The sequence below is a fragment of the Acanthochromis polyacanthus genome, chromosome 13 (assembly GCF_021347895.1).
Source record: "Acanthochromis polyacanthus isolate Apoly-LR-REF ecotype Palm Island chromosome 13, KAUST_Apoly_ChrSc, whole genome shotgun sequence".
Taxonomy (NCBI): domain Eukaryota; kingdom Metazoa; phylum Chordata; class Actinopteri; family Pomacentridae; genus Acanthochromis; species Acanthochromis polyacanthus.
The window spans coordinates 23,949,968-24,094,146 of NC_067125.1; the positions used below are offsets into that span (position 1 = coordinate 23,949,968).

The 144,179-nt window shown below is 40.5% G+C and overlaps 2 protein-coding genes and 1 long non-coding RNA gene across 3 annotated transcripts; 1 reads left to right on the forward strand and 2 right to left on the reverse strand.

The window, feature by feature from the left end:
- Positions 1-4,843: 4,843 nt before the first annotated feature.
- Positions 4,844-55,646, reverse strand: LOC110966686 (alpha-2-macroglobulin-like). The gene is made up of 36 exons (XM_051958131.1): positions 55,543-55,646; positions 55,206-55,386; positions 54,827-54,980; positions 52,524-52,576; positions 50,741-50,761; positions 49,516-49,675; positions 49,347-49,431; positions 49,127-49,256; positions 48,197-48,314; positions 47,948-48,057; positions 47,685-47,846; positions 46,512-46,736; positions 36,858-36,921; positions 36,592-36,737; positions 34,989-35,138; positions 33,118-33,240; positions 31,383-31,473; positions 31,103-31,229; positions 30,528-30,750; positions 28,515-28,641; positions 28,217-28,338; positions 27,046-27,097; positions 26,559-26,642; positions 23,956-24,132; positions 23,634-23,709; positions 16,162-16,318; positions 15,048-15,122; positions 14,370-14,532; positions 14,094-14,281; positions 13,207-13,419; positions 11,116-11,234; positions 10,890-10,980; positions 10,722-10,790; positions 10,529-10,634; positions 10,413-10,450; positions 4,844-5,101 (listed from the first exon to the last, which is right to left on the reverse strand). The coding sequence occupies exons 1-35, from the start codon at positions 55,620-55,622 to the stop codon at positions 10,416-10,418; spliced, it is 4,257 nt and encodes a 1,418-aa protein (XP_051814091.1). The 5' UTR covers positions 55,623-55,646; the 3' UTR covers positions 4,844-5,101; positions 10,413-10,415.
- Positions 37,308-42,472, forward strand: LOC127536817 (uncharacterized). Its single transcript, XR_007946017.1, has 2 exons — positions 37,308-37,582; positions 41,244-42,472. It is a non-coding gene; the product is annotated as an uncharacterized LOC127536817 (long non-coding RNA).
- Positions 55,647-63,694: 8,048 nt separating the features above from the next.
- LOC110966685 (alpha-2-macroglobulin-like) lies at positions 63,695-118,423 on the reverse strand. Its single transcript, XM_022216124.2, has 36 exons — positions 118,256-118,423; positions 115,291-115,471; positions 114,950-115,106; positions 113,401-113,453; positions 106,844-106,864; positions 106,363-106,528; positions 106,196-106,280; positions 105,983-106,091; positions 96,391-96,526; positions 96,170-96,279; positions 95,944-96,096; positions 94,824-95,042; positions 90,435-90,498; positions 89,585-89,730; positions 89,106-89,255; positions 82,315-82,377; positions 82,062-82,143; positions 81,830-81,968; positions 80,990-81,215; positions 79,298-79,424; positions 78,563-78,684; positions 78,248-78,299; positions 77,909-77,992; positions 77,504-77,680; positions 76,373-76,448; positions 71,600-71,756; positions 70,731-70,805; positions 69,509-69,671; positions 69,233-69,420; positions 67,599-67,811; positions 65,247-65,371; positions 65,078-65,168; positions 64,903-64,971; positions 64,714-64,819; positions 64,253-64,294; positions 63,695-63,995 (listed from the first exon to the last, which is right to left on the reverse strand). The coding sequence occupies exons 1-36, from the start codon at positions 118,327-118,329 to the stop codon at positions 63,991-63,993; spliced, it is 4,206 nt and encodes a 1,401-aa protein (XP_022071816.2). The 5' UTR covers positions 118,330-118,423; the 3' UTR covers positions 63,695-63,990.
- Between the last annotated feature and the right edge of the window lie 25,756 nt (positions 118,424-144,179).

The window sequence follows — 144,179 nt, forward strand, 5'->3', positions numbered from 1 at the left end:
TATTTGTCAATGAGCGTTCTGCAGCTGTCAACAGGTATTTTGGCCCACTCCTCATGAGCAAACAGCTCCAGTTGTCTCAGGTTTGATGGGTGTCTTCTCCAAATGGCATGTTTCAGCTCCTTCCACATATGTTCAATGGGATTCAGATCTGGGCTCATAGAAGGCCACTTTAGAATAGTCCAACGCTTTTCTCTCAGCCATTCTTGGGTGTTTTTGGCTGTGTGTTTTGGATGGTTGTCCTGTTGGAAGACCCATGACCTGCGACTGAGACCAAGCTTTCTGACACTAGGCAGCACATTTCTCTCCAGAATGCCTTGATAGTCTTCAGATTTCATCGTACCTTGCACACTTTCAAGACACCCTGTGCCAGATGCAGCAAAGCAGCCCCAAAACATTACTGAGCCTCCTCCATGTTTCACCGTAGGGACAGTGTTCTTTTCTTCGTATGCTTGGTTTTTGAGTCTATGAACATAGAGTTGATGTGCCTTACCAAAAAGCTCCAGTTTGGTCTCATCTGTCCAAAGGACATTCTCCCAGAAGCTTTGTGGCTTGTCAACATGCATTTTTGCAAATTCCAGTCTGGCTTTTTTATGAGTTTTTTTCAGCAGTGGTGTCCTCCTTGGTCGTCTCCCATGAAGTCCACTTTGGCTCAAACAACGACGAATGGTGCGATCTGACACTGATGTACCTTGGCCTTGGAGTTCACCTTTAATTTCTTTGGAGGTTGCTCTGGGCTCTTTGGATACAATTCCAACGATCCGTCTCTTCAATTTGTCATCAATTTTCCTCTTGCGGCCACGTCCAGGGAGGTTGGCTACTGTCCCGTGGGTCTTGAACTTCTGAATAATATGAGCCACTGTTGTCACAGGAACTTCAAGCTGTTTAGAGATGGTCTTATAGCCTTTACCTTTAAGATGTTTGTCTATAATTTTTTTTCGGATGTCCTGGGACAATTCTCTCCTTCGCTTTCTGTTGTCCATGTTCAGTGTGGTACACACCTTTTCACCAAACAGCAGGGTGACTACTTGTCTCCCTTTAAATAGGCAGACTGACTGATTATGAGTTTGGAAACACCTGTGATGTCAATTAAATGACACACCTGAGTTAATCATGTCACTCTGGTCAAATAGTTTTCAATCTTTTATAGAGGTACCATCATTTTTGTCCAGGCCTGTTTCATTAGTTTGTTTTTTTAAATAATTATGTTAATCAACAATTCAAAAGTAATGGCTGTTTTTGATTATTTAATTTTCAATAAATTTTTATTTATTGTTACTTTTGTGAGTTTCAAGTGATTTCAGTGAGAATTGTGGGTTTTTCCTTCTTTAACTGAGGGGTACCAACAATTTTGTCCACGTGTGTAATTGTAAACCCAATTTTCAGTCTGACTAAAGCTCAGGTTTATTTTCCTTCTATCATATTAGCATCTGGACTCTCAGTACCAAAGTGCTTTACTTGCTTGTTTTGCTGTTATTTTTGCTGCATAATGTCAGGCAGATGAAGGACTTATGTCTTGTCTGTACTTGTGGGGGAGTGGCTCTCAACCAGGGAGCCAAAACAATGACTTCAGAAAGGCTAAAGGAGGCTCTTCAATTAGAGGATGGGTGTCAGGTCTCAATGCATCATAATGCTTATCTACACTTGTTACATGATACAGTGTAAAAGCTGCATTAATGATTATTTTAGTTTTAACAATAGATCAGATGATTGTATATGATGTAAAGGATGTTCCTTGTAATGACTAACTTCAAGAATTATCAACCAAAACTACAAGTTCCCTCAGTTCTGCAGAGCACTTTCCTGTATTTCAGCCCATTATTTTGGTTTTATGCCCCAAACCTTGACAGTTTTAGTTGACTCTCACTGCCAGCTTTGATTAAAGCTGCAATGAGCAACTTTTTTCAGCAAAAAGCTTGGAAAAATTGACGGCACACTAAAAAATAAGCCACAAACAACAGACACACAAAGCAAAAAAGCAGCTGGTGCATATATATATATATATATACATATAGTCAGGTCCATAAATATTTGGTCACTGACACAGTTTTCAGCATTTCGCCTCTGTAAACCACCATATTGGATTTGAAATGAAATGATCAAGATGAGCTTTAAGGCCAGATTTTCATTTTTAATTCAGTGGCATTAACATCTAAATCAGCTGAATGGTGTAGTAATTACAACACATTTTAGATGTGTCCTCCACCTTTTTAAGGGACCAAAAGTAATTGGACAATTGGCTGCTCAGCTGCTCCATGGCCAGGTGTGCATTATTCCCTCGATTTCATTGACAATGACAAGATGAAAGGTCTAGAGTTCATTTCATGTGTGGTATTTGCATTTGGAATCTGGTGAATCAGTGAAATGAGCCGTTATTGGCTGAAAAATCAAAAGAAACTCATCAGAGAGATTGCAACAACATACACACGTGGACAAAATTGTTGGTACCCCTCAGTTAAAGAAGGAAAAACCCACAATTCTCACTGAAATCACTTGAAACTCACAAAAGTAACAATAAATAAAAATTTATTGAAAATTAAATAATCAAAATCAGCAATCACTTTTGAATTGTTGATTAACATAATTATTTAAAAAAACAAACTAATGAAATAGGGCTGGACAAAAATGATGGTACCCATAACTTAATATTTTGTTGCACAACCTTTTGAGGCAATCACTGCAATTAAACGATTTCTGTATTTGTCAATGAGCGTTCTGCAGCTGTCAACAGGTATTTTGGCCCACTCCTCATGAGCAAACAGCTCCAGTTGTCTCAGGTTTGATGGGTGTCTTCTCCAAATGGCATGTTTCAGCTCCTTCCACATATGTTCAATGGGATTCAGATCTGGGCTCATAGAAGGCCACTTTAGAATAGTCCAACGCTTTTCTCTCAGCCATTCTTGGGTGTTTTTGGCTGTGTGTTTTGGATGGTTGTCCTGTTGGAAGACCCATGACCTGCGACTGAGACCAAGCTTTCTGACACTAGGCAGCACATTTCTCTCCAGAATGCCTTGATAGTCTTCAGATTTCATCGTACCTTGCACACTTTCAAGACACCCTGTGCCAGATGCAGCAAAGCAGCCCCAAAACATTACTGAGCCTCCTCCATGTTTCACCGTAGGGACAGTGTTCTTTTCTTCGTATGCTTGGTTTTTGAGTCTATGAACATAGAGTTGATGTGCCTTACCAAAAAGCTCCAGTTTGGTCTCATCTGTCCAAAGGACATTCTCCCAGAAGCTTTGTGGCTTGTCAACATGCATTTTTGCAAATTCCAGTCTGGCTTTTTTATGAGTTTTTTTCAGTAGTGGTGTCCTCCTTGGTCGTCTCCCATGAAGTCCACTTTGGCTCAAACAACGACGAATGGTGCGATCTGACACTGATGTACCTTGGCCTTGGAGTTCACCTTTAATTTCTTTGGAGGTTGCTCTGGCCTCTTTGGATACAATTCCAACGATCCGTCTCTTCAATTTGTCATCAATTTTCCTCTTGCGGCCACGTCCAGGGAGGTTGGCTACTGTCCCGTGGGTCTTGAACTTCTGAATAATATGAGCCACTGTTGTCACAGGAACTTCAAGCTGTTTAGAGATGGTCTTATAGCCTTTACCTTTAAGATGTTTGTCTATCATTTTTTTTTCGGATGTCCTGGGACAATTCTCTCCTTCGCTTTCTGTTGTCCATGTTCAGTGTGGTACACACCTTTTCACCAAACAGCAGGGTGACTACTTGTCTCCCTTTAAATAGGCAGACTGACTGATTATGAGTTTGGAAACACCTGTGATGTCAATTAAATGACACACCTGAGTTAATCATGTCACTCTGGTCAAATAGTTTTCAATCTTTTATAGAGGTACCATCATTTTTGTCCAGGCCTGTTTCATTAGTTTGTTTTTTAAAATAATTATGTTAATCAACAATTCAAAAGTGATGGCTGTTTTTGATTATTTAATTTTCAATAAATTTTTATTTATTGTTACTTTTGTGAGTTTCAAGTGATTTCAGTGAGAATTGTGGGTTTTTCCTTCTTTAACTGAGGGGTACCAACAATTTTGTCCACGTGTGTAAGGTGTTGCCGAAGCAACTGTTTGCCACATTTTTAAAAAGAAGAAACACACTGGTCACCAAAAGACCCAGAAGAAAATGGAAAACCATTGTGATGGATGAATGAAGAAACTTTTTCCTGGTCAAGAAAAACCCCTTCACAACAGTTGGTCAGATCAAGAACACCTCAAGGAGGTTGGCATATCTGTGTCAGAGTCAGCAATGAAGAGAACCAGGGACCAAACCCAGCGTCTGGTGATGTCTATGGGTTCAAGACTTCAGACTGTTTTTGACTGCAAAGGATTTGCTACCAAATATTAAAAGAGACATTTTGATTTATGATTATTTTAGTTTGTCCAAATACTTTTGGTCACATAAAAAGGTGGAGGGCACAGAAAATGTGTTGCAATTCCTGCACAGTTCACCTGATTTGGATGTAAATACCCCCAAATTAAAGCTAAGTGTCTGCACTTAAATTCTGATTGTTTCATTTCAAATCCATTGTGGTGGTGTACAGAACCAAACATTGTGTCAATGTTTAAATATTTATGGATCTGACTGTGGAAGATTTATCAGTTAAAGAGCATGCTACTATTGACTGTGACTGTTTGCTAATATGTTATGCTGTAAACTGACTAATCTAAAAACGTAACACATTTTTCTTTTCTAAACATTCTGAAACTGTACAGCGCAAGTTTAGTTGCATAACTTTGTTTCTGGCTGGTGGATAAAATACATAAGTAAACTCTACTGTAAAATTTTAAAGCTGTACTGGCAGATGAAATGGTGGAAAAACAGAGACCCGTGATCACATCATTTTGTTTATTTATTTATTTATTTATTTTTTGTCTTTTCTTGATGCTTGAAATTCATGTTGAACACCAACAGCAGTTACACAGCTGTGTGGGGTTTGTGACAGAATACTAACAGCCAATTATGTTACACTGTTTGTATATGTTAATGAGACATGCAATGTAGGGAAATGGGATCTTTAATGAAATGCTGGTTTTAACATCGTACTGGATTCAGTGATGACCTCAGGACTGATCCCGCATCTCTCCTCAAGCTGCAAAAAAAAAGAAAAGAACCGAAAGCAACAATAAATAACTCACTCAAGAATGACATTAGTCCTTGGCTTAAACTCAATTTTAAAAAAATTAATTGATTTTTAAAATGCAATGCATGCATATAAAGGCTTCTACACATTGATTTCAACAACCCTTTAAGTTCACAGCTTGCTACACTGTACGACATGAATCTAATAATTTTTGGGTATGACGTGAAGTTTGCTCTGTGCAGATTGCACGATGAAAACGCAGCTGAATCACAGCCTACCATGTATGTGAGTCGACATGAATGTGCAAGAATAAAACGTCACAAGCATGCACCGTCCATCCATGAAAAATAAACGACTGAAGCATAAATGGAGCATGAACAGAGCCCTCGAACTCGTGACAATTATGTGTTTGTGTGTGTTTGCTAACAGCTAATGTCAGGTTATTAACCTGGGAGCTGCAATTCTGCCGCTATATTCTTCTATGCTTCGTCCTTTTTATGTCCAGCTGCGGTACCAGCTGGAGGACACGTCAAAAAGGCTTCTGCTGCCACAACTCTGCTAGGCTGTCTTCTTTGTTTAAATCCCACATACAGTGAATCCCTTGTCTATCACGGGAGTTGCGTTCCAGACCCTCCTGCGATAGACAAAAATCCGCGAAGTAGCTACATATTAAGGTCATGCGATTCGGTATCCATACATAATACTATGCGCAGCGATCAGACATCAGTGTGAAACACATAAGGCCAGATACTGAATACCCCTATACACAGGGGAGACAGAGGAGACTGATGCTAATCAGAGCCCAGCACTGTACGCTACGTATTTTACTTTACAATATGTGAAGTTTTTCAATTCAAATGAAATTGTGGTTGACAGTTGAATCAATGAATAGACATATGCGTGTTTAGAATGTAAAAAAAAGAAAAGAAAATGGGACATATAGAAAAAAGTGATTTTGATGATTTAAACCCTGGATTTTGTTGTTGTTTTTTTTCCATTGTATGGCACATAACAACAGCATTAGTAGTTCAAGGAGTTTCAGAAAGTTGCTTCATTCTGTTTTCATTATTTTTGGGTCTGATAAATGGTGTAATTTTGATGGTTCTTTTTATAGGAATATACATACATACATATATATATATATATATATATATATATATATATATATATATATATATATATATATATATAATAAATTAAATTTATCATTAAGTTATTCGAAGACAGATATTTTTGCTTAAGTTATTCCTGCTCCAAGGAGGTGGAGCCTCGACGGAGTAAAAATTTAAACCACAAAAATGTTTGTTTCATTTCTATTTATCTGCACTTTCCAACTATCTGCTACATTCACAGATGACTGAAAAGTCAAAATGCATTTATAGCAATTATATTCAACATTTTTAAGGCTTTTTCTGAACTCAAGCACTGTGTTGGAAAGTGGTCTATTATGGGATAGCTACACCGATAGCTGTTAGCAGGACTGTCGTAGCTAACGTTAGCTGTGGTGCTAACTAGGGATGAGCAGGACTAGTCGTTTAATCATTTAACCGCCTACTAATTTATTAAACGTTTAGTATTTTACTAGTCGGTTAAATGCTGCATTAAGCATCATGCACCTTGTCCCCGACCAGGCGTCGCCATGCAGCTCTACGTTCGGGCGTGCGCCGCACGCTCGTCCTGTCTGGGCTACCTGGTTGATCCTGCCAGTAGCATATGCTTGTCTCTTTTTTCAACCCCCGCTATCCCCCTCATCATTAGCGGTGTTTTGACCACTCCAGCTACAACCACCACGACCCTTCCTGCCACACCGAAGCAAAGCATGGGCTCCAGTATGTGCTGCTCGTGGACTGTCATGGCACACCGACCCACTGCCGTTACGCACAGACGCAGCGGCACTTTCTGTCTCAGTGGACGACTGAACATCTTCATCAGAGGGTGAATATTCCTCTTCAGAATATGAGTAAGCCATTACTTGACAAAGTACTTAGTCAGCGTTGACCAGACCTCTCGGTACGGTGTAGCTTAGCCGCGCAAGACAACCCACGGCAACGAATTTAATTCTCTGCCAGGGTGGGTGTAGTTACCCTCCATAAGGCTCGAGGCTGGATTCTCCTAAAACTGGCCGGACGAATCACCATGAAGTGTAGAGTCAGAAGGCGGGCGTAACTAAGTGATGACAGATTCTGACAGAAACAACCGGCGCACAATAAACAGTAATCTTTTGACTCGGCTTTGGCCACAGCCCTTAAAGATTTGAAGCTAAAATTCAACTTGAAAGATAAACAAAGGACGGCACTGAAGTGTTTCATTGAGAAGAAAGACGTATTTGGACTTATGCTGATGGGATATGGCAAATCCTTAATATACCAGTTGGCTCCGCTGGTTGGGAAGCTAATGGGACTTAGCCACAATTCGCCGGTGCTCTAGGAACTACGTCAGCCTATTCGTTGCGCTGATTGGTTGTATACCTACCCAATTGCTGCAGAGTGATTTGAAAGACAACCTTTTAGCCCGCCTCCCTCCCTAGCGAGCGTTCCTAGACCCTTGTGCCTTCAGAACATGGGTCTAGCGCGGCTAGGCTAGGTACGGTGAGTTTTCTCACTCTAAAATGTGCCGTCTTGCGCTCTGATACGCTCCGACGGCGAGTCTCGTCTCCTCGGTTTTCAAACTCTGTAAACTCCAAAACTTTGAAAGAAAACACGCCCACAACTGATGCTCAGATTGAAGTTCCAGATGTCTGCCATCTCCCGGTGTACAGTACATGAGGCACACGAGGCAGTATATTTGAAGCTATGGCTTGTTATGTTCAGCAATGTTGCTTGTTGCAATATTGCGACTTTGGCGCTTAAAGGGTTAAATTGCAAGTTTTCCGAACCGACTAGTCGCCAATAAAATTAGCGACTAGTCGGTTTGGAAATTAGTCGAAATTCCCATCCCTAGTGCTAACAGCAACATGTTTTACCATCTGCTTGAAGTAATGCGGTGATCAGAAAACTCTTTGTTGTACAATTTGCACACAACCACGCTTTTATCAAAGCTGCCATCGGGAAGATTTTTACAGGAAAACTTTCTGCCCAACAAACTCAATCTCGTCTTCCTTCACGGTTCACCAGTGCCTGTGCTTCCTGTGCTTCTTCTTCACGGCTCCAAACAGACTTTAGGTTCATTACCGCCACCTACTGGGCTGGAGTGTTCATCGGTGTTACTGGTGTGCCAGAAATGACGAAACTGACGAGGGTGCAATTAAGTGCGTTGTTATTTTTAATGAGTTATTTTTTCTGTAAGTAATTAATCGAAATTAACACGTTAAAGTCGCAGCCCTAATATATATATATACACACACACACATATATATATATATATATATATATATACACTGCTCAAAAAATTAAAGGAACACTTTGAAAATACATCATATTTCACTACGGGGAAAAAAACGAACTGGATATTAGCATTGATATGGACTGGATAATGTGTTAGGAATGAAAAGTGCCACACTGTTTGATGGGAATGAAAATTATCAACTCCCCAGGATGGCTAAATTCAAGACACCCCAAAATCAAAGTGAAAAACTGATGTGGCAGGCTGGTCCATCTTGCTGAAATTCCTTGGCAGCAACTCAAAATGGTATTCAGTAATTTGTATGGCCTCCATGTGCTTGTATGCATGACTGACGATGCCAGGACAAGCTCTGAATGAGACGACAGATGGTGTCCTGGGGTATCTCCTCCCAGAACTAGACCAGGGCATCGCTGAGCTCCTGGACAGTCTGAGGAGCAACCTGATGGTGTTGGATGGAACAAAACATAATGTTCCAAAGGTGTTCTATTGGATTCAAGTCATGTGAGCATGGGGGCCAGCTAACGTCATCAGTTCCTTCGTCCTCCAGGAACTGCATGAGTTCTCTTACCACATAAGACTGGGCATTGTCATGCACCAGAAGGAATCCAGGACCACTGCACCAATGTAGGGTCTGACAATGGGTCAAAGGATTTCATCCTGATACCTAATGGCAGTCAGAGTGCCATTGTCCAGCCTGTAGAGGTCTGTGCGTCCCTCCATGGATATGCCTCCCCACACCATCACTGACCCACCACCAAACCGGTCACACTGAACAATGTTACAGGCAGCATAACGTTCTCCACGGCTTCTCCAGACCCTTTCATGCCTGTCACATGCCCTCAGGGTGAACCTGCTCTCATCTGTGAAAAGCACAGGGCACCAGTGGTGGACTTGCAAATTCCTGTGTTCTATGGCAAATGCCAGCCCAGCTCCACAGTGCCAGTCAGCGAGCACAGCGGGTACTAGAGGACACTGGGCCCTCAGACCACTCTCATTACATCTCTTTCTGATTGTTTGATCAGAGACATTCACACCAGTGGTCTGCTGGAGGTCATTTTGTAGAGCTATTGCAGTGCTCATCCTGTTCCTCCTTGCACAAAGGAGCAGATACCTGTCCTGCTGATCGGTTGAGGACCTTCGACAGCCCTGTCAAGCTCCATGCGCCTTAGAATGTGCTGGGAGACACAGCAAACCTTCTGGCAATGGAATGCATTGATGTGCCGTCCTGGAGGAGTTGGACTGTCTGTGGAACCTCTGTAGGGTCCAGGTATCACCTCATGCTACCAGACGTGACACTTACTCTAGCCAAATGCAAAACTAGTGAAAAACAGTCAGAAAAAATTAGGAAGGAAAAAAATGTCAGTGGCCTTCACCTGTAAACTCATTCCTGTTTTGGGGGTTGTCTCATTGTTACCCCTCTAGTGCATCTGTTGTTAATTTTATGAACACCAAAGCAGGTGAAACTGACTAAAAAGCCCCTCAGTTACTTACTTGACCAGATCAGTGTCCCACATGTTTCACTGATTTGATGCAATACTTAGATTAAAAAGTGTTCCTTTAATTTTTTTGAGCAGTGTATATATATATATATATATATATATATATATATACATATATATATATTTATATATACCTAGTGGTTAGTTAGTCGGTGCAGGTCGCAGCAGCGGTCACACTGTGAGACGATCACCACAAAGAATTTTATCACAGCTAGTCTTTGGTCACAAGACCATGACAGTGGCTTTGAACCTGTTTCGGTGCAATGTAGGACCACCAATTTAGAGCCAAGACCAAAGATATAGCCATGATTCTCTCATGAATGTTATCTTTCATTTGGGATGGCTGAAAATTGCACAGTGTGTAGAGGTATTTAGACAGATCTCTCAGTGTGAACTGAAGACATGATTTAACATTAAAAAAAGAGAGCATTTTTTACAATTTTTCAAAGAAATGTTGTGATGTGATTTCAGTTTGTTACCTTTTAATGATAGGTATATTCTATCTCAGCATGGTCACCTGAGGAAAAGAAAAGCATTAGTAAAAAAAATTACTATCCAAAACGTTTAAAATGTGGTTTAGGAATGTTGGTTTTACTTGGCTCGTAGTAGTCATAGATCTTGACCACAGCAGGCTTCAGGTTCTGCCCCGGAATGTCCTCTATGAGCTCCAAGGTGTAGAAGATGGTTGTGTTCTGTGGTAACTGAAGAGAATAGAAAAAACAGACAACACAATCAGCACCAAATTCAAAGACCATCATGTAGATTTCTACACTGTGGATTTCTCCCACCTCTCTAATGTACACCTGAACGCCACCATCCTTTTGTTCAACATGGTCCACCAGTACGGCACCTTTGAGCTGTGAGGAGATGATATTCTTATTCTCATCATCACTGTCAACATGACTGTCACATTCTCACACACGTTTATTTAGGTGAAAGTCATTGTAAGAACTCACCTTCCTCAAAGACTCTGATTCTGGGACAAATCCAGAGAGTACTTGGATATCCAGGATCACCATGTTTGTACTGCTTTCCTTTCCATTGTATCTGTAATGGAACCACAAGAATGTGATGTTACCTGATGAACTGTATGAAAAGAGGCTTTTTAATCGACCTACTGGTGCTCACTGGTGGATACTAAATTCCTCCATCTCATCTGCATCCTGCTTCTTGACTACTTACTGGACCTTGAGCTTCAGAATCAACTTGGGTCTGACCCCAGTGGAGTTGACCTCTGTGGTAGCCTCCACACTGAAATCACTGGACTGAGGAGGAGGTGGGACATTGTAGAGAAAAGAAATCTGGGAGGTAGGAAACCAAGAAAGGTTTGAGATTCATGAGCAATCAACAAAAGCATCAAGCAGAGAAGCACAGGGATTGCTGGTATAAATGGGCTAATAGGGCTAAGCCCTCCTTGGCCAACACAAAAAAGATGAGAAAATTATTTTTTAAATAACCTACAACAGATTGTTTTAAGTTTAGGTGAAAACAAAGGTAGCTACAGCACCAATCAGTCAAAAGAAAAACATAGAATATCTCTAAATGGGCTTATTTTTTTACAGCCCCAGCAGATACAGTTTGCTTTCATTCATTTCATTCTTGTAAGTGATTGACAGGTGTCATGTCCCGCCCCCATGATTTACTGATCATTTGGGCTAACTTCAGTCAGCCCACAGGCCTTGACTTTGACCAATAGCAGCGAGCTGACGCAGCGGTGCTGCTATTTGTGCCAGAGTTGGGAAGGAGGGAGAAAAGGTTAAGCTATGGCGGGCGTTAGCACGAACGAGGTGGATTATTTGCTTTCATGTCCATTTTCCTCAATGTCTTTGGAGGAAAAGCTGGAAGTTAAGAGAGTGGGATCACATCGGCCGTCGATGTGAGCTTCTTTTCAAATAAGGTAGGCCCATGTTGACCTGTTAAAGGACTGTGACACTTTGTTTTTGCTGAGGTCATCTGTTGTACTGAAGACATGTTTTGCACTACATGTCGCCAAACAGTTGTAATAAGAGAGTTGCAGCAGGCTATCTGTGGGCAGTCGTTGCAATTGGAACATGTTTTATAGTGGTGTGTGTGTGTGTGTGTGTGTGTGTGTGTGTGTGTGTGTGTGAGTGAGAGAGTGAGAGAGAGTGTTGATGTAGAACACTAAAAAAGTATAATGTACCTGTAATTGATCTAACTGTGTGTATCATAGGTGATGTTGCTTTTGCAGCTGTGTTAACCATTTAATCGGTATTATGCATTTGTTAGCCCACCCAACAAATTTCACCACCAGCCGCTACTGGAGAAGCATAAGTGTAGATTTCAGTGGGGATTCTTCAGCTTCAATATTTAGTCAGTGTATCTTTGTCTGGTGCTAGCAGAAACAAAAATAGCAGTCAGGGCTTTTATTTTGAAAAAAAAACAGGAAAAGTCACTTGTACGCTGAAAAAATATTCTGGGTAAAAAGAAACAACCTAAATGTAAAAATAACTAATGTGAAATTACTAGGGCTGGACCCGAATATCCGAATATTCGGTCTTGACGGTGGTATACTGATATTAATTTTGAGATCTGAATATTTGTCCCCACCCCCGATGATGTCGCATGAACGGTATTTGCCCAATGTGTCCCCACGTCAGATGTTACTAATATTCGCCTCCCTGCTGCCGCCCCCCTCCACCTGTTGGACGTTACAGAGCGGACCGAATATTCGGATATTCGTCATTAATAGGGCCCGAATATCCGGAGCCCAAAAACTGCTATTCGGGCCAGCCCTTGAAATTGCACACAACATTAAACTGGTGGAATGACCAACATCTGTAGGTCAACAGAATCCACCAAATAATGTTAGCAATTTAAAAGCTTGATCTAATTTAATACATTAGAATATTGATCTTGGATCCAGACATTTAATTAAGGAGTGAAAATAGTTGCTTGAGTCACATTTTAGAGTGTCGATACAACATGTGGATATGTTTAGAATGTGCAGAAAGATCTAAAAGCCATTCATTAATGAATTAAAATGCTGTAAGGTTGGCCTGCTGAGTTCTTTCAGTGAATTTACCATTTTAATGACACCACTTCCTGTATGCAAATGTTCCACCATAACAACAGCATTTTGCAGGGGACCCTTTGCTGCATCCTGGACTTGGCACCACCTGACATGAATGTGATTGGCTTACAGAAACACAAACTAGCCAGAGCAGAACAATTGAGGTTCAGTCAGACCATTCTCCAGCACTGACCCAGTGCTGCGGCGATTGGTTTGGCTACGTGAGTCGACTGTTCACTGACCTGCACTGAAACACATGCAGTGCCCTGCACCTCCAGGTTGAAATTTCCTGTCATGTCCTGTAGGACACTCTCCTGGTGGAGCAGTCTGTTGTCCTGAGTCACATTAAACATCAGCTGTTCACTGGGAGACTGGACTTTCACTGCGCTTGAACCATGAGGACTGAACACCAGAGTGGCGTAGAGAGCCAGAGCCTGAAGAGCCACCACCGTGTCCTACAACACACAGACACAAAACAGCAGCTGTTATTAATACTGTAAGTTCATATAAATGTAAACATTGCATATGTGTCAGGATCCCTGCTCCAGCCTCTTGTCTGCTGGTTTAACACATTTAAAACAGCCGCTGTACTAAAGTGTTTTCCAGGGTAGGGTCAACTGAAACCCAGAGGAACAAATATTTTCCCTGCACCAGTAAAAAACACAAATAAATATGTGACTGACATTACAAATGAACCTAAGTAGTACAAATATTAGGAGGGTTAAGGTCCTCTGATTTGTACTTGTAGATGGTCTGTAACACTTCTGTTGTCCTGGATACATCAAGTAGAAAAGATATGAGTAACTCTGTTGTTCTGTCAAACCAATACATTTTCTGATTAATGGAAGGATGGGAGAATTAGTTTCTAGGCTGAAACAAATCAAACCATTTCATGATGTAAAATGTGTAAAAGTTCACTAAATCAGTTGAAAGCTACATTAAACAAGGAAGTTTCTCAAGAAAAGTTGGCATTTTGGAGATAATTGGTTTTCACAAGCCGGACCAGCAAAGCTTCCATTCAGGGTCTCAGCTGGTCTCTGACAGGTAAATAAACATGGTTTTCATAATGTTTGTCTCAGACTCTGTCCACATCAAAGTCCTGCTTTTGGCCATTCAAGCTGTGCAGTACCTGTGTGGAGGAGAAGCCTCCATAATAGTTCTGCTGCGTCGTCAACCACCTCACGATGCCCGAGGCGTAGCCCAGATCTTCATTAGTCGGGGAGGCGCTGAGTGTGGCCATCAGCACATAGGAGCTGATCTCCACAGACAGAGAGGCTGATGTTTCTGCTGCTCTCTGAGACCAATGCAAGAAACCCCCTAAAAGCAAACATCCACAAACACACACAGAGTAAGTGACAGTCACAGTAACAAAGCCTGAAAGATTTCCTGCATGAGGATAATTTACCTTGTTTGATTGCAACTTTGTCAAGGTGAGCCAGAAGGAGACCACGGGTCTCCATGTCTCCTGCCAGGGTGAAGACATACGCCATCAGAGCTGTGGTGTAGGTGTTGCTCAAATTACTGATGGACTCCTTGAGGCACGACAGGCTCTTCTCCACCACAGGATTCTTCAACAGATTAAAAGGAAACATATCAACCTTTTAGGGCAGATAAGTGGTAAATTAAAGTGTTTACTTTGTGTTTGATTACTATGGTAACTAAATCTGATATTCCAGGAAACTTTAGGCAAAGAGCTCCAATGGATGATGGTGACAGCACTACACTAACCAGGGACTGGGCAGCTTGTAGAAGAAATAAGTTATGAAATGGACCAGTACAAAATAAAACACTTCACTGGATTGTTGCGAGGACATTTGAAACTAGTCAGAAAACTCTCAAGCATCTTGGAACTGAAGGGATTTTGTCTGAGAGGTGTCAAAAATGTCAATGAGCCTGCAGCGGACAGTTGTACAACGTTATGTTAAAGGGGGCAATACCAGCTGTTGAGGGTAAAGGTATACTAACTCCTCCCAATGAAATACAAATACTACATTGACTGATGTTTTTGTTAAATAAATGATTGAAAAATGTATGTATTCTGTGTTGTTTTCCAACAGATGACCTTTACCTCTAGACTACTGACCTTTGCAGACACATTCGTTTCCAAGAAGGCAGCAGTGATGTACGCACTGAGAGTCACCTCATCAGACACACTGCCCTGTACAGAGAACATGGTACAGACTTTGTCATCAATGTATTTGCCAATTTCAAGGACATTATCCCAAAAGTCATTTTGAACACTGTTTATTGCATATTGCAGACCGGTAGTTGTGTCACAGATGATGGAGACTTGCAATAACTTTGTGAGTCCTACAGAGCTGTTGCATGTTCAGACAGAAGTCATGTTGACAGAGGTGAAACGTGCAAAATCTAACTTGACTGCTTCAGTAGAAGGCAACTGGATGTTTATTGGGTCTCAGGTCATTACAAGCTTGAATTTTCTGCATTTTCCTAAATGTCCACTTGGGGAGGTTTACTCCAAAAGTGAGTCAATCCCCATACACCCCAAAATTAAAATGTTCAATTTCACACCAGTATAAACATTTTACAGTTGGGTTCAAAAAGTCTTCTGGTCTTGTTCGCTTAATTTTTCCCATTTTTCACATCAGTACAAAGGCTTCACTGTCCAGAACTCAGCCATTTACTTTGTAATAATTCTCAAAAATATGTACAATAAAGGGGTGCAGTCATTGGACAGTCCATAGTCCACAGACATTTCTATGGAACACCTCAGGTCCACTCACACTCCACATAGTTGCTGATGTTTGAATTAGCCAGGAGTTATGAAGAGTCACCTGTTATCACCACACTGAGCTAAAAACAGCTCAGAAATCCTATGGGTGACATCACAGATGGTCTGTCCATCTGTAAATACATTGGTTAGAACCGAGGAACCATCTTGGATGGGAGGTAAAATGTCTTCAAGAACCTAAATAAAGTACAGTTACCTTCGACTTAAGCACTTAGGATCACCATGATGACCTGGAGGACTGAACATCTATCTACACACCTTGAGAGGGAATCAGCTCATACTGAAAATCACTGCCTGCTTGTTGCAAATGTGATCCAGACAGGTGTTATTTGCTATAGATCCATGAATAAAGGGGAGCTTATTCAGGTTCTTCTACAGCAAGATGTTCCTCTGTGAAAATCACCCTTTCTGTTCTGTACAAACTCGACAGGGACCATCATCTTACCTTCATTCTGTTGTTGAAAAGTTTTCCTGACATTTCAAAACAACCATTTTCTTGTTGCTTCGATTCCAGCCACTTCCTGGTCTGTTCAATGGTTGTGGGATCGATGTAGATGAATGATTTTGCTTTGGCAAAAGATCTCAACACAAAAGCAGTCAGCCTAAGAAAACACATAAAGTTACAAAGATGTGTGCAGACTTACACGATGCTGACAAAAGTGTAGTTCAAATAATTGAATTCAGGTGTTCCAATAACTTCCATGGTCACAAGCATATAAAATCTAGCACCTAGGCATGCAGACTGCTTCTACAAACATTTGAGAAAGAATGAGTCACTCTCAGGAGCTCAGTGAATTCAAGTGTGGTACTGTGATAGGTTGCCACTTGTGCAATAAGTCCATTTATGAAATTTTCTCAGTACTAAATATTCAACTGTCAACTGTAAGTGGTATTATAACCAGGGCTGTCAAAATTAATGTGTTAACACGGATCAATCCATCATCATGATTAATCCGATTAAATATTTTTAACGCAATTAATGCATCTGCAGTGCAGAATGACTCAAAATCCCTGAAACATCTCCGGCAATGCATTTCAGGCAGTTTGTGCAAGTAGACTTGCCATTGCAAATCCGGTTGCGCATGCACAAATGAGCAGTTGATCCGGTAGTGGCAGAACCAAGCAACTTCCACTACTGCCTTCAATGCTTTACATGTCACTTTGTGATGTATGGCTTGGATGCAGCTACTCGGCCATGGAAACCCATTCCATAAAGCTCTCTATGCACTGTTCTCGAGCTAATCTGAAGTCCACATAAAATCTGGAGGTCTGTAGCTATTGACTCTGCAGAAAGTTGGCAATTTCTGTGCACTGTGTGTCTCAGCATCCGCTGACCCTGCTCTGCGATTTTATGTGACCTGCCACTTCGTGGCTGAGTTGCTGTTGTTCCAAATTTCTTTGACTGTTTTATAATTACTGCTGTCAAACAATGATGAATTTTAATCAGATTAATCACAGGGTTGTTGTGGATTAATTTTGATTAATCACAATTACATATCATTCATTTTAAACCTAGACTAATCACGTTTCATTTTGCATACACAAACAGACTCAAGAAAGAAGCAAACAGATGCTCTAAAGGTGTTTATGAAACTAACACATGCTTCGTGTTAATGTGGTATTTTAAGCTGTAAGTGCTTTGGTGAAAAGAAAACTCCTTCCTACAGAGTGTGCATATTACTGGATGTCGGTCGACTGCTCCGTCTTGGGATTTTTTTGTATTCAAATTTCCTACCGAGAGGGCCAACATGCTGTTTATTAGGGCCTGACCACTGGCACGGTAAGCAGTAGGGTCCCACTGATTTATCGGCCGGCCGATTAAATTGGCCGATTACAGCCCTTTTTAAAATAATCATCATCAGCCAGAGTTTTGCCAATTAAACACCGATATAGTCTTAATTTCTCATAAAACAGTAAATGCTGTTAAGTGTTGGAATTGCACAGAATGATGTCCTTGCGCCATTTAAGCTACAGCCAGGCAACATTACAGGAGTGGGCTGAGCCGCCAGGTTTGTAAGTTAAGCTATTTGGTGTATTGCACAAAAACATTCACTCAAGTGATGCACTGTAGAGCTGTCACGACTGGAATAAACATACATTTACTGCAGCAAATGTTGGCTGTAAACAGAAAAACCCCCAACAAGAAACAAGATGGTGGTGCGCACAGACGCAGTGGCTCAAAACTTTTCTTTGTTATTGCCCAATTTTATATTTATTCATACGAATCCTACCTACAACCAAAATGATCTTTTGATCAAAGGTCTACAGTGTAATCAGGCTGTTACAAGTCAATTTTTGCACTTGCACAATATACCAGAAGACATTGCCAGGTCACCAGGCTCTCCATGGATTGCTATCGGCCGCAGCAGGTGGTGAAGACACAAAGCAGAAGCGAGAATGCCAGTCCGGTCTACTTGCAAGGCTAAGGAAACAACCATACAAAGTCCCACTACCGAGCATCTTTCTGACAAATGGTGATCGATGCCCAACAAAATGGGCAAATTAAAACTACAAATATCCACTAACAAACTCACACAGGACTGTTGCATTCCTCTTGTAATGGAGACTTGGCTTCATTCATTCATCTCTGATAGTGCCATGGAACTATCAGGAAGCACAGTACTTCAGTGAGACAGAGATAAAGACTCCAGTAAAAGCAAAATAGAGGGACTATGTATTTATTTTCACAACAGCTGGTGCACTAATGCTAAAATCATAGACAGCCACTGTTTCCCCATGTTTTGGGAGGATTTCACAGTTTACCTTTCACAAGAATTTGCTGTTGGTATAGTCACAGCTGCTTACATGTCACTGGTTTGCTAATGCAAGCATACTTGCACAGTGCCATAACCTCTCAACAGAGCACATATCCAGAGGCAGTTCATATCATAGCTGGGGATTTAAACCATGAATACTGAAGGGGCTTTTCCCAAATTTTAGCAACAAATCAGATGTTCCACTGGAGGGGAAAAACACTGCATAAAGCCTGTTCTACCATCAAGAAAGGGTTTAAATCAACACAACTTCCACACATAGATGAGTCAGATCATTTATCCATACTCTTAACCACAGCATGCGCTTCCCTCAGAAGACAAGCTCACCCATAAGTGCAAGCAGGGCACCAAGGACAAATCCAATGAGGGGATGCCGGGAAGTCAGTCTGTTGACCCCTTTTATAAAGCGCGCGGTAATAGGATGAATGTCTGGTGTCACACCATCAAACCCAACACGGCAGGCCGATATCGCTGTGAAATAAATTTTAATAGTAGAGAAGGAGAGACTTTTATCTAGCAGCTCTTGAGGAAATCTCAAAGTGTCCACAATAGTGCATTGAAATGGGAGAACATTTCGTTTCTGGCACCACTGCACAAATATCCACCATTTCTACGTGTACAGGACTCTCGTCAAACTTGCTTGTGTACTCTGAATCATTGCCACCACTTTGGGGGGAAACCTTTAGCAAATACATTTTTATCCTTCAATGGGTAGGCAAGCAGACACCACAGTTCTGGGTGCAGTTCTGCAGACAAGGAGTTGCCAGGGTGTCATGATCCTTCCTCCATCCTGTCCTTCTCCTTCCGTCTCTCTTTTTCTCCCTCATTCTCTCTGTCTCTGCATCTGTCTCTTTACCTGTCTATCCTTCTGTCTCTCTTTTTCCCTTCTTTCTCTCTGTTCCCCTGCATCTTCCAAGCTGCCTGCAGTCTGCTGATTGCAGTGATGATAGTCAGCTACAGTAATCAGTTCACTCAGTTCACCTGTCAGTAATCACCTCCTGCAACATAAGCTCGGCTCTTTCATTCACTCTCCATCAGACCATGGACTGCCATAGCCCCAGATGGACTCTGTTTTCCCCTGCATTCCTGCCCGTCCCATCTCTGTCTCCGGCCTGCTGTTAACCTGTTTTGTCTCCCGCCAGCTCCCGGATTCCCCGAGCCTACTTGCTCCCCATTAGTTTAGTTTCCGTTGTCATGATCAATCTTGTTGTCTTGAGTAGTTATTACTGCTTTAGTTTTTGTAGAATAAACCTTGGAGCTTTGTTGAGTGTTTTTTTAAGGGTTTTTGGATCCATTTATCTTTTGTATTAGATTTGGTTCATTGTCTCGAAGCTTGGTTTTACATTCTGTGAGTTTCCCAATTTGTTTAGTTTAGTTCTGTAGTTTGCTCTTTTGAATGGATTTTGGTTTTGGAATAAAATAAATCTTTTTGACTCCTCCATCTGTCTGCCTGCTGTCGGTGTCTCTGCCTGGATTCTTTGACCCCTGTGACACAGGGCATCATCATCAGCAGATTATCTCTGTGTACCATGACTGTACTGGCCACTGAGGGGCCACTAGTATCATGGTAAGGTCCTGCTTACACACCCACTCCAGTATCATTTCCACGATGGTGAAATGCATACAGGAGCATGTTGGGTAATGAGTGAGCTGGTGTAATACAGAGGGCAGTGTGTGTTTGTTCTGGATGGAAAAAGATTCACTTCTGCCCTGTCGAACTGTTCCCATATCTGAGCCGCCACCTCAATCCATTCCCTCACTAGAGGTACCCCTCTGGAGAGAAGGACTACACCCTGGATCAGGTGACCAGGTACATGGGTGGCTCTGATGGACAGGAAATGAACACTGCAACAGAGAGTGAAACAGTATTAGCAGGGGATGTGAACATGTTCCTCCCTGCCTTTTCATGTAAAATACCACCATTGTATTGTCTGTTCTGATCAGAACATGCTTGCCTGTCAGAACTCAGCAAAAACTGCTAGCAGTTCCAGGTGGTTGACTGTCATACCATCCCAACCCTTCAGGAAGGTATCTGTGGGTTGTCCCGACCGAAGGTGAGCGAAGCAGTGGTAAAATACCGACACTCTGTGCTTAACCAGATGTACTTAACCTACTACAGACAATATTTCCAATCATCCATCCATCCATTCTCTATACACCGCTTTATCATCACTAGGGTCGCGGGGGGTGCTGGAGCCTATCCCAGCTGGCTCGGGTGAAGGCAGGGGACACCCTGGACAGGTCGCCAGTCTGTCGCAGGGCTACATATACAGACAAAAAATCACACTCACATTCACACCTACGGGCAATTTAGAGTAACCAATTAACCTCAGCATGTATTTGGACTGTGGGAGGAAGCCGGAGTACCCGGAGAAAACCCACGCATGCACAGGGAGAACATGCAAACTATATTTCCAATAAAAAAACAAAACAAAATGCTGATTAGGGGTTAGTGGGCTTTTCTGGAAATTAACTGAAAAACCCAATGCTTAAATGTGTGACATAGCTAATAACCGCTGTGTCTCTGTCTGCTGTCTGGAGCTGGCTATTCGGGCCCAGTTGTTCAGATGAGCTAAAATGCAAATGCTTTTCTCCTGCAGAGGAAAAAACACTACCTTGAAACATCTGGTGAAGGTGTAGGGGGAGAGTGACAGACTGAACATCAGTACTAGGTATCTGTAAGCCATACCTTGACATGCAAACCTTGGAAACAGTTTTTGTTTGGGTTGTACCGCTACATGAAAGATTTTAGATCTTTGGTTGTAAACCAATCCCCAGGATTGACCACGGTCTGAAGTTGTCTGAATGTTAACATTTTGAACTTGTAAATTCATAGATATCTAGTCAACACTCTCAAGTCCAAAATACGATGGAGTCTACCCCCTTTTCTGAGGACCAACTAAATAACAGTCACACCAACCTTTGTTCACCTCCGAGGCAGGGCCCCTCCCATTGCTGTCTTGTAGAGGAGACCGTATTTCCTCCTTCAATACCGCAGTGGCCTTGTTCATTAGTACTGTGTCTACCACCAAGAGGAAATGAGGAGGTAAACACCATAGTCCAGGACATCAGACAGAGTCCACCACAGGTGTTCTCTGCCCCAATTGTGGAAGCCATTCCTCTGCTGAGGGAGAGTGTGGCTACACTGAGAGAGAAATCTGTTGTGACTCTGATGTCATCAAGGAGGGTGCCAGTGGACTGTTGGGTATGTTTGCAGCATGGTGATGGAACTCATCGAACGGCTGTGTCTGCCTTAGAGTTGTACAGTCGACCACACTATGGTTGTGCAACCAAACCAGACAAGAATCCAGGCCAGCTTTTTCAGCACCATTTAAATGCAAATACTGTCCATAGGCAGGCACTGTGACGCGGGTGGACAATGGTTTTCACGATGTCAAGGTTAATTCCGAGACAAAATCTGGGTACACGGGCAGTGTCACAGTTCCGTGCCTCTACCCTGTCTGTCTGTCTGTCTGTCTAGTTGTCTCCCATCTGCTTCTCTACCCTGTCTGCCTGTCTGGTTGTCTCCCATCTGCTTCTCTGCCCTGTCTCTCCTCCCACAGCTCGGTGCCTGAGTGGAGTCTAGCTTCTCAGCTGACTCCACTCAGGCAATCAACTACCTCCACGGCTCCCGGACAGCTGACGATCATCTCACTAACGACTCACCTCTTCAATAAGTACCGGCTCAGCCTTCCACTCCCTGCCAGAGTGTTGAACCTAAACCACGCAGTTAGTTCGCTCTCTAGCCTTTTGCATTTTCTGTTTTGAGTTCCTGCCTTGTTTTTGACGTTGTTTTTTCCTGCCTCCACACAGCCAGCTGTCCGGGATCCCCGCTGTCATCCTTCCCCTCCGGCTCTCCCCCAGCCAGTTGTCACCGGTTCTTCCTTGCCTGGAACCCCCACTCCTGCCTGGAACCCCCTGCTCATGCACTCTGGTTTCTCCATCCTGGCCATAATCCACCCCATACAATAAAGCATTCTAAATCATTCTCTGGTCGAGGAAGCGTGGCTCTCTGCTCGGGTCCAACCAGCTCCGTTTCGTGACAGGCAGGCTGTTTTTCACCGTTGCTGGTTCAGAGGGAAGAAAGAATCCTGCTAATTGGGATGGTTTCTCAGTTGAACAGGACAACCACTCCATCTCTAGTGTCTTGGCTGCTTTGTACAGAAGGAAGAAGAAGGATTTATCATTGCGGTGAGTTGGTACAGTAGCGGCAGCTATTTGTCTCAATGAAAAGGCCTTGTTCTCCGATAAACAAATGTCCAGCATGTCATCATTATGGTGGGCTTCCAGACCAAACTGAGGCCAGGCAGCTCCCCCGGAGGGCTCAGGCTTGAGCTAACCCATCAATATATTCCTGATGGTCTACTCAGCTAGTAGCACGGACTTTGACTGGGAACCTCTCAGACTAAGCCGGGTCTCTCGACTCAGAGAGGAGACGGTCGTGTGGTGTGGCTGTGAGAAGCTGCACCCCTGAGGACAGAGTGAACTAAAGACTTCTTCCTGGCCTGGTGCTGATACTGAGACACAAAGCTCCTGATTTTTAAGAAGAAACTTGAAATCAGTGCTCTGTGGGCTCAGTGAAGAGCGGCTACTGAACTGAGGGATAACTGTGATGACGGGAATTTATATGTACAGGACTCACTTGTGTCATCACAGATCATTTGTCTTGTAGGAGTAAATACACTTGTCCTTAGTCAGACCATGTGTGATGTGATATCCCGTACCATATGTGCTGTCCAGTGCAGTATCAATATGATGCATCTCATACATTTCTGATAATTTTATGCTTAAACTGAGGTAAAAATTCGAACACAGGACTTTTTTTTTTTTTTTTTTTTTTTTTTTACTAGGGTAGTATTTTCAGTGCAATATTAGTACTTTCATTTAAGTAAAGGATCTAAATTTATCTTCATGGCTGGTAAATTGTAAATCACCTTTCTCGAATTTGGTAATTTTGCAATACAGTTATTTGCAGTGCAACAACATTGGCGACAACCTCAGCTCAGTCTCTAAGACTACTATAAAGTATAAAGACTCGTTTCTGAGGTACTATGTAAGCATGAAATGGAACATCGCGTGTCTCTGTGTGTGCGTGTCTGTGTGTGTATAATGTATGTGGATGACTGATCAGCAGTTTTCTCACCAAGTGTTTCTTGTTCCTGCACCAAATGTGCTGTATGCACCATCATGATGTTTGTAGTTTAGCTGTCTCTGGTAGCCTGTGTGACAAGAGAAACACTCTAATTAGGACATTACTGACACACATTGTCAGATTACAGAATTTTTGTATTTTTAGGTTCTGAGCTGATTTGTTTATGTTGTCTGTGGATGTAAAGAAAAACTGGTGGCAATTTGGTGCCATTGGCTGACAAAAGAAAAGCAAAAAGATATGATTGGAAAGCGAGGAGGAATGACATTCAACAAGTAGATTTGACTGTCCTGAATGCCTTAACTGTCCCACTGACCACTGATCATGAAGTTGGAAGCCTTCTCTCTGATGGCTGGAGTCAGCTGCTTTGTGTTTTCTAGGTACTGAAGGATGTAGATATTGGGGGCCAGGAGCACCATGTTCTGCTCTCCACATCCATAAGGCATCCTCAGAAGACCATCTAGGTGCTGCAGGGCCTGTCCGAGGATGTCACCTGTACAAAAATGCCAAATCACTCAGACACAGCAGATAACTAACCCAGCCTGTGATTTGAAATAGATTAGAGAAATACATGTTTCAGAGAAATTCTCCAGCATACAGGTGGTCTAACACAGGTCAACATATTTAGAAACAAACTATTGGTAGTGCACAAAAATGCACAGAATTACTTGTAATTTTCTCTATATGCCATAACAATTGTAAAAATTGTAGTTCACTTTAATTGTTAATTATTGAATATTAGATTTAAGTATGGCAGGAGAATATGAGGTTTACTGTTCATACTGTGGCCATTATAGTGTTGCCACTATAATCAACATTAATTCACCGTAACTGCTGCCTGTAAATTATGGTAATTTCCTGCTTTTAAAATCTATTAACTGTGAATTGCCAACATCCAGTGGTGGAAAAAAGTTTTTAGACATCCCATGCATTTGTAAAATATTGCATTAAGAATCACTCTAAGGTCTTCAAGTGTAATTTCTTTTAGTACAATCGCAGTCAAAATACTAAACAAATCCTAAAAAAGCCATTAAAAACTTAAAATTCATTGGTTCCTTAAAAATAAATAACAAATTTTGAATACTGGGTCATTTTAAAACCAGTGATCCACTAATTAAAGTTGTGCTTTTTATTAAAAGACACAATTTTTGTTGCTGTGCTTTGTGTCTACATAAAACCAGCACATTTGAAAGTTCGTCAGAGACAAAAATAGCTAAAACCTAATGCATGAAACACGCCAGAAGATACAAATTCCCAGCCAGCTGCCACCAGATAGCCAGGAACTAAAGGTTTCTTCAGCTAGAAATGACTGCATCCTGATCTGCATCTGCAGGAAAAACCACTGAATGACATCACAGGAGTTTCAGCAGCTGTGGTCAAACCAAACTGGTGTTCAGTGTTCCACCGGCACTGTACGTGGCTGACTTTTAGATAATGGCTTCAGGTCCTACAAGGCTGTCAAGAAACCCCTGGTAAATGGGACACAGAGGATAGCCCAGTGAACTGGACAGCCAGGAAGTGGAAGAAGATTCTGTGGTCAGATGAGTCCAGTTTCCATCTTTATTTCCTTCCAGCTTAATGTAAGGGTACGCAGACGGTCAAGCAAAGCATTATCTCCAGCATGTGCAGTACCTACTGTCAAGCATGGTGGAGGCAGTATCATGTTTTGGAGATGCATGAGTGCTGCTGGTGTTGGTCATCTCATTATCTGTGATGGCACATTGAACTCTGCCAAGTATTGTACCATTCTCCAAACCCACATGCTCCCTTCTGCACGTGCACTGTTCCGTCAAAGTCAAACTGGATGTTTCATCAAGATAATGCTCCTTGAACACATCCAGGACCAGTAGAACTTGGCTGCAGCAGCACAGTATCCAGGTCTTAGTGTGACCAGCTCAATCCCCGGACATTAGAGCCATTGAAGATCTGTGGTGGATTATCAAAAGGTCTGTTTCAAAGTGTAAACTAAAGAATTAGAAGATTTAAAAGCAGTAACTCAAGAACACTGGGACAAGATTACCCCTCAACTTGTGAAAGGCTGGTGGGGAACATCCAGCCATGATTAGAACTCTACTGCGTGCTAATGGCAGGACTACTAAATATGAATTTGATGTGATAATTTATTTATTTCAGTTTTGAACACATTCTCTGTTCTTTGTTGACTTAGATTTCGAAAATATTGAGAACTGACATGCTGAAGCTGTCAAGAATTTAGTTTTGTTAGTTTTTCTTGTAAACAAACAAAAAAATATATATAATTTGTATTTGTTTGCCTAAAGCAGCCAAACCTTTTGAAACACAAAGAAGATTTTTCCACATATATTACATGATAATATTTGAGAATAGATGAAGTTTTAAGTAAGTCCGAAAACTTTTTTTCCATCACTGTATACCATAAACACCAATGTGTCTTTCATCTTTATGATCCAGAACTGAAATTTAAAAACTCATTTTAAATGCATTTACCTCTAAAACATCAAAAACTATAAACAGAAAGAGTTAAGGCAAGTTACATTTTTATGAACTGGGAACATTTATTTAAAGGTAACGATGTAAAACAACATGACAAAGTGTATTCTAATAAAGATATTTTAGAAAATAAGAGAAAAAAATGCAGCTAATAGAAAAAAAATGAGAAAATAAACTATTTCAGGGCAGAACTTGGAATAATATTCTTAGTTATGCTTTGTGTCCTGTTGTGTGAACCACATAAGATTACATAGTAGCCTGCTGTTAATTCTGATTCATTTTTTAAGCTCTAAGAAAGCATCAGGTTTTATAGTATTTAACAGCATTTGGAAAAATGGTACATTTCTATTGGATTTTTACAGGAATTCATTGCAGTCATGGCTTCTTGGAGCCTGTTTAACTTGTCATAGATTGGTTGGGTTAAACAAGGTCAAATGAATTCAGTTTTACCTGAGACTGTTACTAAAGCGCGGGCAGATCCTTCAATTACATTTTCAGGGAGATGTGGATCTATTTCCTGCATGATAGTGCTTCCTGTGTAAAGACAGAGACAATTGTTTAACAGAGAGAAGCTCAAAGACAAGTCAATTATAAAACAATGTCCAATGGATCATGAATTGTAAACGGCCAAACTGATAATTAGATGCCAACAAAGAGAGAGGTCTCTGGGCATCATCACTTATTCTATCAGTGTGATCAAATGTTTAAATAAATTACTTGTAAAAGAAGGTGATAAACCTCTCAGTTAACATTTTTTAATCATACAATGTACTAGACCTCTTCACACTTCTAGCATTTGGGTCTCCTTTCTCTAAGTATTTGATGGGCCAGTGGGTGACCCATAGACAGGGGCTACAGTCCCCCGACTCAGTAGTCATGGGTTGGAGTCTGGCTGCAGGTCCTCCCCCTACTCATGTCTGCAGTAAATCATACTGACCGTTGGGGCAGTGCCAGGAGCTAACTGTCTTGGTCATCTCAACTCCCTCAGCCTGAGAAAAGGAAATAATGTTTATAAGGAGATTCAGAGTCAACTTTATGAGTAAAAAAAATGATCAAATGCTTCAATGCCCTGAACATGTACACACACACACACACACACACACACACACACACACACACACACACACACACACACACACACACACACACACACACACACACACCACTGTTTAAAAGTTTGGGGTCACTTAGAATCACTTAGAAGTGTCCTTATTTTGGAGAGAAAATCATTTTTTCAGTGAAGATAACATTAAATTAATGATAAATCCAGTCTAGACATTCTTTGTGGTAAATGACTATTGTAGCTGGAACAGGCGTAAACTAACCGTGACGTCACCCGTTGGTTTCAACGCCGAGAAAATGAAGCCCGGATTTTGCTACTTCCTGGTCGCCGTTTTGGATTTTTTGGAGCCAGTGACGTAAAAAGCGTCATCAAACAGGCTGGACCAGAGAGCAACTAGGGGCAGGATTGGCAGAAGACTCTCTTATCCCGCCCACATTTTACCGCAGAGGCTTCTGTTGCTGTCTATCAAATGTAGCCACGCCCCCTGGCCCCTGGCTCAGCCAATTTTAACGATTTATTTAAAATTCAGTATTGATTTATTTTAAGATCGGCCACCTGATCTCTCATTTTGACCATGAAAACTAACGGGAAAAAAATCCTGAGCTGTAGAAAATCAGTCTGTCAAATTTAATTTTTTCCAAAAATGAATTGGGGTCTATGGAGAAAAAGCTTTTTGGAGCCAACCCTAGCGGACGGCGTGATATTGCAAGTTTTTGACACTTCCGGGTGGGCTTCAAATTTGGAGCCAGATGCTACGTCCATCTTTATATACAGTCTATGAGCTGGAAACAGCTGATTTTTAATGGAATATCTCCACAGGGGTACAGATGAACATTTCCAGCAACCATCACTCCTGTGTTCTAATGCTACATTGTGTTAGCTAATGCTGTTGAAAGGCTCATTGATGATTAGAAAACCCTTGTGCAGTTATGCTAGCACATGGATAAAAGTGTGAGTTTTCATGGAAAGCATGAAATTGCCTGGGTGACCCCAAACTTTTGAACGGTAGTGTATATATATTTCATTTTATTTACATGGTACTAACCTTGAATATGACAGATCTAGTAACCGTGTCGATGTGACCTCTGTCTGGGACGCTCACAATCTCATTGTTACAAGAAACAACAGATCTCACGGCTCCAGCAGACACAGTCACATTCACAACCCCTAAACAAGATCAGCGCTGTAAATGACTCCAGTATCAACACATTTTGTTGCTGAGATGAATCTCACTGATTTCACAGAGATGAAAAAGAGATGTGCTGGGAAAAAAGAGGCAGCAGTTCCTCCACCCTGACTCCATTTAACCTTCACACCAGGGTGGATTAAAGGTTGCGACTCACCTATGGTTATGGGGGTCATGATATAGGGCAAGGTCTTGCGCTCATTGCCACACAAACAGACAGTGTAGTTAACACCAGGGACAAGGTTGAGGGTGTACTCTGTGGAGAGTTTTGGATGTACTTTGACCTGTTCAACAAACACAACAATATATGACTAAACACTTCTACAATACCATAAATCAAATTTAAGTCACAGCATAAATGTAGAACATCACCACAGTCCTTGAGTGTTGAAGTCATTTTGTAAAGACTCCTCCTATCCTATCTACAATGTTAACATGTCCGTATGGTGGAATTATATGCTGGAAGACATGATGAACCTTCACACTGCAGAAACATGCATTCAGACTTACAGACTTGTATCCTGTTAACTTGCAGGCTGGAACTTTCTGTATCACTATTCTTTTCAGAATAAGTTTCTGGTGTCAACATGTATGGCTGAATCACACCAATATTACATCTTGTCACTGTGTAGCGTCCAGCAGTTTAACACCCTCCTGAAGTTTGACTGATGACTGTGTCCTCAAACCTAATGCTGTCATTTATCACCAGTCATATCATGTTTCTTGAGGTTTACTGCTGAAGGATGTGTTCTGTAACTACTGCATTCTCTAACAAGTGTCATTGCCTGCAGGTCATAATATTGTGACTTTCAAAGCAGAACAATGGTGATTTTTCCATACACAGCTCTCCTGGAGGCTGTGATATGTCTCTTTGGTCACGTAATTCACCCAGCTAGCTCTGGTAAATGGCTGCTCTGTTGAGGTTTTTCAAACCTAAACCAACAGGCTGTTTTAACCTTAACTCATCACCACAAAGTGCCCAACTTTTAATATCTAACAGCTTAATTTACACCAAGACTGGTTCTAATCCTAGCACAGAAAAGAGAACCTGAAAGTCAGTGCATTGCCTCGGCTTCCTCTGTCTAACCCTGAACCCTACACCAGGAAGGGATGGATGGAGAGACAGGCAGGGACTTCATAGAGTCCTCTTAGACTCCTCTTAGAGTCACAAACAGTGTAGAGTAACACTGAAGTCATTTAAGGCAGAAAGGGACTGTTTTCATGGAAAAAAAACTTCTAAATAAGTAACTTTAACACAGAGATGAGATATTAGGGGTTTGATCAACAACTATGGAGGGACTTGAAAATTTACTATCAGGACTTGAAGGACTTTAAATAACTGCACTGTTGGTTTTAAAAATGATTGTCTTTCAGTATAGAAAAGAAGACTGAACTGTCTGAAGGCGTATTTTGCAAAAACAGTGTGTTCAAAGTCAGATATGAAATTATCAGGTAAAATAAAATTACACAGTTCTACAATTTCATTTAGCCTTGTTGAGATAATGTCGAAAATAATTCAAGAATGATGAGGAGAAAATATCACCATTTGCCAATAAAAATAGCTACAGGGCCATCACAGTAAGAGGAGACACAATACTGTGTTATTCCACTACAGGGGGAGACTTGATGTTCTCTGTAGTTAGATGGAAAAAATAGAAACATGTGTCAGGATTTGCAGGTGGCCAAAAAGAGTTACAAAATATCCGTTTGTTCCATTATCTCTGGCTCTGACATTTAAGGTATTCATCCATTTAATTAGGAGTGAAGTCATTCATGTTCATCACTGATCAAGCTCAAGCTAATGAATGAAGTCAGTTTTTTCTCATTCCTCTGGAAGGACAGAAGCTCTGACAGTATGTAAGTACTGGAGAATCAAATGATAAGATAATCTCAAATGGCATTAAATATTGGATGATTTTACATGAAATTTGGTACATAAATGTATTTTCACCACTGGTTCATCTGGAACTTTGGTGACCCTCTGGCTTTTCATGTTTGAGTCAGTTTGCCGCTCACTTAAGTTAATGACAAACACATACTTCCTAAGCTAACTGCTGTGCTTTGTGTTTGATGCTAATTAGCAAACGGTAGTATGCTAACACACCCTATCGTCATGTGTCTTCATGAGCATTTGCCAAAAACGTTTAGATCAAATAAAATGATTCGTTACCACAATGCAGCTTGACAGGTAGTTGAAGACGGTTGCCTTCAGTTCAAAGTGCTCCCCCTGGATGATGGAGTAGGGCAGCGTAAAGTCCAGGAAGAAGGGCTGGAAGACAGTGATTTGTTTACGAGGAGCCAAACCAAATTCAGGAGACAAACAGAAAGTCTCTGTCTCCCAGGTGGTGATGGTGTCTGGGGCAGTGAGAGACACGTTCTTCGTTCCAGATGATCTGGATCAGCAGATACACATAAACACATTTAGTCAGATGGTAAAGCGTACTTATAAAAAAACACTTTCGTTAAAATCTAACAGTGAGTTACTGTGACCTGAGAATATCCTGCTGCATTTTCAGAAAGAAGTACAATTCCATGTTGTTGAAGAAATTCAGGCAATAATTCTCATATGTGAAGAAATACTAGAATTCTGAACATGATGCACAAAGACCTTTTCCTATATGCAACCATTTATACTGACCAAATATACTTTCATTACATTTATCTCTTCAATGAGAAAGCTGGAAATGCATATGGGACCATGAATGTACTCAAAGGTGCTCTGATTTTGCCTCATTTCAAGCTCACCCAACTTCCACTAGGTCCCAAATCCAAGTCTCAGGAAAGAAGCTGCGACCTGGTGCAGCATCAGGAGAAGTAGGAGCTGCTAATAAGACAGGAAACATCTCTACATGCATTGTGTCCGTCCTGACCACTGGATTATTGTATCCATAACCAACATGTGAAAAGAAACAAGGAAATATTTTTTATTAGAAACAGACACCAGAAAGGCCAAAAATCAATATTTTAATTTCAGTAAATATGAAGCATGTGACACTGGACAGATCAAAACAAAAAAAAATGTCACCATGAGGGATACGATAATATTTTCTTCCACTGTACAGGAGGCATGAAGGTACTTCAATGAGCAGGTTTGTTGCCATCTCCAGTCCTACATTCTAGACAATCCAACAAAACAGAAACATCACCAGAAAGTTCACTGCAGGTCCAGCAACTTAAACTCACACACACGTATAAATGAATGGACAGCAAGAGAGAGATTTTATACAGTGCTTTAGACTCCCTGTCATAAAAACGGGAAAATATTTATTAATATTTTACAAATCTGTCAAAAAATGTTTTTGTATTGCTATTTATCAAGCAAATAACAAATTGGAACAACTAAATAGTCCTTATTCACATATATTAATCAAAAATCCTAATATGACCTCCTTTGGTCCTGATAACACCGGCATTCTTGCTGTCATTGTTTTTATGGCCTTTGAGAGTCTCTTTTGTTATTGAGCTCCAAATAGTTTCTAGCTGTTCCCAGAGACTTGCTTTGGATGAAACTTTAGTGCAATCTGTCTATAATTCACTAAATCCCAGATCTGTTCAATTGCATTCAAGTCTGGACTTTGACTTGGCCAGTCCATCAGTTCTACATTTTTTTTTTTGGTCCAGTCGTCTCTGCACAGCTTTGAAGTCTCCTTGGGGTCTATGAACCCACGACCAATCAAGTTCAGTCCAGAAGGTATTTCATGATGCAGCAACATGTTGGTGTGTGTATCTTGTTCATGATACCATCGATTTCAGCTAATTTGCTCATGCCGTTTCCACAGATAGAACCACATGCCATAATGGAATATCCACCATGTTTCACTATGGGTGCAATGCATCTAACATCAAAATGTTCTCCAGCTTTTCTGAGGACAAAAACATGACGATGCTGACCGAAGAGTTGAAACTTGGACTCAGCCATCCAGAGTACCTTCTTCCAGTCATCTACAGTCCAGTGTTTGTGCTCACTGGCAAATTTTAGGCATTTGTCAATCAATAATGGCTTCTGAGCAGCTATTCTTCCCTTTAAACCTTGTTCCTTCGTTTGTCTGCTTATGGTCATTCTGATCTGGAAGCATTAATCTCTGCCTGAAGATCAGCAGTGGTCTTCCTTCTGTCTCTAGTACTTCAAATCTTGAGGTGTCTGACATCTGTTTCAGTTCGCTTTTGTTTTCAGCCTTTCCTAAGTACATTTTGTAAGTAGCAGTCTCTATAATCCAGTCCACGCTATACTTGACCACACACTGGGAACACTTTAGGTTTTTCCCTATTTGTCTCAAAAACCATCCAGCATCATGAAGTGTTTTAATTCAGACTCTGTCTTTCTCAGTGAGCTCCCTACACTTCACCTTTTTGAACAGGAGTGAGAAATTTTAAACTAAATTCACTATTTTATATCTAAATTTGTGCCAGAACACTGAAATTCTATGACAAGTCAGAGATTATTCAAGAATGACATACAACCAATAAAACAATTTTTAAGTTCAGGAATGCAGACTATTAACTGTAATTTGGCATCTCTGTCAAAAAATAATAATGTGCTTTACTAATGTTTCTGCTTTTTTGTAAAACAGTAAATTTGAGAATTCATGGATAACAGCAATAATTATATTTTAGCATTTAGCAAACATAAAAAAATATTCTGGTAATCAGCAATACTGTTAATTTAGGGGTGGCAAACACCTTACACTAGGTGGTAGTCTAGTACAGTTGTTAAGCTTTGTATATCACATACACACAGAGACACATAAATTGTATATTACCTTGAAAACTGTGTACGCATCGTGCATGTACTGATCAGGATGAGACAAAATGGATCTTTTTTGTCTCACAGGCAGGCATTCTGTGACATTGGTTACATTCATGACAGGCAACAAGTCAAAGATCTGAAAAAGAAAAAAGTTTCAAAGCTATAAACTGACATTTGTTATACATACAAGATTGGACTGTCATGGTCCCTGCCCCAGTCCCTGTTCTTCATCTCCTTCTTCCTGTTGAGTTTCCGTTACAGTTTTTCGCAAAATAAAAGCGATATTTCTAAAATTTCGGCAAAGTATATTTGCGCTTTAAATTTTTTTCCATTGAAGGTTGTTCTGGGCAGAAGCATCGTAACTCTCGTAAAATATCATCCCACGAGATTTCACTGCAGGAAGATGGACGCCCAAAACCTGTTGCGTGTAGGTGTTGTTATGTTTATCTTTGCTGTCTCGTATGGCAGTGATGTTTTTCTCAAGAATAATGGCAAGAAAAGTGTCGGTCTCATCTTCTGTCCACACATACCGCGCCATGTTTACTCAGAGAGAACTGGTCATGTGACCAGGTACGTCACGTCCGGTGACGTATAATTGCGGAAAAAGTGGTTCCATTGCGCTTTTGCGATAATTTTCAATATCGAAACATCTGAAAAACCACCTCATGAGAGCGTAAAAACTTTTTAGGAATATTTTAGTCCTTTTTCAAAATTCGGGTGTTTCCATTACCAGTTTTTTATTGCACGATTTACATTTTGCGCATATCTAAGGGTAATGGAAACGCAGCTATTTGTCTCTCTTGCCTGTCCGTCACTCTTCCTGTGTTTCTCTTTCCTGTATGTCTCTCTCTATTTGTCCCTCTGGCTTCCTTGTCTCTCTCGCTCACTCTCCTGCTCTTGCTGTTGGCACTGCTGATTGCTGGGATGAATGTCAGCTGTGGCAATCAGCTCACTCAGTTCAACAGTTCCCGCTCATGCCTCCAGGTATATAAACTCAGTTCATTCACTCACTCCCTGCTGGACAAGACTGTCAGATCCCTGCCTTCCTCCAGACTCACATCCCCACATGAACTCAGCTTTCCCCTTGGATTTCCACCTGCCTCTGCTTTGTCTCTAGATCCTGTCACGGACGCAACTTTTTCCTTGTGTTTCTACCGGTTCCATCTCTGTATCCAGCCTCCTGTTTTCCGTCAAGTTTCCTGTCAGCTCCCAGATTCCCTGTGCCTGTCTGTCAGCCCCTTAGTTAGTTCCCTGGTTTTTGTGAGTACACTTCTGTTTGCTTAGTTTTTACTGTTCAGTTCTTCTCTTGGATTTTCTGTTTTTAGTTTAGTTTGGGTTGTGCTTGTTCTTTGTATCAAGTTTAGTTTTAGTTTTCCCCTTGATCTTAGTTCGCTATTCTGCGAGGTTCCCATCCACTATAGTATTATTAGTTCTGCATTTCTGCCTTTTGTTAATTTACTTTGGTTTTTGTTTAAATACAGCTTTCTGATACTCCACTGGTCTGCCTGTAATCGGTCTGTATTGGGTTCTCTGATTCCCTCCCCTCTTCTTGTGTAACATGGACAGAACATCAAGTGATTACATACATAAAAATATACTGATAACAACTGAACTGTAGCTGTTAAACTGACTTTTGTGTCAGCTTGCCTCCCTGAGGGGAAGAAAAGTACAGTGTGATTTATCGCTAGATTTTGATCCATCTTGTCTCCATGTCAAAGTTTATTTAGAATTACGAGTAACTAATAAATTGCCGCTGACACCTTGAAGGAAAAGTGAGCCAAGTGCTTATTCAGACACGAGGCCGACATGTTCAGATGATGTCATCAGGAAGGAGTGCATGTCTGAAAGGGGTTTATCTTATCTATGGCTAACACCAGCATTTACCACATCTGGAGTAAGAGTCTTCCCTGGCTCTTTGATGAGGACACTCTGATCAATGATGCTAACACCACACAGAGAGTTTGGGTTTGCCGTCAACTGCATGTTGATGTCCTCTCCTGGGACAGCTGAGGACGGTGAAGACTCCAGCGACACCTGACACACACAACACATCAAACCAGTCACACTTTATGAGTACAGACATAAACTAATGATGTTGCCATAAGTTCTAACTTTTATACATGCAACAACGCACTAATTGAGCTCTGTGTCTTCAGGGCAGATCATTGTTCAGTACATAGCTCAGCAGTTAAACTGTCACAGACAGTGTAGTCAAGTGTTCTGTTCACTTTTCGGGCACATGCAACAACAACGTTATCATCCATTCCGCATAAGTTAGCTGACTGATGTTACCCTGGATTTGTATGCCATGGTTTCAGAAAATGAACATGCTGTACCCTCAACATGAATTAACTTGTGGTGAGTAGAGTAACTAGAGAGACTGCACACAGATTGCACCACAACATCACAATGCCTCTAGAGCATCCATGTCAACTCACCTAACCATAATCTGTGTACTGTCAGCGTCACAAGTGTGAGGAATATTCGTTTATAGAAAATGATTTAATGATTCAGTAATAGAAGTTTACTATGGATTTGAACACCTACTATGAAAGAAAAAGTAGGAGTGTCACCTTTGAAAATGTAGACACTTTGTCAAAGTATAATTTATGACAGAGCTGTATTGGATTGCATTAGACTTCAGTTATATCCCAAAAAATGAAGCTACATTTAATGTTTCTGATATATTTTATTTCTTTATTGAAGATATAACGGAATTACAGAAAAGAATCAAGACTGTCAAAAATTCTACAAAGTTTTTTAATTGGGGGGCTGCTTGTTCAGATTGGGGAAAAATGATGGTGTCATAGAACATCTTTCACATATCTGTAATGAATGGTAACATGATCCAATAAAATTGCTTCCAGGAACAGAAAATAGTTTTTCTGGCAAAAATCAACAAATTACTTAAAAAGTGTAATTATCAGCTGTGAAGCTACATTTAACAAGATCCTCTGTTTCAATGTAGGACCAAACAACTTAATGATACACAAAATTAACATTTTCTTGCTAGAGACCGAAAATGAATAGAACTCGTTTCTGAAAATCTAAGATTTTTTTTATTTGGGAAGATGCATATTTATTGTTGTTAATCTGATTTCTATTAAACTGTAATGTAATATAAAGAAAGTATCCTCAGGGTTTTGGAGATGTTCATCACAAATTTCATCCCAGTCCAGTGAAAAACAAGCAACTGAATAAATATCAAAAACTATTAAATGTAGCTCCAAGACCCAAACTTCAAAATTTCTGAGTGAAAAAATTAATTTCTTGACAGATTTGCAATGCCCTGTGAACTGAAACTGTCTTTACAAACTTTCTTTTGTCATTTTTTAAAATTTATGACATGAACTGAAAGAGTTGAATTTAAAAGTATTTGTAATTGAAGAGACAATAAATAGCAACATATTAATCTTCTGTATCACCAGCTAAAATCAACTTTGTGTTTATACTCAAGTCTTATCAATGCTGTTGGTGCCACACTGACCTTGTTGCTGAAGCATTTCTCAGTGGAGAAGTTAGCACTGTTGGCGATCACTTTGTCACTGGGGAGGACAATAAAAGCCACAATCTGGACCTCTGGAGCCATCTCTGGAGACACCAGCAACTTAAAGGACACCTTACCCTCAGTCACTGGAACAGAAACCCAAATATTACACATCACTTTACTTTGAACAGTCATCTTCCACAATGACTTCCATAAATCAATTTAACAGGTCAAAGATTTGGTATTTCAAGCCAATCTTTACACACCTCGTGTAGGTTTCAATTGAACCTGTCTGTGTCCTTGATCGACAATGGCTCCTCTGGACAAGACCTGAGAGAAAATGACACATAGAATGAGGAATGGACTGGTAACATCTTCATTTCTGTCCATTGATCAGGTATTAATTTGGTCTGTCTGAGGTTTTTGGTTTCACAAAACGTATTATTTCTTTAATCAGCTCTATTATTAAATGATTAAATCTGAGAGAGTGTGCACATGAAACAGTCCAGTTTGTCAACAGCCAGTTTGTGTCATATGTTTCAGTCTATGAGTAAAACTGATATCTTCAGCCAGATATCTTTCATGCTGCTAAGACCAGGCACTAAAAAGGACTTCAGTGAACGAGAAAATGAATCATTTGTGACATCAGGTGTTGCACTTCAGTGGAGAGAACATGTAGCTGCAGTAATGCTAATGCTAAGTGTGGCACCCAGGACTTATAGACTATTAAAAAGACACCCCCCAATATTTTTTTATGTTTAATAATACATTGTTTATGCTGTTTAAATCGTTGATCACTCACCCACATTCACCTGTTTGTGTCAAAGTAATTTCTGGTGTAATAACGAGTTTCGCCAGTAGCTGGCAGTAGTGGATAAACAGACTGACCATGCGAGCACACGCGAAGAAGCTCAGTTCAGCCAAGCTGTCTGCCGTTGGTCAAGCAGAGAAACCACTACTGACACAAAACTGTTATTTTCTGTGATTACAGGTGAGTTGAGTGCACAAGCATTATATAGTGAACATCATAAGACGTTTTTGCATGTTCAGGTTAAAGTTTGATGTGTCTAAAGTAGATTTGATCATCTTTATGAGTGTTTAAAGTTGTCCCGAACTGGCGCTAGCTTAACGCTAACTCGTTAGCATCTCTGCTGCGTTATGGATAAACGTTAGGCAACTTTTCTGTTTGTAAATGATTTATTATCTGGTGTAAATGACATCTGTATTTGAGAAACATGTCCAGTACTGCAAATAGTTACAAAAAAGACTGAAGTTGTGAATTTATTGGTATTTGCCAAGTTCATTGTTTTCCATGTATTTCTGTTTGAAAGCAAAATGTAACAGAGACTGTGTAAATTACTGTGGAATTACTAAAGGATCGTCAGCTTAGTAATAAGTAAAGAAGAAGCTTAGTTCAGCCAAGCTGTCTGCCGTTGGTCAAGCAGAGAAACCACTACTGACACAAAACTGTTATTTTCTGTGATTACAGAATAAAGTCATCCTGTTACACAAAAGTCAGATGCATCTGTTATTACGAGTGTAACATAAGGCGAAGCTAACAGACAGAGTGACAGAACAGTTCAGACTTTTTAAATAACAAATGGATCTGCTGAGGAAAATCTGTCTGCTATATTGGTGCAGAGGAATCTGGACACTGAGCATTTTCCACTAAGCTCATGATAGATGAGAATAACACCTGTAACCATGGCAACTTTACGAAAAGATGGATTTGGCCTCAAAGTACCGATATGATATCAACATTAAATATACAAAATGAAACGAGGCTAAAATGTGGCACTATGACCAACAGTGCTAAACATCAGAGTAAGTAAACAATCATTTTTCAACTATAGAGACTGTTTCATAACAGAAATGCGACACTCTTGTGCTGTGAACATTTCTGTTACTTCCAGTAGTCTGCTAACGAATGCATCATGTTTGTACTGGTTTGTAAGGACGTCTGGTTCTGTTGTCACTTTACTGTGAAAGCACTAATCTGGCCGTACTGAGATCCTGTAGGACTAATTCTGTTCACACCACTGACATGAGGAGGAGTCACTTTCAGATATTATGAGCTGTAAACCTTATAGAAATGTGTTCCTGTAGCAGCATTAATATTTGCATCTCTCAATGCTGTATGGCCTCTCTTGATGCTGTGCGTCTGGAGACCAATCACTGAGGAGGGACTGAGTATTTAAGCTGCGGTCCCTCCTGCTTCTTTCTCTGCTCACAGCTGTGTTATTTCTGCGCGACAGGTATGTCTGCTGCTGTGTTTCTCTGGTAAGGTTTCTCTGCTGGTATGCTTGGGGCATTTGCTTTGTGCCATAGAGCAACTGGTGTCCCTGGTTGATGCGCCACGAGATTGTGTGTGTGCGCGTCACCTGCTCCTGGCTGCGTTGTGGTAGGTGTCCTCTCTCGTACCGCGTTATTGTGTATGCTATCACCTGGCTAACCCTCCTGTAGTCGCAGGAAATGGGCTGCATGGGCTGTCATCTTCCCTCTTCGTGAATGCGTGTGTGCTTGTCGCTATCGACAGGTATGTACATTTCTAAATATAGCGACTGTGCTGTCAGTTAGCAATGTAGCATAGTAATGCTAATGTCATTTTTAGCAGGCTTGGGTGCTCGTGCGTGCTGCTGACGTCAGGTTACTCGGACCACTGCTGCTTTGTCTCTGGCCTCTGTTTTGCCTCCGGCTGCCGTTTTGTCTCCTGTTGCTTTGCCACGTGGACCTCTGCTCTGCTGACTGCAGAGTTTTAATCATTGTTTGTGCATTGTGTATGTCCCACATGCACCAACGAGTTTCATTTTAAGTGTATTGCTGGAGAAATGTATGTTGTTTTGATTGAATTACTTTGTTTATTGATTAACCATTGTTTCTTATTGTTTTGTTTTTTGTTTGGGGCATTTAATGTCTTATATGCTTTTTTTATATAGTTTCACTTGACCCTGCCCCTTGTTTTATATTCTGGTTTTGCAGTATATTTAGTTGTTTTCATTGCTCTTCCCCCCCAGTAATTTACTTTAGATTATTTTTCAGTTGTTGAGGGCCTGCAGTGGTGGTGCTGGTGTTGGCGTCCTGTGCTTGCGCTAGCCATTCACCACTTCGCCATAGGCGAAGCCTTCCTCAGGATGGCGAAGCCATTTTTAGCATGTTTAGCCACGGTGGCACAGCTAATTTTGCCTAATAAATGTGAAAAAAGGGTTAACTTACAACTTTTTCGTAATTTGCCGAGCAATAATCAACGAAAATAACAAACCGCGTCTCCTTTACTGAAGAGCGCTACCGAGTATAACCAGAACGACGTGAATGCTTCCGATCATTAATAGATGCACACTGTCACGTGTCTCGTCTCACCCAATCAGAAAAAAGGATTCGGACTACAGCTCTCGCTCTCTGCACCTGGCTTACTCCATTTCCACTAACACCCCTCCCCCTTTGCCACACACACACACATTTGCACATACACATCCCCAATCCCCTGGTCCTTGTGCATCCCAACTTGTTAACCCATGCGTTTTTTTTCTTCCTGTATTATTGCTATTCAGGCCTTCAGCTGCTATTTGGCTGGCAATTAATTGGTCATTTCATTGTTTTTGAATCTGTCCATTACTTTTTCAATTGAGTGATTAATTATTTGTTCTATAAACTGTCAGAAAAGGGTGAAAAATATATTGTGTCAGTATTTCCCAAAGCCCAAGATGATGTCGTCAACTGTCTTGTCTTTTGTCCACAACTTCGCGCGCCGCAGTACAGATACTGAAAATGTGTGGCTAAACAAAACTCTCGCACTTTAGCCACAGTGACTAGAGACAAATTTTCCCTAATGCAAGCACAGGCGTCCCCCTCCTTTTGTGTGCTGTGGTTCCAGGAAACTGGTTCACCTCACGAGTGCATGTCACATGTGCTTGGGGTGTTTTTATATTATTTTGGGGTATTCCCTTCCCCTTCACGAGCCCCATCCACCTGGTGGCCAGCAACTGATTAGATTTATTTTTGTTTCTTTCCTTTGGCCCCGAGTGTGAATGGTTATCCGTTTTAATCTGTTCTTTTTGAAAATTATAATTTGTTTTAATTTGGACATGCATCTCAAGCCTCATGAAGTAAAACAAACTTGAGCGCCACCAATATTGAAGAATTATTCTCTGGGTAAAATTCCCAGGGTGGTGTTGTCGGGCACCTGATCTCAACTTTGAAATCATATAATGTGTATTGTCTGCATGTAGAGTCGTGCTGTGACATTCCTTTAAGTTTCAACTGTTAAATTACTTTGCAAACTGAGACTTTTTGCACTCAGAACAGATGGGGAACTTTTACAATATGATTAGAAATGATGATAACTACCTGACAGTTAATACAAATTCAAGCTAAAACCATGCATCAGTTTATCAACTGACATAAATTGACCAATTGGAGTCTGTATTTGTCACATTTTCAGATTTTTCTTCTATACGATCAAGTCATCAAAAATAAGCAGACAGAGATCGCGAGATGCTGAAAGTGATGAAATTCAACATGGCGGCCCCCAACTGCAAGATTAGAATTAAACAAATCGCCGCTTTTCTAGACTTATTCATATTAACACGGATATCCAGGTAAGTGTTCTCGAGTTGATTAACAAAAAGCTTAATGTCCTTTGTTTGCTTCACCAGAAGATTAAGGACCTGAAAGCAAGCCTGGAGTTCACCCACCAGCAGATAGAGGACCTGCAGAGAGACAACACTGAACTCTGGTCCACGCTGACAGCTGTCACTTCAGAGGTAAATACACTCAAAAAAGAAAACAAAATCCTGAGGGAGATGGTCCTGGACATTCAGTCGAGGAGCATGCGGGACAACCTGATCTTCTCTGGCATCCCTGAGTCCACACCGGCTAACCCAGAGACCCTTGTTAAGAACTTTATGATGTCGGCGCATAAAATCCCTGCGGAAACTGTTAAAAACATCACTGTCCACCGGCTCGGACCCCAAGAAGGAAAGTGTCACCATCCCATCATTGCAAAGTTCGAGCACTTCCAACAAAAAGTGCTTGTAAGGAGCAAAGGACGGGAGCTGAAAGGCATGTCATACGGGATGAACGACCAATTTCACAGGGAAATCAATGAGAGGCGCAAAGTATTATACCCCATCATGAAAGAACACAGGCAGAGAGGTAAACGGACTGCACTGATTGTGGACAAACTGTACATGGATAGGCAGCTATTTCAGGAACCCTCTATTACCTCCTGGCTCTTCTAAAAAAAAACAAAAAAAAAAAACGAAACAATAATGATAATAAGGCTTAAATGCTTAATACATCACTGAGTAATTTACGCTAGAAAACATAATCAAATAAATCACACAGGTGTAAATGTGTCATTCACCTAATCTACACACCCCACTGGAGAACCCCGCTCCTCCTACTTTCCTCTCTCTCCTTCTCTATACGTCTCCTTTTACACCTCTCATACACTCACCTCCCACACCCTCACTCACACCCAATGTACACCCTATGTTTATTGTGCTTGTATGTTTTATAATGTCTTTATCAGGCAATGATGTGGTATTATATAATGTACATATAGAATCTGACTTGATGTATACATCTCTCTCCAACACCCACAGCTCACAGACAGCAACAAACAGCTCACAAGGACTCACAGATGTTATTTTATATTGCTACATACTCAATGACTGAACTTCTCTCTCTGTGTTCAAGTTAAATATCGTAGCCTGGAATGTTCATGGCATACGCTCATAAACAACAAGAGTTAAAATCATGGATTATGTCTGTAAATGAAAAGCAAATATTTTCCTCCTCCAAGAAATGCATTTACTATCGGAAGAAAAATCTTTATCAGATCTGAATTAAACTTTCATCTTGTTATAACAGCAGACAAAGAGGGGTCTCCATTCTCGTCCATAAGAGAGTACCATTCACTTTAAATAGCACAGTAACAGACTCAGAGGGCAGATATATTTTTATCCAGGCAACCATCTTTCATAAATTATATTCAATTGCAAATCTGTACACCCCGAATAATGATGATCCAGCCTTCTTTCATGCTGTTTTCTCTCACTTAGCAGACTTATCTGCTAACTCAACAACTATTATCAGTGGCAACTTCAACATAGCTTTAAACTCTTCAGTAGATCGATCTAATACTCCAATACATGCAAAACAATCACAATCCACTAAAGTCATACATGATTATATGAAGATTTTGGACTAGACGATGTCTGAAGACTCAAAAACCCAACAAAGAGGGACTATACTTTTTTCTCTCCAGTGCACCAAACATTTTCAAGAATTGACTTTTTCCTCTCAAATAACTCTATCGCACACAAAGCTACTACAAAAATTCACCCAGTCATTATTAGCGACCATGCACCAATATCTCTCAGCCTGCAAACACATTCCATCCCTAAACCTCCTCAGACTTAGCACCTTAACATCTCTCTACTCGAAGACCCAGAATTTGATCAAATAATAAGAAGTGAGTGGGGAGACTTTCTAAAAAACAATGAATCTAGTGATGTATCTCCATCTTTACTTTGGGAAACTGGAAAAGCTGTAATCAGAGGTAAAATATCGTACTCCTCGTACAAGAAAAAAAGGATCAACAAACACAGAAAGAAATTTAAGAAAAAATTAAACAACTTACAGAGAATTATGCAATCAATCCACATGATCAATTATGGTCTGAACTACAAAATGTAAAACTACACCTCGATAATATCCTATCCAAGAAAAGAGTTTTTATTACAACATCTAAGATATGATTTTGAACACAACAATAAATCAGGAAAAATTCTTGCGAACCAACTCCAGCGTAAAAAAGAAAAATCCTTCATAACAGCAATTCAGGATCCCTCAGGAAAATATATTCAGTCATCTCAGAAAATTAATCAGACTTTCTATAATTATTACCAGAGTTTATACCCAGCAACATTTACCCCAAACAAAAAAGATATTTATAATTTTCTTGACAATCTAAACTTGCCTGAACTAACAGAGTACAGAGACACACTAGATGCTCCATTGACCATCAAAGAATTACAGTGTGCATTAGACAGTAGGCCAGCAGGCAAGGCACCTGGTCCTGATGGTTTCCCTGCTGAATTTCTTAAACATTTCTGGTCAATGTTGGCACCTCTTTTCTTCAGGACAGTGACAAAGATTAAAAATAATGGCTATGTAAGTCTGCACATGAATACAACTGCAATTAAATTAATATTGAAACCAGACAAAGATCCTACACTTCCCTCTAGCTATCGACCCCTGTCATTAATCAACACTGACATCAAAATTATCTCAGAAGCACTCGCCTCTAGGTTGGTGAAAATTATCCCATGAATAATTCACTATGACCAAACAGGATTCATCTAGGGCAAACACTCCACCAACAATATCAGAAGACTTCTAAACCTAATCTCTTTGATGCAGCGCCACAACAAAGAAGCTATTGTTATATCACTGGATGCTGAAAAAGCTTTTGACAAAGTTAATTGGTCCTTTCTCTTTGCTGTTCTACACAAATTTGGCTTTGGAGAATCATTTATCCAGTGGATATTAGCTCTGTACAACTCACCAAAGGCTACAGTCTCCACTAATTGGATCACTTCACAAAGTTAACAAAGGGGAACAAGACAGGGATGCCCACTCTCTCCCTTATTGTTTGCGATCTTTATCAAACATTAGCAACAGTGGTACGTCAGAACTCTGATATCAAAAGTATCAGCGCTCTGGAGTACGAACACAAAATTAACCTATACGCAGATGACATTTTATTTTAGCTAGGGGCGGCATGGCTCAGTGGGTAGAGTGGCCGTCTTGTAACTGGAAGGTTGTCGGTTCGATCCTTGGCCCGTTGAGGTGTCCCTGAGCAAGATATTGAATTGCTTCTGTTGGGTTGTGGTTAGTGCCTTGCATGGCAGCTTCTGCCATCAGTGTGTGAATGTGTTGTATCATGTAAAGAGCTTTGGATAAATGCGCTATATAAATACAACCATTTATCTACAAGAACCCAAAACTTCACTAATGGAAATATTTTAACCTCATCACAACCTTCTCTTGTCTTTCAGACTACTCCATCAACTGGTCAAAATCAATTATATTACTTCTAACAGAAAACTGTCCAGTTTCAAATCCGGCAGTCCAGAACTCGCATTTTTCTATTCCTACTGGCAACATCAGATATCTGGGCATAAATAGTTCCTCCAAACTCTCAGAGCTAGTTCACCTGAACTTCACGCCACTTTTGGACAAAGTCTGTGATGATCTGAGGCGTTGGAACAACCTCTCCATTTCCCTTTTGGGACGAATAGCTACAGTCAAGATGAAAATACTACCTAAAATCAACTATCTCTTCTCTATGATTCCATTTAAACCCACATCAAAGTGATTTCAATCATTAGACTCTGCCATTGATAAATTCTACGCAAAGAACAAAAAGGCTAAAATCAGTTTGACTACCCTCCAGAAGAATAAACCCAAAGGGGGACTGGAGGCTTCCAACTTCATGTATTATTGCTTAGCCAACAATACGGTGGGGTGCGGGGTTCTGGTGGGGGCTAGGGCGGGCGGGGTTGGGCTTGGTTGATGGATGGGTTCTCGTGCCCCGGGCTGCCTGGGTCGGATTTGGCATGCTGAAGGTGTCGGTAGCCACTACCTCTTGTTCTCGGGGTCCGTGTGGTACACGGTGGCTCTCTGGGAGTGCCGGCCTGTGGCTCCAGTGGCCCGGGGGGGAGGGGCACTCTTACCCTCTTATCCTCTTACCATAGTCTACATCCCCTCAAAATTTCATGTGAATCTACCCAGGCGTTTTTGAGTTATCTTGGTAACAGACAGATGGACACACAAACGCCGGGTGTTACATAACCTTCTTGGCGGAGGTAAAGATCCCAGGCCCAGGCCGGGATTTGAACCGGGGATCTTCTTGCTGCAAGGCAAAAGTGCTAACCACTACCCACTGTGCAGCCCCTTCAGTACTGTTTGTTTATTTATTTATTTTTCTTTGTTTTGTAGTTTGTTTGTTTTTTATTGATGGGTAATTTGTAGTCGGGAATAACACAGCACCTGACACTCTTCAGATGTAATAGCACCGCTTGCTAGTTCCTATCTCTGTCCGTCCTGTCCACCCTTTGTTTCCCCTGCACATCACTGAGGTGTAGCACTGCCCTCCCTGGCTCTTAATAAGGAATTCTAATAAAGAATATCAGCTTAGATCTCAGCGAGGGCTGGTGATGGTCACATACATGCACTAAATAATAAAATATTTGGCTGCAAGACTAAAATATGCATTAATCTTATAAAGTGTTGACACCCCTTCTGTGGAGTTAAACAATGAGACTAAAAGCAGACAAAAAAAAAGAAAATAATAGACGGATAACATTTTAAATAACCATTGGTTCTGTATAAAATGGTTCAAAATTAGTTCCAAATCAACCAGATACAACAGTGATCTCCTGCTTCTGTAATAATACATCTGCCAATATTAATCTAATTATGTAATAGTAGAAAAGTCACGTGGGACATTTGTCTGCACTGAGTACTTTGACGTTTAGTACTTTTAGTTTAACATTTTCCATGCAGGACTTGTTCATGTAACAGAGTACTTTCACAACGAAGTACTTGCATAAAGGATCTGAATACTTCCTCCACCACTGATAAGAACAAATGAACTCATGTTCAAAAAAAAGAATCTACCAGCTTGAAAAACACCATTTTATAATATTGCACAAGATCATGCTGGCAGGTCCTGATAAAGGTTAGAACTAAACCTATTCCACACTAAAATAGTACCACTGATCATATGAAAGGTCGGTTCAGTGGAAGTCTTCCGTAAAGTTACATGTCAATAAATGGAATTAAAGCATTTGTTAAAAATATCTTTAAACTGTTCATTGTGTCTGGAAGAGAAAAGTAGACAACCAACTCACCAGATGGATGACATCCACAGTGTCCTGGCTTTCTCCCACTATAACATACTGGATGGTGAAGTCCACCTCTGCATCACAGGCAAGTGTTTTATTGTTATTCTTCACCTTCAGGAAGCTGACGCTTACGTCAGGAGGTGAAGGTTGTAACACAAACAGTGTGTGAGATCCAGACTCATAGAAAGGAGTTTTCTGTCGGGGGGGCTCCAGTGTTGGTGAGCTGCTTATCTACATTGGAAGAAAGAAATATGGTTAGTGGTTGTTTGTGGAGGAATAAGGTAGATAAACAAAATACTAAAGAGTTATATACTAAATATGGTCACTAGTTACAATGGTAGCATCTTGAACAGTTGCAGTATACTAAGAGATAATTTTACAGCTTTTAGTCTGTGTTGTTACTTTCATGGCAGCTTTCAGACTAAAAAAACAAGCTGAAGAGACGTATACTGATCACTTAATTAAATGCATCATTGCAAGATAAAAATAGTATTTTACTGATTGGACAAATCTTTTAGGTTTCAAACATAAGTTGGGGTGATGTGAATTTTTTGGTAATTGCATCAGCTGCTATACTGTGTAGAATTTCAACTCAAATTTCTGCTTCTGTTGATTTAAACTTGAATTCAGATTGAGGTAGCTTTAATGAAACTGGCTCGATAACCTGATAACTCAACATTGTGTCTTTTGCAAATTAATTCAACTTTGTGAATATTTTACAGTGTGATATGAGAAAAAAATAGTAGAGAGGAAATAATCTTGCTGCTGAATTCATTCATTTCATAAAAGCAATAAGTTGAAAAATACATGGGAAATCAAAACACTACTGAAAAAAGTCTATTTGGAGCCACTCAGTTATTTAAATGCTAATCAACATGTGATCATTATTATGGTAATCAATACACTAAAAACACAAACAATTCTTTGAAATAACATGGAAACCTATTTGAAGCTACTTTGTTCATGTGTCAACTTAAAAACCTTTGATAACGCTGACATTCATTAAATTCAAATATTTTTGATTGCATCAGAAAAGTTAATCCCTTAACTCAATGCAGTCTGTTGGTTGAACAGAATTTCATTAAAATTTGTCTTAACTTAAATAAAATTCAAACTGTTTCATTTATTTATCTTTGCTGAAACTTTATTTTATGGAGTGCAGTACCACTTTTTACTCACAATGAGATGAATTAATCCCTGAAAGCCCTCAAATGAGAATCTGGCAACACCACTGCTGTCAGTGGTGAGATTCTGCAGTCGTCGTGATGACCACGTTTCACCCTCAAACAGATACACCGGCATGTCAGGAATGGGTGTATTATTGAAGTAAACTGCTTTAACCTGTTGAAAGCACAAAGTTGTATCACTGAGAATGCACATGGTTTAGGCTGCTTTGTGTAGTATATGATGCAGAAAAACGCAAAACAACATGATTCACTGACTTTTCCTTCCACATCTGCTCCTGGCTCAAAAATCTTGGGCGTGTCAAAGAAAGACAGCCTTCCAATAACATATGAAATGTTTGTTGTGGCCTTTTGAAGGCGTGAAATACCTGAAAATGAAAAGCCTCCATGTTACAACACTGTGAATGCCTGATTGTTGAAATACATAATATTGTCTTGAAACTAACTCTCCTTTCAGATTAGAAATGTGATCGATTAAATAATATAATCTATAATAATAATACTTGCCTGTCCCCTCCTCTTCCACTTCAGCAGTGACATCAAGCACATCTTGTAATGCCTTTGTGGGAAATTTGGTGAAATTTGACATCGCAAATGCAAAAGTGGCACAGCCGTTGTTGTCTGCCTACATAGTAGAAAAAAACACAGATACAAAATAATATACAGGATTTATGTCAGAGATCAGAGCTGCAAACTTTCAGCTATCAGATGGAGTGAGATGGAGGTCATGCAATATAATCCATCCATTCAACCATCATCTATACACCATTATAACCTCTGTAGGGCAGCAGGAGGCTGGAGTCTATCCCAGCTGACTTAGGGTGAAGGCAGAGTTCACCCTGGACAGGTCACCAGTCTATCACAGAGCTACACATAGAGACAATCACATTCACACCTACAGACAATTTAGAATCACTAATTAACCTCAGCATGTTTTTGGACTGTGGGAGGAAGTCAGAGTACTCGGTAAAAACCCACACAGTCACAGGGAGAACATGGAAACTCCACAGAGAAAGATCCCAGGCTGAGATTTGAACCCAGGACCTTCAAGTCCTCAGCATTTGCTAGACAGCTAAATGGGGGACTGTGGGTCATCATGCATGTCGCTATGAGGAACATCGAGCTCTGTGGGAGAATTCAACAGATTGCTTCATGTTCTTCTGGGTAAGTCTTTCCTATGAAAATGCATTGTTCACGAGGGTCTGTTCAGGTCTGTGTGATATCATTTTTGTCATCTAAAGTTAGAAGTCATTTATTTAAGTGGGATAAAGACATATTGGGCACTAATTGGTTGGTTGTAGAGTATACGTATTACAGGTTACGTTAAATGATGAGTGTAGTACAGTGACTTGTACAGAATGCAGTATTGGTATGGCCTCTGCTTTATGTGCTCGTTGCTTTAACAGAAAGAGGAGACTGTAATAATAGAAACTGTACCTGCTTTGTCTCATTGTAGCAGAGGGGAGTTAATTTTTCATCCCCAAAATGAAAACCAGCAAAATCAAGATTAAGAGGTCGGCACATCTCAACTGTAACATTTCCTGGTACCGGCTGTCGATACGTGTAACTAATGAAATAAAAAAGAAACAACCAGTTATTCACATCTCAAACTGTGCCCACTTTAGATTTTATTTGTCACAAAAAGCCTTTTACTTACTTTGCACATGCTGTAGCATGAATTTCTTGGTCCCCAATACTTACTTCCTCATTTACATTCAGTGTTACGTCAAATTTAGGCAAAACTAGAGACAAAACATTCATGTTAGCATTTGTACTTCATTATAAGTGGAAACAACTGGCACGCAAAACCAATCTCCCAAACTTACCATACTTCTCTACTTTGAAGGTGTGACGTATTTTATCTTCACCAATGGACACAATGACTTGGTAGGATCCCTCTGGGGCCTCAGAGATCAATGAGTAAGAAAGCTGCACTATTTGACCTGATTCATTCAGCCACTGTCCAATCCTGATGTTGTTAGGATTCTGTTCAGTGAAATCAGTGGGAAGCAACAGGCATTTAGACACAAACAGGAAAGTTGCGAATACAGATGAAAATAGAATGCTTTTGGTGTTGTTTTCTATTTCCATGAAGTGCAGATGAGACTGAGACGAGCGTCATTACTCAGAGTACTTCTCGGTGAAGGAAGTCTGAATCTTTCTTTGTTCATATACTTTGAAAGGACTCTCAATTGACATCCTAGGGAAGTCCATTTATTAGCAACTGCTTCAAAAATCTTACTGCTGTAAGGTGTTGGTGGAAGTTGTGCAAAACAAAATTTACACCCTGATCAAACTCCACCTGCTGTGAGCTCTGGGAAAAGCTAGTAAGCGGATACTGATGTAAGGCTGCTGAACTACATTAACTAAAACATTACCTTTAAGTCAGGATGCTTTTCCAAAGTCAAGAATGAATTGTAACACACAGGTTGAATTAAGTTTTCCTGCTCACTGTTGTTTTTACACAAATTTATTGTCAATCATGTTTGCTGTTGCTGGACTTAATGTCATGATTTGTATCCGTCTTAATAGAGAACCCACATGATGCTCATTTGTAGTTTCAAAATTGTATTTGAGGGTCTACTAGTGTATGTTTCCATGTTATAATGTTCAAACACACACACTAATTTACTCATACTGGACATGCTGCAGCTCGTCTTTTCAGACTCTGTCTGAAACGCTCCGTTTTACCTCCCGTCTCTGTAAAGCCTCCCTCCTGAAAAACCTCATCTGCTCTGATTGGTCAGCTGGCCAAACTGACATAAGGTAACCCTTGTTAGCAACTCCAGATTTCTGAATGTAGGCAGAGATGTAGCTCTAACAGAAGCAGTGATAATGAAGAAATGATGATGGACTGCATGGAAGCAGATCGTTCTTTGAGGGCCAGACTAGCCACTAGGAAGGCATTATGCTAGCGTGTTACATGATGATGTCAATAAATTAGAATCAACATCCACATCTCATAGCTGTTGAACTAAGCACTTATTTTAGCTGATCACACAGAATGCATGAGCTCAACATACAAAATGAGAGTACAAATAGTTTTCTTACCTTGATCTCAATGAAGTCATACTGCAAATACAAACAAAAAAAGACAGAGATTTGTCAAAATACAGAAGATTTTATCTTTTTCTCATCATTCAGTGTCTTAATGAGTCTGTGTGAGACAATTTTCTCTGCTTAAGTTTCAGTGCAGTCAACAAAGACTTCAGTTTTTCCAGTGATTTAACATCAGGAAATACACTCACTGGCCACTTTATTAGGTACGCATGTTCAGTTGCTTGTTAACACAAATGTCAGTCATTCACATGCAGCAACTCAATGCATTTAAACATGTAGACGTGGTCAAGACGACTTGCTGAAGTTCAAAGCAAGCATCTGACTGGAGTAAAAAGGTGATTTAAATGACTTTGAACGTGACATGGTTGTTGGTGACAGACGGGCTGGTCTGAGTATTTCAGAAACTGCTGATCTACTGGATTTTCAAACACAGCCTAGGGTTTACAGAGAACGGTCTTAAAAATAGAAAATATCCAGTGAGCTGCAGTTGTGTGGATAAATAGTACTTTACTGATGTGAGAGGTCAGAGGAGAATGAGCAGACTGGTTGGAGATGATAGAATGACAACAGTAACTCAAATAACCACTGGTTACAACCAAGAAATGCAGAATAGCATCTCTGAACCACAACACGTCCAGAAGATGAAGAAGATGGGCTACAGCAGCAGAAGACCACACCAGGTGTCACTTCTATCAACTAAGAACAGGAAACTGAAGCTACAATTCACACGGGCTCACCAAAATTAGACAACAGAAGTTTGGAAAAACATCACCTGATCTGATGAGTCTCCAGCTGCAACATTCAGATGTTCAGAACTTGGTGTAAACAACATGAAAGCATGGATCCATCCTGTCTTGTGTCAATGGTTCACACTGCTGCTGGTGTAATGGTGTGGGAGATATTTTCTTGTCACACTTTGGGTCCCTTAGTACCAACTGATCATGGTTTAAACTCCACAGCCTTCCTGAGCATTGCTGTTAACCATGTCCATCCCTTTATGACCGCAGCGTATCATCTTCTGATGCTACTCCCATCAGAATAATGCTCCATGTCACAAAGCTCAGATCATCTTAAACTGGTTTCTTGAACATGACAGTGAGCACACTGAACTCCAATGGCCTCTACAGTTACATCTTTGGGATGTGGTGGAACCGGAGATTGGCATCATGGATGTGCAGCCGACAAATCTGCAGCAACTGTGTGATGTTATCATGTCAAAATGGACCAAAATCTCTAAGGGATGGTTCCAACACCTTGTTGAAAGTTTGCCATGAAGAACTCAGGCAGTTCTGAAGGCAAAAGGATTTAGGTTTACCTAATAAAGTGACTAGCGAGTGTATGTAACACACGTGACATGAAACAAAAAATCAAGTATCTGTAATTCACATGAGAAGTTGAGGGAACAATGTTCTACTAAAGTTTGTTATACCTTATGGTTATCCCTACAAAAGTTGCTTTCTGCAAAAAAAAAAAAAAAAGCTGGAAAATGACCAGCTCAGAGGGTTGAGAGAATAATTACAAAGTCAGCAGAAAAGTTTGAACTCAGCACAGGCAGGCTGACATGAAGAAGCCCTGGCTGTACTATTGATCCTTTGACAGGAGCTGATTGATTGTGGACATAACATTGCTCAGGTTTAAGTGCACACCCATGTTGATATCCCATGTCAGTTACTTGATTGCACAAATTCTGTTCAACTCTGCTGGGCGGTGCACATTTCCCAACTCAGTGCCACACAAATAATACAAATACAAACGCTAGAGTTCAGTCACTCACCAGCTGATCAACACTTTGCAACGTGGTGTTCAGTGTGACCACTCTGAAATGCACTGAAAGAAATTCAAAAACATTACGTCACACTTTCATGTCCCATTACAAAGTAACAATTACTAAAATTTACTATTCCTTCTGTTATTCATGTTAAATTCTTCAAGCTAACTTTCCTGTGCCTCTTTAAAGTTGGTAGTTTTGTGGTTGTCAGAAGCTGTCCATCAGCATCACAGACATGAACATGCATCCAGTAATATTCTAGATATCTTTTATATATATATATATATATACAGTGGGGAAAATAAGTATTGAACGCGTCACCTTTTTTCTCAAGACTCCATTCCTCAACAAAAGACATGTTGAAGCTCGTTTAAAGTTTGCTAAACAGCATCTTGACAAGCCTGTAGAATACTGGGAGAATGTGTCTGGTCAGATGAGACCAAAATTGAACTTTTCGGCTGTCATACTACATACCATGTTTGGAGGAGAAATGGCACTGCACATCACCCAAAAAACACTGTACCAACAGTGAAATTTGGAGGTGGAAGCATCATGGCATGGGGTTGTTTCTCATCTCATGGTACTGGCAAACTTCATATAATTGACGGAGCAATGAATGGAGCCGTGTATCGGGAAATTCTTGATATGAATCTGCTGCCATCCACCAGGATGAGATGTGGCTGGACCTTCCAGCAGGACAACAATCCAAAGCACACGGCAAAGTTGACTCTCAAATGGTTTCAAAAAAGAAAATCAATCTGTTAGAATGGCCTAGTCAATCACTTGACTTAAATCCAATTGAACATTTGTGGAAAGAACTCAAGAAAAGGGTTCACCAGAGGGCACCAAAGAATATTCAAGATTTAAAGACAATCTGTGCAGAGGAATGGGCTAAAATCACACCTGAGCAGTGTGGGCGATTAGTTAAAACATACAAGAAGCGTCTGGAAGCTGTCATTGCAAACAAAGGCTTCTCCACCAAGTATTAGATGAGTCTCAGTTAGTGTGTTCGATGCTTTTTTCCTGTGTTATCTCACTTAATTCCACATAATCATTATTTATGGACCTGAATGTTGTGATTTCTTTTCATGTGTGGATTATTTGAGTTAATATCAATGTCTGGTAGAAATTTTGTTTGAATTGCATCTTTGGAAATAAATGTGATGAGAAAAAAGTCGACGCGTTCAATACTTATTTTCCCCACTGTATATATATATATATATATATATATATATATTTTTATATCATTCCAGTTTTCAGTACAGTGTGAAGTGAAGCTCTACAGTTTTAAATAAAATCTGGTTGCAGCTTCATAGCATGACTTTACAATGACCCACTGGTAGACAGCATGTTAGCAAAGTGCTCTGACAATAATCCATTAAACAGAATGTGCCCCATTTCTTTAGAACAACCATTCCAGCATGTGGAGGGCTGAAATCAGGAAGGTAAAGGTGACAGAACCCTAGGGGACAGAAATAACTAAGTTGTTTCAGAGAAGGCATCATTACCTTTTTCATATAACATATAAAGACATTTTTTTTCAGATATTTTCCAAACATTGCTTTTTTTCACTTAAACTTATTTCACTTTTTCCAATGAAATGTTTCATTAATACTTATGCCACTTTTTACATACATTGCAAGAATGCTTTTCTATCCATGCATTTTTTTTTTTACACATGTAACTAATTTATTGAGAATTTATATTGACTGACTTTTTGTGGAAAAAATATACTTTCAATACGAACTAACATCATATGCAATACTACATGATAATACAGTTAGGTGTCTTGGCAGTTGTCATGTAAACTATTTTTTGGTGCACATGGATACAATTTTCTCCTTTTTTGTGATACTGAGTACGTCTGTCACTCCACGTATTTCAGTTGGAGGTATTTTGTACCTTCATCATGTTTCTTTCATGTTTCAATTTTATCAGACAAATATACAAATAAGAAATGCAGTTTTTTTTTAACAAGCTGCAATAAAGTACTTGTTTTGTAAATGTGTTGTTTTGGGCTCAAACTACCAGTTTTACTAACTTTAGCAAAGCATGCCGGAAAACTTTTGTCCAAAAATACTTATAAGAAGAATGTGTGCTGCCTACAGATTTACTTCTGGACAGAAATTTTACTGTTTTTAAATAGACTTTTTAAAAATGTATTGATCATATACACAACACATCAAATATTGTGGGAATTAATTTTCTATCCTCCTGCTGCGTGACTGTTCCTTATTGTTTATAGAAGAGGAAATCTGTCTGTATATAGTGTACACCATCAGCATCACATATCATCAGCTCAGAGTTACCTGTTTGTCCTGGAAGGTAGATTGGTTTATCCGTTTGGACAAATGTCATTGGGTCATAGGTTTTGATCGTGACGTTCTTGACCACTCTTGAGTGAAATGTGCCTTGTACCTTTACCTCCACATGCTGCACTTCCTCCTTGAGCTCTGCTTGAGGCTGAGGCAGAAAGATATTTTAAACAACATTTAACAGAGCCAATAACGAAGTAAAATACCACGGCTGCTTTCTTTGTATTAAAGTAGTATCAATATACTGGTATTAAGTGTCATAAAATCCCCAAAATATTGTCCAATTTAATAAAATTTGTATTTGAATGAAGACATTTTCAAAGACTGTTTTTGAAAATGAGCACATAAATCAAAACCAGTGGTGGAAGCTGACCGTAAACAGAGAGCACTGATAAAAGGGAATACTGGATTTCCGCTGGAAAAGAGTTGTCTTCTCGCGTTCCGATATCAAAGTGACGGTCATGAGCAGAGTCTCGTTGGGGTAGGTGAGACTTGCACACAGTTTGGTCTGAACTCCAGCTTCAAGGACTGCAGGAAACGTCACCATGTACTGCCTACAGACAGACAGATTCACACATATACAGCTGTTACTGTCACTCTGATGAGGAAGAAACCTCAGCTCAGTATTCATGTGATTAAGTTAAAAAAAAATCACTCAATAAAAACTAACCAAATGATGTAATTTCCTCAGACAGTAAAGATAAACTTACGGCCCAGCCAGTGCTCGGCTCACACACATCCAGAAGGCACACAGTGCCCATGTCCACGTCTGAATCCCAGGACGACCCATGACCGACTGTGATGATCCTCAGAGTCAGCATCTGTTAAATAGCTGCTGATACAGAAACCCAGCCCAGCTTCTCTCACACAAACACACCCCTACTCATCATGCAACCACCTCCTTGGACTTCGAGGCATTTCACAAGTCATTCATTTACAGATCTTATACAGTTTAATATGATGTATAAAACTGGCTGCAGATAAAAGCATATTATAAACAATTTAGTCAGGCAAGGTCTGAAGCTGAAAAACAGTCATTTCAAGTCGGGATGTTCAACATTGGCTTTTTTGCTGATAACTGATATGCTGATATTGTCCGACTCTCAATTTCTGATTCTGTTATCAACTGATGCCGATGTATGTGCCAAACCATCGACATATTGTTAGTCAGGTACAGCAAGCTTGTTACTGCAGCCATAACTGCAGTGCTTAAAGTGAAAAATAATCCTGAGCCTGAACTTTTTTGCTTTTGAGTGGTTGTCAGGTACAATCTATCTAACTAATAAGAAACTCAGATATCTGCCTTCACCAACTCAGACTACAGATTATAGTAAAACCAAAAAAGGTCAGTAGGTGGTGGTAGGTACTCCATCTGACTACAACATTGTGCAAATATATTGTTTAGCAACCAGTCAGCCAAAAGACATGGAACAGGACATTGATTCACCTTTTAACAATATGTGCACCATTTGCACTATTCTGAAATACAATTATGTAAACAGTTATTGTGAAAATAAAAATATAATTTATAACAGCAAACTATAGCAGGGTTTCTGCAGATATCAGTCAGTTAAATGTAAAGCTTTTTAATGCCATTTTAATTCTGCACTGTAAGAATTTTAATGATGTAACCGTGAACTCAACAAATTACATGGGTTTGTTTTCTTATTTTTTGTAAAAGATGATTTTTATATGAAAATTGTCCCTTTTTTCCCATTTCTGAATCCCGAAACCACCCCTGACCACCCACAGGCTGCAGTCATTCTCTGAAATTCACGCTTTCTTGCCATTTTTGATGGAATTTGCGTTTCCTCATTTCCCAGCTATCCCCCACCTGGTCCAGGCTGCTGGCCACTTTAACCCTCCTGTTGTCTTCATTTACGGACACCAAAAATATTCTTTCCTTGTCTGAAAAACATCCAAAAATTAAGCAAAGAAAAATTTCCCCAAATTTCTGAAAATTTGCAAAACAATTAGGAAAACAATTCCAATAATTCCTGAAAAGTTTCCCTTAAAAGTTTCATTTTTAAAAAATCATATATATCAGTAAAACTTCTAAAATTTTCTTTAAGAACATTCACATAAAAATCTTTTTGTGAATGTTTTTAAGAAACATTTTTTTAACAATTCTTTTTCTCCACCAAAAAATGTTCAAAAATTTCCTAAAAATTTTTAAATTGTGGACATCAGAAATGTCAGTGTGAAAATATATTTTTTTACACGTTTTCTAACTTTAAAACATGTCAATTTTGACCCGCAGAACAATACAAGTGTTAAAAACATGCAGTTTTTAGCAATTTTACATGACTGGCTGGAACAAGCAGAAAGAATTTTTAATGCCACTGAGAATCAAATTTCATGATTTTTAATGCCATTTAAGATGTTAATTTTCACAAAACTTAATGACTATTAATACTTTTTGTGCCCTGCAGAAACCCTGTATAGTTCAGTTCAAGTAACAAAAAAATGTGCTTTAAGAACTGGTAACTTAAATCCCCACAAATAAATAAGAAAATGAACAAATACAGTTTGCTACAGACAACTACAGTTCAGTTCAATGAAGAAGAAAGAAACATTTACGGCGCTACAAGAACTGGTAAGTGGAATCTTTATTTTTCCTATCTATTTCTTCTTTCTTTCTGACATCTTTTACTTCTTCCATAGTGTTGAGGCATTGGTAATGTTCACTTTCCTGTTCACCAGATGTTGAGTTAGTCTGGCTGCTTCCTCACCAAATAATCAAACAAGCACATTAAGAATTGTGTCCATGCTCTGGCTACTGGCTTCATCATATACAATGGAATTGAGCTTTTTATAAAGATTTTTTCTGAAATGCTGGTGCTATATTGTGTATTTATGGAACCAGCATGCTGATTCGACACGGACAGCTTTGACAAAGAACTTTTATCTTCAGTCAGTTTTTTACACAGATTAACGAGTGGCTTAGATCTGGTGAACGACAAGTTATGTTCTGCAATGAACGTGCATACGCGTATTTTTAAATCACAAACAGGTCAGTCATTGATATCGCTACCTCAGCGGTCAATGTTGCTCCCGGTAAATGAGTTGTGAGTTTTACAGCGTGGACAGCAGAAATTTTAGGGGAGGTTCCAAATGACACAAGGACCACCTGATAAGAGTTTTTCAGTGATGTAGCTTATAGTCTGGATCCATGGATTTGTTAAAGATTTCTGTATCATTGCCAGATAGCACCACAACATCACTGTAACCATGACAACAAGTGAACACTACATCAGCTACCTGCTGCTGATCACATGATTGTGATCCTACTACAAATCCACCTCTGCGGACTTATCAGTGGGAAATTGTACGACTGAGCAGCCTTTGCGGAGTACTGTGCTCTCTGAGTGCCAGTATGGACTCAACTCAACTCCACCCATTCCATTGGTAGACGAACTCAATTGCTGATGTAGTCCTGTCTTTTTGCCAATGTCGCACGGCGGAAATCCGAGATGATGTCATAATACTTTGAAGATGCACTTGTTTACACGCTTCACAATGCAGTTTGATGATGTGATCATTTGAGTGCCAGTAAATGCCGGCAGAATTCAGGCATTGCTTCATCAGTTCTCATGAGAGGCAAAAATAAAAAATAAAAAAATGATAACGATATTGACCGATATTACATTTTTATACTAATATCAGGTCGATAATGTCGGTGGGCCGATATTATCGGACATCCCTAATTTCAAGACATATATGATGTGGATTTGTTCCCCCAACTTCATTCAGTTTATACAGTAACAAGGATGTATTTACTAAAAGTGGACGACACTCAGAGCTGTAACATCTCTCAAGTTTGGCACATTCCTTCCATGGTGACAAAGGCCCATTGAAGAGCTTTAGTCTTTAACTAGCATTATTTCTCGAAATCAGTGGGAGGAATTAGTGTTACACAAAGTGCAGTTTTGCAACGATGCCATTTACCCAGCGTGGGATGTTTGCTTCTGTCTGCAAACTCCTCTTAACCTTCTTACGGATGCCAAAGAAAACATGTTCCCCAGTAAGTAAACTTTTGTGTGGTGATAGCGTCCTCAAACATGACTCATGCATCACAGCAAAGTAAGAAATGTGCTTACTGTTTGAACTTTCATTCACAGCAGCATTTGTCACATATAGACATTGTATTCAAACACTTTTTAATGTTAGTGACACGCAAATTATTTTGCTTTTTTAAAACTGAAAAGGTGCATGCAGTAGCTGGAGTGACTTGATCTTCATTGTAAGGATAAATATGTTTGAAATGGCTACTCTTGTTGTTCTTCAGGTATAAACTCTACAGTAAACACAACAGATGATACTTTAGCCCACTGCAACACTGGCATCAGCTTCAGGAACAGAATCAGTGTTACTCCATGTGCTATGTTTAGTCTTGACCTTCTTTGATCTTGATAGTATGTTTTTACTGGAAGAAGAGTTGCATTTGATGCTTCTACATTTTGAAGAGGGGAAAGCTTAAACAAAGGAATGTGCAGTAAGTAATTACACAGCAAGACAACCTTAAGGCATACTGTCGGTCAAAAAACTGACACCACAACAGCACTTTGATGGGGAGCGTTTGAAATGTTTATTTTTCTGAGACTCTTTATTTCACCTGTAGACAAGTGGGGATTTTTGACCCTGAGTCATGTCAAAAGAGGCTTGTTGAGGAACATTCAACTTGTTCTGTGGACACCAGCAGTAAAGAATGGTTTTGGTCCCCCAGTAACATCTGCAGGTGTAATGGATGATCAGCTGACAGAGAACACGCTGTTGAATCAGTGATTCATTGATAATATTGGTGAAAAAGAGTAAACAAACCCTGTCACCATGAAACTTGTTCAATGATTATTCTTTCTGTGCACTCCAGAGTAAAGTGGTAATAATACTGAGTTTTTAAGTTAGCCCTGTAGCAAGACTGCAAAGGCCCTGGAATTCCTGAGCTGATCAAAACTCAGATAAGCTGTCCCTCTCTTCAGCACTGACCAACACCCATCTCTATAGGAGGATTGAGACATTTGTATTTCTGTAGGTTTTCATTCACAGAAGGATGGAACTCCTGTGAACATTTAAACCCCTGGAATAACTTCTTCTTTTTAAAAGACAATGACTTTCAATTATATGCTATGGACGTTTGTTTAATGAACTTTCATGCTAAAATCCCTTTTCAGCTTTAGGAGACCCTCAGCCAGAGATGTCTCTGCATTCCACAGATCAGATAACAAGTCGTAAAACTTTATGGCTGAAGGCTGGAGTCACCCTCTCTCTCTCTTTGACTGAAACAAAGAAACTGGAACTGAACTTAAAAACCTTGCCAAATTAATATTTCTGGAATATATTTTGTGTTTACAGAATTACCAATGTCAATGGAAATCATTCATCATTAACATATCCGAAAATCAAGATTCTATCTTTCACAGAAGTCTAGATACTAATTTGTGATGTTTAATCATTTCTTCCCCAGGATACTATGATTTTGGACTGAATTCCCTTATTAATCTCTGAATTTCCTCTCCATTTAGGTTGAATGATGACCATTGTATTTACCTGTTACCAAATCTCTGACTTGTTGTTATATTCTCACTGTGATACATATTTTTAATGTCATAAACATAAACATATAGTTATGAATGAAATGATTCACATCATATGAACATATGTATTAATCTACACATTTCACTTTCACACAACTGAATATGGTGGGATAGACAGATCGTGTTTTGCGCGTTTAATATCATATTTTAATCCATTCTGGACTCCTCTTTCTTCTCTACTCTGTGAGAACAAAGAGATTCCAAATTCCACCAGACTCGCGCCTAAAAGTTCTCTCTCTCCGCCCAGGTCCTCCCCTTAGCTGGACCCACAGATAAAGTCAGCCGTAGCCCACATTTTACACTCTCTTACGCCCTTACGACCCTCTCTTCTTACCCCTCTCTTCCTGAGAGGCCAACCAAAGTCTCTCTCATTATTTTCTTACCTAAAGCGCGTTTTTTCTATCTTTGAAATTCCCTCACCATCTAAGTTTGTTAACTATTTATCTTTTAATATTTTTGTAACTTAAGGAGGCATTTTGCTCAATTTTAAACCAACGTTATTCGTTTTAATCTGAAGAACAGATTCAGAACCAGCATTTATTTTTCTTAATTTTGACCGTTTTTCATCAACACCCGTTTTTCTTGGCTAAAGCCTGAGAACCATCATTTTTAAACACTCAGCTGAGAACTACGGAGACCTGTTGGACCAGGTCTTTGCATAGAACCGATCAACCCGCGGCAGGACATCTAGGCCACCACAACGACGACGCACCGCTCCGAACCCGCAGGTCCAGACCGTGTGCTGCGAATCTGAAGGCCTCGCAAGTCCCAGCCCCATGACGGTTCACTTCAATAACTCCAGCTGAGTTTGCTCTGATTCCATTCTATGGGTGATGTACTAACAGCTTGGTCAATTAATTAATTTAATCAATTTATTCTTTTACAAATCATTAGAATTCTTAATCCAAATTACCGGTTACCTCGTCAGGTTAGCTCTGGCTAATCCTCACCATATTTCCTTCTCTCTCACACCACACACACACTCCCACATTCCACGCACACATGTAGTCCTGCACGCACACACACACACACACACCATATCTACATTGTACATAGTTCACTTGTCATTATTTTCATAGAATAGTTAATAAATACCTCATTTTAGACCAAGTTACAGTCTTGTGTTTCTTTGTGTAGAATGTGGTCAATTTAAACGAGGATTCAAGACTTTTTGATATGAGATTGATCAAAATTTTTATGAATATTAATTTTTTTATTAATATTAAATTTTTCCCTAGAAATCTAGGGTGGTGCCCCAATTATTGATAACGAGAGCAATAAATCATAACGTAGTACTGCTACAGCCCTAACTAACACACTTGAAGGCCCAAAGATTTTGTTCACAGTAAACACCTCAGATTACAAAGAAAACTGCACCATGACTGACTGTGACTTGACTTTAAGATGTGCACACTTGTCTGGAGACATTTTTAGTGAGTATAGAGTAAATTTGCCTGTACAGTGGCAGTTCCTGATCATCACCGACATCACCGGCAGCTTTCTGCCTCAGTGCTCTGCTTTAACAAATAACAGTAACCTTATGAACACTAGTATGCCCATCACCAGAGGTGGGTAGTAACGAGTTACATTTTCTCCATTACATTTATTTGAGTAACTTTTTGAAAAAAATGTACATCTGAGAATAGTTTCACTCTGCCATACTTTTTGCTTTTACTTGAGTAGATTTATGATGAAGAAACGCTACTCTTACTCCGTTACACTGGGCTACACTCCACTCGTTACTTTTTATTTATCACTTTAGATCTGCTTTATTTTGTAAGCGAGGCGCCCCAGTGGATCTACCACAGGACTGTGTTTCAGCAATCGTACCATTTCACAAGACGTCGCCCTGCAGTCACATTAGCGGCATAGCGGCACAAACTCTACACAAGTAGCAGAGAGGGAATGAAAAAACGGAGGCATTTTCAAGAAATTTGATCTGGCTTTGGAGTCCAACAACATTAGCATAGCATTAGCATAGATACCTCCGCCTTTTGTCTCCTGTTTACGAACACGGGCAAAGTGAAGCGTGACGTCAGGCTTGATAGGTTCGTGTGAATGTGTGTGTGTGTGTGTGTGTGTGTGTGTGTGTGTGTGTGTGTGTGTGTGTGTGTGTGTGTGTGTGTGTGTGTGTGTGTGTGTGGGCGGGGGGGGGGGGTACAGCATTCACAATGAGTCTATGTCATAGACTGTATGAGCATGCAGTTTATCTTGTCACTGGAAGTAGTTTGCACTGTTCAAACATACAAACGTTACCTTACTACAGGTATTCGTTTCAAAAGCTTTATGTTGTGAAAAACTGGGATTTGGAAATTTGTGGTTTTTTTGTGCCTTAGCTTGTCATTTTGTAAAGTTGTTATTTATTTTTGCATTTTTAAAAATTTTATAATTTGGAAATACCAGAATTTGCACATTATTTTATATTTTTGTCTGTCTCTCATCATTTCTAAAAATTAAATCAGACATTACAATCAAAGTTACTCAGTACTTTCAGTACTTGAGTAGTCTTTTCACCAAGTACTTTTTTTACTCTTACTTGAGTAATTTTTTGGATGACTACTTTTTACTTCTACTTGAGTGATATTATTTTGAATTAACATTACTTTTACTTAACTACAATTTCTGGCTACTCTACCCACCTCTGCCCATCACACTACTCTACATCTGATGCTTTGGCTGCTGTCTCTCTTCATTTTATCCATTTGCTTGTTTCATAAATCACCTTTATGTATCATGTAACCTTGTTAGTAAGCTGCATGTATGCTTAATATGTTTCATCTTCTTCCTTTTTTCCATCTCTGTCCAGCTGGACTCATGTAGAGGGGTCATTCCTTATCAGGTGGCTTCTGTTGAAAGAGAGTTTCTCTGTGCCACTGTCACATTAGTGCTGACTTCAGGGGATTCAAGCTGAGGGTCTTGTGACAATTTTAAGTGTTACTTGAGCTCAAAGTGTGTAGAGAGTTTTGGAACTCGTTTAACAAAGCAATGTTTTAATATTATTACCTCATTCAGATGGACACAGTAACATGTCAAACCTGGAATGGATCAATGCTACAGTAAACCCTTCTCTTCACCGGAGTCAATATTAATGCTGATCATCAGGTTTAGTCAAAGTCATAGTTGTTAACCATTTGTCAACCAGCATGTTCACAATATAGAGATGGACCCATTTATTGTTACCTCTTTGACAAATGTCCCGATTGCAATTTCACATATTTGATATAGTTGCTTTTAAGTCAAGCTTAAAAAATAACAGTAAAGCATGAAATTGTAGAAGCAATAACAAAGCAGTTTAATTCCAGGTTAAGACATGCTGCATCACAGTAGCTTAAACAGTGTTAATTATAATGTCTAAAATGCTTTAATTGTTCAGCCCTTGTTACACATATGGTACATTTTATATATTATGCATAAACATGTATAAACATTATGCATAAACACTTACAAATCAATGATGTGTACACACATGTGAACCTTGTTATCTTTAGTCAAACAGAATGCAAGTCTCAACAAATCAGAATGACAGAATCATTCAGGATATGGGAGCTGACCACACCTCACTCTTCAAGCTGCAAATGGAAGAAAAAATAAGAAAAAAATACAGTTTAATATCATGTAGAGAAAATCTTGTCATTTTTACCAATAAAAAAACATGTTTTTAAGGTTTTTTTCTATTTACAGTCTATAAGTAGGCTTTTCGGAGCAAACAACACACAGAACATGTTGCAGATCAACATTTCTTCCTCGGTGTGTTCTGAAATCTCATATTGTTTAAAAGGATTATTACAAATTTCAAAGTTTTCCTGCATCTTTTACAGATTCTTACCTGCAACACAAGAGTAGATGTATTCTGTCTCAGCCTGGTCACCTGTGAAGAGGGAAAAAAGCATAATTGGAGAGACAAACACAGTGAAACCTCATTTAAACTCTGTGTAAATACTTAATTAATGCAAAACACAATACAAGCAGCTGTATACGGATAAAATAACTTTTGAAGTGTTAATTACAGTGCCAAATTTGTCGACACCTCTCTGTAGATATTTCATATTAATATAACTGTGCTCTACCATGCTATATTTATCCGTTTTTATGCCAATACTACAAACAAACAAACAAACAAACACTTGTACTTTCTAATAAGTAAAATAGACTGGGTTTTAAAATTTCAAATAAATATTGTAAGGCTGTCAGAAATTCTACATGTTGGGACTAAGAAATGCTTTAGCTTCTTAAGCTGGATTTCATTCAGTCAGGTGCTGAAGTGATGTAAAGTCTTTTGGGTTTTACTTGGCTGGTAGTAGTCATAGATCTTGACCACGGCTGGTTTCAGATTCTGCACTGGGAGTTCCTGTATGAACTCTAAGGTGTGGTTGATGTCTGTGCCGGTGCTCAGCTGTTGGGAGAAAAACATGGTTGTTCACAAATCTGAACAGCATCATCTACTGTCTCTGTCTGTCCACTGTGGATTCCTCTCACCTCTCGTAAATACGCCAGAACATGGTCTTCCTTCTGCTCAACACGATCCACCAACATGGCATTTTTTAGCTGTGAGGATGACATCCACTTGACTTAACATCATTGTCACCATGACAACAACTGACACACACACACAAAAAACTCCGGTGTGGTTAAATTTACTGTAAAAACCCACCTGTTTTAAAGACTCTGGGTCTGGCACAAATCCAGAGAGTGCTTTGATATCTAGGATCACCATGTTTGTACTGTTCTCCTCTCCACTGTATCTGTTAGTACAAACATGAGGTCATAGGTTATGTTGTAATGCTGTCTCTGTAAGAGTTATCTAGTTGTTGATCACTCACAGGGACTTCAGCTTCAGAGTGAGTTTGGGTCTGTGAGACTGGCTGGTGCAGTTGGTCTCTGGTTTGACCTTCACACTGAGACTGGTGACATCAGTAGGAGTTGGGATGTTGTAGTCAAGAGAAACCTGGAAAACAGCAACCAAGAAGGGTATTAACGTCCAACCATCCACAGCTGAATTTCCAGTTAGACAGACCACTATTCCATGCTGTCACATGTCCCATAATATTAGTAGGGATATTCTAATATTTGTCGTAGGAAAATGGACTTAATATTTACAACAAAATCTTTCATTTCAAAGTGAAAACTTATTTTTACAAGGAAATGCCAATTCATTAAAAATTGAAAATGTAAAATATGTAATTGCGTAAGTATTTATTACGTTTAAAGTGATTCACCTGATGTGACACAGGTGCAACCAAGAAGTCACACAGTGAAATGGAGATCATCTGAGTGCAGTCAATGTATCTCCAGTGACTGTAGTATAAAACAACACGGTCTCACGGGGATTCGTGAAACTGTTACGTAAATTTTTTGTTTCTTTTTCGTGCGCACCAACACGATTTCGTCATGTTTTTCGTGCCGCTCACCACGAAATGTTTTTCGTGTTGCTCACAACGAAACCCGCTGTGGTAATCACAGCTGAAAGTGGTTTATACCAGCGGATTCATGACGATCTAAGCTGTCCATCGGCGTATACTGCTTGTGTGATCGCGTTTGCGGCCGCCGGCCGCCGGACATTCTTGAAATTCCTATGCAAATTGGAAAAAAAAAAAAAAAAAAAAAAAAAGGTAAGTGTACCACCGGGTTATGGTTATGGTTAGGGTTATGGTTAGGGACGATGTCATGCAAAATATAGCGTTGGATTCGCCATGGTTTTACATTAAAAATATAATACACACATTCGTTTGAAATACGTTCTGGGTGGCACGAAAAGTCCGCCGTTTAAAATACATTGGTGCGCATTTCGTGGTGAGCGGCACGAAAAACATGACGAAATCGTGTTGGTGCGCACGAAACCGAAACTAAAACTTACGTGACAGTTTCACGAATCCTCGTGAGATCGGGCTGTATAAAAACACCTTCATCTGGAAGGTCTAGTCAGTGTTGAATCAGTGCTAATGACTATAATTGCACTATAAAGACAAAACATTTGAAACAACATTGTGAAAAGGGCTTTGAAAAGGAGATGGATACAAGAAAATCTCAAGTCACTGAAAAGCCTTTGGAGTCCAGTTATAGCAATCATGATTAAATGGAAGGAATATGGCACACAGGTAAATCTGATTAGTATTTGCCATCCTCAAAAACTGAGTGGCAGTGCAAGAAAGAGGCTTGTGTGGGAGGCCACCAAGACACCTATGAATCCTCTAAAGGAATTACAAGATTCAGTAGCTGAGTTGGGACAGACTGTGTATACAACAGCTTTTACCACAAGCCTAATGGGAGAATGCAAAAGATATTATATCTCAACTAGAGTTCACCCAAAGGCCTGTGAGAGACTCTGAAGATGACTGAAAGAAGTTTCCTTGGCACTTGTGAGACCAAAATTGAGCTTTTTGGCCATCAGACTAGATGCTATGTTTGGTGGACACCAAACACAGCTCATCATTACGAAGACATCATCCCCACCATGAAGCATGGTGGTGGCAGCATCATAATGTGAAGACAGAAAACATGGGGAACAAGAGTCAAAGAATTGCATGCAGCAAATGATAAAGTCAGCCAGGAATCAAATGCACCAGAATCACTTGACTATCAGATTGTCCCAAAGAGGGACTTTTTCAATGCAACAGCTGAACAGAGTCACAGCAGTGATACGTGTATGTACACAAGAAAGATGCGGTAAGTAGCTTTAAAACGCAGAGCTCAGGAAAGGCTCCAGAATTGGCCCTTATAGCCTTTCTGTGACAATGGCAGTGGAGGATCCAGCAAACGTCAACTTTGAATGCATAAAAACAACAAATGGACATAACTCTAGGTCTATGAGCATGTATAAAATAAAATAATGAAGGTTAGTTATGGTACCCTATATGTGAATTTTACATTGTTGATGGAGACGATAGAAAAAAGACGACTACTTGATCAGGACATCAAAAGGACCGAGAAACAGTGCTTGTTATCCTTTCAGAGTGTATTCATTCAGCATCAAGACCTGCATGGCAGTTTTTCTGAGCTACTCAGAAGTGCTTACTTTGAGGAAGGTACTTCTTTCCCCATTAAAGTAGCCATAAAAAAAACTACATTGATGGTTCTTGCAGCTGGAATGGACACAGAGGTGAGGGTTTACTTTAAACAGGTCACAAGTTCCTGCAGCAGAAAACAGCCTTTTGAAAGTCCTGCTTTTCACTGACCTGCACTGAAGCACATGCAGTGCCCTCCACCTCCAGGCTGAACTTTCCAGTCACGTCCTGCAGGATTCTCTCCTGGTAGAGCAGTCTGTTGTCCTGATTCACGTTAAACGTCAGCTGTCCGCTGGGAGACTGGACTTTCACTGTGCTTGAACCCTGAGGACTGAATGCCAGAGTGGCGTAGAGAGCCAGAGCCTGAAGAGCCACCACCGTGTCCTACAACACACAGACATAACATCACTGAGGGGGCATTACACAGTGTGTTTTTGATTGAATTTGCTCAGCTACATAATACATTTCCCTGACAATTTACTTTCACACTGACATTTGGACAAAAATCCATGTGTGGGGGTCAGACGTTCTTTGTGCAAGAGCTGTCAAAAATTGGATGGGTTGGTATTCATGATCTACTGGGAATAAAAACCATTGACTTTAGTCATCACTTGACTTTTCCTGCAAGACCATAATAGGGTTCATATCTAAGTTCCATCCATTCATCCATAATCTATACACCGCTCAATCCTCATTAGGGTCACAAGGGGCTGGAGTCTCTTTTCAATTCAATTTCAATTCAATTTTATTTATATAGCGTCAATTACAGTCAAATCGTCTCAAGACGCTTTACAGAACCCATATGCCTGACCCCCAGAGCAAGCCCAAAGGCGACAGTGGCAAGGAAAACACCCTTTTAACAGGGAAGAAACCTCGAGCAGAACCCGGCTCTATATAGGGGGGACCCATCTGCCTGCTGGCCGGGCGGGTTGAGAGGGACAGAGGAGGGCAAGGAGGAGGGATGGGAGAAGAGGGAGGTGGGGTCAATGCTGGAGACACCTGGACAGGTCACCAGTCTGTCGCAGGCTACATATACAGACAAACAATCACACTCACATTCACATGTACAGACAATTTAGAATAATCGATTAACCTCAGCATGTTTCTGGATTGTGGAGGGAAGCCCGAGAACCCGGAGAAAACCCACACATGTAAAAGGAGAACATGCAAAAAGATCCTGGGAAGGCTAGGACGTGAACCAGGGATCTTCTTGCTGCAAGGCAAAGGTGCTACCCAACAAGCCACTCTGCAGCCTCATAAGTTCTAAATGAATATTCTTGACAACTATGGAGTGGGCTATTATAACATTTGGTATGGAGGCTCATGTTTACTGAGTTGTTCTCTTATGCCTACTGAGAGCAAAAGGACCTATGGATATGTGTGAAAAGGCCAGGCACTGAAAGTCTGGTGCAACCACTGCATAGTGGCCTCCCAGCAAAGAGCAAATACAAATCATTTTCAAGCTATTCTATCCACCCACTGACTTTGAACTCTAAAATTCTAATACTGACACTGACACTTCTTTACAACTCTGAAATCACCTTACCTTCATTGTATATGAAATAGTTCCAGTTTACATTCACACTGAAGTTAAAATTACAAAGCGGCCTAACCACACAGGACCACAACTATTTTTAGCTTCTACAGGGCAGATCTTACTGAATGGACCTACCAATACTATTTCTACCAGCATTATTTTTATTTTATTATTTTAGTTCCATTAAATACACAGATGACATGCAATGCACAGTGAAAAGCATGGTCCCAAAGAAAGCCCAGCATACATCATTTTGACTGTGCAGTACCTGTGTGGAGGAGAAGCCTCCATAATAGTTCTGCTGCGTTGTCAACCACATTATGATGCCCGAGGCGTAGCCCAGATCTTCATTAGTCGGGGAGGCGCTGAGTTTGGCCATCAGCACATAGGAGCTGATCTCCACAGAGAGAGAGGCTGATGTTTCTGCTGCTCTCTGAGACCAGTGCAAGAAACCCCCTAAAAACAACCATCCACAAACACACACAGAGTAAGTTACAGTCACAGTAACAAAGCCTGAATGGTTTCCTGCATGAGGATACTTTACCTTGTTTGATTGCAACCTTGTCAAGGTGATCCAGAAGGAGACCACGGGTCTCCGTGTCTCCTGCCAGGGTGAAGACGTACGCCATCAGAGCTGTGGTGTAGGTGTTGCTCAAGTCACTGAGGGACTCCTTGAGGCACGACAGGCTCTTCTCCACCACAGGATGCTGCAGCATGAAATGTTAGAGTAAACAATCTCACAGCTAAAACACACACAGTTTATTTTGTTTTAAAACATTTTTTCCAGAGTCCAAGGACGAGTAGACTAAAACCAAAAACTCTTCATTTTGTGAAACAATAACTGGGTCAAACTTGTTACCATGTCAAAGACTTGACTGTAATGTCAGCATGTTTAATCTGCTGGAAGGACGTCTCAGTCTGATCTCATAGATCAGTATGGACTTCATGAAGAACAACTAGTCAGTCCTTTGCTTTGCGTCAGTTGTCACATGGGTGTCATAAAGAGAGAGCACAAGACTAAAACATCTGCAGCATAGAAACACAAATGAATACAATCCAAAATTCCACTTGAGCCAGTAGTGACAGAGCTGCATTTAATACCACCAGTTTGATAAAGCACCTAAAAATTTATCATTCAGCAAAACAAAGCTACTTTACTTAAATACTTGCAGAGGTGGCACTGAAACAACACACACCAGAGGAGATTTTTGAAAAGAGAGACAGATTTTCTACACAATTATACATATTATTAATACACAAATATGCAAGAGGGCCAAAAAGTTTACAGAAAGGGAAACTGAATTTAACATGCTAGATGGACAGCACATCATTGTGGTAGAGAATACAAGTTTTCAAAATCTTTTGGAGCCTCAATACACCTCACCCTCTCCAACCTACATTTCAGAGAGTGTCCTACTGGAGCTTGAGGAGAAGGTTTGTGACCACCTACAAGGTTTTTTTTTAATCAGGTGTGTGTGCTGTGTATCATAGGCATGTTAGACGTGATATTTTGTAAAATAAAAATAACATTAAATGCACTGATTTCCGTAATGCACTGAAGGGCTAATCAGCTATCAAGCTGACTAAAGCTTTATATTGTTTGACTAACTGTATGATTGGAGGCAAAAAATAAAATCAAACTGAATTGGCACATCTCTGGTATGTTGTGTTCTGATCTTGTTTTCAGTACATCTACACAACAATTTCTCTCTCAGTCCAACAGTGATGAAAACACAATGAGTGAAAAACATGAAGAGTTTACTCACAGACACCGACATATTCATCTCCAAAAACGCAGCAGTAATGTACGCGCTGAGAGTCACTTCATCAGACACACCGCCCTGTAGAGAAGGAGCACAGCACAGATCTAATCTAAATCTCCAACATTTTAACAGGAATGAGCTGTAGTCAGTCTCTTTCAATGCATCAGTGAGATCAGCACTGCAGAATCTGCTGATCACATCAAGCTTTGAAGCTTTCAGTGGACTTTCTGCTGTCACTTTCAGATCATCAGACCACACAACAAATATACTGTAAACTGTGAGTGAAGTGGGCCGACTGCAGAAAGTCACTAGAACTGCTTTAAAGCTTTTGTGTCAAAACTATTGCATGTGGCACACATCAAATGTGACCATGATTTATATCAGCTGTCATGGTGTCTTGATACAGATAAATCTGAAGTGATCCAGTCAGTATCTCCAAGAAACCTGCAGGTCACATGATGCGTTAACATCTCAAAAACATTCATCATGTCTTATTAATGCAGTAGTGAAACTGTCAAGGTAATCAACATCTCTCTATGCACCTCGTGTCTGAACAAAAGAACTCAAAACTACTGCATGATGTGTTAACTCCTCAATAACTAAAATGAAATCAATAAGCTAATGAAGTAGGACAGACACTGTGTTAGGCTAAATTTTAAGCTTTTTTTCTTATCTAAACAGCAGTCTGGTCCCACTGACATGTGCTGTTACATGGTTCTTACTTCATACACAAGTTAAATCCATCAAACAACGCCCCACTGGGATGACACTTTTGCTCTGTCACAGCTGGATATGTGAGCATGGAAAGTAGCACACAAACACAGGTTTAAATCTTCTCACATCTGCAGCCCCATCAGGCACTTTGCCCCTACCTTCATTCTGTTGTCCCAAAGTTTTCCTGACTGTTGAAAACAGCCATTTTGTTGTTGTTTTCCAATCAGCCAAGTCTTGGACTGTTCAATCGTTGTAGGGTCAATGTAGATGAAGGACTGAGCTCTGACAAAGGATCTCAGAACAAAAGCAGTCAACCTGAGGAAAGGCCAAACAGGACTAGTCATCTCTGATGCAATGTTTTTAAAAAGAGAGGAATACTCGAGCAGCACATGGAGGCTGTTCATACAACATTTGAAGCCTTCAACATGTACAGTTTGTACAGGCCTAAGTAAAGAGTGTCTCAGTGAACAATACAGTCGACATTTTTACTTAAAGTTTAACAATGACATTAACATGACAGAAAATTAAGTATTCATTTTGTAATGAAACTGGTTAGTTTTACTCTACTGATGATGTCTAGTTGAACAAAAAACAAAGCATATTAAGGTTAATTAGATGAATAGTAATATATGGCTAAGGAGTCAGTGGTGTAAAGTTGCTGTTTATGACAGCAGAACCGCTGATCTTTAGTTGGCCTCAGATACAGTAGATGGCTTTGATCAGTGACTACAGCTGGTTTTGACATCGCCAGGTTTGGATCCAAGATGTAACGATCAACACAGACTAAAGTCTGGCCAGCCCACACAATCAATCATGAACCCTGCCAGAGGGCTACACTTGTACTCAGAACTGGAGTTATATCCAGTAGCGACTATTTTTCTGGCAGAATTTCTTTGTGGAACTGTTTCTCCACAGCTGTTGTTGCTGTACAGATGCATTTTAACAACACAGTCAGCCCCCATTCAGTCACACACACAGCCAAGTACTTCTGACCAAAGAAAAAATGTTTACACTGTTTTTATAGAAATTTAAAGATTATTTATTATTGTCACTGAAAATGTAGGTTTAGCTGTGGATTTAGTTAAATCTGTTGTCCAAACTCTAGAGGACGATAGGGATGAAGACTGAGTTTGAAGAGCTGGGACAAGTGCTGAACAATGTAAGACTGACGCAGAACCAAAAGAAAGAAATTAAAGTCTGGATGAAGAGAGTGTGATATCTGAACTAAAAATGCATGTCTTGAGCAGAAGGACACTTATGAAGGGCTGTAAGTGTACCTGCTTTATTTAAATTGTAATTCTTGAATGGGCTCTATCAACAATAAAAAAATAATAAAAAAAGCATAACTCAGGGAACTGTCTGAGGTTTTAATTAGCTGATGGTTCTTATGCATCTCTACATATTAATCTTCCCTGCATAAACAAATAAGTGTTGGTGACCAACAATTTGGTCTACAACAATTTGTGGGGGGAAAATCAACAAGACATTGTGCTAATCCAGTCAGTGTGATAGTCTCATCCTTGTCACCAATAAAAAACTGTCTGGCTCCACTGCTGAAGCTGGCTAAGGTGCAGTCAGATGATGGTCTCAGACCGCATGTTTGAGGAAAACCTGGAAAATGACCTAATTTTGAAGGCGTTGGTAAAGACCTGTTCAAATTCAAAACTAAAATCTGTACAACAGACCAGCTCCCCAGATCAGCGTGACCTGCTGCATGATCTAGTGACCTGTCAGTAACTCTAACCCTATCAGTAAACTACAGTAATAAATAAAAATGGAAGCGTACTCTGTGGGGCAGTATTCTGTGTTCTACAACGAAACTGGTAAACTCAGATCTATACAACGTGGTTTGAGCAATGTATGTATTACTTTTCTCATTATTTTATTTAGTTTAATGTTTTTACTTCATTACAATATGTGCACTGGTAGCAAAACATAGCTAAAGTAGCTAATGTTAGCCTTTGTGTGAACTGGTTGGAGTTTTGAAAAAGCTTTGTCCAAAGCAGCGGGGAACGTATCCAGAGTGTGAAAAGTAACAAATCATAGAAGTCATTTGGAACGCCCTGGTCTAAGATCCATCCAACCATTATCTATACACTGCTTGATCCTCATGAGGGTCAGGGGGGCTGGAGTCTATCCCAGCTGACTGAGGGTGAAGGCAGGGTACAACCTGGACAGATAACAGTCTATCACAGGACTACATATAGAGACAAACAATCACACTCACATTCATACACACGTGGACAAAATTGTTGGTACCCCTCAGTTAAAGAAGGAAAAACCCACAATTCTCACTGAAATCACTTGAAACTCACAAAAGTAACAATAAATAAAAATTTATTGAAAATTAAATAATCAAAATCAGCCATCACTTTTGAATTGTTGATTAACATAATTATTTAAAAAAACAAACTAATGAAATAGGGCTGGACAAAAATGATGGTACCCATAACTTAATATTTTGTTGCACAACCTTTTGAGGCAATCACTGCAATTAAACGATTTCTGTATTTGTCAATGAGCGTTCTGCAGCTGTCAACAGGTATTTTGGCCCACTCCTCATGAGCAAACAGCTCCAGTTGTCTCAGGTTTGATGGGTGTCTTCTCCAAATGGCATGTTTCAGCTCCTTCCACATATGTTCAATGGGATTCAGATCTGGGCTCATAGAAGGCCACTTTAGAATAGTCCAACGCTTTTCTCTCAGCCATTCTTGGGTGTTTCTGGCTGTGTGTTTTGGATGGTTGTCCTGTTGGAAGACCCATGACCTGCGACTGAGACCAAGCTTTCTGACACTAGGCAGCACATTTCTCTCCAGAATGCCTTGATAGTCTTCAGATTTCATCGTACCTTGCACACTTTCAAGACACCCTGTGTCAGATGCAGCAAAGCAGCCCCAAAACATTACTGAGCCTCCTCCATGTTTCACCGTAGGGACAGTGTTCTTTTCTTCGTATGCTTGGTTTTTGAGTCTATGAACATAGAGTTGATGTGCCTTACCAAAAAGCTCCAGTTTGGTCTCATCTGTCCAAAGGACATTCTCCCAGAAGCTTTGTGGCTTGTCAACATGCATTTTTGCAAATTCCAGTCTGGCTTTTTTATGAGTTTTTTTCAGCAGTGGTGTCCTCCTTGGTCGTCTCCCATGAAGTCCACTTTGGCTCAAACAACGACGAATGGTGCGATCTGACACTGATGTACCTTGGCCTTGGAGTTCACCTTTAATTTCTTTGGAGGTTGCTCTGGGCTCTTTGGATACAATTCCAACGATCCGTCTCTTCAATTTGTCATCAATTTTCCTCTTGCGGCCACGTCCAGGGAGGTTGGCTACTGTCCCGTGGGTCTTGAACTTCTGAATAATATGAGCCACTGTTGTCACAGGAACTTCAAGCTGTTTAGAGATGGTCTTATAGCCTTTACCTTTAAGATGTTTGTCTATAATTTTTTTTTCGGATGTCCTGGGACAATTCTCTCCTTCGCTTTCTGTTGTCCATGTTCAGTGTGGTACACACCTTTTCACCAAACAGCAGGGTGACTACTTGTCTCCCTTTAAATAGGCAGACTGACTGATTATGAGTTTGGAAACACCTGTGATGTCAATTAAATGACACACCTGAGTTAATCATGTCACTCTGGTCAAATAGTTTTCAATCTTTTATAGAGGTACCATCATTTTTGTCCAGGCCTGTTTCATTAGTTTGTTTTTTAAAATAATTATGTTAATCAACAATTCAAAAGTAATGGCTGTTTTTGATTATTTAATTTTCAATAAATTTTTATTTATTGTTACTTTTGTGAGTTTCAAGTGATTTCAGTGAGAATTGTGAGTTTTTCCTTCTTTAACTGAGGGGTACCAACAATTTTGTCCACGTGTGTACCTACAGACAATTTAGAATCACCAATTAACCTCAACATGTTTTTGGACTGTGGGAGGAAGCCGAATTGCCCAGACAAAACCCACACAGTTACAGGGAGAACATGGAAACTCCATGCAGAAAGATCCTGGAAAGGCTGGTATGTAAACCAGGAATCTTCTAGCTTTAAGCCAACAATGCTAACCACCTAACCACTGTGCAGCCGCCTGGCTCCAAGATGATGCCAGAAAAGAAGCTGCAACTTTGATCAGATCAATGGGGATGTCATAGCTCACTACATCCATTTTTATATGCAGTCAATCCTGACAACCTTTTCACAGTAGACATTTTTATTTCTGAAAGAAAAAAACAATGGTCCAGTGTAGTGTCTCAGTGGTCATATGTGACCATACCAGCGTGCTGAGAACTTAAGTAATGCTGCGCTACAAGACTGGAAAATACTGGCACATGACTCACTACAGGATATTATTATTATTATTATTATTGTACAATGACGGAGCAGAGCACTACCTCACATGGACTGTGGTGACAGAACTTGCTGGAACACATATAATACTTTGGGGTAAGAAAAATACAAAAGCTGAATGGTAAATGAGTCTTGATGAAAACATTTTCGTCAACACAGTCTGTCTATTCTTCAGCAAGACTAGGAGGTAGGACGATGTTACCCTCAAGGGCCAGAATGCTGAGTGTTGTTCTTGGTGACAGTGAGATAACATAACCATCTCGATTTTAACTTGTAAACCTCAAACATGTTTGATATTATCTGGACATCCCCATGAATCTACAAACCCCTCACATTTCCAAATATTCATGGCACAACATCAGTTCAGACCAAGATACCAGATTCCTTCTCTGACTGTTGGAAGGGTTGAAATTAACCTGAAAATGAAATCGACCTAAAAGTCCTGTAATGTGAGGCTGGCATAAATGAAATGTTGTCATCATAACTGTCCGTTACCTTTACATGTGGGTTTCCTACTTTGACAAGTCAAAAGGTCTGTGCAAACAAACCCTTCTGCAGACCATGTTGAGTAGTTGAGGTTAAATGATAAACTCACCAAGTGATTCCTGGTCCCGATCCAAATGTGCTGTAAGCTCCATCATGATGCTTGTAATTCAGCTGTCTCTGGTAGCCTTTAGGACGAGAGAAACGTGCTTTATCTGAAACTTTTTAACGCGTTAACTGCTGTCCATGAGTCAATAAAGGACTGTTAGGTACTCACAGTGCCTCGGACCTCTCTTCTTTTTGCTATTATTTTTACTTTTCTCAATTTTGTGCATCAGAAAATGCACTAATAATAGAGTGAGTTTTTTTCTTATCCACAAATTAAACACCATCTACCACTCTGCCATCGGCTTTGCTACCGGAGCTCCTTACAACACCTACCACTGCAGCTTACAAACCGGTGAACTGGTCGTCTCTTCACTCCCACAGACAATTACACTGGTTTCTCTTCATCTAAAAACCCTCATTGGTAAAACACCACCTGATGTGTGCTCACTACTTACCATTCATAACTCCACCCATACTCTTCGTTCCAACAGTTTCATTCACCTCCTCATCCCCAAGGTTCGTACCACTCTCGGTCAATCCTCATTTCAGTTTTCTGCCGCTAATGACTGGAACTCTCTACAAAAGTCCCTAAAACTCTCCTCATACATCTCACTCTTGTCATCGAAAAAATCAGCTGAAAAACACTTCAGGACCACTGCACCTGTTCTTAGTCCTTTTTATCCTTAATATAATTAAAAGTCTTTGTGTATTTTGTTTTTGTGATCCTGTCTGATTTGCTGTACTGTATATGTAACCTGTTTTTGTTCATTTTGTTGTATGCTGCCTCTTGACCAGGTCATTATCAAAAATGAGAGCTAGTTCTCAACTAACTTACCTGGTAAAATAAAGGTTTAATAAAATAAATAAATAAATAAATAAATAAATAAAATCTTATATTTGTGTGCTTTTATTTCCTACCTCAACCCTCAGGATTCCTTTTAGTCATGCTGTCCTTTACATTTATACAAACTATGTTAAAAAATAATTTAACAGTAGAGATGTTTTTGGCTGTAAAGTATCTGCATATCTAAAAATGTTGCAGGTTTTGGTTATGGTCCTGAAAGTCGAAAAGCTATTTTTATCCCACCTTCAAAAGTCTAAATATCTTTTTTCGAAAAAGCACACAGGCACTCACCACTGGTCATGAAGTTGGAAGCCTTCTCTCTGATGGCTGGAGTCAGCTGCTGTGTGTTTTCTAGGTACTGCAGAATGTAGATGTTGGGGACCAGGAGCACCATGTTCTGCTCTCCACATCCAAAAGGCATCCTCAGAAGACCATCTATGTTCTTCAGGGCCCGGCCGAGGATGTCACCTGTGCAAAAACACGTTCAAAAAAAGTGACCCTGAATAGCCTTCTTGAGGAGGTTTACTTTGCCTTCAGGAGGTTTGGGCCCCCAAAACTCACCCACAGATTCAAAAACTCAAGAATCTTCACTCCATGTTTTCTTCCTCTACACCTCATCTCCACTCCTTCAAACAATAGGCAACGTGCTACAGAAACACTAAATGTAAATAGCAAGTCTAAGGTCAGTCAGTTTACCCAGCACTGATAGTGAAACTCGGACAGATCCATCAACCACCTTCTCAGGGAGTCGGAGCTCTACTTCCTCTGTCAAAGAGTCTCCTGCGAACAGAGAAAAGCAACACAAAATGGCAACTGGGTTTCTCTGTCAGATGTCAGTTGTCAGTGTGAATTTTTACAGGTAAATCTGAAATAATTCATCCTCACAGTAAGATTTTGTAGAAAATGAAGCCTCAGTATGTCAATATTTTTTGATTGAATATATGAAAAAACAAATCAAAACAAACAAAAGGCCTACTAATGCATGTGAGGTCCTTGACAAACGATTTAGAAATGTGTGGTTTAAATCATACAGACCTTTTGGGCAGAACAGCCAGTTGTGGGTCGTTGTCACTTCTGTTCCCTCAGCCTGAAAGGAGAATCAACTCATAGCTAATTCCATTTAATAACTACATAGGTACAGTCTACTGTCTACAGACCGTACATTTTTCTGTTTTTGTTACTGTCTTTGTGTCTGTGAGCAGATTTACAGAAATCCTACCAAATCAGTTTTCTTGAAACCTGACTGAGAGGTAGAGCAAGGACCAAAAGAGAACCCATTCAACCTGGTGCAAATCTGGTTTGGGCTACAAAGTCACATATCATAGTTCACGTTGTTATTAAGACACCGACCTTTACTATCAGAGATCGTGTGACCACGTCAATGCGACCTCTGTCTGGAATGCTCACAATCTCATTATCACATAAAACGTGGGATGTCACTGCTTCAGCACGCACCGACACATTCACAACCCCTAAAAGAAACAGACGTTAGTAAGAGGACAACTGATTGAGGTTGCACTTTTATAGTGAATGAAAAGAAAATATGCCAGAGTGGTGTACTGTGAAGCAAGATTATTAGTTCATGAGTCAGAGTTTTCAGTCTGTTTGATCATCATGGGAACTAATGCTGCTCAGCTAACTGCACTGGAGGACGTTCTAATCAGAGTTTTAGATGTAAATCAGCTGTAACAAACATCTCTCTCTCTCTCTCTTTAGCCTGTTTCCTGAAGATTGTCTATGACTGATGCAGATTCTCAGCTGAGGGAAAATGTTATATCTGCAAACCTGTGTTAATGGTCCTGCTGAACAAAGCTGTGTTGATACAGCAGTGCAAACTGTATGTGTACTGCTGCCATGGTAAGATACATGTTTTCGGTTGGTGATGCAGAAAATGCACAAGTAGGCTTTTATACTTGGTTCTGATTAGCTGCCAAGTCTGTTTTACACTGCTGACACCACAGCTTATTGATTGGAAAACCTGCTATGTCAAACTTGATTCATGCTACACACCTCTAATATGACAGACACATGCTATAAACACTGGAGTGTATTCACATACTGCTATTTCTAATGATGCTGCCTCACCTAAGGCTGTGGGGTTCATGGTCCAGCTGAAGGTCTTGCGCTCATTGCCACACAGACAGGAAGTGTACTGATTACCAGAGATGGGGGTGAGGGTGTAATCTAGGGAGGGCGAGGGAGTCACAGTCACCTGGTCAACAGACACAAGTGAAAAAAAATCAGAAACATTGCAATATTTTCCATCGTCTCTCCTCTATCCAAGTTACAAACAGAGCAGGAGGAGATTAAACTCTTCACTGGTCATGACAGTGGTTTATGCTGAACATCAGCAGCAGCTCTCTTTGGTGTTCAGTGTTTTACTTGAGTTCCTGGAGGAACCAGGCTCTAAATTAGGTTTGGTGGAGATAGTTTTAAACTACAAAAAGTCTCATCCTGAGGGTTGGTACCTTCTTTCAATTCAGGATGTGGCTTGTAGCAATAAATACTATTGATCAGGCATGTTTGCATTTTCTGCAGGATTTTTATTTTTTTTAAATTTTTTTTTGCATTTGGCCATTTAAAAACTCTGCAACAGGGCCACCTATGATTAGTTCACATAACTGAAAACGTGCACACCAAAAAGGAGTCACCATCACTGTTTAAAGTTGATTCTAGGTATTTAAATTTTTTTTCTTGAATGTTACACTTTAATAAACAAATGTTTTTCTTCTATATCACTCTGTAGGTGCTGCATCATCAAACTGGTCATTTTGGACTCCGGTCACTGGTCAGCTCTGGTCAGTGCTACAGCTTCATTGGTGAACTCTGTTCACTGTAAAAGTGCCAAAAGGCCAAAGTCGTCCAACATCTGGAAGTACATCAGGTTATTACAAATCAAAAAGATGGTTTGTTTACTGTGCAAAGTTTGGGTTACAAAAGAGCAGCACAATGATCGAACACCTGAGGAAGAAACACACACGTGCTTCTCGGTTTAGAACCACTTCATTTCTGTTTTCTTCTCTGCTGCTCCCTGTGATCACATATATTGGAGTATTGTACAGGAATTTCCAATAAAACTGCTTTCATTTTCACATTTATGCGTTTCTGCTGTATGATGAGGGAACGAGTATGAAATAATGTCTGAAATACAGCTTATTAAGACGACGTGTGAACCAACAAACACTGCCAACCTGCTGCCCTGCTCTGCTACAATTCTGATTTATTCATCTCAACGTCATCTGTGTCTTGAACTTGGCTATATTTTCTTAGAATCTGAAACTGCTATTCAAGTCAGAGAACAATTACACAATGAGGAGAAAAGGAGCTGCCCTGGCTGTGTTGTTCTTGTGAAACAGTCAGCGTGGCCATGGTGGATTTTGTTTAATGAGCTTTTTGGAGCTGACTGCTGGCTGAAGTAATGACTTCTCTTCTTGATTTATTTTCATCATGGTGGAGTTGCAAGTTTACCCAGAGTTTTATACATTAATATGAAAGCACTTGTTTCCATTTAGTACTGTTCTTCATTATACAATTACATACAGTTTGTTAAACCTAAATGCACTAAGATGAAATGGCCATTGAGATTTACCCGTTAAATTCTAAAACAGTCGACAGATAAGCTGATGAAGACTAATTGATAGATAATCTACAACTTCTAACAGGCGTCTTTGCTTGTCGGTTGTGGCTGCAAAGATTCAGGAGGAAACAGACTCTGAGAAGTGAAAACGTCTTCAAGAACCTAAAGGGTAATTTGTATTGATAGAATGAATTGATTACCATGATGCAGCTTGACAGGTAGTTGAAGACAGTTGCCTTCAGTTCAAACTGCTCCCCCCGGATGATGGAGTAGGGCAGCGTGAGCTCCAGGAAGAAGGGCTGGAAGACAGTGATTTGTTTACGAGGAGCCAAACCAAAACCCTGTGGAGACAAACAGAAAGTCTCCGTCTCCCAGGTGGTGATGGTGTCTGGGACAGTGAGGGACACGTCCTTTGTTCCAGATGATCTGGATGAGAGGATGTACACAAACACATTGTACGAGTTAAAAATCCTTCTTTTATGTGATTTCAATCAGCCATATATGAATGATTTTATTAGATGAAAGGCAAACTCTTCAATGTACAATTAAATGTAATAATATGCTGTGTGAAAGTAAAAGTCAAGCCAGAATGGTGCAAAACTCTCAATATTTCCTATACTCAGCATCCTTACCTTTAAACCAGAGCAAACACATGTGCCGTTAATGCTTCCATCTAAATTCTTATCTCTTCTTCTCAAATGAATTCTTCTCTAAGTATTTGTTACAGCAAGATGTCGTATATAACAATTTTCTCTTCTGTTAGGCAATAAGTATTTATGTTTTTCTAATTTCTAAGTCATACATTATTCCCTCATCATGGATCTGACATTGTCAGATTTTAGACAATCTCCCCTACACTGTTATGAAAAGCTATCTCTACTGCCAGCATTTTATTGTGTGAAACACTAATATTTCACAGCATAAAATATTCATTATTTTTGATAAAAAAGACTGATATACAGTAAAGTCTTATCATAACAAATGATAGAAGATCTGGATAGACAGGACTGTTCTGGAAAACCAAAAAGACAAAAGCTCACCCAATTTCCACCAAGTCCCATATCCAAGTTTCAGGGAAAAAGGTGCGGACTGTCACTACTGGCGCTGCAGTTGATACTCTTGAAGGTGGCATCCTTAGAGTATGAAGGAGCATAGGTCTTGTACTCCTTGGCAAATAAACTGAAAAAAATCAGATATACATGACGAAGTAAAGCTTTGCTCAAATTATCCTGAGAAACAATTCCCAAATTAAATAAATTCACATAACCTCACCAATGCCACTGTATTCCCTTCTGACAAGTTGTGGATGGCCACATGATGGCAACAAGTTTGTTGCCATTCTCAACCCCAAACTCTAGATAATTTAGCAAAATGTGAATTTTTCACTATATAACTGAGTGAACCAGAACAACAGTAATGCAGGTTATTCAGTTATACACAAAAGCACTTTAAAAACTGTTAGACAAGAAATGTTTCTCAAAATGTCCTGGGTTTGAAAGAGAAAACTGGACTTTTTTTGTCTCACACTGAAGCAAATTTCAGCATCTGGAACTCTGGACATTTTCTTGACAGGCAGCAAATCGAATATCTAAAATGACAGAGTTCCACAAACATTAATTTTAAAATTGTTAGAGTATTAAGACATTAACTTAACAGAACATGACCATCAGCATTTCCTTCAGACAGACCATTCATATGCATCATGAAAACATCATTTCAGGCCAACAAACGTGTCAGTGCTCCTGTCAAAATGTGTTGTTGGTTTTCTACAACTGAGATGCACTTTCTGTTGCATGTCTGTTGGCTTGTTGACTGATTCTACCACTAGCAGTCAGCAGAATAAGCAGTGAGACTGTAAAACACAACAGGCAAAGTTTGATTCATGTTGTTTTCTGTCTCTTTCCCGACATTTTCTGTCTACCCATAGACTGCACAAGATGTGACTCACTGTAAAGATGCATATTGTACATAAAAAGATAGGTTTACCCTCCTGGTTTGAAAAATAAAGCCAACAACTGAGTGCTTTAAACCATTCTTTCTAATGGCCAGCGGGAGGCGACTCCTCTGTTGACAAAAAGAGTTCAGATTGTTTCGAAGTCTTTGGGGAAATTACCCTACTTCTCACTGGCTTTATTTTGTTACCATGATGTCACCCATTGGTTTGTGGACCCTCATTTTGAAGGGGTTTGGAGTTTGGCCGTTGCCATCTTAGTCTGTTGAAATCAGATGTAGTAAGTAAGAGGTGGATCTGCCTGAGAAGACACCATCCACAGTAATACAGTAGCAACCTGTCCAGCACAAGGTAGCTACGCCCTAAAATATACCTTGTTTTGAAACTCACAGTTAAGAACATAAACTCATAACAAAAATGTTTAGTAGGACAACAAACCCAATGAGAAGTAGGGTCATTTTCCCACAGACTTGTAGACAGTTGTTTTTGCCAATAGAGGAGTTGCATCATGCTGGCCATTACAAAGAATGCAGTTTTAAAGCACTCAATTCTTGGCTTTACTTTTCAAACCAGGAGAGTACTCCCATCTTTTGTATACAGTCAGTAGTCCACTCTAATAAAGGTATAAAGGCTCTAAAACAGAAACATACTCAAACAATATTCTTTCAAGTAAAATTTGTATTCGTCAGGACTAGTTTCACAAAAGTAAATAAGACAAACTCACACATTTTAAAAAATGGTTCATATACTAAAAAATGTGTTTTGATCATTTGTAATTCTTTTGGATGTTTCAGCTTCATGTGTAGAATGACGTACTCCGTGTGTTACCATTGAAAGAAAAAATAATTGCATATACATAGAATCTGGATTGTTTCGACAAGCACCGAAGTAATGTCATTTTAATGGTGGTGAAACTACCTGGGGAAGATCTCAGGACTGAATTGTGAGTACCTGATGAGTGGTGTTGTAGATACTCCTTTGAGTACAGCAATGTCCACAGTATGGACAAGACATCGTTTGAGTGAAGAATTAAGAGGGCCATCTACACCGACCAGGCACAACATTATGACCACCTGCCTAATATTGTGTTGGTCTCCCTGATGTTATCAAAATGCTCTGAACCATTGGACCTGGACCAGAGGACCTCTCAGGATGTCCTATGGGGTCTGGACCAGGACACTGGCAGTGGATCCTTTGGGTGCTGTAGCAACTCATAATGTAATAACGGCTCATAATGTAATAACGGCTCATAATGTAATAACTTAAATGTAATAAAAGTTCATAATGTAATAATCGGCTCATAATGCAATAAAATCATGAGCGCATAATGTAATAATGTCTTTGCGCATAATGTAATAATGTAAGAATTTATTACATTATTAGCCTTACTGGTGCTGCTCATAATGTAATAACAGCTCATAATGTAACAATGCCTTATACTGTGAGAAAGGTCTTGCATTATCACCATTTTTATCTTTGCCATTCTTGCAGGGTGAAAGTACATGCTTTCACCTCTGTGATTCTATGTATGTAAGCAGAATCACATAATTTCTGCAAAACTACACTACACTAATAGGATGAATTAGAAAAGAGGGAGGGGGCTGTAGTATGTGTAGTTTAAGAGCATTTTCTTTGTTTATTATTGCTACAATAAACGCATGGAACAATAACTTCTACATTAAAAACACATTTAAGATAGTTATTTTCAAATAAGTAAGTTAACACTCTTTCCTTCTATACAGCCTGATGAAGTGTTAAAATGTTGCTGTTTTTTGTTTTATTTTTCTCTTTTTTCCTAATTTTTTTTAATGTTTTGAAAAATCCATTTAAAAAATGTTGCTGTTTTTCATTGTTGGTCTTTAATGCCAATTTAATAAAGGCTTTTAAACATTTTCCTACTACTTACATTAAATACATGATGCAAGCAGCACAACATGTTCATTCATTCTATTTTATTTTCAAAGTTGTGAAACTATAAACTGATAGAACAGACATACAAAACATGAACCAGATCAGAAGTTTTTCAGTTGTAAAAACTGAAAAATCCCAACTGAACTAAACAATACAGTATGCATAAATAGAACATAAATAGTACATAATCATAAGTTATAGTTAGCCAACAAGGCTCCATTTGTCAGGCACTGTGCCCATGATCACTCAGATCAGGGGCTTATTCTGAAACTTGTGAAACTATAAACTGATAGAACAGACATACAAAACATGAACCAGATCAGAAGTTCTTCAGTTGTAAAAACAGCCTGTCAGGACACCCAAGTAAAAAACAAAAGTCGTAATTTAACTAAATAATATACACAAATAGTACATAATCATAAATTATAGTTAGCCAACAAAAATCCAGTCCAGGGCTCCATTTGCCAGGCACTATGCCCATGATCACTCAGATCAGGGGCTTAACAGGTGAATGGGATTTAGAAGTAAAGAAAGAAAACATTATTTTTTCCAATATATGTCGGTTATATGGAACCACCCACAGGATATGTGTTGAATAACAATCCATGCGGTAAACCACCTGGTATTTTGGCTAAAGAGCTGCCTGATCTGGGACGCAAGGCCACTATTGCGTCCAGCTGCTTTATATAACCTGCTAATATTTATACAGCAGTCTTTATCCATCTCAATATTTAAACATTCAACCAAAGAATCACGTATATAAATTCTTGGTAGGAATGGCAGGGTTAGCTCTCTGAATAAGTTGTAAACTCTGTTGAAGGTGCCCAGCATTGTCATATCCATCAACAGACAATGCTGGATAATAGATGACACTATCAGCATAGGCAAGCTAGGGCTAACAACCAACAGAGTGTCAGCAGGAACAATATCAGGGTCAGTGTGATGTAATATGTTGAGGTCACCATGTGGGACATCAGATGGCGGCCCCAACACCATGTCATCGTTAGGATCAATATAGTGATAGTTAGATTCAGGGTCAGAGTGATGGTCAGAGTCCGGGTGGGAATGATGGTCAGAGTCCAGGTTGGAATAATGGTCAGAGTCCGGGTTGGTTGGTATTCCATTCATGGCATGTGGGTGAAGCATTAGGTCTGATACAATTTCTTGCCTGCAGCCAATTTCGGTCGACCGAGAAATTCCAAGTTTGGCAAGTTGGTCCACCATAGCTGCAAACTGGCAGTTGCCATCTGAATTAGGGTCCAAACGAGTACTGAAACCCAGTGATTCAAAGGACTCCAACCTCATTTCATGGGTGATGGGCTGTAACAACTGCCGATGTTTTTTTGCCTTGTGCTTGGAACGCTGCTTCTCCTGCTCCCTTGTGACACTTGTCACATCCCGCACTGAGAACCATTTGATATGTTGATGGCCCGGGCTGCCTGGCATCTGGAACTTGACTTTGTATTTTGACAGGTCTGCATTTCTTCGGAGAACTATTCCTGGTACCACAGCATATCGTTTTGAGAATCTTGGACCTTTGCTGATCCGAACCAGCACTTTGTCCTGTAAATTGTAAACTGATGATGGTGGATTTTCCCTCAATTTATTTATGCGTTTCATGCAACGTTCTGTAGCCTTTAGTGCCCTGCTTCGCATCTTCCTGCGGTTTTCCTCAAACTTAGTCATGTTCTGTTCCAAGTCTTCAGGAACTGAGTCGGGGTTAGCATTACCTGCATTGCTGGATAAGTGATGAGTCCTGATGTTATTCTTCCTTCCATAATACACTTCAAAGGGAGACATCCAGTTGAGAACTTCTTTTTTGTCAAGATTCAAAACTCTTGCATAAACTGGAATATGTGCTACCCAGTTAACACCTCCTCATTTGAAATTTACAAAGTCATACATGATTTTACGACGTAGCACCCGGTGTGTTCTTTCAACTTTACCTTGGCTCTGGGGGTGATATGGAGAGCTCTGAATGACTTTAACCTTATATGATTCCATCAGTTTCTGGACTGCACCTTTGAATTGTTTGCCCTGATCGTGCTGCAAAATCTTGGGAATGGCCTTATTTCGAAAGGTAGCTCTGTGAAGATGATAGCGCCTGGACCTGTCCAATACCTTCTGCACATTTCTTGTACTGATGCCGGAATACTGATCTTTTAAGTACACGTTAAGTTTTCTGGCACCACATCCCTTGGTCTCTTCAAACCCTGTCTTCACAATCCCTTTAAGGCTTGTCTTTTTTGCAACCAATTTCCCATTGTACATTAATGTTTTGCTGTCATCTGATAGCCCAAACAGATCCTTATTCCTCCAGAGACGAACAAGGGCAGAGCATTGGACCCTTGTTCTTTCTTTTATAGGAATGTGAAATTCTCCTCTAAGTGCTTTAACAATGACATCATATGTCTCATCATCCATCACTCGATTTCCATGGCCTTGAATGCTACTAACCAAAAGGCCCAGTGTGTACAGCACCAAGATTGTCATGCCCACTTTCATTGTTCCTTTTCTGTAAATGAAACAAAATTCACTGATTCAATAAACATTGAGGTGAGGTATGCAGACATTTTTTAAATATCAGTTTCACTAGATCAGTGTAAATACTGTTTTATTTTTAATAAAGGAGATATGTGCACCCCTACAAATAATTTAATAACAAAGAGTATTCTCACCCAAAGGTCCTTGATGAAGCTCTACGTGTTGCTGGTTGCTGGTTGATAGCAGCAGAGTAAACTTGCTTGATGATAAGCTGCTACACTATAAAGTAGGAAAAAAATATCAACAAAACTATTTTTTTGTGTGGTTTTCTAAACACTTTTAAGTAGACGGGCATCTTTTCTTTTTGGCCCTCCACAGGGCTTGTACATGAGATTTCACCTGCAGCAAAGTAGAAGTGCTCTGTATTGCTATGTACATAAAACAAAATAACATTGGAATTCAGTTAGCATATCAAATATTACAACCAAATCTCATGGTAGTTTGTGAAATACTCATAAAATTTAATCTATTAATTTACATATATAAATATGAAACTTCACTTTTTTGTGTCAGGTGTCCATTCTTGTTTTCTGTGAGAGGGCACAAATTTTCTGTGGGTAGGCATTAAAACTGCTGAGCTAAACATTAAAACCACTAATTAAAAAGTTAGAAGTACTGGTTTAATTTATGGGAAGGATTACTAAGAGAGCATGTCCTAAAACAGATTTTAAAAAATCCATAGCACATCACTCAGTTAACACAGGAGACAAAATCAACATCATCTTAATGCACAAGAAATATCTGCGAGCTAAAACACAAGAAATATCTGCTAGCTAAAACACAAGAAATATCTGCTAGCTAAAACACAAGAAATGTGTGAATTTTAATGTGCTAAAATGCCTTTTGCTTTATTTGCACCTTTATTTGAGAACTAAATGATGATAATGCAACATTTATCTCACAAAATGAGCTATTATTACATTATGAGCTGTTATTACAATATGAGCAGCACAAGTAAGGCTAATAATGTAATACATTTTTACATTATTACATTATGCGCAAAGACATTATTACGTTATGCGCTCATGATTTTATTACAGTATGAGCCGATTATTACATTTTGAGCTTTTATTACATTTAAATTATTACATTATGAGCCGTTATTACATTATGAGCCGTTATTACATTATGAGTTGCTACAGGTGCTCTGGGTTGTGCACTGGGGCATCTGGGAATCAAACTTGTTCCACTGCATCCTGCTGATGCTTGATCAGAATGGGGTCTTGGAAGATGGAGGTCAAATCAAAGTCTTTGTCATGTTCCTCGAGATGTTCCTGATTGTTTGATGTTTTTGCAGTGTGGTGGGTGTGTTTTCCTGTGGGGGTAGGTCGGTGACATTTGGTATTTACATTTGCATGAAGGAGTGTGCTTGTTCTGAAACAACGTTTATTTTGATGTCTAAGTCTCAACATAGATGCCAGGATCCAAGGTTTTCCAGGAGAACATCTCAAAGTACCAACATGATCAATGTTGTTCACTTTACCTGTCAGTGGTTTGAATGTTGTGGTTGATCGGTGTATGTGAAAATGGAACAACCATCTCCAAACAGGGGACAGGGTCTAAAACAAGACTTATCAAATACTTGTCACACAGTCCTTAGATCTCTTACTAAGTAGTTTCACAGCAATTCACACTTTGATTCATGCATTTTAAGGTCAATAATGTGCTGTGAGTCATGTGATTTAAGGAACTTAATTTCCTTTATCTGTATTAGTTTGTCATCATGTTATCATTTTTACCTCCGCCAGGAGGTTATGTAATCACCGGAGTTTGTTTGTCTGTCCGTCTGTGTGTGTGTCACACACACAGACACACACACAGACGGACAGACAAACGGCATGGCGGAGGTATGCGCTCTCCGAGTGCTTTTCTTGTTATTACTATTTGTCTTTACGGATTCCAGCAGTTACCTTTGTAGCATCGAGAGTCTTCCCTGGCTCCTGGATGAGGACACTTTGGTCCACAACACTCACACCACACAGAGAGTCTGGCTGGGCTGTCACCTGCATGTTGATGTCCTCTCCTGGAACAGCTGACGGTGGTGAAAACTCCAGCGACACCTGAAACACAAAGCGCACAAATGCACAGCTGTAAACCGATACATTCTAGTTGATCATCTGACCTCAGCCACAGTTGACAGGTTCAAAATAAAAGGTTATAGACAACTAAGAACCATATTTTTGGAGTGTTGTTTGTCAAATTATGTGTACTACAAACAGAAATGATATGACTGAAATAAACACAAGAACATTGGAGTATCCATCACAAAACAGTTTTCATAGATCTGATATTTTTGTGCAATAAGTAGTTTCCTAAACTTCATCATATCAAGACACTGTCACATAAAGAGCCAAATGTTAACCTGATGTATCGCATGTCATCTACTAACCTTGTGACTGAAGCATTTCTCAGTGGAGAAGTCAGCACTGTGTTGGAATACTTTCCCACCAGGAAGGACAGCATAAGCCACTACCTGAATATCTGGTGCCATCTCTGGAGAAACTGTCAAATGAAAGGACACTTGGCCCCGATTCACTGAAACAAAAACAAACAGTTATTCACCATCTAAAATGTATTTGTCCACACACAGAGAAGGCCAGGAATTAGACATTTCAGTTCCTTGCAACTTATTTCCAACAGCTCACCATGTCTGATCTTGTTCCATCATTCCCTGCAATATTTCAAACAAATCCACTGTCTAAAAATGCTCAAAATAAAGTTTTGTGGGTGCATTTTTTTAAAAGAAGAATTGCGGACACATTGCATTTCTTGTCACTACTTAATGATTACAATTAACTTGTGTTTTGCCCATTAAATGCTTTTAATGTGAAATTGCAGCAGTAGAAAGTGTTCAGTTTGCATTAGCAGCAACTTAATTCCACATCTTTTCTGGGAATGTTGCCACAGACATCCAGTTAGTAACACTGCAAATATAGAAATACTACAATGCTTTGCGATATTTGGAAAGAGGCTCCATCACCACTGGACCATCTATCAGTGATAGATAGCTGCTTAACTTATCTGTTTAAATAAAAATCTTGAAGATTGCCACTTAAAGATTAGAAATGCCTATTTCAGAACAGACTTTAAACAGATTTACTTTATACCTGTAGATGTCAGAATATTCTAGTCTCCGATTCAAAAGCAATTCACAAACAACAGAAAGTGCTTCTGCAGAATGAGCTGGGTCTGTATGGACACACATCGGCAGCCATAGTCATTATTAAAGTTGTCAATACCTCGTTGATTCTGCAAGTCAACCTTTTTGGATCCTTGCATGACGATGGCTCCTCTAGATAATACCTGGAAAAATAAAAACAGCAACGGTTCAAAGAATTGTTACCTCACTGTAAAACCTTTTTAAAAAAGCAGATTTCAGTGCCAGCTGATTTGATTTATCATCAGAATATTTAGAAATTAGACATATAGAATATCAAAGGTCCGATAGTGACTAAAATGCATTGCAGCAGCAACAGCAGCTATGACAAGTTGATTTATTGTTTAAATTTTCATCAAGCTGTTGGTTATCTCGACAAATTCAGTGAGACAAATAGACCCCAACCATGATAGTGGCTCTGTTCACAAGCAAATGCACCTTTTCAATCGTGTTTCAACAGGCTAACTTTTGTTAATTAGCACTGAAAGCCAACTACAGCCAAGAATTGATAGAAAATCCATGAGCGTGAGCGTATTTTAAAGATAGATGAGGGCACTGTGTCATCACCCATTGATTTGTGGGTTACTGTTTTGATGCCTCTTGGGGAATTAGACGGTCACCCTATTGGTCTTTTGAAACTTGATGTGACGAGCGACTGGTGGATCAGACTGAGAACACTGAAGACATTACAAACAGTGATACATGAGCAAACTGTCAGTCACAAGGTAGCCCCACACTAGAACATATCCTGCTTCATTGTCTTTTCTACTCTAAATGGGACCATATTTTGCAAAGAAAACATGCTACTACATTCAAAATCTTGAAAATAGTGACTGAGATCATAAATCCATTAGGAACATGTTTACTCAACAATGGGAGAAGCAGGATCATTTTTCATAGACTTTTGTACAGTTTGACTTCAGAGATGTCACCCCCATGTGGGCTGCTTTTTAAACAGGTCCATTCTTCATTAAAGTGATCAGATCTATCAATCAGGGAACATGAATGTTTGCACCAAACGTCATGGCAGTTCATCCAACAGCAGTTGAGACATTCAGCTTTAACCCTTTTGTTTGTGCAACATGGCTCAAAAGTGACCCAAATACATGGAAAATGGGTGTCTCCTGACCGACAGTGCACATCAGTACAGTAGATGTCTGTCTGACAACACTGTCAACAAGTTCAGGGAAAACATTTCATCGCTATTTACTTCTATATCTAATGCCAATCCAGTTGAGAGCAGTCATTGCAGCGTTGCTCCTACACAGGCTGATTATCTTGCTGATATTGTTGCAACCTCACTGCGTACGACACTTGACGCTGTTGCCCCACTAAAAAAGAGGGTGGTGGTTCAGAGAAGGAGAGCTCCCTGGTATAATACACAATTACGTTTATTAAAGCGGGCATCACGAAAACTTGAAAGGAAATGGTTTTCAACTAAATTAAAAGTGTTTCATCAAGCCTGGAAAGAGAGTTTATTAATATATAAAAAAGCTCTCCGTGATACTTGAACTGCGTATTTTTCATCATTAATAGAGGATAACAAGAAAAATGTCACGGCTCCCTCCTCACCCCCCGTCCTTCCCACCTGACATCCCAAATACCCCTTTTCCCATCTGCTCCTCTCCCACTCATGCTCTCCTCTCTCTCTCTGTTCCTCGGTTTCTGTGTCTCCCTTCAGTCTCCCGTCCGCTCCTCTGCCCCTGTCTCTTCCTCTGCAGCTCGGCGCCTGAGTGGAGTTCAGCTTCCCAGCTGACTCCACTCAGGCAATCAACCACCTCGACGGCTCCCGGACAGCTGATGGACATTCTACTGATTACACAACCTGCAATAAGAACCAGCTCATCCTTCCACTCCCTGCCAGATTGTTGAACAAAGACCCCACAGTCAGTTCGCTCTCTAGCCTCCTGTAAGATCTGTTGAGTTTGCCAATTCTCTTACGTTGTTTTCTCCTGCCCCTCGCCTAGATCCAGCTGTCCGGGATCCCCGCCGTCCTCCTTCCCCTACGGCTCTCCTCAACCCATTCGTCACCGGTTTCCCCCTCACTGGACCCCCCGTTCCTGCCTGGATCCCCCGTTCCTGCCTGGACCCCCCGACCTGCTTCCCTCCCAACCACCCGGAGACCCACAGCAGCAAGCCTGCTGCTCGTCACCTCCCGGAGCCTGCAGACCCACCTGGCCAAGCCCCCCACTACATCAGCCGCTCCCCGCTCCTGCACCCTGGTTTCCCCCCACCGAGCCACTATTCACTCCTTCACAATAAAGCACGTTCTCATTCCAACCAGCCTTGGTAGTGTGGCTCTCTGCTCGGGTCCGACCCGCTAAGTCGTGACAAAAAACCCTAGTTTCCTTTTCAGTACTGTTGCCAGGCTGACAAAGAGTCACAGCACTGTAAAGCCCTGTATCCCTCCGACACTCAGTAGTGATGATTTTATGAATTTCTTCACTAATAAAATTCTGACTATTAGGGACAAAATCAATTTGACACCTTATATAGCCTCAGCTGTATCATCAATAACAGTGGCCTCAGAGGAGGCTGTGGGATCTTTGGACTGTTTCTCTCCTATAAATCTCTCTGAACTGACTTCATTATTCGCCTCAGCTAAACCTTCGACATGTTTGTTAGATTCAATCCCGACGAGACTGTATAAGGATGTTTTTCCGATCATTGGCCCGTTCACGCTGGACCTGATGAACTTATCCTTAGCAACAGGTTACGTGCTGCAGGCTTTTAAGGTGGCTGTTATCAACCCCCCTCCTTAAAAAGCCTACTCTGGATCCTGGCGACTTAGCCAACTATAGACCAGTATCCAACCTCCCATTTCTATCTAAAATCCTTGAGTCAATTAGGTGAACATTTACATTCCTATGGCCGGTATGAGGAATTTCAGTCTGGATTTAAAATTCATCATAGTATAGAAACAGCCTTGATGAGAGTCACTAATGATCTTCACATGGCTTCAGACAAAGGACTTGTTTCTATGCTTGTCCTGTTAGATCTCAGCACTGCATTTGATAATATTGATCATCAGATCCTATTACAAAGACTGGAACATGCCTTTGGCATTAAAGGAACAGCCCTTGGCTGGTTTAGGTCATATTTATCAAACCGACAACAATTTGTCCATATTAACGATTCCTCTTCAATGTATACCACAGTTTATCATGGAGTTCCACAGTGCTCTGTGTTAGGACCCTTACTCTTTACTTTATACATGCTTCCTTTAGACAATGTCATTAGGAGGCACGACATTAATTTTCATTGCTATGCAGACGACACTCAGATCTATTTATCTATGAAGCCAGACAGAACCAATCACGTACTCAAACTCCAAGCATGTCTTAATGGCATTAATACTTGGATGACTTCTAATTATTTACTCCTCAATCCAAACAAAACTGAAATTATTATATTCGGTCCTAAACACCTTAGAAATAGATTATCTGACCACATAGTTACCTTAGACAGCGTTACTCTGGCCTCAAGTACCACTGTGAGGAATCTTGGAGTTATTTTTGATCAGGATTTATCCTTTAATTCACATATTAAACATGTCACCAAGATTGCCTTTTTTTCATCTACGGAATATTGCTAAAATTAGGAACATGTTGGCTCAGAGAGATGCTGAGAAGCTTGTCCATGCATTTATCACTTCTAGACTGGATTATTGTAACTCTATTTTCAGGATGTCCCAATAACTCCTTGAAAAGCCTCCAGCTAATCCAAAATGCTGCAGCACGTGTACTGACAAGAACTAGCAGAAGAGATCATGTTTCTCCCATATTGGCTTCTTTTCATTGGCTCCCTGTAAAATCCAGAGTTGATTCTTATGTATGTGAGAAGAAATTCTTCTCACATACAAAGCACTTAATGACCTAGCCACATCATATATTAAAGACATGATAACACCATACCATCCCCACAGAACACTTCGTTCCCAGCATTCTGGCTTATTGGAGATTCCTAGAATTTTAAAAAACAGAATTGGAGGCAGAGCCTCAAGCTACCAGGCTCCTTTCTTGTGGAACCAGCTCCCACCTTCAGTTCGAGAGGCTGATAACCTCTCTCTTTTTAAGACCAGGCTTAAAACCTTTTTATTTGTTAAGGCTTATAGTTAGGTCTTTGATTATTTTATTTTGTTTTATTTGTTCTTAAATACTTTTCTTTTTAAACTGTTTATTGCATTTTTGTTTGTTGTTTTTATTATTGTATTTCCTCCTTTTATATATATTCACTATGATAGTGATGTTTTAGTTCACTTTAATGTTTGTATTTTATGATTGTGAAGCACTATGAGGGGCATTCTTGTATAAACGGTGCTTTATAAATAAAGTTATTATTATTATTATTATTATTATTATCAAAGAGTTAAAGTAATGTCATGATGGCAGTTTAGATAAAGTCCAACAGACTGATGTTGCCTTCCTGGAGGCTCAGCTGCTAGCATGGTTAAAAATAGACACTCACTCACCAAATGCATCACATCCACAGAGTCCTCGCCCTGTCCAAGTATGGTGTATTTAATGAAGATGGTCTCTTTAATGTGACAGCGAAGTTTCTCATCTTTCTTCTTCACCTCTAAAGAGTTGACCGCTTCAACATGGGATGAAGAAGTAGACCTGATTACGGTGCGAGCTACGACATCATCATGTTGTCTGAACCATGAGCGTAATTTAGGTTTAAGCTGAGCCTGAAACGTACGGAAAAAGCACTTTAAACAAACTTCATCTTATTTATTCCTTGTGTGAGTGTTGCGTCGACACAAACATATTATGTTCCTTTACTAAAGTGCAATAGAAGGTAAAATTTATGATAAAGACAGAATTTGGTCATAGAGTGTTAGAAGTACTCTCTAAGTCTAAATTAATTTAGCATTACTTTATATCTAGATACCTTTTCTATATATCGAACAATCAGAAGAAAGACATTCTGCAATGAAACTACAGAACTATTTCTCCAGGATACGCTCCTTCCCTTGTCCAAAGTCAACTTGAATACACTCCAGTAGGGTAAAGCAGGTACAGCTACTGGATGATTCAATGACCTCAGTACAATCTGAAGGCACTGTGTACAGTATGAGTTGGTATAATTAAGGGATGTATTTTAGAACAAATCAGCTGCAGTTTTAAAAGCATCCATCCCAATTAGTGATCTATTGATATGGTTTGAATCAGGGTCAGTGTCAAAATTTGATGAAATACTTTTGATTATTTATGTTTTACATGTGTTTAAATGAAAGAAAACTTTTCAGCATGTATCCTCCAGTCTTAAAGAGGAAAATACAGGTGATGGTAAATCAGGTGAATCAGTAGCACTGTGGGTGGTACACAGTCTGCTGACTAAAGACAGAGAGAGGCGGCTGCATCAGAGAAATATAACACATTTTAAAATGAATACATTATCAGATTGAGTTTTTAAAAATAACCTACATTTGCTCAACTCCTGGTTTGAATCCACATTCATCAAAACTTCTAACAAAAAGTGACCAAAGCAGATGCAGTATAATGAAGCTGTGCCATCATCATCTTCAAACTGTACTGAGGTGACTGAAAGGTTTGGTTCACAGACATAACGTAGAATATCGGACATACTTTGAGTTTGATGGTCCCAGAGAGGTTGGTTGTGTTCAGTGAGAAAGCTGCAACACCATCACTGTCAGTTGTTATGGACTGTTGACTTTCACCGTAAAGCAGGTAGACCACTTTGTCAGGGATTGGTGTATCATTGTAGTGAGCCACTTTAACCTGTTGGAAATACAAAGCTGAATCATTGAGAAAGTGCATGGCTTTCATAAAATCACATCTATCTTGCACTTACTTTTACTTCCACAGTTGATCCTGGCTTGTACGTCTTGGGTGTATCAATAAAAGACAGCTTTGTAACAACAGGTGAAATTTTTGTTGCTTTCTCTTGTGAGCGTGAAATACCTGTTAAAAAAGCTTCCATATTTCACAATGTGATTGCAACACTGCTTAAACCTTTGGTATATTCATTTTGGAAATATAACTCCCGAGTTTCGAGGCTAACTTGAGACTTGCCTGTTCCCTCCTCTGTCACTTTGGCACGGAAAATTAATTTTTCTTCTCCCATATGTCTGCCATAACCAAAACTTTGAAGCAGATGTTTGAAAGAGGAAATCTTGAAGGTAAAAGTGGCACAGCCATTCTTGTTTGTCTGGAAAGTACAAAAAGTAATTACATTAACATTACATGAATGTGAGTCATCACTACTTTTCCGTATTGAACCTCAGACAAGTTACAAAAAATACTGTACTTGGCATCTTTTCTACAGTTTCACTTAGCAGACGCTTGTATTCAAAATACATCTGAGTCAGGAGAAAACAACTTGGATAAGAGCCACAAAACAAGTCCAAGAGAGATAATGGCAGCGCAGATATACACACGTGGACAAAATTGTTGGTACCCCTCAGTTAAAGAAGGAAAAACTCACAATTCTCACTGAAATCACTTGAAACTCACAAAAGCAACAATAAATAAAAATTTATTGAAAATTAAATAATCAAAAACAGCCATTACTTTTGAATTGTTGATTAACATAATTATTTTAAAAAACAAACTAATGAAACAGGCCTGGACAAAAATGATGGTACCTCTATAAAAGATTGAAAACTATTTGACCAGAGTGACATGATTAACTCAGGTGTGTCATTTAATTGACATCACAGGTGTTTCCAAACTCATAATCAGTCAGTCTGCCTATTTAAAGGGAGACAAGTAGTCACCCTGCTGTTTGGTGAAAAGGTGTGTACCACACTGAACATGGACAACAGAAAGCGAAGGAGAGAATTGTCCCAGGACATCCGAAAAAAAATTATAGACAAACATCTTAAAGGTAAAGGCTATAAGACCATCTCTAAACAGCTTGAAGTTCCTGTGACAACAGTGGCTCATATTATTCAGAAGTTCAAGACCCACGGGACAGTAGCCAACCTCCCTGGACGTGGCCGCAAGAGGAAAATTGATGACAAATTGAAGAGACGGATCGTTGGAATTGTATCCAAAGAGCCCAGAGCAACCTCCAAAGAAATTAAAGGTGAACTCCAAGGCCAAGGTACATCAGTGTCAGATCGCACCATTCGTCGTTGTTTGAGCCAAAGTGGACTTCATGGGAGACGACCAAGGAGGACACCACTGCTGAAAAAAACTCATAAAAAAGCCAGACTGGAATTTGCAAAAATGCATGTTGACAAGCCACAAAGCTTCTGGGAGAATGTCCTTTGGACAGATGAGACCAAACTGGAGCTTTTTGGTAAGGCACATCAACTCTATGTTCATAGACTCAAAAACCAAGCATACGAAGAAAAGAACACTGTCCCTACGGTGAAACATGGAGGAGGCTCAGTAATGTTTTGGGGCTGCTTTGCTGCATCTGGCACAGGGTGTCTTGAAAGTGTGCAAGGTACGATGAAATCTGAAGACTATCAAGGCATTCTGGAGAGAAATGTGCTGCCTCGTGTCAGAAAGCTTGGTCTCAGTCGCAGGTCATGGGTCTTCCAACAGGACAACCATCCAAAACACACAGCCAAAAACACCCAAGAATGGCTGAGAGAAAAGCGTTGGACTATTCTAAAGTGGCCTTCTATGAGCCCAGATCTGAATCCCATTGAACATATGTGGAAGGAGCTGAAACATGCCATTTGGAGAAGACACCCATCAAACCTGAGACAACTGGAGCTGTTTGCTCATGAGGAGTGGGCCAAAATACCTGTTGACAGCTGCAGAACGCTCATTGACAAATACAGAAATTGTTTAATTGCAGTGATTGCCTCAAAAGGTTGTGCAACAAAATATTAAGTTATGGGTACCATCATTTTTGTCCAGCCCTATTTCATTAGTTTGTTTTTTTAAATAATTATGTTAATCAACAATTCAAAAGTGATGGCTGATTTTGATTATTTAATTTTCAATAAATTTTTATTTATTGTTACTTTTGTGAGTTTCAAGTGATTTCAGTGAGAATTGTGGGTTTTTCCTTCTTTAACTGAGGGGTACCAACAATTTTGTCCACGTGTGTAACAAGTATTTTTGTACAGTCTGTCAAGTGCAAAGGTGTTCAATGAGGAGCTGGTTTTTAGTCTATTCTTAGAGACTGAGAGAGACTCTGCAGATGGAACAGAGTTTGGGAACTCGTTGCACTACCAGGAACCACAGAGGAATTATTTTTTTTAAAATTCTGAAGCAGTAGTTTTCTAATGCATTTCCAACTGGTGGCTTGTTTGTAATTCAAATCATTTTTGCGTACTTCTGCACTTTTTAAAGGGTAACTCCACCTGTTACAGTTCAGTGTGTTTCCAGGTGTTGAAGAGCACTGCTGCAGATGTAAAACAGTTGTCTGATTTCTTTTGTGGCTCCAGATGAGGCACTGTCTTTAGTCTGATAAACATCCTCAAGTAATACCACTTGAGTCAATGTCTGAATGGGTGGAAGATTACAAGCTAAAAGATGAAAATGATTTAGCAGAGTCAGAAAGGAATACGCTTATCAGAGCCCTTTAGATCTAAAAAAAACTCAGCATCTGTATGTGAAGTGTTTGGTTGCATATTGTATAATGCCACATCAGTATTTGACAAAGAGGTAGAATGTTAAGCCCTTTTCAGACATCTGATATGTGACACTGCTGGCTTTATCAGTCTGTTAATGTGATTTGATAGTAAGTAATTTTCAATCTTCCTCAGGACTCCATTCAGATATATCCACCACAGTGACAGAGAACATTGGTATGAGCAAGACTGGACAAAACACTGATATTTAAGGAGCCACTAATACTAAAGACTAAAAGTAAACTGATATCAGCTATATTAACACAATATGATTGGTCTGGGGCTGCACAGTGGAGTAGTGGTTTGCACTGCTGCTTTGCAACTAGAAGATCCTCGGCCTTCCCAGGATCTTTCTGCAGGGAGTTTGCATGTTCTCCCTGTGCATGTGTGGGTTTTCTATGGGTTCTCCAGCTTCCTCCCACTGTCCAAAAACATGCTGAGGTTAACTGATTATTCTAAATTATCTGTAGGTGTGAGTGTGATTGTTCGTCTGTACATGTAGTCCTGTAATAGACTGGTGACCTGTCCAGGTGTCTCCTGTCTTCACTCTAAGTCAGCTGGGATAGACTCCAGCCCCCCTGACCCTAATGAGGATTAAGTGGTGTATAGTCAGCTGGGATAGACTCCAGCCCCCCATGACCCTAATGAGGATTAAGTGGTGTATAGATAATAGATGGATGGATGACTGGTCAGGATCTAACGGCAAATTACTTTTTGTACTTTTGTTCACACAGTGAGCTGTCAAACAGTGCATCAGCTACAGTTAAATCATTAGTTACAATGTTAGTTTACTGTAAAGTCTGGACCTGCCCAAAAAATGTAAATATCTAAGCCACGCAGAATGTTCTGTTCTGCAGAATGGTCTGGCTGCAGCTCACGATCGTTCTACTACAGGGGCAAAAAGATGCTCTTGTTTGTATTTCTTTAAAGCAATCAGTCGTTTTGGCAGCCATTAAGTGAAGTATGTGGTGGAGGATGTCTAAAGGAACATTTTCATGCACAGTGCTCTCACACTGGTGTATGAATGTGTGTGAATGTTGGTGGGGGTCGGAGGGGCCGTAGGCACAGATTGGCAGCCACGCTTCCGTCAGTCTGCCCCAGGGCAGCTGTGGCTACAAATGTAGCTTACCACCACCAGAGTGAGAATGTGTGAGTGAATGAATAATGGGTCCATTGTGAAGCGCTTTGAGTGGCCAAAAAAAGCGCTATATAAATCTAATCCATTATTATTATTATTATTATTATTATTATTATCATTATTATTATTATTATTATATCATTATTATTATTATTATTATTAAAAGAATAATCCACTGAAACAAGTAGCAGGGCTGCCTTACTGTTCGATGAAAATCATGTGCTTGGTTTGGAGGTGGCTCCGTAGTGAAGGCTTTGGGCTACTGACCAGCTACCACTGCTGGGCCCCATTTGCTCTAGAGATGCCATAGTGTAGCTACCTCTTGCTTACTGACAATTTGGATTCCTCATAGGATCAGAAAGTATAAAAGTGTAATTTTCATTGTTTAGGCTCTCAGCTTTATATTGTTCCTGGTCTTTCCTGTAGTAAAGTAGATTTTTGAAAATGGTGTATAAAAATCCAGAAATACTGACAGCAGTACCAAGGTACAAGGGGGATAAATTGCCCCCCGATGAATAGCAACCTTATCGCGGTGGAGGGGTTTGAGTGTCCATATGATCCTGGGAGCTATGTTGTCTGGGGCAATAGCCCCTGGTCGGGTCTCCCAAGGCAAACTGGTCCTGGGGGAGGGACCAGACAAAGAACGATTCAGAAAATCCTGATGACAGCACTCAAGAAGGAAGCCCCTACCTCGCTCAGACTAGGGAAACCGTGGCCTCTGGGAGTGGGGGGCTCGTAAAAGAGCACCTGGTGGCCGAATCTTGGGGCCCCATGGGGCTTGGTCGGGCACAGCCCGAAAAAGTAACACGGGGTCGCTGCCGGTGGGCCCACCACCCACCAGGCAGGAAATCGGGGTCGAGTGCTATGCCATCCAGGCAGTAGGCAGGAGCGGGCGCCTAGCTGACATAGACTAGCTTTAGGGACGTGGAACTTCACCTCACTGGTGCGGAAGGAACCCGAGCTGGTGCGGGAGGTCTGAGCTAGATATAGTTGGGCTCACCTCCACGCACAGCAAGGGTTCTGGAACCAGAATCCTGGAGAGGGGTTGGACTCTCTCCTTTTCCGGAGTTGTCCAGGGTGAGAGGTGCCAGGCGGGTGTTGGGATTCTCACGAGTCCCCAACTGAGCGCCAGTTTGTTGGAGTTCTCCCCAGAGAACAAAAGGGTCACCTGTCTGCAAGTTTGTGTTGCAGAGGGGAAAACTCTGACTGTTGTCTGTTCTTATGCACCAAACAGCAGTTCGGAGTACTTGGCCTTCTTGGAGTCTCTGGGTGGTGTCCTGGAAGGGGTGCCGCCTGGGAACTCCATAGTTCTCAACGCTCACATGGGCAATGATGTAGAACCCTGGAGGAGGGGTGATTGCGAGGAACGGCTTGCCCGATCTAAACCCGAATGGTGTTTTGTTATTGGACTTCTGTGCTAGTCATGGATTGGCCATAATGAACACCATGTCTGAGCATAAGGTTGCTCATACGTGTACCTGGTCGATGATCGACTTCATAGTTGTATCATCAGACAGCAGGGCTTTGCTCAGGGTGTGTACAGTCGGAGTAGAGAACTGTTGACCTGTACTGGGGATATTGTCGGGCTGTGGAAAGAGCACTTTGAGGAACTCTTGAACCCGGTAAACACGTCCTCTGTGGAAGAGGCAGAGCCTGAAGACTTGGGGGAATCTTCGTCCAAAACCATAGCAGAGGCCGTCGAAGTAGTTAAGAAGCTCCTCGGTGGCAAGGCACCAAGTGTGGACAAGATCCGCCCTGAGATGCTGAAGGCTCTGGACATTGTTGGACTGTCTTGGTTGACATGTCTCTACAATGTTGCGTGGGCATCGGGTACGGTACCTGTAGAATGGCAGACTCGCCGGTCCCCATTTTCAAAAAGGGGGACCGGAGAGTGTGCTCCAACTACCGGCGTATCACACTTCTCATCCTCCCGGGGAAAATTTACTCTCGGGAAAGGAGGCTCCAACCGATTGTCGAATCTCGGATTCAGGAGGTGCAATACGGAACAGTGGACCAGCTCTTTACTCTTCCGGAGCTACTGAGGGGGTCATGGGAGTTTGACCAGCCAATCTACATGTGTTTTGTGGATCTGGAGAAGGCCTACCACCCTGTCTCCCGAGGGGCTCTGTGGAGGCACTGCAGGACTATGGGGTACCGGGCTCGCTGATATGAGACATTAGGTCCAGATGATGCAGATGATGTGGTTCTGTTGGTTTCCTCACATCATGACCTTCAACGTGCACTGGAACGGTTTGCAGTCGAGTGTGAAGAGGCGAGGATGTGGGTCAGCACCTCCAAGTCTGAGGCCATGATTCCCTGCTGGAAACCAGTGGATTGCTCCCTCTGGGTTAGGGGGAGTTGCTTCCCCAAGCAAAGGAGTTCAAGTATCTCAGGATATTGTTCATGAATGATGGGAAAATGGAGCATGAGATAGACAAGCGGATTGGTGCTGTGTCAGCAGTAATGAAGGTGTTGTATCGAACTGTCGTGGTGAAGAGGGAGCTGAGCGAAGCTCTCAGTTTACCACTCATCTACGTCCCAACCCTCACCTATGGTCATTTGTTCTGGGTAGTGACCGAAAGAACGAGATGGCGGATACAAGCGGCTGAAATGAGCTTCCACTGTAGGGTGGCTGGGCTCAGCCTTAGAGATAGGGTGAGAAGCTCAGACATCCGGAGGGAGCTCGGAGTAGAGCCGCTGCTCCTTCGTGTCGAAAGGAGCCAGCTGAGGTGGTTTGGCCATCTGATTCGGATGCCTTCGGGGAGACATCCTCAGGAGGTTTTCCGAACATGTTTGCCTGGGAGGAGATCCCTTGGCAGACCCAGAACACGCTGGAGGGATTTTATATCTCATCTGGTCTGGGAAGGCCTCAGGATCCCCCAGGAAGAGATGGAAAGCGTCACTGGGGGGAGGGATGTCTGGAATGACCTGTGTTGGCTGCTGCCTCCACGACCCGGATAAGTGGAACACAATGGATGGATGGAGTACCAAGGTATAAGAGAATCTCTATAATGCTAAGCTGTGATTACTAAGAATAATGGACACTGTGTTCAATTTACAGGCTGTTTACTGTAAGCTATTTGTATTATTTTGTTTATCTTTAATACTTGGTAGGTTGTACAGATAAGCTGCCAAGTTCATTTTAGTGCTCCAGGCTGGTCTTTGCCTCTGGTTGCAGGAGTGGAGTTCACCAGCTGATTTGCACTATTATCATCTAACGTTTGCGTGGCACTTATGGTTAACATTTGTTTTAATCTGTATGTCATTTGGTTTTCACGGCTAGTACACTCCCAGTGCATCATGCTGACTGATGTGCACTCCCTGCACCAAAACCCTTTCATATTTGTTGTTACAGTTTTTTTCAATTGGTAACAAGCAGTGGTCCAAACTGAAGTCGCATGTTCAAAACTCTTAACACAGCCTGCATTTCCATCATGTATCTCAGCTAAACAGTTAATCTTGTCCCCAAAACTGTTTCTCACCAACAAAACACTTCATACATGTCTCAAACTAAACTCATTCAACCACAACACTAGAAAATACTCTCACTTTGGAAACAAACACTGTCACTCTTAGGACCCTGAACTACAAAATACTAACAGAGAGCATTACATGAAATAAATTGAGATCTTTCAAGTTTGAATGATTTCTTTTTAGATAAATCAGTATTTTAGTATAAAATAAGATCTTTGCACTTTGAGTGTTCTAAATTATTGTACCGTATTTTCCGCACTATATGGCGCATTGGGGTATAAGGCGCACCTTCAATGAATGGCCTATTTGAAAACTGTTTTCATATATATGGTGCACCGCATTATAAGGCGCATAGAATAGAAGCTACAAGACAAGGCCGTTTCTGCCATCCACACAGCTGTTTCCAGAGATCCGTTCACATGCCGGACCATGTTTGCAGTGGAGGTTTTTTGCAGCAGCAGCAGCAGCAGCCCCTGTTGGGGATTGGGAGGTGTGCAGGGTTCTGTTTGAGTTTTTCCCCCATTTTTTTTTTTTACAGTAGCCCCATTTGGGGTCAAGGTTTTTGTTTTTTACAGTGAACCCCTGTTGGGGGTTGGGAAGTGTGCAGGGCTTTATTTGAGTTCCCCCTGTGGGGGTTAGAGGAACCCCAACTCAAGATTGGCTTTCTCTGTTGGTCTCCTCTTCCAGCCGTGTAGTCTCCTGAGTCATGGTGTCGCTCTTGAGTGTTTGTGGGCGTGGCTTGGGTCGCTAGGCATGCTGGGTTCCTTTGTTCAGACGTTGTTGGCTGGTTGTTTTGTCCTTTGCGGGCTATTTTCCGTTTTTCTTATGTTTTTTTGGTTTTTTTGGGGGGGGGGTTGTTTAGTCGTGTTTCTTTTGGGGGGTTAAAATATAGTGCTGGAGGGTCGGGGGGTTACAAAAGCATCTGTAAACCAGGGATTAGTGCCAAGTGGCTCTTCTCTGGGGTGCAGAGATATATGTGCCAAAGGGCTCAGGGCTGGAATTCCTAGTGTTAAAGGGTTTTTAACGGCAGTGTGACGGCGTGCAGTCGTAAGCGTGTCTCTTGGAAGGAGCCATGTTGAGGTCTTCACAAACACAAATGGTGTGGGATTGAAATTCCTCTTTACCGGTTCTTACCGCTGTTACTTCGGCCACGCCCCCGACTTCTTCTTCTTCTTATAAATTTCCGGCAGGCTGGATGCCTTACGACACCCCCCTGACTACTCTTTACCGGTTCTTACTGCTGTTACTTTGGCCACGCCCCCTGACTTCTTCTTATAAATTTCCGGCAGGCTGGATGCCTTGCGACACCCCCCTGATGACGGTAGCCATGGTTAATCAATATTGATCCATAAATATGGCGCATCGGATTGTAAGGCGCACTGTCGGCTTTTGAGAAAATTGAAGGCTTTTAGGTGCGCCTTATAGTGCCGAAAATACGTTAATATATTGCAACGAGAATGAATCGGGAATGCAGCAGTTTACTTCAACAACATTTACGTATTTTCTCTGTGCCTTTGCATCAGTACTTTGGAACCTTACAAAAAATAAAAAGTTTACTGTAAACAAAAATAAAATGCAGAATCTCAGAATTCAGGGGGCAGAATAGAAATCAAGAGATAAAATTCAAAAACCAGCAACACATGCGTACTGTAACATTCACACCCTGTTGTCTGCATTTGGACTCATGTTTCCATCCATTACATCTGATGTCTTCTCTGATACATTGTGGCTAGAACTTTTTTGAGTGTCTCCTTTTCATGGTTTCTGATGAGGCCAAACACAGATCACCTGAATCAGGGTTCAGCTGGCAACTACACTCAGCTGTGTGTAATTACCTAATCTTTTCATTTATTTTGATTTTCAATATTTTGATATGATTTTCAATGGATTTCAATATGGCTGCAGCAGAACATCCCCGTGTTTTTTCCCCCACCATTCTGTTCTGATTGTGTTTGTAACTGTTTTGAACACAGTGTGTTAGCATTTGAAAAATATGCTGTAAAAGTCTAGTGTTTTGCAGGTGGTGAACTAGTAACTGAGAAAAGAGTTCATGAATTTTGGTGACTGTGGTCACTGAATGCATTTTGTGTGAAAGCAATGGAAAGTGATTCACAGTTAGGTCCACATGGACTTCTGTTTTTCAGACTGTGTTAAGAGTTTTGAACATGTGACTTCAGTTTCGACCAATGAGTGTTAGCAATCGAAAAAAACTGTAATGACCCTGATTTTTATCAATTAAAATGTAATGGTATTTTGATACCCACTGACTGTTACTGTCAAATCTGAAGTTCCCCTGTGTTGGACATACTCAGTAGGAGGAGGCTGGGGTAGATGGATAGGTCAACAACAATCTACACAACATTACTGGTGTTTCACAAAGTAAACACACACATGAACAGAGTAAGGCTTGATGTGTTGGACGCTGTAGAGAAGACATTCAGCACATACAGCCATGTACCTGCATTGTCTTGCTTTGGCAGCTGGGTTCTGACATCCAGTTTATAGTCCTTCCATAGTCACACTTTGTAAGTTCTACATTGCCAGGCACAGGCTGCCCGTATGTATATCTGAGAGGAAAATAGAAAGAAATCATGGCTTTGGTAGAAAAAGGCTTTTGTATTCCTCACAGTAAAATGTCATGCAATGAAGAAATAAAAATCCCACTACTTACGTTGCACATACGTCCGCGGTTATTTCACTTTGTGCAATACTTATTTCATCAAATGCTTTTATCTTTACATCAAATTTTGGCAAAACTGTGGAGAAAATATGGTTGTTAGCATTCCTCTGTCATTTCAAAAAACAAAAAGTAAACCATAAAAGAGGAACATAATGTACCATATTTCTTCACTTTGAAGCTGTGCTGTGTTGTCTTTGCATCAGTCTTCACAATAACCTCATAAAGTCCTTCATGGGCCTCAGAGTTCAAAGAGTGAGAGAGCTGCAGTATTTTACCAGCGGATGTTTTGTTGAGCCACTGTCCAATCCGGTTGCCCTTTGCATCCTGTTGAAACAAACGGGGACAAAAGAGAGAACTTATTGTGACTTTGGGTACAGAAAATTATAAAAACAAAAAATGCATGTGTCTATCCTCTGATTGAGCATTTTGAAGCACTATAAAGACACTTAATCACTCATTCTATACTGTAACAAATAATAGGAAGTGAAGGAACAAGCTGTAAATGTAACTTTATTGCATCTTTAAGGGTTAGAGTTGGTACTAAGCTGTTGCCCACTCATACATCCATACTTTGGAGAAAGCTCAAGAAAATGTTTTTACAGGTTTAACATTATGAAGACATCAAGGTGAAAGTCTTACCTCAATTTCAATGACAGTGTACTGGAAGAAGAAAAAACTGATTTGTTAGAACAGGTAAATGGAAAATATACTCAAACTGAAAATGATAAATAATCATACAGAATTATTTCATAATATAATTTCTAATAAGATTATTGCAACAGCATGATGTGTATTGCATGATCAAAGACAGCCTCAGAACTGAAGGAACAAGGTTAATTCTGAAAACTAGGTGGCTGTATCCTGTAGAATTCAAGCACTGAAATGTAAACAATAGCCAATTATAAAGCTCACATTTATTACCTTAAACAAGACAACATCTACAAACTGTAACACTAACAGTAACACGCTAAGACTCAAAAACAACACAAGACAAACATGATAGTGGGTGAGATTAGTGGAAGAAAACACAATAAAACAGTGTGATACGGTGTTTTTAGATAAAGAGATGAGAAGATTGAGAAATGGAATCAGCTGCTATTTCAGGTAGTGGGTTCATTTGGAATTTAGTGAAATTCAAAAGGTCACAAACAAACTCAGAATGATGATGATGATAGTCTTCAGAGTTTTTTGCATGTCTTGAGGAAGGGATTTACTCTCTACCACCATCTGAAGTGAAAATGTCTGTATATTTTTTGGCTGATATATACTAAAAGATGATATAATTATGGTAAATGCTATTAAACTGAAGAATAGAGTTAAGACGAGTATGAAATACGTTGTGATGATATTGTGTGTGTGTGTGTGAGTGTGTGTGTGTGTGTGTGTGTGTGTGTGTGTGTGTGTGTGTGTGTGTGTGTGTGTGTGTGTGTGTGTGTGTGTGTGTGTGTTTTGTATGGCGTCAGAATCGTGTCAAAAAGCGTGCGCAGCTATCAACTGAACGTGTCACACACGCGCGTACTTTGACGCATGTGCGCCTGACGCGTAATGCAGTTTCCCCATTGACTTATAATGGCCTCCCGTTCACGCGTGCGTTCACGTGTGATCATTGCTGCGCACCGGCAATCACACTACGCGGAGCGGTCACGCGTAAAATTCATTTTTTTTACAAACGCACGCATTAACGCTCACATGAAGATAATAGAACATTTCGGTCACGCGCTCACACATACGCGGAAATGACGTGCGCGAACTCTGTCACGCGTAACAAGAAGCTGCGTGCGTATGAAGCAGCGCGTACACGCCTGTCTGTCACTGTTTGACAAATACTTTTACGCGCTCACACACGCGTGCGGTCGCAATTTCTGATTGTACACAATAGTTGTTGATCTGCACCGTGCGCAGCATAACGCGTAACATGAGCGCGTCGTGTAGTTGTTCAGTTCCAGCTGATGGCGCTATTGTTCCAAAACACGGGTATAAACTTTCCCAGTTTTTATTATTATTTAAATTAGGTTCTCAGGCTTCACAGCCCCGAGCCACTAGGCTGCAGTTCTTCTGACGTTTATTATTATTCCATAATTCATTTAGCTTAGCTACTTAGCCTCAAATATGTTTGCATCCATTACATAGCGGTTAAACTTCTTTTCCTTTCGGCTTTTCCCTTCAGGGGTCGCCACAGCGAATCAATTGCTTCCATCTAACCCTGTCTGCTGCATCCCCTTCTCTCACACCAACTACCTTCATGTCCTCTTTAACCACATCCATAAACCTCCTCTTTGGTCTTCCTCTAGGCCTCCTGCCTGGCAGTGGGAAACTCAGCATCCTTCTACCAATATATTCACTCTCTCTCCTCTGGACATGTCTGAACCATCTCAGTCTGGCCTCTCTGACTTTATCTCCAAAGCCTCTAACATGTGCTGTCCCTCTGATGTACTCATTCCTGATCCTATCCATCCTGGTCACTCCCAAAGAGAACCTCAGCATCTTCAGTTCTGCTACCTCCAGCTCTGCCTCCTGTCTTTTCCTCAGCGACTCTGTCTCCAGACCAAACAACATGGCTGGTCTCACCACAGTTTTGTAAACCTTTCCTTTCATTTTAGCTGAAATTCTTCTATCACACCTGACACTTTTCTCCAGCCGTTCCAGCCTGCCTGTACACGCTTCTTCACCTCTTTTCCACACTCTCCATTGCTCTGGACTGTTGACCCAAAGTACTTAAAATCCTCCACCTTCTTGATCTCTTCTCCCTGTAACCTCACTCTTCCACTTGGGTCCCTCTCATTCACACACAGATACTCCATCTTGCTGCGGCTAACCTACATAGCGGTTAAACAAACGCAATAAATTGATGATAGTATCTATATTTACCTTTATAGATGATCTTAATTACGAGACAGAGGTCAGCTGTTGTCTGGGAACATCCGTGACCACGCTACTGGTGGGACACAACTGTACCGGATTTCAGCTGAAAGCTGCTGTTCTGTGCAAACTGTCATGAGACATTTTTGTGATATACCCTTCACTGCTGTTAGCTTTTGTTTTAATAAATTGTTTGAGATGAGGAAATCACTATTGCATGTTTCTACTTAAATGCCCTGCTTTCATGATTTAATATCACCATAGCATTAACTTTTACATTTTCCATAAATGTCACCTGAAAGTTGAGTAACTTTTTGTGAGTAGTGTATGTAGACATGTAATGTAAGCACACTTCAATAATATATCTGCTGCAGTAGTGCAGTTTATCTAGCTTGGTGTGACATATGTTGTAAGAAACAGCATACTGGTATGTTGCTGATATGTTTCAGATTGAAATCTGCTTGAAAAGCACAACTGATTATCTGTCAAAATGTGTGTACGTAGAAGTGTGCACTTAACACTGAATAAAGTCTCTGTAGATTATAGACAAAACACGCATCTTTCATCACAAATATATTTGTATTCACCCAAAGTGCAAGAGTAAAATACCAGTGTACTTAAATAGCTAATAAGGAAAAGAATTTATAAAAAATATGATTACTTTTTCTAAAAAAGGCAGGAATAGTGGACAATGCAGTTTATTTCTGTGACAGTCGCTCCAGCACCGACACCATGCGTCCCATCAGTCCAGCAAAGGTGATTGAATTTTCATCCGTCCTCTGGATGTTCTGGAGCAGGGCAGTGGTCAGGTCTCGGTGTCTTCAGATCTGTTCCAAGAACCGTTCCTCTGACGTCTCCAGATACTGCAGCAGATCCACAGTAGCATCCTGGTTCCTTTATCCTGCATAAAAGCACCCAAGCAGCATTAGTTGTCAGTAATTATTTTCTATATTCATGAACACAGTTAACTTATTACCTCCACCAGGAGGTTATGTAATCATCGGAGTTTGTTTGTCTGTTTGTCTGTTAACAGCATAACTCAAAAAGTTATGGACGGATTTTGGCGGCCATCTCTCAATTGTACAGAGTCCTTCAAAAAAAATCCTGGATCCAGACGGTGATCCAGGTCACCTCCAAAATCTAATCGATTGTTACTTTTGCTCTTGTAAAAATTTGGTGAAAATCTGTCCATAACTTTTTGAGTTATGCTGTTAACAAACAGACAGACAGATGGCCTGGCGGAAGTCTGCGCTCTCTGCATGCTTTTCTAGTTATTTCTGTTGTAGAAGTGTGTATGTGTGTGTGCGTGGCTGTGTGAGTGCGTGTGTATGTGTTGATAGGGAGTATGATGGGAGTTGAGTTGGGAGGGATGTGGGGCATTGTCTTTTTATTGTTTGTTTTTAACTTGTTAAGCACTTAATGCTACTTTATGTAAGAAAAGTGATATAGAAATAAACTTTGATTGATTGATTGATTAAAATAAATGTTGTACGTTGTGATTTTAGGATGGGCCAAAAGATAACATATTGATCATGTTGATGTCTGCATAGTCTAAACAAATCTTACTTGATTTTTTTATTGTAAATGTATGGTGTTTATTAATTAAATCAAAATCTCACTTGAGTTGGTCTGTAGCGAGGAGGACAGCATGAAGGAGCTGCAGGACGGAACCAGTAAGCTGCAGAGTAGTGATCCTAGTAACTGGACCTCATCATCCAAGGCCGACAACTAAATAAAATTAACAAGAAATGTTTTTGATAGCATCTGTAATTTAAAACCATTTTCTCCATTAATTATTAATTTGTCCGTACGATCTTAGAAAATGTTACAAAAAATGCCTGTAATCATTTCCAGCAGTGCTAAATGCCTTGATATATTTGAGTAACAACTAAAAACCATCAAAGAAATCTGTGTATAAGTAATGAATGCATTGAATTTCCACATCTGCAAAGCTGGAAAATCACAGAACAATCAGCATTTTACCTTGAAATTATAAAAATAGCTGCACATTACCAGTATTCCTCACTTCATTGTGTTAATTTGATCTTTTGAATAAGTTTTAGACTCGTATTAATAATGTTAAACAGTTTATTGGTTCTTCAAGGGAAATTTCAATGATTATCATATAGTTCAGCAATATGATTAATGGGCCATTGTGTAACAACGTGGGAGGTTCTGAATACAGGTCTGGTAATGAAATATTGCTGCTGTTTCTCAGGTTTTATAAGACGGTTTTCATAGCTTGCTAGCTTAGCAGTGGCTAACTGGTTAGCAAATAGTCGACCTCTGATCCTGTGTCCGGACCACGTTAGCTGGCGTAGCGTTCATAATATTGATGTGGATCTGTTGTCGCTGGCGTATTCATACTCGGCTAACAGCAGGGTGTTTAAGAAATAAAACTTACCTATCAGGATCGGTACTGCGGCCTGCATCAACTCCTGCTCAGCTGTTGCGTTCAGGGACCCGGTTGGAATCACGGAATGCAGCCGGAAAAAATTGGGGCTCTTTTTGGCCAAAAACTGCTGCATCCCGGCTGCCTTTTCTGGTTCTTGTAGTCATTTCTGAACTTTTTAGTTGTTGAGGAGTTAGTCAGGCTCCATTCGTACAGCTGTAGCCATCTCCCACTGGATTGTTTCGAACACTGGTGTGGTCCAAGAGGCTCCCTCTAACTTCCACTGAATTTCATATGAAGACCACAGTTCCAGGAAGCTTTGGGTCTCCTCCTCAGACCGTTGCTGCTTGGATTTTGCTTCTATATTTACCGGTTTTTAAAACACAAACACTGAACATTACTGCTGCTCGCTCGGCTGTTTAAAAACGGCGCTTCTGTGTTTCCCCTGTTGACGGTCGGACTGTAACCCCAGCCCCTGACGTACTGGGCTCTCACCTCGGCCCACCTCTGGCCCAGCAACGAGTTGGGGCCAGTGCGAGTCCCAGTTTTTGGAGCCCGGAGGCGGCCCACCGCCTGTCGAAAAACAAAAAACCGGAGCCGAATCGGCCACCGACTCCAACCTCGAACCGGAACTGCCTCGGTCGAAAAGGGGAGACTCTTCTTCGTCTTCTTCTTTTCCGCCAGTATGGCTCACTGCTGCCTCCCCTGGCTGACTAAAATGAAAAGGCCAACTACACGACACGCTCATGTGAGGTGGACTGGTACGCACGGTGCAGAAACGTTCTATTGTGTATGGCGACCGCATGCGTGTGTGAACACGTAATAGTATTTGTCAAACAGTGACAGACAGGCGTGTACGCGCTGCTTCATATGCACGCAGCTTCTTGTTACGCGTGAAATACAATCTGCACACGACAACACACGCACGCACGCACACGTAAGAAAATAATTATGCGTGTACAGACACGTTGCTGCGAGTTGCTTTGATTGTTTTGACACAATTCTGACGCCATAGTGTGTGTGTGCGTGTGTGTGTGTGCCAGCTGGAAGATCTTAAAGTAAAGCATGTATTTTTGGTGTCAAGACTGTTCCTATGACCTGTCCAGGGTGTCCCCTGCCTTCGCCTGAGTCAGCTGGGATAGGCTCCAGCACCCTCCGCGACCCTAGTGAGGATAAAGCAGTGTATAGAGGATGGATGGATGGATGGACCGTTCCCATGGAGCAGACTAAAGTCCATTTTGACAGCTGAAATGCTTTTTGTTTTACACACATCTGGTCTGGTGTGCAGATTGGTGTCTCAATGCTGTGAGACATCTGTTGATCAAACAAGCATCCCACAGGAGGACGCTGGTGGAGGTTTGATTTCATTACTGTGTGATCACAGCCTGCTGTTTCTTTGCTCCAAGTCACTCATACTAGGATGCAGGTTCAGATGTCGCGGCTCACTGACTGTACTCTGGTCCAAAACTTTCCACCTGATTTCACTGAAATCAAACCAATTGGCAGAGAGAACATCTCTCACATTTGTCTCTAGAAAAAGTTATACTGTAGAATCTTCGAATTAATGTTTTATATTTTGATTTTTTGATATTCTAGCTGAAACAACTTTTTTGACTTTTAAACTGGATTCTCTTCACCAAAATGTTGCAAAACAGGGCAACTGTGTCAACATATTTATCGCAGCATTTGCACAAATATTTGAAGACCTTCAGCTCTCCGGCAGGTTTACCTAAGGGGGTTGTGGTTGTACTGCTGGTCTTCAAGCTTAAACAGCAGTCCTGGCACTGAGTCATTCAGAAAGACTGAGTGAACACCAGAGCAGAGTAAAGAGCACAACCATAGAGATTTCACTTCATCATGTAACCTCTCTTCAGTTCCAGTGCTGTGTACATTTTGTTCCACTATCATTACAGGTCTTGAAGAAGATGGAGAATCCAACACTCACCAACTGATGAGCAGGTCGAAACTTGGTGTCCAGAGCAATGACTCTGAAATGCACTGGAAGAAAGTCAAAGAGATGATATGGTGCTTTTAGAGGAATCCAGAGACATGCTACACATCTAAACAGGCAACACATTTATATCAAGTATGACACGGATGTAAACGTTTCAAATTCTTAGTACATAAAAAAAGTTACATATTTCGTCAAATTTAGTCAAATTCTTACAAAATGTATATTCAGCAATGATCAGATTTACCCAGATATTTAAATCATATTCAACATGCTTGTTTCATATTCTCTCCTACACTGGAATATTATTTTCTTACAACTGGAGATTAAATGAAATAGCTGGTTTATCTAGCCACTGTGCTTGTAGTGACTGGTACAGTAGCGCCTAAAACTGGATGTCATCTGAAAGCTGCTGACTAACACAAAGCTCCTCATCTCACTGTTGCTGTTGCTGCTTGGACTATGAAATATTTAAATCAATCTGCTCACAAAAAGGGCCAAACATGTCCATATTTTTCTTGTATCTCCTCATTTTCAGCCAGCAACAGCTATATTCTATTTCCTGTCACTACCTCATACTAAAACCTGAACCGCAAGGAGGGTTCTGTCGGTTACCTTACATTATGAACAGTAACACATGCATCATTTCCCAGGAATCAGTTGTGCATGTGTAGGTAATCTGAATGTTTGAAAATCAAGAGTGATGACAGCTAGTCTATATAGAGAGACAAATACAATAGAAGCAAACTGTGCTTCATATAAATATAAATAATGTCTGTTGCACAAAAATTGTGACCATTAAAAGCAGAATTGTTGTAATTAGTGACTCCTGTGAAAAAAAGTTGTTTTACATAATTTCATTCAAAAAGTAACATTTTCATATTCTATATTTTATAATTCATTGTGCATAAAGTGAAATATTTTATGCCTTTTTTGTTTTATTTTTAAGGATTACGGCTCATATCTCAGCAAAATCAGTTCTTCAGTTCATTATCTCAAATTGTTAGAATATTTCCTAAGATGAATTTTAAAAAGTACAGAAATGTCCTCCTTCATACACTCACTACTCAGTTGGGGCTCCTTTACCACAAACTGCTGTGTAAGTGTGGAGTGTCATGGAGGTGACCAGCCTGTGGCACAGCTGAGGTGTTACTGAAGCTCAGGCTTTCCATGACTGTTGTTGCACGTACTGAACTAGACTGAGAGATACACAGCATTTATAAACTCAAAATTAAATACTGAAATATGAGATGTTTTTATTTAAAGCTGTAGGCCATAATAATCAAAAATTATGAAAAATGTTGAAACATTTTATTTTATGTGTAATGAGTGTAGGAAATATCAAATTTATACTGTCTGAAATACCTGATGAAAAATACTGAACTTTTTCAAGATGATCTAAATGTGTGAGATGCTCTAGTATTTGACTACTCATCAATCACAAAGTGAAAGACAAATTGCTCATGACTTGGTTCAGTCTCCTTTCCTCTTTGTCCTGAACTCTGTCAGCTTCAAAACCAAGTCAGTCAAACATTATTGTTACCTGTTTGTCCTGGAAGGTAGATTGGCTTATCTGTTTGGATGAATGTCATTGGTTTGTAGGCTTTGATCAAGACATCCTTGACTTTTTCTGAATAAAATTTGTCGCCTCGTACTTCCACCTCAAACTTGTGCGTCTCCTCATTCTGCACTAAAGGAACCTGTGGCAGAAAGAGAACTCTTCACTATGAACAGTAACACTTACTTGTCATCATCATTCATAATTTTGATGTTTACAAACTGTATTTTCAGTCTACAATATTTGTAGGTTAAACCACAGCATAACCTAGCTATGGTAAATTTTGAATGTCAAATGGAAATGGAATAAATAAATGTTTATCTGACCTGAAACTGAACGCAGGTATGAAACTCTGCATTGGACGTCTTCTCCAGAAGAGTTGTGTTTGTTTGTTTGGACATCAAAGTGACGGTCATGATCAGAGTCTCGTTGGGCTGCAGGAGACTGGCGCAGAATTTGGTTTCAGCTCCAGCTTCAAGAACTGCAGGAATGACCACCATGTACTTCCTGCAGAAACAGAAACACATGCACACTATAGGTATATATAAGGGCTGGACCCAATCATTAGACTAATGACATATTTAGTTTGTTGTGTAGGTACTCAGCTTTACATTATGACAGATATTTGTGTGTGTGTGTGTGTGTGTGTGTGTGTGTGTGTGTGTGTGTGTGTGTGTGTGTGTGTGTGTGTGTGTGTGTGTGTGTGCCCATGTTTTTGCTATATTGTGGGGACATTTGGTCCCCACAACTGTAGGAAAACCGAAAACTATGTCACTTGTGGGGACCTCATTTTGGTCCCCACAAGTTTAAACAGTGTTTTCTTTGACATGTTGTTGTTACTGAAAAAAGTAAAAGTGCAAAAACGTTTCTTTAGGGTTAGCCATTGTTTTGGTCTGGGTTAGGGTTTGGTTAGGGTTAGGGTTAGGGTTTAGATATGAACGGGAGTCAATGGTATGTCCCCACAATGATAGCAAGACACACACGTGTGTGTGTGTGTGTGTGTGTGTGTGTATGTGTGTGGTCAGGTGACGGCTATACTTGTGGGGACCAAATGTCCCCACAACTGTAGGTGTAGGAAAACCGAAAACAATGTCACGTGTGGGGACCTCATTTCGGTCCCCACAAGTTTAAACAGTGTTTTCTTGGCCATGTTGTTGTTACTGAATAAAGTAAAAGTGCAATAACGTTTCTTTAGGGTTAGGCATTGTTTTGGTTAGGGTTAGGGTTTGGTTAAGGTTAGGGTTAGGGTAAGGGTTAGGGGTTAGATATGAATGGGAGTCAATGGTATGTCCCCACAATGATAGAAAAACATAGTGTGTGTGTGTGTGTGTGTGTGTGTGTGTGTGTGTGTGTGTGTGTGTGTGTGTGTGTGTGTGTGTGTGTGTGTTTCTATCAGTAAAGGTGAAGTAAAAAATACACTTTGTGCAATTTTGAACAGCATTTATACTTTACAATTACACTAGCAAAACTACCAGTCAAAAGTTTTAGAATTTAAATTTTTCCAGATTTTTTATTGGAAATTATGTTTTTTTAATGTCTCATTGTACTCTCAAATGAAAGCATAGAACAAATAAACAAATTAAGTAAAAAAAATTTGTTTTTGAAACCAAAATGTATTTGAAACTTTTGATTCATCAAAGTAGCACCTTTGGCAGATATAACAGCTAAACACACTCTTTGCATTCTTTCTACAATGGAAATCAAATATTCTTCAGAAAGTTCTTCCCAACAGCCCTGTGACAGACTGGCGACCTGTCCAGGGTGTCCCCTGCCTTCACCTGAGTCAGCTGGGATAGACTCCAGCACCTAACCCACGACCCTAGTGAGGATAAAGCGGTGTATACAGAATGGATGGATGGAAGTTTTTCCCAACTCTGTAGCAGAAGTTCCCATAAATGTGTGGTTCTTGTAGGCTGTTTTGCTTTCACTCTTTTGTCCAGTTCATCCCACACCAGCTCCATGGGGTTTAAGTCTGGAGACTGTGCTGCCACTCCATGTTTTCAAGGTCACCATCTGGTTCTTTTTTCCTAAGGTAGTTCTGCGATGGCTTGGACTTCTGTTTTGGGTCATTATCTTGCTGTAGGATGAACCCCTGACTAACTATTATCATACCAGAGTGTACTTCATGAAGCTGCAGAATGCTATGGTAGACGTTTAGGTTCAGGGTTCCTCTCACTCTGATAATCCATAATAGCTTCTTCCAGTCTTCAGTAGTCCATTAATGGTGTTTCATGGTCCAGGCAAGCCTCTTTTTCTTGTTCTGTCAAACCTGTAACTCCAAGTCTTCTCTCCACAGTTAAACTGAGACTTCTCTCTAGACCACTATAAAGCTGTGCTTGAAGCTGTTGTCCTGTTGTCCTATCTCCAAGCTGTTGACTCTCAGAAACTTGTCTTCTGATTCTGTTTTGTCTTTGGGTCTTCCAGACTTCTTCCTGTCAGAGTTTCCTCCAGTTTCTGAGCCTTTTGATGGTGAAGAAAACTGGACTCACTGACACCTTGACTTTCTTCATAATTTCTCTGTAGGAAAGACCTACATTTTTAAGTGTTATGATGGCCTGTCTCTCTTTTATTGTTAATTGTATTTTCCTCACCATTTTTATACCAACACACTACTTTCTGTAGTATAATACTGTTCTAATAATGCTCTGCAGGGTTTGGCGCCACGATGTGTTCCAACACTACTTTTATGCAGACAGAGGGGGTTGGAAGTAATCTAGAAAAGTTGGGACTCCTGTAGGATTTAGTAGCACCAACTTTCAAGGCTTGATCAACCTCCATTGTTGGAGAACAGCTTTAAGTTGTTAACCCATTTCTGTTCCCTGAAAAAGGCCTTTTTGTATAATTCTGAAATGTCCATTATTTTTGCAGTCTTGCGTAACTTTATATTTTTTAACCTCTGGGAGTTCACCATTTACCTTTGTACCATTTCTAGATATTCATTGGACTTGAACTACTTGAATTTCAATTCTAAAAGAAAAATGGAGAAATTGGGGCGTTCTAAAACTTTTGACCGGTAGTGAACATACATCTGAGCTTGAGCACCTGTCGTCTCTCTCCATAGCAGAAAACATCTTGTTTCAGTTTATCTTGGCAGTTATAAAGAGGACAATAACATGACTAAGACCACACTGTGTGGGAGTACTGTAAATTGAGCAATGGGTAGACAAAGGCAGTGTTCCAACTGCGCAGTTTAATGCTGCGTGTAATAAGCTACTGAATGCCAGAGTAAATAACCAAGACCATCTTTACACAAAAGCTGTTTTTTAGCTGTTGAACAGTCCAAGAACTTACGGTTCTGCCAGCGTTGGTTCGGCCTGCATCCAGCTCAGGCACACAAACAGTGTCCATGTCCACATCTGACCCATGACTGACTGAGATGATCCTCAGAGCAGCAGGAGGCTCTGCTACTCAGACCCCCCTTTGCTCACCCATCAGATTCTCATAAACACCCACACAACATTTCGCCTATTCAGTGAAATGGCAGATCATCTGTACACACTCTGTTCATCAATCATTTATCATGACGTTCAGTTTGTACGGCTGTGTGCAAATACACCCACTCTGATAATATTTAAAAGTCCAGAGTTGATCTGTCTTTTTAAAATATTGTTTCTGTTTGCCCATACACACTTACTCTTCTCTGTCCAGACCAGCACTGTGTTCCACTGCTGTTTGGAAAGAAGTGAAGAGCTATGTGGACTGAAAATGAAGGAAGAGTGAATCGGAAACAACCAACAATAAATGTATTAAGGTGAAATTATTTAGATATTTTGCAAACAAACAAACAAAAATCATTCTTGGTAAAGTCAGTGTCACCATAATTGATAATGAATTCATATTTCAGGGATAAGGTGTTAGATAATGTGGGATCACTGCTCAGATTTCACTTAAACAACAACTTTATTTAAATATTGATGAGTAGACGAGATCTTTTTTGAGAAGAACCCAAGTGTAAGTAACAGCTTTACTGTACTAATGCCTTTTAAACTACCCTTACCAATCATATGTTAAGTTACTAGATGAATCACTATCCATCCATCCATCCATCATCTATACACCATTTATTCCTCATTAGGGTCATGGGGGGCTGGAGTCTATCCCAGCTAAAATAGGGTGATGATATAGGGCTGGACGATATGGCTAAAACTTTTATCACGATATAGCTCTTAATTTCGGTCGATACGATATAATTCCGATATCGATATAAGTAATATAAAAGCCTCAGAAAAACTGTTAAAAATGCACATTATTTTGACAGGACGCACCTCCAGTGTAAAATTTTAGAAATAAAAACTACAAAAAATTAATGTTCACTTTTTTATTTAAGAAATTTGAAATCACTGTCAAATAAACACAAAAGTCTCACCTTTTTCAATACAAATAACTTTAACTTTAAACTAAAATACAGTTATGCCATTGTTATAGATTCAAACAAAGGTGCTTCAACCAGGAAAAAAAAAAGTGCTCAGAACTGCTGCAATACACACAAAAAAGAGTGAGCGACAAACACAAATGCTCCTGACCCACAGTTTAGTCGGTGCCCGAAGCACTGCAGTCTTGTCCAGGAGTTCAGTTCAGCGGCTTTGATGATATTGGTCCCGCTATCTGTGGTGATGCAGACCTGCTGATCCTCGCTGAGTCCCCAGGACGCAAGCGCATCTTTCAGTCCGGCTGCAACAGCTTCGCCGGTGTGATCCTCGGGAAAATAGACCGTCTGGAGGCATAAGCTGACAAGCTTCCAATCTTGGTCAACAAAATGAACCGCGAGGCTCAAGTAAGGCTCGGAGGTTCTGCTTGACCACAGGTCAGCTATGGTCGCAAATTTCGTGACGGACTTCTTCAGCTGCTCCGCCACCCTCTCTCACTTCACCATAAAGTGCAGGTGTGGCTGTGCGTGAAAAATATTTACGTCCGGGGAGCTCGTATCTGTGGTCGAGGACTGACATAATTTTCCTAAAGCCCACGTTTTCCACTGTAGTAAACGGCATCATGTCTTTAGCCAAGAAGTTTGCGACGGCCTTGGTTATGTCTTTACGGCGTTTGGAGTTCTTGTCATAAGGCATGAAAACGGCGGTCTGCGTTTGCTGCATGGGCTTCTCTTTTGACTCCGCTGTCGCTGCTGCTGGGGGTGATGCTTCAGGTACGGGTTGGCTCAAATTTTTATGGTGCTTTATCTTCTGACTCTCGGCATACTCTATCGAGTGGAAATGCTTCAGATGGTGGAACAGGTTCGATGTGTTCCCGCTGCTAGTTGGCACGACTCTCCGGCATATTTTGCAGCACACTGAAACCTGAAGTTTATCGGATTTTCGATAGCCGAACCACTTCCACACCACCGAATTAGTTTTTCCTCTCTTATCAACTATTTCGTCAGCTTTTTCTTCGCTTGTGGTAGCTTGTTCAGTCACGTTTACATTACGGTCATGGGCACTCATTTTGTAGCTTTGGGGCTTTGCTTGATTGAACGGCATGTAAAACGCTGTAATTACATACTCTAATGTACTATATCGAAATATCGAAAATGTGTTTAAAACTCATATCACCGTTATTGAATAAAAATATACCGCGGTATATATTGATATTGAAATATTGTCCAGCCCTATGATGATAGGAGACAACCTGGACAGGTAACAGTCTATCACAGGCCTACATATACAGACAAACAATCACACTCACATTCACACCTACAGACTATTTAGAATCCCCAGTTAACCTCAGCATGTTTTTGGACTGTGGGAGGAAGCCGAAGAACCCAGAGAAAACCCACGCATGCACAGAGAGAACATGCAAACTCCATGCAGAAAGATCCCAGGATCTCCTAGCTGCAAAGCGAAAGCGCTAACCACCAAGCCACTGTGCAGTCCATGAATCTTTATCTTTTTTCATTTGTTCCATCACTATGTACAAATGTTCTCATTTCTCATTTAGAGTATTGTAATTCATGTGGTCTGACAGGAAACTAGACAGCTGTTCTCCCTCCTGGTTCTGTCATTTGGTTTTAGAAGATCTGGGCATGGACGGGAGACTTTGACTAGTCACAGGGCTTTTTACTGACCAGCTGAGAGGGTTTAAAGAGCAAAACAGGGTGTACTGGACCAGTGGGTCAGACAGAGAGCTTTCATTCAGGAGGCTTGTTCTTGAATCCTGGGTGAAGCCATAAATAAATGTTAACTTCTATTCTGAACCACCAGGAGAGAGCAGACTTTGACCACAGAGAGACAAAGGAGGGCTGCATGTTTTAAAGTCTGGCTTGTCAAGGTTTCTACTGGATAAATTAGTGATGGTTTGACCTTATAATCACTCTGTGTGCCAATGAGTCAAGCTCCTGCCATCATCTGTCCTCAATGTGTGTGGAAAAGAAGTAGAACAAGTAAAGAACAAGTAATGCAGAATTTCTATATCTCCAAGCACAGATACGCACACACACTATGGCGTCAGAATCGTTTCAAAAAGCGTGCGCAGCTATCAACTGAGAGTGTCACACGCACGTGCTTTGATGCCTGTGCGCCAGACGCGTAATGGAGTTTCCCCATTGACTTATAATGGCCTCCCGTTCATGCGCACGTTCACATGTGATAATTGCTGCACTCCATCATTCACACAACACGGAGCGGCCACGAGTAACATTCATGCGTTTGTTTGTTTTTTACAAACGCACGCATTAACGCTCACATGAAGATAATAGAACATTTCGGTCACGCGCTCACAAGTACGCGGATATGACGTGCGCGAACTCTGTCATGCGTAACAAAAAGCTGCGTGCATATGAAGCAGCGCGTACACGCCTGTCTGTCACTGTTTGACAAATGCTGTTACGCGTTCACACACGCGTGCGGTCGCAATTTCTGATTGTACACAATAGAACGTTGATCTGCACCGTGCCGTACTTTCTATTGTGTACAATCAGAAATTACGACCGCACGTGTGTGTGAACACGTAACAGTATTTGTCAAACAGTGACAGACAGGCGTGCAGGCGCTGCTTCATAGGTACGCAGCTTCTTGTTACGCGTGACATACAATCTGCACGTTACAATGCACGCACACGCGTAACATAATAATCATGCGTGTACACACACGTTGCTGCGAGTTGCTTTGATTGTTTTGAATCGATTCTGACGCCATACACACATGCGCACACACACACATTTTTTTTCTAGACACACATCCACACCACACTGTGACACCCCAAACTGTTTTAATTGTAAATCTATTTTCCATCATCCTGCAGTGCTTTATAGTATCACAGGAAGCAACAAAACAAATAAAGCCTGTGTTTGCTCCATGGGCCAAATGTGAAAAAAATACACAATCTAAGTCGAAAACAGTAAAAATTACAATGTTGTTGCCAAAGCTCCAGAGTAGAAGCCTAATAACAGAATGCATGATTTCATGATAATTTTAAAAAAAAAAAAAAAACAACTATCAATGAAAAATTAACAGTTTTAATGAGTTTCAGTGGAGACATTTTTGTTCTTAAGGTTCAAAGTCTAACAGTTTGACATGCATAGTGTATTATTACTCTGCCAAGGAATGCTGCAGAGTTATGTGACGATCGGCAAACATTTGGCCGTCTGTCTGTCTGTCTGTTCGCAACATTACTCAGACTACCAAATTTGGATGAAATTTTCAGGGAAGGTCAGAAATGACACAAGGACCAAGTGATTAGATTTTAACAGTGATGCGGCTTATAGTCTGGATCCACAGATTTGTTAAAGATTTCTGTATCATTGCGAGATAGCAGCATGGTGTCACTGTAACCATGACAACAAGTGAACACTACATCAGCTGCCTGCTGATGATCACATGATTGTGATCCTACTACAAATCCACCACTGAGGACTTATCGGGACTTATCTGTCAGAAATGATACAAGGAACAACTGATTAAACTGTCCGTTAGATATTTAGATTACGCGATTCAATACCCATACATAACATACGCCTGCGTTCAGCGCAAGGTGATTTTGTCTGTGGGTGCATCCACACACATGGACAAAATTGTTGGTACCCCTTGGTTAATGAAAGAAAAACCCACAGTGGTCATAGAAATATTTTGAATATGACAAAAGTATTAATAAATAAAAAGTCTATGAAAATTAACCAGTGAAAATCAGACATTGCTTTTGTACCGTGGTTTAAAAGAATTTTTTTTTTTTTTAAAAACTCATGAAACAGGCCTGGACAACAATGATGGTACCCTTAACTTAATATTTTGTTGCACAACCTTTTGAGGCAATCACTGCAATCAAATCATTTCTCTAACTGTCAATGAGACTTCTGCACCTCTCAGCAGTTATTTTGGTTCACTCCTCATGAGCAGACTGCTCCAGTTGTCTCAGGTTTGAAGGGTGCCTTCTCCAGATGGGATGCTTCAGCTCCTTCCACAGATGTTCAATAGGATTTAGATCAGGGCTCATAGAAGGCCACTTCAGAATAGTCCAATGTTTACCTCTTAGCCATTCTTGGCTGTTTTTAGCTGTGTGTTTTGGGTCATTATCCTGTTGGAAGACCCATTGTCTGCAACTGAGACCAAGCTTTCTGATACTGGGCAGCACATTTCTCTCTAGAATACCTTGATAGTCATGAGATTTCAGTGTACTTTGCACCGATTCAAGACACCCTGTGCCAGATACAGCAATGCAGCCCCAGAACATAACAGATCCTCCTCCATGTTTCACAGTAGGGACACTGTTCTTTTCTTGATGTGCTTCATTTGTCATGAACAAGGCAGTTTGAACCCAAGCAACAGGCAGACAGACAGGTGGATTATAATGAGGTTTAATATGTCGAGAATAAAGAATAATCAAACAGGAGGCACGGGGAATGAACAGAACGGGACCATAAACCGAAACTAAAAGCGACGGCGCATGGCCGCGGTGGAGACTAAACTTAAACTAAACAGATGGGGAGCGGTAACTCACTCAGTGTCCAGGGAACGGGAGACAAGGTGGGGAGCTGAACTGAGGGAGCCAGAGGTGGATATGGCGAGGACTGGAGCAGGCAAACCGGGATGACAGAGGAGGAGTGCAGAGCGGAGTGGGGGGATTTCCAAGCAGGAGAGGTAATTCCGAGAGTCCGGGATGCGGTTGTGTTCATAACGCAGCACGGCGTGCATGTGGCAGTGAGCAGAGTGCAGTTTGCAATGATCCAGCATTGGAGCTGAGGAGCGAGCCTGGCTTTATACTGCACTGATTGTCATTTGTGCCAGCTGTGCTCTCGGCACAGCCACTCGTTGTTAGGCTGATGAGCCAGAGCACCGGAGCAGGAGGGGGTGTGACATCATTTTTGTGTCTATGAACATAGAGCTGATGTGCCTTGCCAAACTGTTCCAGTTTTGTCTCGTCTGTCCAAAGGACATTCTCCCAGAAGCTTTGTGGCTTGTCAACATGCAGTTTGGCAAATTCCAGTCTGGCTTTTTTATGATTTGTTTTCAACAATGATGTCCTCCTTGGTCGTCTCCCATGAAGTCCACTTTGGCTCAAACAACAACGGATAGTGCGATCTGACACTGATGTAGCTTGACCTTGGAGTTTACCTTTAATGTCTTTAGAGGTTGTTCTGGGCTCTTTTGTTACCATTCGTATTATCCGTCTCTTCGTCCTCATTTGTCATCAATTTTCCTCCTTCGGCCACGTCCAGGAAGGTTGACTACAGTCCCATGGATCTTAAATTTCTGAATAATATGTGCAACTGTAGTCACAGGAACACCAAGCTGCTTGGAGATGGTCTAATAGCCTTTACCTTGAACATGTTTGTCTAAAATTTTCTTTCTAATCTCCTGAGACAACTCTCTCCTTCGCTTCCTCTGGTCCATGTTTAGTGTGCTACACACCATTTCACCAAACAGCTCAGTGACTACTATAACCCTATAAATCGGCCGACTGACTGATTTTAAGTTTGTATACACCTGTGATGCTAATTAGAGGACACACCTTGATTGAAGAAGTCCCTATGGTCACAGTATTTTCAGTCTTTTCTCAGGGTACCATCATTTTTGTCCAGGCCTGTTTCATGAATTTATTTTTAAAACAATTCTGTTGAACCACAGTTCAAAAGCAATGTCTGATTTTCATGAGTTAATATTTATAGAATTTTTATTTATTATTACTTTTGTCACATTCAAATTATTTCTGTGACCATTGTGGGTTTTTCTTTCATTAACTGAGAGGTACCAATAATTTTGTCCACGTGTGTACATTAAAAACTCTTCAAACAAGCTATTCCTTTGTAAATGTTCACATAATTGATTTGCAACTGTTCTTTCCAGAATTTTAGAGAGAAATGGTAGGTTGGATATTGGTCTATAGTTAGTTAAAAGATTTGATTACAGCAACCTTAAAAGCCTGTGGTACATAGCCTGTTACTAGAGAAAGATTAATCAGATCTAACATTGAGGAATGAATTAAAGGTAAAGCCTCCTTGAACAGTCTAGTTGGGATAGGATCTAAAAGACATGTTGATGGTTAGGATGTAGAAACTGTTGAAATTAGTTCAGAGAGACATATAGGAGTGAAAGATTCTAAATATTCATCAGGTCTTACAGCCAATTCTAAAGCATCTGTGACGTTTGTTGGAAGGGCCAGATTAATTTTTTCTCTAATCATAACAATTTTATGTGTAAAGAAGCTCATGAAGTCATTACTGCTCAGAGCTAAAGGAATACAAGGTTCAACAGAGCTCTGAGTCTTTGTCATCCTGGCTACAGTGCTGAAGAGAAATCTGGGGTTGTTCTTGTTCTCCTCCATTAAAGATGAATAATATGTTGTCCTGGCATTATGAAGAGCTTATACATACATACATACACACACACACACATATATATATATATATATATGCAATTTTTCCAAGGTACATAAACTTCCTCTAAATTAGTGGAATACCACTTCCTTTCCAGCTTTCGGGATGCCTGCTTTAAAGTCCGCAGCTGGGAATTATACCCAGGCGCAGGTCCTCTCTGAGATTCTTTTTTACAGGTACAGCTGCCGTTAACAGGTGTGACTGGTGATTAAGTTTAACTATACCGAAGTGGCTACTCGGGTAAATTAATTATCAGAGGAAGCAGGGATAGGCGTCTGGATGTAGGTAGTGAGAAAGCTAGGCGAATTTTCCTTGTTTACCAGCTTAACAGTTCTGCAGCATCCCTCTGAGCTAGATCTCAGGGGGCAGTAGAACCGGACCCATAGGATGGAGAGCTGGTCCGGTGATTCCCTGACAGCTGAATAAGTTAATTAGGGTGTCACTGGTCCTGAGGATCAATAAGACTCTGAAAGAAAGCTTGTATCGTTTTGCAGCTATTGTCCTCAACAAGCAGCAGGTGCTGCTGTGAGCTCCTCCTCGTCCCAAAGCTCTCACAGGCTGTCCGTGTAGGATCCATAGACTGTAAGTATGTATGTATATGTATATATATATATATATATATATATATATATATATATATATATATATATATATAGTCTATGGTAGGAGCCCAGCAGCATCCCACTGTCTGATTAGAGGAGACCAGACCCACATCACTCCGCGGCCAGACGGCAGATGAATCCCGCATGCGCAAAGTCGCTGCAGACTCCGTCTTGGCTTACAGAGCGGGATATAAATAAAAACGTTTCTTCACTGCCATACTAAAAGAAATCCCTGCATTTAGCTTCTAGGTCAAAAGCATATTTTGGGTGTTTTATGCACACTTTTTGTCTCTCCCACACGTTATTCCTCTCTCCTACAACATTGATTATAATTACATGCAAACTGTTGTTATACATGACTCACCCATTGAGCAGGTCAGCTCATACAAGTATCTTGGCGTTCATTTAGACAGCTCTTTTAGTTGGATTGTCCATATGGAAAGCCTGTGTTCCCGTTTGCAGCAGAGACTGTACTTCTTGTGCAGGCTAAGACTGTATGGTGTGAACAAAAACGTTATGTTTTTATTTTATCAGGCAGTACTGGAGAGCTTAATCCGCTATGGGATGTCAGCCTGGTATGGAAACCTTACTGTAAAGATGAAAAGCAAACTGGCTCGTTTGGTGCACACAGCCATGAAGGTGATGGGGAAAAATGACTACCAATCCTTGCAGTCCATTTATGAGTGAATGGTTCTAAGGCAAGCTCAGAGGATAGTGACTGAACCGTCACATATCCTTCATACAGAATACAAGCTCCTTCCCTCAGGCAGACAGTACAGAGTCCCCAACTGCAGACTCAACCGTTTTAAGAACTCATTTGTTCCCACCTCCATCAAACTCCTAAACAATGCTGCTTAGGCCGAAGATTGTGCAATTATTACCTCCGCCAGGAGGATATGTAATCACCGGAGTTTGTTTGTCTGTCCGTCTGTGTGTGTGTTTGTCTGTTAACAGCATAACTCAAAAAGTCATGGACGGATTTTCACCAAATTTTTACAGGAAGTCCGGAAGAGCACGAGTAAGAATCGATTAGATTTTGGAGGTGATCCGAATCACCGTCTGGATCCAGGAATTTTTTGAAGGTTGAAGGACAATTGAGATATGGCTGCCAGGCGGCCGCCGGCCATCTCTCAATTGTACAGACAGAGGTCGCTGCAACGATCCCGGGCGACGGCTGAATCCCCCGCGGCAGGTTCGGGCTTCCCGGGCGAGTCGGGACCGACGAAACGAAGCAGCGGCGACGCGTACGGTACCGTCACACGCGCGCACAACGGTACGTGCGTGCAGCGGCGCCGCGTGCAAAACACTGCTGTTACACTTGTGCATGCATGTTATGCTTTCTGCACAAACTGTTGAAACTCAATACAATCCGTCCATGACTTTTTGAGTTATGCTGTTAACAGACAGACGGACAGACAGATGGCCTGGCGGAGGTAGGCGCTCTCCGAGTGCTTTTCTAGTTTTTATAGCGTATGTTTGTGTCATGTGTGACCTTTGGGACATGTGCAATACTGTTTTATGTGCAATACTGCTTTTATGTATTTTATGCACAATATTGTTTTTATGTGTTTTTTGTGCAATACTGGTAGCACAGCTCTGAGTCCAAGACAAATTTCCCCAAGTGGGACAATAAAGTATATTGAATTGAACTGGAAATTATGCAAATTAGGTGATGGACAGCCAATAGCTCCTTTTCTTACTGAGGAGTTGGCAACACTGGTCTGCTGGTAGAATCAGCCAAAGGTAGAAAACTGGTTAAAACAAACCAACGTACCAAAAACTATCTGTGAAATCCAGCAAAATTCACTGGATTTTGGTTGATTTTTTTTGTGTGAATCTTAAGAAACATTTTTATTTTTTTCCACCAAAAAAAATTCTAACTTTTTTCAAAAATGTTGAAAATGTGGAGATCTGAAGTTTTACTGTGAACATGCATATTTTTTCCACATTTTCAAACTTTAAAACAGGTCAATTTGACCTGCAGGACGACACGAGGGTTAAAGGAGCATAAGCTGATAACAGGTTAACTAAAAGTAAAAAGAGATAAAAGAGGGAAAATTTGTCTATTTTATGCAAGGTATTGATTTTTGTTTTGAACATTTTTGGTGAAAACTACGTAGCCATAAATAAGCTACCATTTCAAAATTACTTTCTTGTGTCTTTTGCCTGTTATTGTAAGTGATAGTTCTGAACCGCACTTTTGAACCTGGCCTTAGCGATGACTAAACATCTGCAGTGCTCTATATATGTCACGGCGAGCGGGTGGACCCGAGCAGAAAGCCACACTACCAGGGCTGGCTGAATGCAAGTGATTTATTGTTTGGGAGTGAAAATGGTGGCTAGGTGGGGGAAAACCAGGGTGTAGGAGCGGGGGGGTCCAGGCAGGAGTGGGGGTCCAGGCAGGACAAACCGGTGAAGGTTTGTCGGGGAGAGCCGGAGGGGAAGGAGGATGACGGGGGATCCCGAACAGCTGGCTGCGTGGAGGCAGGAGAAAAACAAAGTCAGAATAAGGCAGGAACTCAAACAGAAAATGTTAAAGGCTAGAGAGCGAACTGAACTGCATGGTTTCTGGTTCAATACTCTGGCAGGGAATGGAAGGCTGAGCCGGTACTTATTGTAGAGGTGAGTCATTAGTATGATGATTGTCAGCTGCCCGGGAGCCGTGGAGGTGGTTGATTGCCTGAGTGGAGTCAGCTGAGAAGCTAGACTCCACTCAGGCACCGAGCTGCAGGGGGAGAGACAGGGCAGAGGAGCGGATGGGAGACAGACAGGGCAGAGGAGCGGATGGGAGACAGGCAGGACAGGCAGGGCGGAGGAACAGGAGAGGGGGAGAGAAGCACGAAAGGGAGGAAACAGATGGGGAAAAGGGGTATTTGGGGATGTCAGGTGGGAAGGACGGGGGTGAGGAGGGAGCCCTGACAATATAGGTGGTTCTAAACAATATCAACATGTGGAATGAAGGCAGTAAATGCAAGGGTAGCAACAATGAAGTCATATATGGACCATAGACCGCACCTACTGGTTTGTAGACTACTGTTTGGAAGTTCAGCACTCGTCCAACGACATCTGGATATTTGGTCTCCAAATCAATAAAATAACCATTCTATTGTACTGCTGTTCTACTGTGGATCACATTTCAGTCATTACTTCATACTTGTTCTGTTGTCTAACAACAGAAACAGACAAATATGTAAATCCAGCTATAATAACATGTAGTATATGAGTGCAGAGAGTAGGAGTGTGTGTGAATTGCTTCCTTGAGATGGCCCTTGTGTGTTTCTCTTCAACTGCTTGTGCACTGCCTTAATGCTGCTGTGGTACACCACCAAACTCCTTATTGTTTAGTGATAATTTGTAGTGCTCCCACACTTCTAAAGTCTTTAGAAAAGTTCACAGTGAACTCAACTGGACTTTGCTGCAGCTGCAAAAATGTCTGACGTTGTGATGCAGTAATTACATTCTGATACTGAAGAAAAACAATTGTTAGCCCGAGGACACTACTCACATCCACATGATAGCAAAATGACAAAGTAACTCCATCAGAAAAGTCTTAAAAGTAGTAATTGAGACCATAAACTTCTCGCTTTCTCGTTAAGCCTAGGCTGACCTGTCCAGTACAAAAACCTTCCATCTCTTGTCATTATCTACAGTTTAAGACTTTCAATCTCTCTCAAAGAGAATTCTCTTGAAGCAAAGGACTGTTCAGTGTTATCCCAGGGTACCCACGGATCCTTAAAGCTGCTGTCCAGAGTTTCCGTTTGTTTTCAATTTATGTATCATTTTTAACAAAGCTTAAATGTGTTAGTCTAGTTCGATACTATAATATAAAGTTAGTATAACGCGATATGAAAATTTATTCCTGAGCTCCGCCTTCCTCTCATAGACCCCCATGTTATTCCAAAAAGCGCCGGTCGCTGCCGACCAATCAAGTTCGAGCTTCAGCTTTGTCATGCTGTCAATCAACGGTTACGCGCACAGCAAGCAAGCCCATGCAGAGGTGGGCGAGTTACGCACTACGCAACCGCGCGCACATTTGTTTTGCTTGTGGAGGAGAGATCATCAGGGCTCAGCAACTTCCAGAAAAGTTACCAATCCCACGGCTTGTCAGGCCAAGAGACTGCAGGACGTTTTTTGGCTCGGGGTGCTCGCGTCGCTCCCCGACCACGGCCTCCATAGCCCGCCTGACGGCTTCGTTTAGATGCCCGACCTCTGGAGGAAGATGTTGGGGCGTCTGGGACATACTCTTCGTCAGAGGAGTCATGCAATTCTGAACTCTAGATAGAAATAAATAAACAATGTAACACATATACACGCGTAAATGCACTAAGTTTGATAAACAACGTCATCGAGAGGGATACACGAGTGTAATCACATATTGAAACTTTACTAGTTCGTCCTAGCAGATTCATGTTATTTTGGTATTAGGACAAGTTAGACTCAATACAGCATTCTAACGTAATTCCTTTATTATTTACTAAATGTACTAAATGTAGAAGAGGGGGAAACAGCAAAACAGGTAAGATGCTGCAGCACTCCGGGCACTTCTCTCATGTACTGCGCGCGTGCACAAATAAAGGGGCGAAATCAGAGGGAGGGTGGGACCACCAGCGTTTTGGGAGACGCTGCGATTCAAACTCCGGACAGCAGCTTTAAAAAGTCTTAAAAAGTCTTAAATTCGTGTATCTAAAATTAAGGCATTAAAATGTCTTAAATTCATTAGAAATTCCTTAAATACAGTAGTCAGTGGTCTTAAATTGTCGGGTCTGTTTTTTTTTTAATCAAGGGGACTTTGAGTGACGTAAAAGTTGCGCCGAAAGTTTAATTTCGCGCAGACTCCTTCTTTCCTTTCTTCCTCGCGTCACCGGTCAGTCAGGATGGGTAAGTGGAAGTTTAAGCAGTGTTGGCTGGAGGACAGTCGGTTTCAAAGCTGGTTGAAACCTGTTGCCAATGTCGAGGAGACCAGGTCAGGGCTTAAAGTTTTCCGGTGCCGCGCCGGAAGTGTACCATTTAAAAAATTTAATTCATCTCCGTCCCGAAGGCTCCAAGCATGTGCGTCATTGTGCATTCAGTTGCTCTGCTTTAATCAACTCAATCAAACTCCAAATCTGACATTAAAAAATATACACCTTCTGTCCAGGCATGCGACTTTCTGATAGAACTTTTATCCAATTACAGTTTTCTAACTGCGAGTGCGCATCGACTGCTGGGCGCACGATATGCTGCGCCCTCTTGGTTCGGCATCGTCAGTGCTGCTGAGCCACTGATAAGAAATAACAGTATCCCACAAACAAAAATCCAAATTTGCAATATTTGTTGGTGTTTTTTGTAATTATATTTAAAGGGAATTACTGGAAACACACTGATATATATTGCATATTATTTTATTTCTGCTTGGACTGTATACCCATTCCACGTGTCCCAGTCCTGTGGCTGCCTGGTCTCTCCAGAGCACACGGAGCTCCAATCTGTGAGTGGTGCGGTGAAGAATTGAGCAGCTGATCACTGGTCAGTAGCGTTGGAGCTTGTGTTTGGCCCAAAGACGCAGATACTAAAGTTTGCTCAGACTTTGTGTGACAGAGGAGAGAGGATGTGTCTCTGCTGATTAACAAAGAGAACAGCCGCTGCCGCGATCCCTGAGCCGCGGTGTGTTGACTCGCCCCATTTTCTCTGGAATAAAATGATCAGTTCAACCTTCAGGGTTGCTCAGTGGCTTGGTGGTTAGCACTTTCACCTTGCAGCTAGAAAATCCCTGGTTCACATATCCACCTTCCTGGGATCTTTCTGCATGGAGTTTGCATGTTCTCTCTGTGCATATGTGGGTTTGGTTCTGTTTTTCGTTTGGTCCAACCGACAAAGCTAAAATTAACCACACAGCTAACATTATCCACAGAGCTAACATTACCACAGAGCTGAAATTAACCACAGAGCTAACATTAGTCACAGAGCTGAAATTAGCCACCAAGCTAATGTTATCCACAGAGCTAATATTAACCACAGAGTGAAAGATAGCCATAGAGCTAAAATTACCCACAGAGCTACAGTTAGCACTGTTGCCAACTCCTCAGTAAGGAAAGTCGCTGTTGGCTGTCCTAAAAGTCGCTAGAAGTCGCTAAATGACGTCATCGCCTAATTTGCATATTTCCCAGTTTGCATGTAATTGCAACCAACGTTGTAGGAGAGACCAAAGAGTGAATATAAAACACCCAGAATATGTTTTTGTACTAGAGGCTAAATGCTGTGGTTTATTTTAGCATGCCAGTGAAGAAACATTTTCGTTTATATGGCTCCGTAAGTCTGGATGGGATCTATAGTGACTGCGCATGCGCGATTCATCTGTCGTCTGGCTGTGGAGTGATGTGGGTCTCCCCCTCCCCTCACTCGGACTGCTGCGGGGTTACTGGACTGACAGCCTGTGCTCTGGGAGGGGGAGAAGCTCACAGCAGCACCTGCTGCTTGTTGAAAACAGTAACTGCAGAATGAGCTGAGTTTTCCTATCAGTCTCCAAAACGGCAGAAAAAGTCGCTAGATTGTCGCTAGTCGCTTTTGACAAAAAAAGTCACTAGGAGCTTTGAAAAGTCACTAAATCACTAGATTTAGCGAGAAAGTCGCTAAGTTGGCAACACTGACAGTTAGCTACCAAGTTATAATTAGCCTCCAAGCTAACATTATCCATGAAACTAACATTAACCAGAGAGCTAATATTAGCGACACAGCTAAAATTAGCCACTAAGGTACAAATAGCCGCTGCTGTGTTCCATTTATTTGTAGTTATTGGGGTGAAATCTGCATTTAGATCCTAAACACATTCAGGATATTTAGGAAACTTTCACAGGACTTAGGAGAGAAAGGTCTGAACGGTCATTGTGGTTTCAGAAGTAAAGTTAAGCTTCTGTGGATGTTGTTTGACAAGTGGTTCCTGGTTGACAGAGCTGCCTGATCATCGCTGGTCACTAGTAGGTAAACTGAGTCCCAGTAGGTACAGTCCTCCTTCAAAGGCCATGAATAGCTCCTATCCACAGTCAGCACATAATGAAGTCCAGTTTTAGGTGCCCTGTATGCATAAAGGAACAACACTCAATATGTGAAAATTATGAGTCCAGATTAACTGAACCAACCAGCTGAACTGTCAAGTTAGCGGTGTCACTCAACAGGACTGCGTGTCCCCTCAGGGTTCTGTCCTCAGGTTGTCATTCAACTGTCAAAAAGGATATTTAGTGAAGCTGACCTCTGGAGGTGTCACGATAGCTGAAGACCCTCCTTTGTGACGAGACTAGGAGGTGTGGACACAGTGGGAGTGAGACACAATAACGAGCTGATAGGAGACACACTTTTCAACAAACCTTTGTCCAAGAAAGGAAGCAAAATTCCAAAATCGCTTCAACTTATCACAGAAAATTTCTCTTTAAATCCAAAGTTTGCCATAAACTGGGACTACAGAGTAATGTCACAAATGAGTCTGGGAGTTTCTCATAAAGACAGGTTAAACTCTAGCACTGGGTGGCTGTGTGCATAGGCTGAACCAAAGATAATTCATAACCTTACATTAGATGGCACTATGAGGCAGGGTTAGTTGGGACATTGCATGGGTCAGTGTATAATCCCAAAATGGCACCACAGTTACCCTAGACCTGTTTGACCTGGAAACACTTCTAAAACATCCGGTGACATTACTACTTACAACTGAGAGAAGGAACAAGAGCTTAACTTCCAGACTATTTTAAGGCTTTATTAGTATCTGTACAGCATGAGATCCCAGCAACACAGTGTGTTAATGCAAGCAACACACAGTCTGATTAGTATCAGTGTGGCTGCTGATTAACAGAATCATTTAAGGTGACGAGTCTGTGCTCGTATCTACATTCAGAGAGCAGCGTATCACACAACATAAAACAAAAATTACTCCTTCTCATAATATAACACACTTCAGGCCACTTTTCAGGAAGTTTGTGGTTATTCTGCTTCTGCCAGCACAACTAATAGGTAGCTAATCTATCAGCTGCTTGGAGTTAAAAGCTCAGGTGATTGAGACTAGACACTCGCAGCCTGAGGAAACACTCTGGGACTGAAGAAACAGGAAGCATCACCTTATCTGTTCTCAATTAAACTGTACTGAGAAACTTGTCAGATACAGATAATTACTGCAGTTAATTATTTTTAATTTGGTTAGGGCTGCGTGTCATTATTACACGTCCACAAGAGAAATAAAAAGATCCAGATTGTAGCGGACGCTATAATGTATTGTTTACAGGTTACTATGACAACTAGAGGTATGCGTTTCTTCGTCAATTGGTTTATAATGGCACGGCTGTTTAGAGAAATAATTAACATGATATTGTAGTTTGGAATGTTTATTTTATTTGTACTTACGTGCTTAAAAGAAAAAATTTATTTATCTGTTTTTTGCTTTGATAAGTTACGTGATCGCACGACCCGGAAGAGCATGTAGCGGAAGTGCAGGTTAAAAAAAAGAGTAGCGGGAGAACGGGAGAGATGTATGTGAAGCGGCAACGGGAGCAGAAAGAGGTTGTAAAACAGCAATTAAGAGACAAGGACTCCCTGAAATATCATTCTACTGCTGGTCAAACAGGCGCACACGGTAAACTTTGTCTCGCTATTCCTTTATTGATCTGTTACTTGCTGGAAAAGCGTTATTTATGTTTAACGTTATTATGAATGTGAGTGTGACACCGTATTTGTATATGGTTTTAGTTTTCACGGTGTTCCATGGCTGCCACGACCTGAAAGAAAGGAATAAATTACCGTGGACATCAGTACGAAGCGTGAAGTCCTTTTTTTTTGAGTGGACCACAGTAGCTACACAGATGTCTCTGGATTTTAAATTAAACTGCCTACTACACCATGACTATGCAACAAACCAGCACAACCACACACATCTGTATTCTTGTTCACAAATCAGTTTAAATGTATGCCCAAATTCTCTACCATATTTATATCTAATATTGGTGGAGAATGCTGGCATCTAATTAAATACAGTATATAGATGGTAGAGAGCGTCAAGATCCTGTGGGACTTCCATATCCATCCATTATCTATATACCACTTTATCCTCTGTAGGGTATCAGGGGTCTGGAGTCTATCTCAACTGACTGAGAGTGAAGGCAGGTTCATCTGGACAGGTAACAGTCCATCACAGCGCTACACATAGAAACAAACAACCAGCACACTCACATTCACACCTACAGACAATTTAGAATCACCAATAAACCTCAGCAGGTCTTTGGGCTGTAGGAGGAAGCTGGAGAACCTGGTGAAACAGCCAAATGTGTTGTTGAACTGTTGCTCCATGATCCTTCTTCATTAGACCTGCTCCATCAGACTTCTGTTTCCTAAACTAATTACACTTGTGTGGTCACTATTTTCAGAATGTTGATGAAGTCATCCATGCTTTTAGTGTATCTGGAGGTTCAACATGTGACCTTCTTCCACAAAGATACCGAAGCTTTAATATCGATGGACCAAGAGCATTCAAGGAAAAGGAGACTCTGCTGAGAAATAATGCTAAAGATTTTGATGATTGAATTATTTTAATGATTTTAATCAAATGTCATTAATCTGGTAAATGTTTTGAAAAGGATTCATAAGAACAATGATTCATAAACAAAGACACTCATTTTACACAATAGTTGACATGTCAATTTTTCAGTTTCCATCCGACGGTTTTTATGCACAAAGTTCAGTAGAAACAGGTTCATAGAATAACTGAAGACACTGAGGACTTCAGATGAATGAAACTCGACTTTTCTTTTTGCTTCCTGAAGACACCACTTATCAGGTACTTAGAATGCATCCTGACATCCCTCACTAGGTAGTTTTAGCTCCATCTCCATCAGGTGAGTTGTGGGTCACTAAAGAACCTTAAGTCATATGTTTGTGATTTGAGAATAAAAACCTGAGACTCCCCACCAGTCAGTTAGAAATGAGGAAGACTCCTGGATAAAGGAGAAATAAGAATCAAAAGAGAAGTCCAGCTGCTCCTCCTGAAACACTGAGGATTAACAGGACCTGGAAGACTGAAAATCTACAGATGATAAATGATAAAATCAGAAATCAGGTGATTTAAGGAATCACACAGATGAATGTTTGGTGTTTGAGTCTGAGGAAGATCTGCTTCACAGTTCAGAGAAGATGAAGGTGAACAGAACCAGCAGCTGATCTTCACTCAGCAGAGTTTCTGTTCTCTGAAACTCTCAGACCTTCAGATCACACAGAGACACCGAAGAATCTGAGGAGAGTACGAACCCAGGATACAGAAGTTCAGTGAAGGTGGTGCTGAAGGTGTAGAGACAAATTCGGGAACCAAAGGAGACTCTGTAGAAGGACAGAACTCCAGCAGGAACGTCCACATAAACTCCTATTCTGTGAGAGAGTGAAGAGGATCTGATGGATATTACTCTGTTGTTGTGTCTGAAAATGTAACCCTCAACATCAGAGCAGAACAGAATCCAGGACTGATCGTTATGTCCAAACAGACTACCATCACCTTGTTCTTTCCTTCTGTTTCCTCTGTAACTCACTGATATTAGAACCACTCCATTCCACTGGACCTCCCAGTAACAGCAACCAGTCAGACCAGTTGAACACAGCAGCTGAGGCCAGTAGTCAAACCTGTCTGGATGATCAGGATATGACTGATTCTCCTCTACCCATTTCACCTTTGTGTTGTTGTCAGTCTGAGGATTCTGTTGACTGTGTTCATGTTGACTGTGAGTTTGCAGGAATCTGATGGAGAACAAACAGAACAGAGCTGCAGTTAATCATCTGCTGGTTGTTGAGTTGCGGCAATAAAAGTGAAAATAAAACATGAATGAAGCTTCAAAGACACTCACACATGTTCAGTTGGTGAGCTCCTCCATGTCCAACCTGCAGAAGAACCAAAGTCACAACCAGCTTCATAAATGGTTGTATTTATATAGCACTTTTACATGATGATATGTCACATTTACCCATTCACACACTGATGGCAGGAGCTGCCATTCCAAGTGCTCACCACGACCCATCAGGAGCAATTAGGGGTTCGGTGTCTTGCTCAGGGACACCTTGACATGAGCACAACGGGCCGAGAATCAAACCTGCAACCTTCCAGTTACAAGACGGCCACTCTACCCACTGAGCCATGCCGCCCTCCACTCAAATCAGCAGGAAACATCAGAGACACAGTCTGTCCATCTGTCTGTACTGAGTCCATCTGTCTGTACTGAGTCCACCTGTCTGTACTGAGTCCACCTGTCCATACCTGAGAGTTTTCAGTCTGCAGTCTGGATCTTGTTGTAGAGTCGACAGCAGCTTCTTTCCTGAGTCTACTGGATGGTTGTAGCTCAAGTCCAGCTCTCCCAGATGGTTGATGTTTAATCTCAGAGCTGAGACCAGAGAAGAACATCCTTCCTCTGAGACCAGACAACCTGACAGACTAAACACACAAAGGCTCAGTATAGAACGTTCCAGATGATTCTTTACAAACAGTTGAAACCTGACCTGAGAGCTTGCAGTTCACAGTTTGGACTCTTCAGTCCATCAGAAAGAAGCTCCACTCCTGAATCCTTCAGGTTGTTGTCACTCAGGTTCAGATGTTTCAGACTGAAGGACTCAGAGCTGAGGACTGAGTTCAGATCTTCACAGCTTCTCTCTGAGAGGTTACAACTGCTCAGTTTGAAGAACAAATCTGAGTACAATTAATGAGGACATTCTTCATATAAACTCAAGCACAGATGGTCAGGCAGTTAAATCCAGACCTGAGAGTTTCCAATTCACAGTTTGGACTCTTCAGTCCATCAGAAAGAAGCTTCACTCCTGAATCCTTCAGGTTGTTGTCATATTTGAGAGCTGATTGGTTTATAGTTTTAAAGAACTAAATATATAATAATAAGGATGAACATATTTATTTAGAATATTTCAACTCTTATATTTCAAAATAACACAAGATGGATTTATACACGCTGACACATACAAATGCACAAATACACACATAACAAACACAAATACACACATACATTCACAAAGACTTTCATAAATACACAAAGACACACGCAAACAAAGATACACACGTGGACAAAATTGTTGGTACCCCTCAGTTAAAGAAGGAAAAACCCACAATTCTCACTGAAATCACTTGAAACTCACAAAAGTAACAATAAATAAAAATTTATTGAAAATTAAATAATCAAAATCAGCCATCACTTTTGAATTGTTGATTAACATAATTATTAAAAAAACAAACTAATGAAATAGGGCTGGACAAAAATGATGGTACCCATAACTTAATATTTTGTTGCACAACCTTTTGAGGCAATCACTGCAATTAAACGATTTCTGTATTTGTCAATGAGCGTTCTGCAGCTGTCAACAGGTATTTTGGCCCACTCCTCATGAGCAAACAGCTCCAGTTGTCTCAGGTTTGATGGGTGTCTTCTCCAAATGGCATGTTTCAGCTCCTTCCATATATGTTCAATGGGATTCAGATCTGGGCTCATAGAAGGCCACTTTAGAATAGTCCAACGCTTTTCTCTCAGCCATTCTTGGGTGTTTTTGGCTGTGTGTTTTGGATGGTTGTCCTGTTGGAAGACCCATGACCTGCGACTGAGACCAAGCTTTCTGACACTAGGCAGCACATTTCTCTCCAGAATGCCTTGATAGTCTTCAGATTTCATCGTACCTTGCACACTTTCAAGACACCCTGTGTCAGATGCAGCAAAGCAGCCCCAAAACATTACTGAGCCTCCTCCATGTTTCACCGTAGGGACAGTGTTCTTTTCTTCGTATGCTTGGTTTTTGAGTCTATGAACATAGAGTTGATGTGCCTTACCAAAAAGCTCCAGTTTGGTCTCATCTGTCCAAAGGACATTCTCCCAGAAGCTGTGTGGCTTGTCAACATGCATTTTTGCAAATTCCAGTCTCGCTTTTTATGAGTTTTTTTCAGCAGTGGTGTCCTCCTTGGTCATCTCCCATGAAGTCCACTTTGGCTCAAACAACGACGAATGGTGCGATCTGACACTGATGTACCTTGGCCTTGAAGTTCACCTTTAATTTCTTTGGAGGTTGCTCTGGGCTCTTTGGATACAATTCGAACGATCCGTCTCTTCAATTTGTCATCAATTTTCCTCTTGCGGCCACGTCCAGGGAGGTTGGCTACTGTCCCATGGGTCTTGAACTTCAGAATAATTTGAGCCACTGTTGTCACAGAAACTTCAAGCTGTTTAGAGATGGTCTTATAGCCTTTACCTTTAAGATGTTTGTCTATAATTTTTTTTTGGATGTCCTGGGACAATTCTCTCCTTCGCTTTCTGTTGTCCATGTTCAGTGTGGTACACACCTTTTCACCAAACAGCAGGGCGACTACTTGTCTCCCTTTAAATAGGCAGACTGACTGATTATGAGTTTGGAAACACCTGTGATGTCAATTAAATGACACACCTGAGTTAATCATGTCACTCTGGTCAAATAGTTTTCAATCTTTTATAGAGGTACCATCATTTTTGTCCAGGCCTGTTTCATTAGTTTGTTTTTTAAAATAATTATGTTAATCAACAATTCAAAAGTAATGGCTGTTTTTGATTATTTAATTTTCAATAAATTTTTATTTATTGTTACTTTTGTGAGTTTCAAGTGATTTCAGTGAGAATTGTGGGTTTTTCCTTCTTTAACTGAGGGGTACCAACAATTTTGTCCACGTGTGTACAAACACACGCATGTACAGTCATGGCAAAACGTATTAGACTACCCTTGTTTTCTTCAATTTCTTGTTCATTTTAATGCCTGATACAGCTAAAGATATATTACCTGAAAATGCAGCTGATTCCATCATACTTTATGTCCTGTTTGACATGTTTTAGCTTATTTGAATTCCCAGGGTATATAAGAGGTCATTTCATGTCATCAGCAGCACTGCACATTTAAAGGCCATAAGATGTAGCACAACTCAGAAGCTGTCAGTTCTCACATAATGCCTAAAACTAAAGAATTATGTGAAGCCACAAAGGCAGCCATCTTGGCACTGCTGGAAATTGGCATGAGTGAGAGACCGGTAATGAAAAAACTGAAGATCTCCAAGTCAGCCGTTCATTACACCAAGAAAAAACAATCGCAACATGGCTCTACCAAACTGCTATCTGGTCATGAAACGTCTTTCGACTGCCAGATGACCGTCACTCATCTGTTCCTATGGCAGGAATCGTCATCAGACCTCCAGGGACCTTAAAAATGAGTGAACACTGCAGAGAAATGGTACTTGGACAAGGACAGTTGGAAACCAACTTCTAGAAGCTGGTCTGAAGTCACACAGGGCAGGAAGAAGCATGTACAGGTCTACTCTCGAAAACAGTCTTCTTCCATCAGCTGGAAAACTTTTTCCTGCCTCCAATGACTGGATTTTCTAAAAAGACAAGGTCAGTTAAAGCCTGGATGGAGAACCAGAACATTGGAACCATGCCTTGGCCTGTTCAATCACCAGATCTAAATCCAACTGAGAAAACCTGCGGAAAACCATCAAACGCTAAATGGAGAACCACAAGCACAGAAACAAAGCAGATTAGTTAGAATTAGTGCAACAGGAATGGGCTGCTGTGACAGTAGAACAATGTCAGAAGTTAGTGGAGAGTATGCTAATATGCATGCCTGCAGTCATCAGAAACAATGATTATGAATCAGTACTAACTCCTGCGTGGATCATGGGACTAAAACAGACAGAAAAGAAAACATGGAACCCTAAAAGCTGTTTTTGGCAGTACAATGCCAAAGTTATTGATGGAAGAACTGTAGTGATTTTGGTTATTATCAAGAAAATCATGGTAAATGTCTGATATCAGCTCTTAAATTAAACTTTTATGAGCTATTTTTGTTGTTATTATATCTGTCCAAACAAGCGTACCTTTAGTTATACCAGGTGTTAAAACAAAGAAGAAACTGAAGAAAACAAGGGTGGTCTAATCATTTTTTCCATCACTGTATATATACATACATAAAAACATATGCACAAAGACACACACTTATATACATATACACACAAACACACACATATTTACACATATAGATATACAAACGCACACAAAAACAAAGACACACACACACATACCTACACAAGGACACACATTCACATATACACATGCAAACACACACTCACACAGATGTCATTATGTGTGTCACTTCTGTTGTTTTGTGTTTTATTTTAATAATTTTACATCTCGTTTGTTAAATTTTGCGTCTTGTTTTAATTGTTTTGTGTCTTGTTGTCGTCATCTGATTCCCCGATTTCGTGTGTTTGTCGCCTTTATCAACAGATTCTGGTTCAAACTGGATCAAACCTCCACATTTATCTAATGACATCAGTTTCCTTGTCCTTTTAGCTGACAGATGAACGGTTTAATGAAACCATCAGCAGTTAGTGGCGTTGCTCAACACTCAGATCAACATTTCCACAGAAATCTGATAAAGAGTTTTTTTTTCCTGTTTGCACCTTCAACCGGCTGCATGTTTTATTCATCCAGTATTTAAAGGAGCTGAAGGGCAGAAAACAAAACAATAAAGTTTAGTATTATTGATTATTTGTCTTACTAGAATCTAAAAACCTGGAATCAACATGTTTCTAGCAAGTTTTACCAACTCTGGAACATCATATGTTGTCTAAAGATATTCAACTATTTATACTTTGAAAGACTCTAGAAGCTCAACCAGACAGAGTGGGTTTGTTTTCTCTCATCTTTAACATTTTTATCTCCTTACTGTCATTTTGTGTCTCGTTTTTGTTTGTTTTTTTGGTCTCGTTTATGTATTTTGTTTATCCTATTTCTATTGTTTTGTGTCATTTTTGTTGTTTTGTGCCTTGTTTTGGTCATTTTGTGTCTCGTTTTTTGTTGTTTTGTGTCATTTTGTGTTGCATTTCTGTTGTCTGATTTGTTTCTCTTTTTTTGTTTTATGCCTTGCTTTTTGTTGTTTTCTGTGATTTTAAGTCTTGTTATTAGGGGTGTAACGAAATGGTCAACTCACGAAATGATATGAAATACGAAACAGGGCTCATGATACAAAATACTCACGATATGAAATAAAGATTAAAGAAAATCCCCAACAGTAGGAAGTTATGCAAAAATATCATTTTCTTTATTTTCTTCCTTATGCAGACATACAAAAAATAATGCTGCATCAGTACAAAATAAATGCTCTTTGAAAATAAACAAAATTGTAGTTCGTTGTAGGTACATCATGGTAGTTGTACTCGCCGCAGTATACGGCAAACTGTTGCGGCATATTTTGCACACGGTTTTTGTTTTATCCGCAATTTTCTCACCATTCTCTTGTCGTTTACATAGGAAGTCAAAATACACTCAACAAAAATATAAACGCAACACTTTTGTTTTTGCTCCCATTTTTTGAGATGAACTCAAAGATCTAAAACTTTTCCACATACACAATATCACCATTTCTCTCAAACATTGTTCACAAATCTGTCTAAATCTGTGATAGTGAGCACTTCTCCTTTGCTGAGATAATCCATCCCACCTCACAGGTGTGCCATATCAAGATGCTGATTAGACACCATGATTAGTGCACAGGTGTGCCTTAGACTGCCGACAACAAAAGACCACTCTGAAAGGTGCAGTTTTATCACACAGCACAATGCCACAGATGTCGCGGCATGCTGGCAGCAGGAATTTCAACCAGAGCTGTTGCTCGTGTATTGAATGTTCATTTCTCTACCATAAGCCGTCTCCAAAGGCGTTTCAGAGAATTTGGCAGTACATCCAACCAGCCTCTGGTGAATGAATATCTTCATTCGTAGACTGTGACCGCCGAGGTTCACCACCGAATGCTACAGGGGGTCCTTCCTACCTGAGCCAGTCAGACTGAACAATTCCTCCCCCTTCTGCAGAAGGGATACATAATGAACAAACCTTTCTATGTGCGATATAACCGGACTCTTTCCTAGTAGACTTAAGGGCAATACATCTGTTTACTCTACTTCAGTTCATTTTTTGTTAATCTTTCTAGTTTTTAGTATTAGTATACAGTTTACATCTTGTACTTGTGGCATCTAATTTTATTTTTTAATTTATTTTAATTCTTATTTTTTTGAGACACTTTACACACTTCAGAAACTTCACACACTGTGACACTTCACACAAACACTTTTAGAAACTTACTTTTGAACTTAGTTTTTTGTACTTTGTATTCTTTGTTACCTCTGAGTAATTGTGTTTATTCCACTAACCTTTGTTTATTGTTTGTTGTAGTCTGGGCAAAATAATTTCCTCCGGGATGAATAAAGTAGATCTTACCTTTAAGTTAGCACAGATCCAGGCTACAGCTAGCAGAGATCCAGGCTGAAGCTAGCAGATGTCCAGGCTAAAGCTAGCAGAGGTCCAGACTAAAGCTAGCAGAGATCCAGGCTAAAACTAGCAGAGGTCCAGACTAAAGCTAGCAGAGTTTAGGGTTGCTACCTTTCAGAAATGAAAATAAAGGACACCCACCACGACTCCTCGGGGCCACAGTTCAGTAAAATTGAACAGACATTCACAGATTCAGACTTCCGGCATCAATAACTCATTAGATATACATTGTCAAAACATAAACTATGCCTCTTTCCCATCGTTGTAAGGCAGACAATGTGCTACAAGCCCAGCTTTATCAAAGTAGCTGTCTATCAAACTGCAGGAATATCACTGGTGTCAACTGGAGCCAGCTGAAGGCTGCAGTGATTCTGTTGACAGTACAGTGTATCAGAGTGAGGTTATTGAATATTTGTGTCTCTCTTCCCTGTTGCAGCAGTTTTGCAATTTGCAGGCGGTCCCTGTTCACAGCCGGCTGCTCA

What these genes read in the sequence shown, in the direction of transcription:
- LOC110966685 (XM_022216124.2), bottom strand. Translation starts at nt 118,329, where the DNA reads ATGGGTCAGATGTGGACATGGACACTGTTTGTGTGCCTGAGCTGGATG. An exon ending in CACGATCTCTGATAGTAAAG is followed by an intron (nt 78,300 to 78,562) that starts GTCGGTGTCTTA and finishes TTCTCCTTTCAG; the next exon opens with GCTGAGGGAACAGAAGTGAC. An exon ending in CAAGGTTGCAATCAAACAAG is followed by an intron (nt 69,421 to 69,508) that starts GTAAAGTATCCT and finishes GGTTGTTTTTAG; the next exon opens with GGGGTTTCTTGCACTGGTCT.
- LOC110966686 (XM_051958131.1), bottom strand. Translation starts at nt 55,622, where the DNA reads ATGGGTCGTCCTGGGATTCAGACGTGGACATGGGCACTGTGTGCCTTC. An exon ending in CTTCAAAGTAGAGAAGTATG is followed by an intron (nt 49,432 to 49,515) that starts GTAAGTTTGGGA and finishes TTTTGTCTCTAG; the next exon opens with TTTTGCCTAAATTTGACGTA. An exon ending in GCTACAATGAGACAAAGCAG is followed by an intron (nt 48,315 to 49,126) that starts GTACAGTTTCTA and finishes TCTACTATGTAG; the next exon opens with GCAGACAACAACGGCTGTGC.